The sequence below is a fragment of the Nematostella vectensis genome, chromosome 2 (assembly GCF_932526225.1).
Source record: "Nematostella vectensis chromosome 2, jaNemVect1.1, whole genome shotgun sequence".
Lineage (NCBI taxonomy): Eukaryota > Metazoa > Cnidaria > Anthozoa > Actiniaria > Edwardsiidae > Nematostella > Nematostella vectensis.
Window position 1 is genome coordinate 2,116,132 of NC_064035.1, and position 122,484 is coordinate 2,238,615.

At 40.1% G+C, this 122,484-nt stretch overlaps 14 protein-coding genes across 17 annotated transcripts; 6 read left to right on the forward strand and 8 right to left on the reverse strand.

Annotated features, from left to right (window-relative positions):
* Positions 1-4,298: 4,298 nt before the first annotated feature.
* Positions 4,299-6,691, reverse strand: LOC5515512 (universal stress protein PHOS32). The gene is made up of 4 exons (XM_001635622.3): positions 6,450-6,691; positions 5,570-5,638; positions 5,183-5,304; positions 4,299-4,994 (listed from the first exon to the last, which is right to left on the reverse strand). Exons 1-4 carry the CDS (start codon positions 6,517-6,519, stop codon positions 4,710-4,712), a joined length of 546 nt encoding a protein of 181 aa, XP_001635672.1. The 5' UTR covers positions 6,520-6,691; the 3' UTR covers positions 4,299-4,709.
* A 409-nt stretch (positions 6,692-7,100) lies between these two features.
* LOC116619923 lies at positions 7,101-16,685 on the reverse strand. Its single transcript, XM_048724237.1, has 5 exons — positions 16,247-16,685; positions 9,861-9,932; positions 9,306-9,412; positions 8,269-8,559; positions 7,101-8,212 (listed from the first exon to the last, which is right to left on the reverse strand). Exons 1-5 carry the CDS (start codon positions 16,314-16,316, stop codon positions 8,180-8,182), a joined length of 573 nt encoding a protein of 190 aa, XP_048580194.1. The 5' UTR covers positions 16,317-16,685; the 3' UTR covers positions 7,101-8,179.
* Positions 16,686-16,817: 132 nt separating this feature from the next.
* Positions 16,818-21,910, reverse strand: LOC116619926 (universal stress protein Slr1101). Of its 2 annotated transcripts, XM_048724238.1 has the most exons (5): positions 21,725-21,910; positions 20,482-20,526; positions 20,036-20,119; positions 17,672-17,772; positions 16,818-17,180 (listed from the first exon to the last, which is right to left on the reverse strand). In XM_048724238.1, exons 1-5 carry the CDS (start codon positions 21,801-21,803, stop codon positions 16,926-16,928), a joined length of 564 nt encoding a protein of 187 aa, XP_048580195.1. In that variant the 5' UTR covers positions 21,804-21,910; the 3' UTR covers positions 16,818-16,925. The 2 variants fall into 2 exon arrangements, with proteins under 2 accessions (XP_048580195.1, XP_048580196.1); XM_048724239.1 differs by lacking the exon at positions 20,482-20,526 and having other exon boundaries at positions 21,725-21,904.
* A 1,656-nt stretch (positions 21,911-23,566) lies between these two features.
* LOC5515488 (fumarylacetoacetase) lies at positions 23,567-31,397 on the reverse strand. The gene is made up of 15 exons (XM_001635623.3): positions 31,241-31,397; positions 29,925-30,035; positions 29,699-29,785; positions 28,398-28,432; positions 27,958-28,007; positions 27,527-27,617; positions 27,202-27,299; positions 26,922-26,974; positions 26,563-26,616; positions 26,249-26,294; positions 25,692-25,822; positions 25,254-25,329; positions 25,135-25,181; positions 24,714-24,815; positions 23,567-24,033 (listed from the first exon to the last, which is right to left on the reverse strand). The coding sequence occupies exons 1-15, from the start codon at positions 31,319-31,321 to the stop codon at positions 23,839-23,841; spliced, it is 1,257 nt and encodes a 418-aa protein (XP_001635673.1). The 5' UTR covers positions 31,322-31,397; the 3' UTR covers positions 23,567-23,838.
* Positions 31,398-31,622: 225 nt separating this feature from the next.
* On the forward strand, positions 31,623-34,533 carry LOC5515504 (leucine-rich repeat-containing protein 47). Its single transcript, XM_001635567.3, has 4 exons — positions 31,623-32,682; positions 32,935-33,173; positions 33,371-33,473; positions 33,840-34,533. Exons 1-4 carry the CDS (start codon positions 31,726-31,728, stop codon positions 34,107-34,109), a joined length of 1,569 nt encoding a protein of 522 aa, XP_001635617.1. The 5' UTR covers positions 31,623-31,725; the 3' UTR covers positions 34,110-34,533.
* Positions 34,534-35,128: 595 nt separating this feature from the next.
* LOC5515502 (eukaryotic translation initiation factor 1) lies at positions 35,129-37,633 on the reverse strand. The gene is made up of 3 exons (XM_001635624.3): positions 37,462-37,633; positions 37,095-37,261; positions 35,129-35,502 (listed from the first exon to the last, which is right to left on the reverse strand). The coding sequence occupies exons 1-3, from the start codon at positions 37,487-37,489 to the stop codon at positions 35,356-35,358; spliced, it is 342 nt and encodes a 113-aa protein (XP_001635674.1). The 5' UTR covers positions 37,490-37,633; the 3' UTR covers positions 35,129-35,355.
* A 979-nt stretch (positions 37,634-38,612) lies between these two features.
* On the reverse strand, positions 38,613-47,905 carry LOC5515495 (zinc transporter 2). The gene is made up of 7 exons (XM_032385263.2): positions 47,404-47,905; positions 42,976-43,122; positions 42,051-42,204; positions 41,082-41,310; positions 40,138-40,243; positions 39,818-39,952; positions 38,613-39,568 (listed from the first exon to the last, which is right to left on the reverse strand). The coding sequence occupies exons 1-7, from the start codon at positions 47,888-47,890 to the stop codon at positions 39,420-39,422; spliced, it is 1,407 nt and encodes a 468-aa protein (XP_032241154.2). The 5' UTR covers positions 47,891-47,905; the 3' UTR covers positions 38,613-39,419.
* A 485-nt stretch (positions 47,906-48,390) lies between these two features.
* Positions 48,391-57,710, reverse strand: LOC125561074 (40-kDa huntingtin-associated protein-like). Its single transcript, XM_048724240.1, has 2 exons — positions 57,055-57,710; positions 48,391-49,347 (listed from the first exon to the last, which is right to left on the reverse strand). The coding sequence occupies exons 1-2, from the start codon at positions 57,581-57,583 to the stop codon at positions 48,917-48,919; spliced, it is 960 nt and encodes a 319-aa protein (XP_048580197.1). The 5' UTR covers positions 57,584-57,710; the 3' UTR covers positions 48,391-48,916.
* Positions 57,711-57,782: 72 nt separating this feature from the next.
* LOC5515506 (all-trans-retinol 13,14-reductase) lies at positions 57,783-62,913 on the forward strand. The gene is made up of 6 exons (XM_001635568.3): positions 57,783-58,238; positions 58,752-59,011; positions 60,728-60,929; positions 61,275-61,475; positions 61,623-61,994; positions 62,312-62,913. Exons 1-6 carry the CDS (start codon positions 57,848-57,850, stop codon positions 62,764-62,766), a joined length of 1,881 nt encoding a protein of 626 aa, XP_001635618.1. The 5' UTR covers positions 57,783-57,847; the 3' UTR covers positions 62,767-62,913.
* A 173-nt stretch (positions 62,914-63,086) lies between these two features.
* On the reverse strand, positions 63,087-65,862 carry LOC116619922. The gene is made up of 2 exons (XM_032385264.2): positions 65,435-65,862; positions 63,087-64,041 (listed from the first exon to the last, which is right to left on the reverse strand). Exons 1-2 carry the CDS (start codon positions 65,813-65,815, stop codon positions 63,832-63,834), a joined length of 591 nt encoding a protein of 196 aa, XP_032241155.2. The 5' UTR covers positions 65,816-65,862; the 3' UTR covers positions 63,087-63,831.
* Positions 65,863-67,725: 1,863 nt separating this feature from the next.
* Positions 67,726-74,793, forward strand: LOC5515514 (trace amine-associated receptor 7f). Its single transcript, XM_001635569.3, has 5 exons — positions 67,726-67,893; positions 71,960-72,340; positions 73,023-73,139; positions 73,432-73,617; positions 74,124-74,793. The coding sequence occupies exons 1-5, from the start codon at positions 67,783-67,785 to the stop codon at positions 74,379-74,381; spliced, it is 1,053 nt and encodes a 350-aa protein (XP_001635619.2). The 5' UTR covers positions 67,726-67,782; the 3' UTR covers positions 74,382-74,793.
* A 1,779-nt stretch (positions 74,794-76,572) lies between these two features.
* LOC5515489 (ATP-dependent RNA helicase DDX42) lies at positions 76,573-90,096 on the forward strand. The gene is made up of 19 exons (XM_001635570.3): positions 76,573-76,870; positions 78,588-78,744; positions 79,139-79,197; positions 79,737-79,887; positions 79,977-80,012; positions 80,156-80,380; positions 81,022-81,327; positions 81,685-81,784; positions 82,590-82,637; positions 82,736-82,833; positions 83,307-83,400; positions 83,476-83,556; positions 84,257-84,358; positions 85,029-85,130; positions 87,175-87,248; positions 87,750-87,800; positions 88,005-88,112; positions 88,290-88,415; positions 88,909-90,096. Exons 1-19 carry the CDS (start codon positions 76,689-76,691, stop codon positions 89,053-89,055), a joined length of 2,247 nt encoding a protein of 748 aa, XP_001635620.2. The 5' UTR covers positions 76,573-76,688; the 3' UTR covers positions 89,056-90,096.
* Positions 90,097-90,304: 208 nt separating this feature from the next.
* LOC5515499 (natural resistance-associated macrophage protein 2) lies at positions 90,305-105,762 on the forward strand. 3 transcript variants are annotated; one of them, XM_032385316.2, is made up of 26 exons: positions 90,530-90,786; positions 91,147-91,341; positions 92,274-92,399; positions 94,288-94,412; positions 95,749-95,871; positions 95,945-95,992; positions 96,065-96,095; positions 96,205-96,305; positions 96,413-96,459; positions 97,287-97,357; positions 97,700-97,767; positions 97,918-98,007; positions 98,111-98,176; positions 98,620-98,689; positions 98,920-98,978; positions 99,069-99,098; positions 99,263-99,331; positions 99,426-99,461; positions 99,596-99,685; positions 99,956-99,985; positions 100,469-100,618; positions 101,068-101,141; positions 102,594-102,669; positions 102,761-102,841; positions 105,175-105,216; positions 105,586-105,762. In XM_032385316.2, the coding sequence occupies exons 3-26, from the start codon at positions 92,312-92,314 to the stop codon at positions 105,655-105,657; spliced, it is 1,737 nt and encodes a 578-aa protein (XP_032241207.1). In that variant the 5' UTR covers positions 90,530-90,786; positions 91,147-91,341; positions 92,274-92,311; the 3' UTR covers positions 105,658-105,762. The 3 variants fall into 3 exon arrangements, with proteins under 3 accessions (XP_032241210.1, XP_032241208.1, XP_032241207.1); XM_032385319.2 differs by lacking the exons at positions 91,147-91,341; positions 92,274-92,399 and adding an exon at positions 90,305-90,500 and having other exon boundaries at positions 90,716-90,786; XM_032385317.2 differs by lacking the exons at positions 91,147-91,341; positions 92,274-92,399 and adding an exon at positions 90,306-90,500 and having other exon boundaries at positions 90,664-90,786.
* Positions 105,763-106,572: 810 nt separating this feature from the next.
* On the forward strand, positions 106,573-120,316 carry LOC5515490. The gene is made up of 22 exons (XM_001635572.3): positions 106,573-106,931; positions 108,874-108,935; positions 109,141-109,604; positions 109,928-110,025; positions 112,196-112,265; positions 112,558-112,604; positions 112,766-112,823; positions 113,197-113,289; positions 113,386-113,442; positions 113,823-113,903; positions 114,385-114,414; positions 114,485-114,523; positions 114,836-114,949; positions 115,133-115,228; positions 115,297-115,383; positions 115,951-115,999; positions 116,210-116,281; positions 116,660-116,685; positions 116,883-116,939; positions 117,341-117,463; positions 117,949-119,491; positions 119,747-120,316. The coding sequence occupies exons 2-22, from the start codon at positions 108,893-108,895 to the stop codon at positions 119,779-119,781; spliced, it is 3,282 nt and encodes a 1,093-aa protein (XP_001635622.2). The 5' UTR covers positions 106,573-106,931; positions 108,874-108,892; the 3' UTR covers positions 119,782-120,316.
* Positions 120,317-122,484: the final 2,168 nt, after the last annotated feature.

Genomic DNA, 122,484 nt, shown 5'->3' on the forward strand with positions numbered 1-122,484 from the left:
GTTGGAGCGGGTTAATAATCAACAGCAAGGCATTTGCTATATATATATGTTTTGTTGGAGCGGGTTAATAGTCAACAGCAAGGCATTTGCTATATATATGTCTTGTTGGAGCGGGTTAATAGTCAACAGCAAGGCATTTGCTATATATATATGTCTTGTTGGAGAGGGTTAATAGTCAACAGCACGGCATTTGCTCAATATGTGTTGTTGGAGCGGGTTAATAATCAACAGCAAGGCATTTGCTCAATATGTCTTGTTGGGGCGGGTTAATAGTCAACAACAATGCATTTGCTCAATATGTCTTGTTGGAGCGGGTTAATTGTCAACAGCAAGGCAATTGCTCAATATGTCTTGTTGGGGCGGGTTAATAGTCAACAACAATGCATTTGCTCAATATGTCTTGTTGGGGCGGGTTAATAGTCAACAGCACGGCATTTGCTCAATATGTCTTGTTGGAGCGGGTTAATTGTCAACAGCAAGGCATTTGCTCAATATGTCTTGTTGGAGCGGGTTAATTGTCAACAGCAAGGCATTTGCTCAATATGTCTTGTTGGAGCGGGTTAATAGTCAACAGCAAGGAATTTGCTCAATATGTCTTGTTGGAGCGGGTTAATTGTCAACAGCAAGGCATTTGCTCAATATGTCTTGTTGGAGCGGGTTAATAGTCAACAGCACGGCATTTGCTCAATATGTCTTGTTGGAGCGGGTTAATTGTCAACAGCAAGGCATTTGCTCAATATGTCTTGTTGGAGCGGGTTAATAATCAACAGCAAGGAATTTGCTCAATATGTCTTGTTGGAGCGGGTTAATAGTCAACAGCAAGGAATTTGCTCAATATGTCTTGTTGGAGCGGGTTAATAGACAACAGCACGGCATTTGCTCAATATGTCTTGTTGGAGCGGGTTAATATCCAACAGCAAGGCATCTGCTCAATATGTCTTGTTGGAGCGGGTTAATAGTCAACAGCAAGGCATTTGCTATATATATGTCTTGTTGGAGCTGGTTAATAGTCAACAGCAAGGCATCTGCTCAATATGTCTTGTTGGAGCGGGTTAATAGTCAACAGCACGGCATTTGCTCAATATGTCTTGTTGGAGCGGGTTAATAGTCAACAGCACGGCATTTGCTCAATATGTCTTGTTGGAGCGGGTTAATAGTCAACAGCAATGCATTTGCTCAATATGTCTTGTTGGAGCGGGTTAATAGTCAACAGCAAGGCATTTGCTATAGATATGTCTTGTTGGAGCGGGTTAATAGTCAACAGCAAGGCATTTGCTATATATATATATGTCTTGTTGGAGAGGGTTAATAGTCAACAGCACGGCATTTGCTCAATATGTCTTGTTGGAGCGGGTTAATAATCAACAGCAAGGCATTTGCTCAATATGTCTTGTTGGGGCGGGTTAATAGTCAACAACAATGCATTTGCTCAATATGTCTTGTTGGAGCTGGTTAATAGTCAACAGCAAGGCATTTGCTATATATATATGTCTTGTTGGAGAGGGTTAATAGTCAACAGCACGGCATTTGCTCAATATGTCTTGTTGGAGCGGGTTAATAGTCAACAGCAAGGCATCTGCTCTATATGTCTTGTTGGAGTGGGTTAATAGTCAACAGCAAGGGATTTGCTATATATATATGTCTTGCTGGAGCGGGTTAATATCCAACAGCAAGGCATCTGCTCAATATGTCTTGTTGGAGTGGGTTAATAGTCAACAGCAAGGCATTTGCTATATATATGTCTTGTTGGAGCGGGTTAATAGTCAACAGCAAGGCATCTGCTCAATATGTCTTGTTGGAGCGGGTTAATAGTCAACAGCAAGGCATTTGCTATATATATATGTCTTGTTGGAGAGGGTTAATAGTCAACAGCACGGCATTTGCTCAATATGTCTTGTTGGAGCGGGTTAATAGTCAACAGCAAGGCATCTGCTCTATATGTCTTGTTGGAGCGGGTTAATAGTCAACAGCAAGGCATTTGCTATATATATGTCTTGTTGGAGCGGGTTAATATCCAACAGCAAGGCATTTGCTCAATATGTCTTGTTGGAGCGGGTTAATAGTCAACAGCACGGCATTTGCTCAATATGTTTTGTTGGAGCGGGTTAATAGTCAACAGCAATGCATTTGCTCAATATGTCTTGTTGGAGCGGGTTAATAGTCAACAGCAAGGCATTTGCTCAATATGTCTTGTTGGAGCGGGTTAATAGTCAACAGCAAGGCATTTGCTATATATATGTCTTGTTGGAGCGGGTTAATAGTCAACAGCAAGGCATTTGCTATATATATATGTCTTGTTGGAGAGGGTTAATAGTCAACAGCACGGCATTTGCTCAATATGTCTTGTTGGAGCGGGTTAATAGTCAACAGCAAGGCATCTGCTCTATATGTCTTGTTGGAGCGGGTTAATAGTCAACAGCAAGGCATTTGCTATATATATGTCTTGTTGGAGCGGGTTAATATCCAACAGCAAGGCATTTGCTCAATATGTCTTGTTGGAGCGGGTTAATAGTCAACAGCACGGCATTTGCTCAATATGTTTTGTTGGAGCGGGTTAATAGTCAACAGCAATGCATTTGCTCAATATGTCTTGTTGGAGCGGGTTAATAGTCAACAGCACGGCATTTGCTCAATATGTTTTGTTGGAGCGGGTTAATAGTCAACAGCAAGGCATCTGCTCAATATGTCTTGTTGGAGCGGGTTAATAGTCAACAGCAAGGCATTTGCTCAATATGTCTTGTTGGAGCGGGTTAATAGTCAACAGCAAGGCATTTGCTATATATATGTCTTGTTGGAGCGGGTTAATAGTCAACAGCAAGGCATTTGCTATATATATGTCTTGTTGGAGCGGGTTAATAGTCAACAGCAAGGCATTTGCTCAATATGTCTTGTTGGAGCGGGTTAATAGTCAACAGCAAGGCATTTGCTATATATATATGTCTTGTTGGAGCGGGTTAATAGTCAACAGCAAGGCATTTGCTATATATATGTCTTGTTGGAGCGGGTTAATAGTCAACAGCAAGGCATTTGCTATATATATGTCTTGTTGGAGCGGGTTAATAGTCAACAGCAAGGCATTTGCTATATATATATGTCTTGTTGGAGAGGGTTAATAGTCAACAGCACGGCATTTGCTCAATATGTCTTGTTGGAGCGGGTTAATAATCAACAGCAAGGCATTTGCTCAATATGTCTTGTTGGGGCGGGGTAATAGTCAACAACAATGCATTTGCTCAATATGTCTTGTTGGAGCGGGTTAATAGTCAACAGCAAGGCATCTGCTCAATATGTCTTGTTGGAGCGGGTTAATAGTCAACAGCACGGCATTTGCTCAATATGTCTTGCTGGAGCGGGTTAATAGTCAACAGCACGGCATTTGCTCAATATGTCTTGTTGGAGCGGGTTAATAGTCAACAGCAAGGCATTTGCTATATATATGTCTTGTTGGAGCGGGTTAATAGTCAACAGCAAGGCATCTGCTCAATATGTCTTGTTGGAGCGGGTTAATAGTCAACAGCAATGCATTTGCTATATATATATATATGTCTTGTTGGAGCGGGTTAATAGTCAACAGCAAGGCATCTGCTATATATATGTCTTGTTGGAGCGGGTTAATAGTCAACAGCAATGCATTTGCTATATATATATATATGTCTTGTTGGAGCGGGTTAATAGTCAACAGCAAGGCATTTGCTATATATATGTCTTGTTGGAGCGGGTTAATAGTCAACAGCAAGGCATCTGCTCAATATGTCTTGTTGGAGCGGGTTAATAGTCAACAGCAATGCATTTGCTATATATATATGTCTTGTTGGAGAGGGTTAATAGTCAACAGCAAGGCATCTGCTCAATATGTCTTGTTGGAGCGGGTTAATAGTCAACAGCAAGGCATCTGCTCAATATGTCTTGTTGGAGCGGGTTAATAGTCAACAGCAAGGCATTTGCTATATATATGTCTTGTTGGAGCGGGTTAATAGTCAACAGCAAGGCATCTACTCTATATGTCTTGTTGGAGCGGGTTAATAGTCAACAGCAATGCATTTGCTATATATATGTCTTGTTGGAGCGGGTTAATAGACAACAGCACGGCATTTGCTCAATATGTCTTGTTGGAGCGGGTTAATAGTCAACAGCAAGGCATTTGCTCAATATGTCTTGTTGGAGCGGGTTAATAGTCAACAGCAAGGCATTTGCTCAATATGTCTTGTTGGAGCGGGTTAATAGTCAACAGCACGGCATTTGCTCAATATGTCTTGTTTGAGCGGGTTAATAGTCAACAGCAAGGCATTTGCAAACTGTTGCGGTAAGAAATATTTTTATTGATCTCTATTTAATAGACTAAAATGCGTCAAATTTCGGTACAATTGCAGGCGGTGTTTAGATAAACTTCCATTCAATCACAATTACGTAGGTTCGCTTTACCCTCGGCATCGACAGGCCCACGAACCGACTATCCTACAGCAAGCGATTAAGCCAGGGAAATTGATGTACCTTTACAGTAAAAAGCTGGGGAGGGTTTCAAATATCTCTTGCGTTCTAAGATAAATATAACTATATAGAAAACGTTGAATTGTTAGAAGCACTAAAAAAGTTAATTTAATATAAAAAACATTCATATTCACATGCTTTCCGTAAACTATTCGTGATCGAGAATTAATAAATATCTATATTTTCGTGTCTATACAGCGTGCATTTGTGCAATACTCAGATCATGATGATTTCTGTTGGCATGCATTCCCCTTATCCATCCTCTCCTGATTGATGGTTGTCTTGGCAACCTCACAGTGACAAGGGGGGACTAGCATCACCGGCACATGGGCGTGGTGCAGCACGTAGTCACTGACACTCCCCATGAGCGTGCGTCTTAACACGCCCACCCCTCGGCGGGACATCACTATCAGGGAGATTTCATTGTCAAACGCTTCTCTACAAAGGGTGTGTCCGACTCCCCCGTCCACCTCACCCCGTACAAATACATCAAAATCGTCCTCATCCTGTCAGGGAATAAACAAACGGATTCTTGTGAGGGTTAGCGTTTAGCTAAGCATTGCGTGAACTAAACATTGTGTAGCAATAATGGCCAAAAGCGCCAAAGCTTTTAGCTTCGACGTGTATTTGTGACGGCGTTCGTATACGATATATGACCCTAAGAGCAGCTGTCAATAAGACAAGCTATTCTTACCTGCGCCAAAGCCTTTAGCTTGGAAGTGTAGTTTTCTTTAAGGGCGTTGGCCTTGTGGTTGATCTCGTGGATCATCGCTTTGTACGCATCGTGGTGACGGGCACTTACAAGATCTGATAACACTAACAATGAAAATCACACTGTTATTTACGTTAGGATCAGAGCAAGAAAGATTTCGCCCCGACGTCAGACCTTTTGGGGTATAACAGTCTACTCTTTGTTCCCAGTAATTCCCCAGGGTAGTCATTCTGGCCTTTGTCGCGCAATATGGTTGAGCTTTTTGCGTGACAGCGGTTACGGCAGTGTTGGAGACTGTCTCCAGGGGAGAATAGTTGTGCTAACGTGTTTTCGGGATTATCATTTTCGTCCTTATTTTGGCATACTCACCTGGGCGGCTTATTACGTGTACCACGTGAATAAAGTCCTCGCCTGGCTTGTAGCAGTTGTTAAAGAAAACTGTAAACACAAAAATTATTGTTAATACGTTTACAGGTTTCTTGTCAAGCCTATACATGTTTACAGCTATCCTACTTTTCCCAAAGCAATACATTGAGTGTATTTCGTGACGGAGTGCTTTGCGTGACAGTAAGTTCGTGACGGGTTAGAAAGCGCTAAGATCTCGCATAACCCTGCTCACAAAGATGTTTCTAAAGAAAATGTGAAATCAAAGCTCCTTGAGTACAAGTTTTGTGGAGTTTCTGAGTTTCTTTTTTTTTTACCTTGTTATCGCCTCTCGTCAGAAATTATTCAGGCATTATATATTTTTTTCTAGAAGTAAAAAGTGTGAATAAAGCAATATTTCCATATTAACATTCTTCAAAGGTCTTATTAATAATAAATTTCCCGAAACAGGGCTCCTGTCGGGCCAGTTGGCGTTTGTTTATTATTCGCATCATTTGCATAACAGCGATAATCAAATATTTAGCGCAGGATAACCCCCTTGTATTTTTTTGATTTATGATAAAATTTCGGATAGATCTCATCATATGCGCGAAATTCTAGCTTCTTTTCGCAAGCTCGCAAATAAATAACAAACTAGAGTATTCACCGTGGCACGAGTCCTATTTAGGAATCATAGATATATTGGCCAGTTTGCACAGCAGTAATTGCTTTTAAACTTCCGTCTTTTCAAACATAGTTTAGAATCGATTTGTTTCTTACTATTTTTTGCTACCTGCCGCCCTCTCGCTTTCCACTTTTACCATCGCAATTACCATCTAAAAGTAGTCTCTCGCTATAAACATAGACAAAATACAATCACACTTACAGTTCAAAGCCTCTTCGCTATGGTGGCTCGAGTCGATAGCTATCATGACTTTCCTGGTGTGGCTAGACATGGTAAAATCACGGCAACAATAGAAATCTCGTACTACTGGCGCTGGTTGATTATATACTTATGGTGGCTTACGAATATTTCTCTTTTAAAACGTTTTCATCAACATTGCCGCTGGATTGTTGGTGGGCGGCTCGAGCTCAATATTCCACCTGTAGACTGCTGAAAACATCACCCCATGAAGTCCCGCCACAAGAATACGTGCATCTTTACCTAAAGCCAGGACAGGGGCGGTGGAAGGGGAGGGGCACTTTACCGTGCGGATGTTTCTTTATATATGAATTTTTTTTTTTTTAAACCAACGGGTTTCAAGCGGTACATATGCAACCGAAAACAAATTTGTTGAACAGTTTACAGTTTAAAATCCTTTGCATAAAAACCTAGGTTATCTCCCGCGTTCTTATAAATAGCGCTTAAGAATTTGCTACCACCACCACCCCCCCCCCCCCTCCCTTTGTCATGATAATATAGTAATATAGAACTAAATCGTTAGAGATTTATCATGCAATATTATTGTACATAGTTGTAATCTGATACTTAATCCTCTCCCTCTCAACTACATGCGCTCGCATCAACACACAATGCTTCATCCTGACAATTATATTCAATAAATCGATTAAATAAAGATCACAAATCATTACACCACTCCCTTTAAAACCACTACCCACCGCTCCCCCCAAACTTTCACCCCCCCCCCCCCCCCCCACTTATGGGACCACTCCGCCGCCACTGCCACCCCATGAAACCCGTCACCAACATACATACACCTGCTAAAGCCCCGAGTCGTAATGTCCTGAAAACATCACTCCATTAAGTCCCACCATAATAAGTGCACCTTCACTAAAGAGCCAGGACAAGGTCGTAAAGTAGCCACAGTGAGTTGGTGTTCATTTCATAAGTGTTGACAAGACTCAATAAAAAAGAGGGGTGCTCAAAGTTGATCACTTATAATAATCCAATAGCTTGATATTTTGCTTCTGCTTATTTATCATGATATACCGCTTTTCCGAGAGACCTTGCTCTAATCAAACATGTTTCCATAAGCTTAGTTGAAAACAAAATTTATTTTAACTACGCTAAACGTCATGGGGATCTAGAATACCAGCGAAGACATCTCAAAGTTACCCTGGTCCCAGAGCCTCGAGCGTCTCTCTTTTCAATGGCCAGTGAGGTTGAGACGAGGTTGAGACGTCTCAACCTCGCTGGCCACTAAATAGAGAGACGCACGAGGCTCTGGAACCAGGGGATATCAAAGTAAACGGCACTAAATAAAATAATTCAGCATCTATGCTTAATTAAGAAAAACGCATCTATGTACTACGTGATACCACGCAAAGTGGAAATGACATGGGCTATACAAAGTATTTTAAATACAGTTTGTACTTTTTAAGGCCCCGTCCACACGTGTCCGTGTTACATTTACGGGTATCGTTCACACGTATCCGCGAAAACGGCGACCAAGAACGGAACAACTTGAAAACGCTCTCCAGAGTGGAACAATTTGAAAACGATACCGTTTTGGTGCCGTGTTTACGGACGGAAAAGAAACCTTTTGAAAACGATGACGCGATTACTCAGGTCCAGTCCGCTTCAAATGAAAACGGATACGTATGGGCGGGGCTAAGCATCATCCTAGTGCTGGCGTGCCAAACTCGCGAGTAGAATCAGTGCAAATTGAAAGATATGTGTTGAATTCCCTGCGTCCTCTTGCGATACCATGTCTCCGCCATTAGCATGACTTGTGTTGAATTTCCTGCGCCTTCTGCTGATACCATGTCTCCGCCACTCGCTGCTCCTCCTCCAGTCTTTTCCGGTCCTCCGTCTGGGCCACCTGGCACTTGCAAGGGGGGACTACAATGGTGGGGATGTGGGCGTGGTGCAGCACGTAATCACTGACACTCCCCATCAGTGACCTTCTGATCAGACCCAGCCCACGCCGGGACATGATTATCAGAGAGATGTCATGATCCTGCGCTGTTTGGCAAAGAGTGTGACCGACGCCCCCGTCCATCTCTTTTAGTAGAGCCACTTCAAATCTGTCTTCCTGTTGGCACATGAAATATCGTTTGTCATTCTTGTTTTTCTTTGAGCCTCTAAATGGTGAATGAATTCAGTGATTTCAAGTAAACTTGCAGGGAATCTTGTTTTACTTTTTTTTTCAGGCCCGTACCCAGGATTTTTCTTTGGGGGATGCGAAATCCAAAAAAGTGGAGGTGGGGGGGGGGGGGGGAAGGGGGGGGTGGAGGGAGTTCTTTTATAACAATCCGACCACCCGCAAATAAAAAGTATTTTTATGCCTTTGCAGTATCTCCACGGGACGTTTATTGTCGGATTGTCGGACTACAAACCAGAGTTATCTAGCTCATGCTTTATAGTTTTGTCTACAAACATCACGTCTATTGAGAACCGAAAGTGGACCTTCGGCCAATGTGTGTGTGTGTGTGTGTGTGGGGGGGGGGGGGGGGGGGGGGTGCGGTTCGGGCCTGTTTATGGCAGCCATTTTGAAAAGGCCCGAGGATCACTTTATGCCCCCATATACCATTCAGACGAAGGCAACTAGGTTTGATGCGATATTATGGGAAAGGAAAGGTTAACTGGCCATGTCCTCCCCATGATGCATCACGATGGTGATAATACAATGTCAGCATAGAACATTTTGAAATCCACATCTATATGAGGTGGGCGAAGAAAGTCATTCGCGCAGACATTCAGACAGAAGCGTTATAGTTGGCGATGTAACTGCGTTATTGAGTTGTGTGTCTTGAGTCAAACATGTACGTGCACTTTTACCGGCAAAAGGATCTTCAGTTTGGCGTTGTAGTTTTCTAAGAGGATATTGGCTTTATGATTGATGTCGTTGAGCGCTTCTTCATAATCTTGCTTGCGGTGGAACATATCTACAAACCAAAAACAGGGTCCATAATCAAGATTTATTCAGGAGAATAAACGCACTATTTTAAAAATCCGTCACAAAACAGGGTTTAATACTAGGTACTCCCCTTCTAATGTACAGTGAATCAGGTGCGCACTCAGGATTGGCTGGGGGGGGGGGGGGGGGGGGGGTAGGCAGTCATAGGTAGATCCTTCAATAAGAAATGACACTTTTTGGCGGCCAAGGTGGGGGAGGGGGGTAGGTTCTGGCAGCTTGTTCAAAGTCATATCTTTCCTCTTATACCAATGCTCCTTCGGGGGAATACTACGGTACTGACTACTACGGTAAACAAATTGCTTATTGAAATCGGGGGACCTCTATAAGTGCACACGCTATATCGGAATCAATTCAAGAGTTCAAAAGCCGCAAGTTAGTGTTTTAGTCGTCGCAGTTTTTCTGACGCAAATACTTACGTGGATGGTGTGCTACCACGTGGACTACGTAGAGGAAGTCTTGCTCGGGTTTGAAGCAGTTGTTGAAATAAACTGTGGACAACAAGCGTCAGTTCTGTTGTGAATACGCGCCTATTATTATATGGCTACGATAGTACGCGCGCTGTGATTGGCTAATTTGTAGACGTGACATTCCCGTATTGCCCGTCTCTGAGGGCATTACCGAATTCCGTATTGCCCTACGAAAATTTTTTTCACAATCTTTTGGTTTTTGAAATTTTTTCCACCTTCAAACTGCAAAACGAGCGACAGCGAACATTCGAGTAGCGAATTCTAACACCCAGAAGAAAGAGAAGAGTTTAATCAGCGGGCCGTCTTTTTCCGTATTCGGAGCGGGACATTTTGTGAGTTTTTTTGTGTTGCTTTGTTCGGTTGCACTAAAACAAAATCGACCAAAAAACCAAAGCCACCCAAAAAAAAACAACAAGAAACAAACAGTTCTTAAAGTTGATAATGGGAGAGGACGAGCGCTTTGAAGTCGGAGTTTTATTATCCTGAAGAGATTGAAGAGGAAATTTTTGACATAAAGAAAAACAATAAGATCACGAGCCGCCACCGATAGCCAAAAAATACAAAGCTTAAGTTATTTATATCGGATAAACAAAAAAATGGATAAATAACAAGGGGTGTAAAGACCCAGAAAAGTCTCTTTAAGATAAGTACTACCTGTTATTTGTGAATGCAATATTTCCATCAAATCAAAACGCCGCACAAAGCGATTGGCCTTTTCATTTTAACTTACTTCAGAAGTTTGTTCTCTACATACCGTGGATTTTTCGAACTAAACAGTCCATTCATGCCATGAAGACCGACAACTCAGCTTTCTTTGTTATTGTTTGGATCAACTTCACCTATGATAAAACCTGTAGCTTCCAAGAGTCGTCCAATTACTACCAATTACTTGTTGTTGAATCTTTTTACTCATTTACATTTTTTTTCAGTTTGAAATTTCCCGGCAGAACCTCACTCTCGGTTAGTAAGTAGTTAGTAGTAGTTGTCGCAGGGTGAGTTATCTGCTCATCAAGCTGAAATTTACCCACTTCAATGCGAGTTTGATAATTTGTAGAGTTAATGCTTTATGTCTTCCATTTTTTTCCTTTTCGGCTTTTCAGGACCAACTCGTATGTCGTATATTCCTTTATGCATCAAAATCATAACTAATACATCTCAGTTTTTCGTGCGTCTGTTCGTTTACTAGTAAACGAACGAAGCTCGAGACCTGGTACCCAGGGTAATTTGAGAATTGAAAATTCGATAAATCAAAAAGAAGTTATAATAAACAATTGTAGTTAGCGGTCTCGCTCGATAATAAACTCCGAATTAATAGACCCAACACAGAAATATTTATCTATACTAAGCTATAGGTGTTTCTTGTTGTTTTAAAGTCAATATAAGCGAGCGAATACCGCCTCAAAGTTCTTGTTGTTTATCGATGAAGAACAGCCAAATCCGCACAGTCTTTCGCCCCATGACAGGTTCTCCAATAGGGTTCTGGATTCCGGATCCTAGTGTGTGGATTCCGGATTCCATGTGGGTTTTTTCCCGTGGATTCCGGATTCCATTTTTGTGTTCCAGGTTTTTTACAAAACTTTATATACCTCCAGTGCCTATATGTTCTAAATCTTTCTAATGCCTGTAAAGTTTTGTTTTTACCTTTCGATTCCATTTATAAACGTGTTGCGTTGTGTGGCTTGTTGTGTAGACCGCATCAAGAAATTTTAAAAGAAACAGTTTTTTTATTACTGTCAAAAAACAAAACTGCAGATCAAAGTATACTGTATCTTTTGTCTGTGCGTTACGTGGATAACTATGCTTCGATAGTCTGCAAATTCAATAGATCAAGGAAACCTTATAAACTCATCTGGAAATAAATGTTGCTGAGAATATGCCTACTCCTTTGTATATCAAAAACACAATATCAGGCTCTGGTATTTTTTGACCGTGCCATTGTGGCCCGCTTTGGTAGATATCAGGGCGAGTTTGGAAGAGCCATGGTAAGTATTTTGGCATGAGCCTATAACAATAACTAAAGTAGACATCACTATCGTAAAATGAAACGCGTTGTTTTGCGTCCTGATAAACTAACGCCTTCCACTCTCCTCGGGAACGACTCTTCTGTTGCTTCTGTGGGTCTGTGGGGGTAGAAGAAGCCAGCCACTTTCCTTCTTCGTTCTCATCTTTCCGTGTCCCCACCGTCTGATCATCGCCGTTAACAATTCTCGAAAGTCCGATGTGGACGATTACTAGGGCAACAACCTACGCTTTAAGATCAGGCAGGGGCTCGGCCAGCTTGCAGTCTTCGCGCACCAACAGACTAAGAGATTTTGTCACGCACAAATGCTTTAATGTAATGTAATGCTGCTAGTATAGCTTTGTGTCTCTACCTGTAATTCAGTCGAAAGACTGCGAGAGGTCATATGTGAATAAACTTGAATTATTATTATGTCTTTTTCGGGAGTTATGGTTGCGGTCTGGTCATCAATGGTGAGGCTTTCTACTTTTGCCAGCAGAGATCTGGGGAATTGCCGTTGCATACCTCGTCGAAGGTATATTTCAGATGGTCATGAGTCTGATCGAGCCATCTGAATGTTACACTGTCCCTTTGGAATCGTCCAGTTGCAGCGATGACCAAAACGTCTTCCGTCATAACGGCGAGCCAATACGGAGATGCTTCCCGTCGGCGATTGTGTCTGACGGCGACAATGTCGACTATCGTAAAATGAAACGCGTTGTTTTGCGTCCTGATAAACTAACCCCTTCCACTCTCGCCGGAAACGACTCTTCTGCTGCTTCTGTTGGTGTAGAAGAAGACTCTCCATTTGTCAGCCACTTTCTTTCTTCGTTTCCATTTTCCCGTGTCTCCACCGTCTGATCATCACCGTTCGCAATTCTCGAAAATCTGATGTCTTCTTCGGGAGTTATGGTTACGATCTGGTCATCAATGGTGAGGCTTTCTACTTTGGCAGCAGACATCTAGGGGAATTTCCGTTGCATACCTCGTCGAAGGTATATTTCAGATGGTCATCAGGCTGATCGAGCCATCTGAAAGTTACGCTGTTCTTCTGGAATCGTCCTGTTGCAGCGATGACCAAAACGTCTTCCATCATAACGGCGAGCCAATACGGAGATGCCTCCCGTCGGCGATCGTGTCTGACGGCGACGATGTCGTCTTTGTAGTACAAGACCTGCTGGTAATTCCACCGGTGTCATTTACTGTGACCGTTGATCGAGCTTCACTTACGAAGTCTAGCACGTCGTCTGAGCCCGTTTCGATTCGGTCAGGCAGCATACTCAGTGAGTATGGAAGGGTTCCTGTCAGCTCTTTTGTCTTAGCTCGGACATTTGCTTGTCGCACTCCTCTCCCATACTCCCTTGTAAAGTCCCGCATAGTCTCTGCATGTCTGCAGTCTTCTGTCTCATCACCAGTCCCTTTTTTCGTCTGCGTTTTCTTGGATGGCCTCTGCATCAGACTTGGTGGATCGCCCGAGATAATCTTCTCCGGATAAAACGAGTTCGGCCCTGTGAAGTATGTAAAATGCTTCAGGTAAATTCGGAGCATGTCATCTTCCACACAGCGCGTTCGTCTATAAGCATTCTCCACCATGGCATGGTCGGCACGCACGGCTTTGAAGAAGCACTCGACAGAAACAGTTGTCAGACTCGCAAAACTGATCTCCTCCAGGATTCGCTATTCGCAGATCTCCTTTCATGTGTTCACCATCCATCCGGAGGGAGCCACGATTTCATTATTCTTTCTAAAACTTAAACTTACACGTGTTTTGAAGTGAAAACTCTTTTGACCGATTACTTCGTCGAGATCAGAACTTCCTGTTCTCACAGATATGGCGAGGCGATTTCTTATGATTGTTTTTTTTTACAACACAATAAATATTTAAATAACTGAATGTCATTATCAATAAGAATTCGAAAGAATGAATCTGCCTTTACCAAAGCCCTCCTTGTCGTTGATTCTTGCCTGAGTGAAGCGAGAACTTGGAGGTGATTGGTCGCATGTTCAAACCTGCCCGCGTCTCATTGGCTAATAAAATAATAACCATGGAATGGCTTCTTCGTCAACCGCCAAAAGGTTGAAATAAAAATCACGTGCATATAAATCAAAATGAACCATAACCACCGTTCTTTTGGAAAAAAAGCCAAATATTAGAATAATGTTTATACTAATTCTTGTATTCCGGATTCCAGCTTAAGTCTTGGATTCCGGATCCTAATGTGTTGGATTCCAGATTCCAGTAGCATGGATTTCGGATTCCATAACTCATTTTTTCATGGATTCCGGATTACCTGTCATGGTGCGAAGTCTTGCATTGAGTACGGCTAAAAGGCTGCTCAAATAGTCCACAAATTGCATTTTTCTTTACTTCAAATGAATGTTAAAACATAGAGATGATTCTTTATTTGTGTTTCTTGTTGTTTGAAATCTTATATAAGCGAGCGAATACCGCCACAATGCGCGTAGCCGCCTTGAAGTTCTTGTTGTTTATCGTATAAAGAACAGTCAAACTCGCACAGTGATCTTGCATTGCTATGGCTAAAAGCTGCTCGCAAAGTCAACTAATCGCAACTTTCTTTACCTCACATGGAAGCTTAAACATAGATGATTCCTTTTTTGTGGTCCTTGTTGTTTGAAAGTTTATATAAGCGAGCGAGTACCGCCACAATGCGCGTAGCCGCCTTGAAGTTCTTGTTATTTATCGAAGAAAGAACAGTCAAACTCCGTGCAGTAATCTTGCATTGCTACGACTAAAAGCTGCTCGCAAAGTCCATTAATCGCAATTTTCTTTACTTCAAATAAAAGCTAAAACATAGATGCTTCTTTATTTGTGGTTCTTGTCGTTTGAAAGTTAATATAAGCGAGCGAATACCGCCACGATGCACTTTGCCGCCTCGCACATTAATCTTGCTTTGCGTACGGTTTATAGCCAAATTCGTTGTTGCGCGACCTGCCAGAATCCAAAATTCCTTTCTTCGTTTGGGAATAGCGCGTAGTCAATCAAACCAAACAATTCAGACGGCCCCAAAGGTTGTGTCTGACTACGCGCTATTCCCAAACGAGACAAGGTTTTTGTATTCGCCGAGGTCGCGCACCAAAGAATATGGCCTGTAAAGCCGCTTGAATAGTCCACAAAGATCTTTCAAATACAGTAAAGCTGAAAAATTCAATTCAGTATAGATAAATATTTCTGTGTTGGGTCTTTTAAGTCGGAGTTTAATATCGAGCGAATGAGCTCGAAAGTCTTTAAACTTCTCGAATAGTTTTGTTTGTTGGTCTACTTTAATTTCTTTTGGTCAAACTACTTCAATTTCCCATTTTTTAAGCTACTTTAATTTTAGCGTATAATGTTACATACCAACTCGTCACCACGAATGGTCAACTCGCCACCACTGGTGGTGGCGAGTTAGTTGGTGGCGAGCTGGCTATGGTGGCGAGTTGAACGTAAATCTTCATATTTCAGGTTGGTTTCATTTTTGTCGTAGAAGACTGGACTATCACGCTTAGATATGTAGGAGTGTCTTATCGTCTTCAGAGACATAAATATTGAACCACCTACCGACTAGCGTCCTTGGTTTATTTGAATACGTGATAATTTGCATGAAGCTTGTATACAGTTTTACAGAAAGTTCTCGACACTAATTTTATAACCTACTTTAAAAATCGCCGTGACAGAGCTTGTTACTGGTTTCAGTGTCTTGAAATAAACGAGCTGTTTTACGCCAAAGAGGCGGGTAAATTCGAGGAAATCGCGACAAACGGTTGAGTCAGCCAAATAGCACGCACGCTCCAACGACTTAAGGAAAACACACACACGCACACTAGATTTTACTCGTTTGCTAACGCGCAAACGATAATTTTGCAAATATTACTATAGAACCATTCTGGGTTTTTTTCATGAAAATTATATACTATCAGTATTCTCGAATTAATTCAAATTTTAAACTGTAAAGATGTCGCTCTTCAGGGACCGCGGAACCGGTATTGCCGGTATTGCCCGAGCAATACCAGAAATCGGCGAGAGGAAAGACATACATGAATGAGAAATCAGTCCGCCGTAAATAAGCAAATAAGCATCATTTCAGATGTCGCTAGAACCCTCAGAAAGTGCTCGAGTTAAGCGGAAATCAGTGCCATTTTTCGAAATTTTCTCGGGGGGAGAACCCCCCCGAACCCCCCTACTGGGGCTCGGGCCGTAGGCCCTTCGCGGCGACGGCCTCCGGCCGCCGCGGCTCCGCGGTCAGTTATGGCCAAAGAGTTGGCAATACCAAGATCACGCCCGCTCCGCGGGCCCTGCTCTTTCTCTTGCTTCACACAGAATAATACCAAAACTTACAGTGCACGGCCTCTTCGCTATGATGGCTCGCGTCGATAGCTAGCAAGACTTTTCTTGGTTGAGATGCCATGGTGACAACACTGCGTCAGAAATCTGTGCACTTCTTAACTTGAAGATGCTAGGGGTTATGCGATATTTTAGTTGGGCTTTATAATATCTGCTTTATATTCTCGGCCTAGCGGTTTTGCGTAGATGGTATTGTTTCTACCTGCGCCTCATGGAGAATATCACTGCGTGAATCCTGGGTCTGTGCAATCAAATGCAAATGCTGCGTCAACATGAGCCTTTGGGCCCCTTTGATGGAACCGCTGTAAACCTGCTAGCCTGTGAATGATTCGGGCCCGTAGGGTAGTTTTGTTTCAAATCTTAGGTAACATATGTGGCAGTCGTCACTGTGTCATCCATACCTGGTTTGGTGTGTTTTTTAAATATCTTCGATTGAATTTGATGATGATGCATGGAGCTTCGGTCTTTATTGCTATTCAAAACTTTCCGCACATAATTTGTCTTCATGAATGAAAATAATAACAAAGGCTGTCTGCGACACTTTGCCAAATAGGTGCCGCCTCTAGACCATGCTAAGCAAGTGTGTTTATTTGATATCAAACTATAACGAAAATACAATTACTTCATGGTGCGTTATTACAATGTCAAAGTATAATCGTGGGTGGGCTCCCCCCTACTCCGCCGTCTGTTGACATTGGACGTGACTTTCCTTGTCGCCATGATTTTTGGGAACGAGAAGGACTGGAATGTGTGCGTGATGAATGACGTAATCACTAACACTTCCTAATATGGTGCGACGCACTACACCCATCCCACGGTTTCCCATGACGATGAGGTCAATCCGTCGCTCCGTTTCCTTGGCCACGTGGCAGACGGTATGCCCTAAACCCCCGCTTTTCTCCATCACCACGAGCACTGTGGCGGGAATCTGCAAAAATAGACATGTCGCTGCAATGTATGCAGATATAGGCAATATGTCTTTTTTTCTTGGATTTTGGACCAATGATAATGGAATAGCACCCTATGGGTAGTGGACGGTGAGGGCTAAGAGTGCGGGGGTTATTCCTCCCCCCTCCCCTCAAATAAAATTTGCTAACTAACAAGGTTTTGTTTTCGGTGCACGTAGGATAAAGTGGTCATGAACCGATCTATTCTGAGACCGGCGAGATTGAGACGTTGACGCTAGTATCTAATCATTGTAAGATTTATTCATCATTCTAATGAATATTATACCTCAGTGTGTTTTGATAATGCTGACTATGACGTGAAGAGACGGTTGGCTTGGATAGTGTGCACCCTGCTTGTCTCTTTTTATTAAAATAACATTATCGTGTAGAACTCATATACGATATGCGCCACACCCCTACTTCACTTGACAAATCGGTTTCCTCCTGAACAAACCACAGAAACAAACATCACCTTCATTTTCTCCAGTTTTTCCTTCATCTTTTGTTCCCAGTCGGTAATTTTTTTCTCGTGCCTTTCACACTCTTGTCTCCAATCTTCTGTTGCAAGAGCATCTAAAAGACATGAACAATAGCGAATGTATATTGATGATAGCTATTGCGTCGCTCCCTTATCGATGCTTCATATCAAAGGACCAGTGACCTTGGAATGCAATCATGTGATACCTCACTCTAACATTGTATGATTCTTAGTTATGAACAGCAGAATCTGCGTGAACCAGTTTCCCTCTAGTAGAATTAACGAACCCGAAACTCAAGAAATGATGTGATGGCACACGGAAGCCTGTTTCCCACGCCCCTGTTACCTACCACAGGAATCCCAAATAGAACCCGAAACTCGAGAAATGATGTGATAGACGGAGCCTTTCTACCACGCCCCTGATGCCTACCACAGGAATCCCGAATAGAACCCAAAACTCGACAAATGATGTGATGGCACACGGAAGCCTCTACCACAGGAATCCCAGAAAGCCTGGGACATGGCTGTGTGAAGTTTGTGAACTTTAGAAGCACACTAGCATACACAAATTGGCACCAGTCGGGCCAAGACGGGACGCTAGCACAGTCTATTACCCGTGCAGTTCGGCAACCATGGACAGCTGTTTCGTCCTTATTAGGACTCGTCAGCATGGCATAGCCGGTTTGCCTCAGTTAAACTTCATCGGCAAAATAAACTGCAGGGCGACTTCGACTCGAACGAAGTGCTTTAAACCACAGCTTAGATCCATGTGGGATCTAGAGCTGCGACCGGGCTAGCGTGATGCCAATTGTGCGGATCACGCATGCGACCTTTGCTAGTCTAAAACTCCGTCGGATAGCCAAACTATCCTTGCGAGTATGTATACATAAATGTGAACTTTAGAAGCACACTAGCATACACACATTGGCACCAGTCGGGCCAAGACGGGACGCTAGCACAGTCTATTACCCGTGCAGTTCGGCAACCATGGACAGCTGTTTCGTCCTTATTAGGACTCGTCAGCATGGCATAGCCGGTTTGCCTCAGTTAAACTTCATCGGCAAAAAAACCGCAGGGCGACTTCGACTTGAACGAAGTGCTTTAAACCACAGCTCAGATCCATGTGGGATCTAGAGCTGCGACCGGGCTAGCGTGATGCCAATTGTGTGGATCACGCATGCGACCTTTGCTAGTCTAAAACTCCGTCGGATAGCCAAACTATCCTTGCGAGTATGTATACATAAATGTGAACTTTAGAAGCACACTAGCATACACACATTGGCACCAGTCGGGCCAAGACGGGACGCTAGCACAGTCTATTACCCGTGCAGCTCGGCAACCATGGACAGCTGTTTCGTCCTTATTAGGACTCGTCAGCATGGCATAGCCGGCCAGCTTAGATCCATGTGGGATCTAGAGCTGCGACCGGGCTAGCATGATGCCAATTGTGCGGATCACGCATGCGACCTTTGCTAGTCTAAACTTTGCTAGTCTAAACCGGCTATGCCATGCTGACGAGTCCTAATAAGGACGAAACAGCTGTCCATGGTTGCCGAACTGCACGGGTAATAGACTGTGCTAGCGTCCCGTCTTGGCCCGACTGGTGCCAATGTGTATGCTAGTGTGCTTCTAAAGTTCACATTTATGTATACATACTCGCAAGGATAGTTTGGCTATCCGACGGAGTTTTAGACTAGCAAAGGTCGCATGCGTGATCCGCACAATTGGCATCACGCTAGCCCGGTCGCAGCTCTAGATCCCACATGGATCTAAGCTGTGGTTTAAAGCACTTCGTTCGAGTCGAAGTCGCCCTGCAGTTTATTTTGCCGATGAAGTTTAACTGAGGCAAACCGGCTATGCCATGCTGACGAGTCCTAATAAGGACGAAACAGCTGTCCATGGTTGCCGAACTGCACGGGTAATAGACTGTGCTAGCGTCCCGTCTTGGCCCGACTGGTGCCAATGTGTGTATGCTAGTGTGCTTCTAAAGTTCACATTGAAGTTTGTGGTAGTGTACAGGAGATAAGGCGCGGTGCCTAATGCCTGCGAAACAAGCGAAAGAGGCCGTGATGATGTAGATAAAGATGAAGGCGCTCCCTACTTCTTACCATCCCCCGCGTGGCCATCTTCTCATCGCTACCTTTGCACTTGCCTTAGTCTCCTGGGGAAGCACTACGGACTCCCTAAAACGCCTGCGGGAGGCTTTTCTTCATGGAGGTAACTAGGCGGCGGTTGGACATAACATTTTAATAATTTTAGTTTAAACTAGGCTGACATCAGACGGACTAATTTCATTGTTTCAGAGCGTTTCTGCTCTTTTTCCACCTGCAGTACAATAGAGCGATTAGCCTTACTCACGTGGCAGGGCCGGTGGGTGCAGACATGACACGTGTAAAATGGTGAGGTAGTCTTCGCCGTCTTTGAAGATGCGATTGTAATAATCTGCGACAAAGGGTACAGTAGATTGAATGTTCAACTTGCAGTGTGCAGTGTGCAGTGTGCAATATGACAAATTGACAGGCCATACAGTACTGTGAGTTAATGTTTTAGCGCGTAGAGGTCCAGAGGGGGTTGGAGGGAGGGACCCGTGCCCTCTGATCGCTGGGGAGCTGAAATATAACCGTCCTGCTCTAGGGGTAACCAGATGAGCGAGACACGAAATTGGATCTTTGATTTTTGAAACGGGGGAGAAAGCCGCTTGTTTATAAAAAGTTCTAATAAAAGTGAAAGAAAAAAAATGGGTGCCTGGAGACCTCCCAGGGGTGATCGTCGGCACTTTGTGCGAGGTCAACTGAAATTCTTACCCTTAAGAGTTAGCAAATTGGGTGTGGTCGAAGGAAGTTTTAACCCTAAGAGATATAGCAGAAACAAAAGAAAAAAACGTTAACACCCCCTTAGGAATAGCAATTGGTCGAATTTACACCCTAAGAGATAACAGAATCGGAAAAAACGTTAAACACCCCATTAGAAATAGCAGTTAGTCGAGTTTTATTCCCTAAGAGATAGCAAAATCGGAAAAATCCTTCAACATCCCCTAAAGGGATGGCAGTGATAGCAAGATGTGACGATCACCCCCTTCTACTTTTCTGGAGAGTGAAAATAACAACTTGAAAATAATAAAAGAGACATAAAAAAAGAAAACCCAAATCGCCTTTACAACTATGCGAAAGTTTTTTTTTTTCTACTTACAAAGGAATACTTTGGCTTTTTAATCCCTTCTTAACCGTACTCTCCCGGCGAGAGTGTTTATACCAGATAGATTCCGCTCTCGTCGTATGCACGCACGTGGTGCTGCCTTGTATCAGGAAAAGCTAGGTCATTCTGCATTTTGTAAGTCGCGTTAATCACCGTCATTTTTTGCCGTCCTAGAAATATTCTGACCTTGCGTGTTTTTGTTTGACCACATAATGTGCGATTTAGAGCTCCCGTTTCCCTATTGTTTCAGACGACGCCAAACGATTAGATTCGGCACGGCAGTAGTGCGACGTAGGAATCGGAACTTCAAATTAATCGGTCGTCCATTATCATAATTTATTAGTTACAAAATTACATCAATACAAAACATAATGCTTGGCATTCGATAAATTAGCTATACTGAGTTTTGGAACGGAATGTTTTTAAATTTCATTTCCCGGTTGACCGACCACGTGAAATGCGTGCAGTGGTACCCTGCTATCATAACAAACCGTGCTAGACTTCACACGGGACATATCAACAAATATTTGCTAGCATTTGTCATTCAATCTCTTCTTATCTAAGATTAACATAACTGATAAAATACAGAGCTTTCAGAATTTTACAATTATTTGTTGTAATTTTGCACTAATTTTGCGGAAAGGCGAAGCGATGTTTTTTGCACACCTAAAAAAAAAAACAACTTGCACACATCTGCATAGTCTATCCGCTAAAATAACACACATAAACTGGAAAGATTATAATTTACATTTTTATAACACGTTGCCTGCTAATTGAACAGGCGGTTAGAATACTGAATGTATTTTCGCCAATTGGAGCGAAACCTTACTACCTTAAAACTGCCACACTTACAATTGAGAGCTTCCTCGCTATGTTTGCTATAATCCATAGGAATCAGAACTCTCCTTTTGTAATCTTCCGGTTTGGCCATGATGTAGTGATGCTGTAGATTTGATAACTCGATTCACGCTACACACAGTTCGACACGCTACCCGCTCTTTTGCATCACTAATAGGCTTTTTTTTTCGCCACGTAAGAAGTGAGTGGCTGCTGTACATTTATATGCGGGCGCAGACTCGGGGTTCCGGTTATGATTTTCGGCGGGAAGTAAAGGGCTCTTGATATGCAAAACTGTCCGACGTGAAAGTGTTTTTTTACTATTAGGATAGTTTTGTCATTGTTCCCTTGTCCTTTTGTTTTTTTTATTATGTTATTTGGATCTTCCGTTGTTCTTTATACACACAAAATAAACAATCAAAACATTTTAAAACATGGTAAATAACAGGCCCGTGACCTCCCCCCACAATGGCCGAAAAGTCCACCTTCGGTTTGCAATAGATAATAAACGTCCCGGGGAAATATTGCAATGGCATAAAATCGCTTTTTCTTCTTTCGGGGGTGGTCACATGTTCATCATAAAACTTAAAACCCCTCCTTGCGGAGTGTGGGAGTCCTGTGTCAACAGCAATGCCGAGAGGCATGCATGTCAGCTCTGGAAATGTGGGGGACTTTGTGACAGCTCTTCTAAAAAAAGAGTATAATAGACCAAGCACAGCAGTAGTGCGAGCCGTGGAGTGTGACATGTTCCCCAATATCTCCACGCTAAAGATGTTGCACTATTACAAGCTGCGAATGCCAGAAGCCTCACACGTATAACAGATCGTGCATGGGGCAAGAGAGGCTTGCGCCATTGGCCCTTATCCACTGTCACGACGACACAGACGTCGACCTAGACGACACAGACGTCGACCTAGACGACACAGACGTCGACCTAGACTACACAGCGACCTAGACTACACACACGTCGACCTAGACTACACACACGTCGACCTAGACTACACAGACGTCGACCTAGACTACACACACGTCGACCTAGACTACACACACGTCGACCTAGACTACACACACGTCGACCTAGACGACACACACGTCGACCTAGACGACACAGACGTCGGCCTAGACGACACAGACGTCGACCTAGACTACACATACGTCGACCTAGACTACACAGACGTCGGCCTAGACTACACAGACGTCGGCCTAGACTACACAGACGTCGGCCTAGACTACACAGACGTCGACCTAGACTACACAGACGTCGACCTAGACTACACACACGTCGACCTAGACTACACACACGTCGACCTAGACTACACAGACATGACCTAGACTACACAGACATGACCTAGACTACACAGACGTCGACCTAGACTACACACACGTCGACCTAGACTACACAGACGTCGACCTAGACTACACAGACGTCGACCTAGACTACACAGACATGACCTAGACTACACAGACGTCGACCTAGACTACACACACGTCGACCTAGACTACACAGACGTCGACCTAGACTACACAGACGTCGACCTAGACTTCACAGACTTTGACCTTTATCAAATGGTTTTAACTTTGATCACTGCTTGAAAATTGATATTGATCAGAAGATAGAGTGGTTATTAAATTCACGTAAAACAAAATGTAATTGTTGAAGTGTAATAGTCAACTTCACCCCAAGAAAAATCCTGGGTACGGGCCTGCATTATCACAGTTTTTCCTAGCATAGCAGAAGATAAACGCCGATATTAACGTAGAAAAACAGTTGAATCAATTTAAACTTCTTACGTTAATTTTATATAATAGGGTATATGATAACAACGGATAGGAAAAGGTGACTTAAAGACGCCAGCACAGACTAAATAGGGCATTTATTTTTGTACCACTTCAACCCTTTCTACTCAGCAAATTATTTTCCCTGCAACGTCGCAACACACGCTGAGAATAATTACATTTAATGTAATTCCGAGGGCTTCTGACTATTTTCTGTATCGTTGATGAGAGTAGCCATCACCACACAAGCACACCTCGTACGTCGGGGTCGGTGTGGGCACATACGGGCTACCTTTCTGCCTACAAATACAAACGAATCCTAGCTCACATCAGTATAATGCCGTCTCTATAAACTAGAGGCTGACTGCGGGAAGGACGGCCGCCCTACACTCGCCAAACCCCACCCTGAAGCCGTCACCCTGGGCAAACCCAGTCATGACCACCTCGTCGCCGTCTTGGAGGAACTTCCGCGTTACGCCATTACCGAGATCGAGCGGCTTTGTGCCTTTCCAGCAGAGTTCGAGAAGAGAGCCATAGGAGTCGGGTGTCTAGAGATGCAACGAAGGGGATAGAAAACATAGATTAAAAAAGATATAGATAGCAATCGGAAAAGGGGTAAGGGGAAAAAACGTTTTTGTTACAGGGCCGCCTTAACTTTTCACGAATGGAGTAAGTTTGCGTTTCCTTACTAATTCGCTAATGGATGTAAGGGCTAGAGTAAGGAGTTTTGGTTTCTTTTAGGCTTCTTTCGGTCGAAGAATTAAGAAGTTTAGGCTGCCCTCAAGAGCGTACACAGGATTGGCTGGGAGTGCACACAGTCATGAGGTGTTGTATGGAAAAGGCATAGTATTTGCGCATCCTGCGCAACCCCCTGTGTACGCTCCTGGCCCTACATTTCTTTCAATGACTGGAGTGCGGAGTTGAGGCTTTTTTTACCTCTCCCTTAGGTCTCGCGTAAGTCTAGATCGCCTTATCTTTATGTCGATGTCTGGAGTACGGAGTTGAGGCTTTTTTACCTCTCCCTTAGGTCTCGCGTAAGTCTAGGTCGCCTTACCTTCCTTTCTATGACTGGAGTGAGTAGTTCAGGCTGTCCCATCTTTCTAACAATGACTGGATTACGGATTTTAGGGTTTTTTACCTCTCCTTTAGGTCTTGCGAAAGTCTAAGTCGCCTAAGCTTTATGTCGATGGCTGGAGTAAGTAGTTTGGGATGCTCCAACTTTCCTTACCTCCCCACTAATGGTGCCAGACCCCATGAGGTCACCTGGCCGAACGTTACACCCGGTGATGGTGTGGTGGGCTAACTGCTGCTTCTGTGTCCAGTACATGTACTACAATACAGAAAACACTTAGAATACGAAAATAACTTAACATAAATAACAATATGATCATCTAACTCTTTTTTACTAATCTACCCTTTTCATCTAGATCAAAATTTTGAAGATGCTCTTACATATTAAACAAGCCGACGGAGGTTACCAGGAAAAAAACACAAAATCATTCACATCACTCTCCAATTATCATCATTTGTGCGGTTTATTTAGGCAGATACTTAGTAGATACTTAGCTAACAAACTTATAACCTGGCATCAACCACATCCATAGTTTGGTAGCTTTGTTTGAAAAATAATTGCTATCAGAAGCACACACCTTGAAGTTTGTATTGCAGATAACAGCTGGATTGTTTATTCCAGGGCCTGATAATACAAGCAACAGCACTTATTGGAAATCCAAATTATAGAAAACTGTGAAATATAACAAATCCTTACAGTTCAAAGCGACCTGCAATTTGATGTCAAATGTATATGGGTCGGAATGCTGAAGGTATGGCAAAGGCTCTGGAATCTAGGAGAAAACAAAACATGGTAAATAAGAAAAAATCATGCCAACTATGGAAGTTTTTTTTTTTTTTACAATCTCAGATGAATTGTACACCTTGCTCACTCGACCTGTCCTTAGGTTCCATAGAGAGTAACTTTAAGCTATTTCTACTTGGATACGAAATCCCAAAGTAATACGAACTATTTTTTGTTTCAAATCGACACGGTTCTTACTGTACATATAGGACTTTTCTTAAAGGTGATATTTTTGTGGCTGGCCAAAACGATCATCTGGCTCATTCTACGTTGTGTTGCACCTTGGAGAGAAGGTCATACTACAAGGACAATTACCTGGAAAAGTAAGATTCATTGAAAAGATTGAATTACCTGGACGGGGTTGGCTGTGACAAAAGGCTGAAGTGCTTCCATGGTTACCACCCAGGGTGATATGCTGGTAGCAAAGTTCTTAGCCAGAAATGGGCCAAGAGGGACATACTCCCATTTCTGGATATCACGAGCTTCATGAAGTAAGACAAAATAATCAGTCTGAGCAACGTCCACATAAACTTTGCAACACCTTGTTTTTATTTCACGTTTTTGTAAAAAAACGGACATTCACATATGTTTAAATTTAATCTTTTTTTTCTAACTAAAAGGTCTTTTTAAATAGTGACACCCATCTGTTTCTAATGCAATAAAACGTTTAAGACTTTAACCAAGAACATTTGGTCATACTTTATTTTGTAAAATCCAAGAGTCACGAAAATTTTAGATAAGGTGTTACTAACATAAACAAACCTTCCAAATGTAATAATTTGAATGTAGTCGAGTAAGCACAGACCTTGTACTCTCTTTATAAAAAAACTTCTCTTTGTGCCAAAAGCAATCCAGTGTAGTGAAGTCTTTGATTTACAAACACAGTAATGTTCAACTATTCCACTCACCACTCCAGTCGTTCATTAGCACCATTCCAAAGATGTGGTCCTGCGCCTAATAAAACAAGAAAGTTCTCACTTTATAAACTTAAACAGTGCTTGACCCTTCTTTCAAACTACTCCATTTCTAATAAAAATGCTGAAAAGCTAATTTGAGGAATTCCTAACAGCTTTTTATATAATTTTTTGTGTTATGTTACCCCCTGATGAAGCCCTGAAGATCCCCAAACTTTTTGTCTTGATTTGTTTCCCTATTCTGAAGTCCTTTAGATCTATACCTGATTTTTATGTGTGTCATACTTAACAATACCAAATTTACTGACCTTATCAATTGGAATAGGCTCCCCTAGATTGTTTCCAGGTCCAACAAAGAATGCCTGGGCAAGAAAAGAATTATTGATCACATACATTGTTATGATGTGTGATACTATGTAAAAATCTTCTCTTTTATGAATGTCATTTGATGGTCCTTGTTTTGCCTCAGTCTGATTCTCTTATCTACATGTTACAGCAGACAACACTTGTCTTCTTAGACTTTTTGTCTTCTTCTGCTCAGTTCCTGACACCAACAACAACCATGACCATGACGCCACCACTGCTGACAAAAACCACGACGCCTCCAACAACAACAACAGTAATAAGTGGACAGTTCTACACTACGAAAACAAAATTATCAAAATACCATCTCCATTTCCATGTCCAGTAACTTGCAGGGACCGAATGCAGGTGGCTTGGCTAAAAAAAAGCTTACATTAGAACCTCATTCTATGTTCCCTTTTCAAGATATGTAACACTATGCAAGTTAATATTTTACCAAAAGGGGCACAAAAACAGGTACTTTACCAGACAAAACACTTTCTCCTATTTAATAACTTGACAAAAGAATTACAATATGTTTGAACAACAAAGTACAAAATACAAAGTTGAAAATTTAGATTTAAGTGACAGAAAAGCATACTTACTTTCATCAGCACGAGTTTGCCCGATAGGACGGCGCACTGGTGTTCCTGAGACAATGACTGATGATGCACGCCCATGGTAGCCTACTGGGAGGTGTTTCCTTTAAATCATTGAATGGAAATAAAATATTTTAAAGTCAGCACTGAGAAGGTTTTAGCCTTTTAGTATTTTACTATTCACACTACTATTGTACGAACTTAATGAAATAGCAACTAAATGTTACCTATTATAAAGTTTTGCAATTTTTAAACTTTAAATCTTTGTCTTTACTGGTGAATCTTAAAGAGTTTTCTATTTAACAATAAATCTAAATGGTCTTGAACTCACCAGTTTGGCATAAGAGCATTGTCCTTTCCCCTAAACATAGTGCCAACATTTGTGGCATGATATTCAGATGAGTAAAAATCAGTGTAGTCCCCTAGAAAAAGAATCTAATATTACTGTAGCCTCATGTGATGTATTCCATGTTATTGTTAAAGCTTACTTACTAAAAATGTTAAGAAATAGAAATGTGTGTCCTAGATTTTACATTCAATGCTGCTAATCACATTATGCTTATCCTATAGATGTCCTAGATTTTACATTCAATGTTCAATGTTCTAACTGCAGAAAGAAGACACAACAAGGAACCAGTTCTGCCCACTGCACCAGTATCATGTGGCTCGTAAAGCTCATTACCCTCAGCCAACTGGTGTTATCCACTTGAGCAAAGGGGTGTGTGATAAAATTACTAAAATATTATTCAATACAGATCTTACCAATATTTGCAGGTAGATGCATTGTCACCTTATTTTGAGGAATAAGGCATCTGAAAGATACAAAAAGAGAAATAGAATGTTGAATGGTGTACCTGCTCAGATAAGTATTGATCAAATATACTCTGGGCAGCTGTTCGTAGGTCACCCAAATCAGCTGCTATGGGTAACTACAAAAATAATAGCAACAAGGCTCCTGCAGTTAGGAAAAGGAAGTAATTAAAGCATGTATTGTAGAGACGGCAACATTGAAATAGGAAAAACTAGTGGCTGAGACATGTAAACATTTTCCTCTTGCAGTGCAAAGCTAATCAAATTTTAATGCTCGTTAAGCGCCTAGCGTTATTACTGGCTGCGTACGTTTCTTGAACAATACCGAATCTATATTCAAATATATTGTGATTTCAAGCCATATATCTGCATAAAAAACATTAATTTAATACCTGGATCTCAAGTCTGCATTGTCTCTAAGAACAGCCTAAAATGCAGATAAAAGTCAATGAAGTCAATATAGTAGTTTCACTTTTTAGACAAGTTCTAACAAGAATACCAGTTTTCATCAATAGAAATTAAAAATCTTGTAACAATAAACCACCCTGCTCTGCAACTTGCACCGTCCACTGCTATGGAGTTGGTGTTTTTTTAGAGGTTAACATGCCAGTAGTTATGAGTAGTGTTTCCATTAAAAAATCTTTGTTAAAAAGCACTTTCTAGATGATGTCAATATAAAAAAATATTTTCCCTGGCGGTGCAAACAGTACAGTATTAAGAATAGTGGAAAGGGTCGTTGACTGGTTCTAGTAGAATGCGTCCTGACAGGCGAATATTTAACGAAATACTGCAAATAATATATTTAATATATTGTTTTAAAACTGAGTAAACATAGAATACCACCATATATCTTCATTTAGTGATTTGTTAATACTGTATGATGGTGCCCCAAAAGCTGGCAAAAAGTGGTGTTTGGTCCACTTTCGGTTCTCTATTTGTAGACAAAACTATAAAACATAAGCTAGATCATCCTGTTGTGTAGCCAAATCCGACAATAAACGTCCGGTAGAGATACTGCAAAGGCATAAAAATATCTCTTTTTGTTTTTTTGGGAGTGGTCAGATTTTTATCAGAGAGCTCAACCCCCCCCCCCCCCCCCCCCCCACCCCGGAAAAATTATGTCCACTCTTTCTGATTTTGCACCCCCCCAAGAAAAATCCTGCCTTTATGTGGCAATCTGTCAATACTCCATTCAGCGCCAACCAATCATGGGCAAGCTCCCTGATGATAGAAGAGCTATTTTTCATTGGTAATTACTTTAAATTAACGGAAATAAGCTAACAGTTTCTTTTCTATGAACAAAATACATCGGATTGGTAATGTTGAAAGATTTATGTTTCAAATTCAACATTCCTCAAGGGTGTTCTAGCAGGGTTAAGAGGATTCGTCTCACTTCTATACATGTTTTTTCTTAGCAAAAATTATGTTTCTCATGATTAACTTTTTATGATTAACTTTCAATAAAATTCTTTTGGGAAATAATAAAGCATTCTGTCAGCAAAATTCCACTTAATTAAAAATTAAGTGTTAAAAAATTCTTACTAACCTTTCCACTATCCTTAACTTTTTTCAATATTTATCTAAAGCTATACCCCTAAAGCTATGTAGGACTATGAAAATTATTTTGGTACACGTTTTTGGTGGTGGACTGCTTGAAGTTCTCAGGGATCCTCTCTTAATCATTAAGTCAGACCTCCTCTTTGGAAAGGATCTTCTGTAGGGTGGCTCTAGCTTCCTTCCATGCGGCAGGACCAAGCCCCATAAATGCATTTAGGCTAGGCTAAAACAGAGGTAAGACATAAGTACAAAGTGGCACTAGACGTCCTTTCTCATGGACACATGATGTTGTGACTTTAGCCCATAGATTTACATCCAGATATGAACACCAATATAAACTTGGTTTCAGTATATGCTGTTACCTCTTTAAAGACATTTCTCTGTTTGCTGAGTGCAGGGCCATCAAAAAGGTCTGCAACAATGCTAAGGTCCAAAACGTAATCACCGATGGCAACCCCGATTCGCTTGCACGCCTGGAAACAAAAGATAGTTAATTATAAAAATATTCAACCACAAAACCTGCTTGCCTGGAAACAAAAGATATGTAATTATAAAAATGTCCAACCCCAATACGTTTGCAGACCAGGAAAAAAAAGATAGTTAATTATAAAAATATCCAACCACAATACGCTTGCTTGCCTGGAAACAAAAGATATGTAATTATAAAAAAATTGAACCTTGAGTTTGCAACAAACATGCCATAATAAAAGGTGATGGCCCATACAGCAGCAGGGGCTAGATCCAGGTGGGCTTGGTGATCTTTGAGTTTAAATTATGCCAATGATGCATACATTAATCATTTTTATTCCAACCCCACCATGATGTTAGGTATAAATGCATACCTGAATCGTACAGAACACATAAGCAGTTGTGTTCTTAAACCAAAGTAATGAATATAGTATACAAACAACTGCTAGTCAATGGCCTAACCTAAAGAATTTTTAAATATTGTGACTACAAGGTTTTTTTAGGGAATTACAATCACTATGTTATATAATAGGAGGCCTGGCTCCTCAGGACCACACTATGTTTGCTCGTCATTCGGAGACAATCGCTACGTTACATGATAAAATTAAAGATTCTAGATGTCTGAAATGGAGTCATTCCTATCTAGTTTTAAGTGGCTGTAAATAAAGCAAACAGCAACAGTAATTTCAATGTCACTCTCCCCTCCCCAATCAATTTTTGAGGTTTGTTTGTCATGCAGTCCCCTGTGAAATTTTGGGCAAAATCTTATTTTTTTACTTGTGCTATAACACACTCACAGATTTTCCCTAAATCTTATAAAACACTTGTGTCCATTATCTAGTGAAGTGCTGTGAGGGGGGGGGGGGGGGGGGGGCATGAAACATTAGGAAGATACTGGGGGTACAGATAAGCCCCTACTGGTCATTTCCTTACAATTCTAAAAAAATATTTGGGGAGGGGGAGAAATCTTTGGAGTTTACAAGAACCCCTCCCCTTCTCTGTTGCCCCTGCTACAGCTAACCCTTTCAGCATCCAGCATGCTGCTGCCAAATTTAGGAAATATAAAAGCGAAACAGTTTTTACGGGCAGGGGGGGTGTGCAATTGACAAATTATCAATCAATTATCCAATCACAATTCCCTCTGAAACAAACCGTGTTGTTCCGAAAGGATTATTTTCACGAGTGATCCATGTGATTAGACAAGACTTACATTTTCCGAAGTTGAAAACACTCCGTACGGTAAGTTTTGGATTGGGAAGTGATTATCCAGGGTGATCTCAATGAAAGACATCTTATTAGATTTGAAGAAATGGAAGAAGTCGTCCACGTTGAAAGGTTCAACTTTAACCGGGGGCGTGTCGGAGGCTGGGTACTAGTACTCAGTCTTACCCGGCCTCTTTAGAAAGGAGCCCGGAGCAAGCCGACCTAAAACAAGTATTGTGGTGGTTCGTTCTCCGGTGATATAGAAAGATTAAAAATGTGTTACGAAAGAGCCATATCTGTATTGGTTATAACCGTAAAAAGATTTTTATCATGTCTAAAATTTTTGCCCTTTACTGGTGCTAGCAGTTGATTGTTTTCGGTCCGTGGGCTTCCTGTGTTAAGAGAAAGCCAGGTGGTGTGTTTCGGTAGGTGTTTTTGAGAAGTGTGACGAGGCTTATCGAGTTTGTGTAAAAAGACCGAAAATAACCCATAATGAGTTGGTCGGAGGTAAAACAAGCAGCAGAAGAAAATAGATATGAGCTGGTTTTATTTGGAAGTGTTATTTCTGAGCGCATTTCTGTAAGTGGTTTAGACCCAGCCATCTTCCAGTTAACGAGACTGAATTTCCTTCAGATCTCAAATACCTCTCTAAACCATGTTCCTGATGAGATAGGTAACTTAATCAATCTGAGGACTTTAGACATGCATCGAAATGCAATTAAAAGTATCCCTTCTACTATTGGCAAGCTTAAAGACGTGAAGGCCATTGATTTCTCGGGGAATTCTTTGGAGAAGTTACCAGCTGAAATTGGTCACATGGAACATCTACAAACATTAAATTTAAACTGTAATGCTCTTACGACAGTTCCACCTTTAAGAAATGCCAAAAACCTCGCAAGACTTGACATCTCACATAATCGGCTAGAGAGCCTGCCAGAGGGTATATTCAATCTGGAGCTTATTGCAGAAATCTATGCGGCCAATAATCTTATCCAAGCCCTTGGTAATGAAGTAGGCTGTCTCCATGTTCTGAAAGTCTTAGACCTCTCTGAGAACAAACTAGAGGCCATCCCATGTGAGCTGGCTGATTGCCTGAAGCTAAAGGATTTAAATCTAAAGGAGAACCCAATTAAAGACAACAGATTGGGAAAGCTAATAAAACAATGTAAAACAAAAGCTGTATTGGACTACATTGCTACATTGGATAAAGAAAAAGGCAAAGGTAAAAAAGGTGGGAAGAAAGCCAGGAATAAGAGAGCCAGTGAAGGTGATAAAGAAGCTCAAGATGCAGATTCACAGCTTCCTCTTATACAGGTTATTCATAGTGATCGCATCAAAGTCACAGTACAGCCAAGTGTGCTTCAAGTTAGGCCATACATAGTGTGTACTCTCGTCAAGGATCTTGACCTTTCCGTACCAGCAATGTTCAAGAAGTTTATTGCAGTTCAGGTAAGTCAGTTTCCAAATAGTCATAACAAAAACCCTTTTTACCAGCTTTGACTCCCTGTCCCCCTATCTCTCCCAAAAATATATATTTTTCCACAATCAGAATACTTCCCATCTGCTCAGCTCAGATGTTTTTTTTTTCTCTTGAAATACAATAAAGTCTTTAACAACTACTCTTGCATCTCAACGAGCATAGTACTTTAAGACATGATGATAAGGTAATCACATCTAATAGTATAAACTGATTCTCTGCAGTCACAGCTTCATGAAAGTCTTTGTGACAGTCGTGTTCTGGCTACCATAGCAACCCACAGCCTAGAAACACTGTCATTACCTCTTACATATGATGCTGGCAAATCAGAGGAAGTTGAAATTCTCCCACTTGGAAGACAGAAGCCTGTAAAAGCTAAAGAACTAGTGGATAACCTGAAAGCTGAGGCCATAAAACAGAAACAGAAAACAAAGAGAAATCCTCTGAAGACTGGTCTCTATAAGTAAGTTTGCGACATAGATGATCAGGATGACCTGCCAATTTAGCAGGGGGTGGGGTGCAGGGAGTGTTAGAATATTTGGGTGTATTTTTACAGCTAATTTCCGGTTAGCATATGTCTATCGAGACAATGTATTATTGCATTATTGTTTTATAATGTATTATCAAATAATACTTGTAATCAGTCCATTGTATCTACAGGTACCTTAACCTTGTTGATGGAGTAGAGATGTTTTCCTACCTTCGAGATGACACTGGAGCTGTGGTCTCACTTCCTCCCGTCACTAATAGTGAAGCAAGCAAGGTGTGCCGTTAATTCAGTGTTCTGGTGTATTACCAATGGGCTCCATTGATCCCTGTGCACCCCCCTTCCCTTGGACACGGGGCATAAGCCAAAAAGAATACAAATTAATGTGTTTAAGCCTATGCCTTTTGCAGTTTTATGCAAATATTGTTTGTAGTATGAGCAGAGAGACAGACATTGAAGGCTAAAACAGGGGAGTATTCCTTATCCACTCAATTCAAGTAAATCAAATGTATCTTGTTACATTTAGCTTATCAAACCAAAAAATGTATAATCCAACAATTTTCACATTCGAAATCAAAAGTAACCTACCCACAAGGACCAGTGTTTTGACTATTTAATTAAAACTACTGTTTTTGTTTTCAGATCAAGGCTTCCAAGCAAGATGTCCTTGTTGAATTGACATCATCAAAAGAATTAGCAGTTTGTAAGCAAGTCATGGATAGCCTCATTCTAAAGATGATTGAGGCTGGTTTGAAGTCATGCCCAAGCGCATCAGAAGTTCAAGCCACAAAACAACCACAGCTTGTCTTAGAGCAAGTCAGGGTTGTAAATGATGAAGGACAGTTGAAGGTTGTTTACCCTTCTCATGTCGATCTTTCATCAGATTCTGTGAAAGTTATATTTCCCCAATAATCATGCCTGAACATTAACTTCCTTGTAATGAAACATCTGTAATTAAGATGTTGTTTAGTGTTGTAGTGCCCATACTGTAGGTGCAAGGGCAGTGTTGTAGTAGGGGCATAGCTGTGACCCCCTTAGTTTCTCGATGTCTGTATTGTGCCCTTCTCCTCTAGTATTTCAAGGTGGCTGAGGCCCCGGGATTCCTGAGCCTCAGGCAATGTGCACTAATCTACAGGGTAGACCAAGTCAAAACTGTGCTACCATACATGGCTTGTAAGAACTTAGCCCAGCATACTTATATAACAACAGCAGCAGTAATGAATCACTAGAGAATTAGGTGTTAGGAACACTTCATAGCAAAGAGTTTGCCAAAGGAAAGATGGACGTAAAACCATCTATTATGTTTAAATAAAAAATAAACTTGATACTAAAATACTATATTATGTTCATACAGCCCTTTCAAGTTACGACTTCACTGCAACATTCTTAGCTCCATTGCAAGTTAGACTTCTCATTCTCCTAGCTTGCCCTGACAAGATATGACTTCCAAGCAACACTCTTAGCCTTCCCTTGCAAGATATGAATTCTCATCAACACTCTTAGCTCCCTTGCAAGATATGAATTCTCATCAACACTCTTAGCTCCCTTACAAGATGATTTCTCATCAAAACTCTTAGCTCCCTTGCAAGATACGACTTCTCATCAACACTCTTAGCCTTCCCTTGCAAGATATGAATTCTCATCAACACTCTTAGCTCCCTTGCAAGATATGAATTCTCATCAACACTCTTAGCTCCCTTGCAAGATATGACTTCTCATTAACACTTTTAGCACCCTTGCAAGATATGATTTCTCATCAGCACTCTTAGCCTTCCCTTGCAAGATATGATTTCTCATCGACACTCTTAGCTCCCTTGCAAGATACGACTTCTCATTAACTCTCCTAGCTTTCCCATGCAAATTTTGATTTCTCAGAAACACCCTCCCCCCCCACACACACACACAAAAAAAAAACAGAAAATAATGCATACTTTAGATGGGATTTTTCTCATTTATATGTTATACTTTAAAGATCAATGTCATTTAGAACATATAGCCAATACTGTTCTTATGCTGCATTAAAATATCTAACTACACAGCGTTAGCTTGGACAGTTAGATTTTAGGCTTTGTGATGTAAAAATGCACACATACATTGTTCTTGTTGTTGTTACATATGTACAAACTAAATTGTTCAACATAAAACAGCCTGTGCTTGTTCAGAAGCCATGGACTTTGATTTGGTCTTTCTTTGCCAGGTCTATTTGCAGCAAGAACTCTTGAGCATGTGCTCTTTGGTCTCCCTGCAGCTGGATGCATTCACCATACTCTGGGTGATCTACGACTGTTCCATTGCAGGCAAATTGCTGAAAGATAGAGAGACAGCATAAGATAACCGAAGTGTACATTGAAATGCAGTAATTACAACATAAGAGGCCAATCAGAATGCAGGGATTATTAATTTACACAATCTATAAACTCTGATGTTTCCAGGGGTATTTGTAATGCTGACTGTTAACAAGCTTCAGTTATTCTTGTATTAACAAGGGGGCAGCCAACTCATACCCATTACTTTATAAAATTTCTAATATACTAAGGGGCAAGTCCACCCATGAGCTAAGGTCCAAGAATACAGCATTGGAAATAACAGGTTAGTTTTACTAACATTACTAAGCCCTGTAAAAGCTTTGTCATACAGTTTCTTTTTCTCTGGTACAAATTGTTTATGAAAAAACACATGAAAATATGTCCTGTGCAGCTTGCGATATTTTTTTAGAGACAGGTTGCAGCCAAAAAGTGATTGTGTGACGGAGGCTTACACTGGTTTTAAGGCATGACTTTTTTCCAGTTCTGCATCTGTCACAGCTTTAGATCAATCACAACCAAAACAACATCAAAGTGGAATGCCTTTTTAGCTACTGTCACCAAGAAAATACTGATAAACACAAAGCCAGCAATTGACAATCGAACTGTCTCTTAGATTTGCGCTGACGTTGATTTAGTGCATATGTGTGACTGTATCTTTTGTCTGCTTTCTTGACAATATCTCATTGGTTAGCGGCCACTGTAACTGCGAAATGGTGTGATGTGGAGTTTATGCAGCTCAAATAAAAACAAATGTGGTATTAGATCTGGCATGACAAAATCTTGATGTTTCAATCAGTGCATACTTCTTCAGTACAGCACGACTGACGCAGCCATTGATTAATGTCTAGGTGAACTATATTCTGCGTGCCAAACATAATTGCTCCGACACTTAAGTATTCACATGCTCAATCCAAATAATTAGATTTGGCATGACAGAACATGAATATGAAGGGTGCCTAACACTAACAGTTCCAAGATCTATGTCTCTTAAGGCCAAGTTACACGAGGCAATTTTTGTCTGCAACTGGCAACACAATGATTGTTGAATGCGTAATTGCCTTGTGTAACATCCCCTTTTTGCAACTGGCAATGCAGCAAATTGTTGTGAAAAATTTTTGGCGAAAAGTAGAGCACGTCTCTACTTTTAACAACAAATCGAGACAAGTTGATGCATGTGACATGCTTTGGCAACGCATTGGGTTTTCAAAATGAACCAATCAGAGTTACTGTTTTCTGGCCGTATATTGGCGAAGAGCTGTTGACGGCAGATGTGTTGCATTGCGAAAAAAACATTGCAAGTGTGTGACATCCCTCTGCAACTGAAAAAACATTTTTTTATTCGCCATCATTGCCAGTTGCAGATGAAAATTGCCTCGTGTAACTTGGCCTTAACAGATGGAACGTTACAGCAACAACAGAACAATGAAGAGCTGAACTTTCCCTATGTAGGGGTTGGATCTAAGGTCGATACATGTAACTGAGAATTACAGCTCGTTATTATTAGTTCATTGAGGAGTGAGTAAACAAAGAAAAAATAAATAAACGGACGAAGTTCTGACATCATCGAAAAGAGGGACGATGTTAAAGTTACCTTTTTGAAGGCCTTCACTAGCTTCTTTTTATCATATTCATCTGATATGCCTTGGATTGTTGTCAAAGTCTTTCTACCGTTCCGCTGTTGGATCCGGACGTGAATGACGTCTCTTTGGACACTTGTATTGCTTTCGCCGTCACCTTTTGAGGCGTCCTCAAACGGATCTAAATGAGAATTAGAGTAGATATTACCCTCTCTCAAAAACTCTGAGGAACCTAGCATATATTTGACAGCATATTGTGAAGAAAGAAAAAAGTCTTTCATTTTAAAGCCGTTAGAAGCAGTCCAGATCAGTTGCTCCATTTAGCATATGACGCATAAACAATTTCAGACATTCTTCTGCTATAAAATACTCTTTACTTACTATACACTTGCAAATTCTGGATGGACATGCGAAGTCTTTGGTGTTTTATAAACCCTTGTTTTTGTTGTGAATATGGTTCTTTTGATTTATCCAACGGATGGACTTGGATTGCGATACGCTCTCAGCTTTTCGTTGCGAAACCAAAATGGCGACCTGAACTAGAAGATTATATATTCAGTGACGTCACGTCCCATGGGACTATATTGCGCTGAACTGTCGAGAACCATACGTTTTAATGACCTACTTTTTTACACAGTAGTATCAACCTCGGGATAATTCTAGGGACGGAGGAGTTATTGAGATTTTATTTATCTTTAAGAATAAGATTTCCATTTTATGGTGAGTTAAAAATTAATAGTATCCTGGCTACCACATTTCCGGCTGCACGCAGGCTACCACAGTGGCTCCAAGCTTCGCGGCGACAACGATTTGAAGAAGAGCGCCGCGAAGTCTCCGCGAAGCTCGAAAAGACAAGGGTAGCCAACTTGGTTTTGTGCTGTGGGTGGCTAAACAGCTTACTCCCGCGTCACGTTTCTGCTTCTTCATACTCCTACGCCCTAGAATAGATTTTCCCTTTAATATATATAGCCAAGAGATCATGGTCTCTTGATGTAGCCCAACCTTCCCCACCCAACTACAGATGATACCAGTAAGATACTGCATCAGCGAATCGCTATCAAACAGTAAAAAGGAATACACTGCATAAACTCTTTTTTTTTTCTTTTTTCATAAGAACGTCCAGCTTGTTCGCGGTGAGGCCGCAGACTGAGAACATCCAGATATCCCGATCACCTGAGCACACCATGCGCTAGGACCATACAGGCGATCAGCACTGGTTTTGATCAGGTTTTTTAGGCTATTTTTTGAGTTTATTCGTGTTTTAATTGTGGGGGTGCGAAATCCCAAAAGAAGTGGAGGGTTGGAGAGGGGGTGAGTTTTACGATAAAAATTTGACCACCCCCGGAAGCTAAGCGCGTAGATTTCGAACTCGGGGCCGAGGTATTTAGCGTGATTAAACTATCTGCTGCTCATCAAACAAAATCTCCTCTCGCTATGCTTTCTATATTAGTACTCATTCCATTTCAATACTTTCTGACGGCCGAAGGGGCGTGTAACGGGGAGAGTAAAAGTGCATAAATACACAAACTATATATCATTCTGCACAAATTTATTATACCAAGATCCTGGTAATATATGTAAAATAATTTCGAAATTATCCAAAATATAGTATGAAAAATATTTTTGATGTCCGAGTCACGTCTTGGTAATGACATTTTATACTATGCTGGCTTTCAAATTGGTAAATCAACTTCCTATTAAATTAATCAACGGTAATAAAACAAATAAAAACTATAACCTGCATAAATCACGTGATATGTCGAGCAAAAAAAACAAGCCTTTAAATGAGCCATTAAACCACCTATGAAGATACTTTATCGGGAAATCAGCGCCCGTAGAAATTGGCGAAAACATCAGGAAAAATCAGGAAAAGAGAAGTTAAAGCTCAAAAGGCGCAATCTATCTCCATTACTATGGGTGGTACTAGAAATCTCTATAAATTCAGGTGGATATTAATTTCCTATAATTTGGCAAAAAGCACTTCCATTACTTGCTATTTTCAAAGCAAACATTACGGCGGTTGAGTGAATTAAAAATTTTGTATGAAAATAAGCCGTAAAAACATTAACAAGGGGGTTAAAATATTTTGTCTATCAATGTTATTGCGCGATGTCTCTGAATCCTCAAATCTCGTGCACTACTAAAGTCTCCAGCAGAGTGTGCTTCTTTCAGGTGCACTTCATGGTGGATAAGACTGGTTATGGGTGACTGTGCGTTTCAGAGAGGAACACTGGATTCCAGGTAAACGTTTCAGCGAAGTTCAATCTTTTTCATAGTAGCATTTGCAGAAAAACTCTTCCACGTCATACAGCCTCGCATGGGGTGGACTGTACAGGAATCTAATCCTTTAGGTCCTGGCACTCGGTGCAACTCTGCATGACGGATTCCTGGTAAAGCTCCACTTGAATGGTGCTGTGGAATATCTGGAACTGGGTCTTTAATTTTTGGTGGGCGATATTGAGGACCTTTTGGGAGTCGACATTTGGGCCTAGAGAAGAAAAATCGAGTCAATGGCATTGAAAAGAATTACTATGAATATAAACCCGCATCGTGCATAACAGCTTTAGCACCAATAAAGTTAGACCTCTAGGTACACACGGCAGGTAAAAGCCCATTCATATACAAAGACCTACCAATATAAATAAACCTGCATCGTATATCACAGCTTTAGCACCAGTAAAGTTAGACCCCTAGCTACACACGGCAGGTTGAAGATCATTCATATACAAAGACCTACCAACAGCCAAGTGTACAGCAAGCGCTGCCTTGTTCACGGTTAGGGACCAGATATGCAGACTATGAGCAGCCACCACTCCCTGGATGTTTTCAAGTCCGGCCTTAACAGCATTATAGTTCACATTCTTAGGTGTACCTTGAAAAGAATTTAGTAGGTGCATGGATAAATTCACTTAGTTTAAAAAATAATCTTATTTTTGATTAATTTAATTAATTTATCCATGAAATAGATGCTTCTTCTAGCTAGTCATTGAACTTTCTATACATTTCCTTTTACTACAGCTACCTAAATATGCTAAAAACTTAAAAATCATATACTACCTTCCATTAGAACATGGATAGTGTCACGGACGATGTTCAGTGTGGTTATCAAGACCAGAATAGAGAACAGAAAGGTGCAGATTGGGTCAGCAAGCTTCCAAGAAGGCTGTGAGGAAAAAAACACAGAAAGTTTTATTATTGGATGGATGCTGTACCCAAAGTCTGATCCACATAAGATACCCATTACTGCATCAGCCCCATCAGATATTATATGGTTCGGAAGGCAAATAAACGCCCATACGCTATCAGGCTCCTTAGGAGATCAGTACCCACTAAGGATCTGGTCCGTATTTACATCTCGCTAATAAGGTCAATTTTAAAATATGCCTCGCCCGTATGGTCAGCCCTGCCAGACTATCATGAACATGTTATTAAGAGTGTACAGCGTAGAGCCCTTCGTATCATACTCCCTGGCTTAAGTTATCAGATTGCTCTGGAAGTTACTGGCCTGCAGAACCTCTCCACGCGGCATGGAGAGCCTTGTCACAAGTTTCTTCTGTCCGCGCAAGTCAGAGCCCTTAAAATCCGTGCAAAGCGCGCATGGTATCCACATCATGGGTATGCTCTCAGGTCAGGGAGTACCAACGCTCTCACTCCAAGGCCTTGCACAAACAGACTAAGCGATTTTTGTACTTCTAAATTTATAAATTTATCTATGTAATGCGTAACTTGTTAGTAGAATGTGTTTTTGACTGATTCCTCTTATATTCAGTTTATTGTAAATGAGGGGGATATTGGGGTCCGTGCTTTTCAAATGTGATCGTATTTCCATGCAGTTGTGGGGCAAAGTTGCTTCTTTGGTTAGGTGTTAGTTATAAGGTTTGAAAAATTCAAACTGCTTTGACCAGCTCTGTTATCTATGTTTCTCGTTTTTAAAACAACTTTATGGTTCACCAGACTGTGAAATTTTGTAGTACATATAGCACATAGCACCTGGATATTACCTTATATTTGATGATATATGCAGCAATTAATACTCCAACGCTTTGGACAACATCACCAAGCACATGTATGAAGGCTGCTCGCACATTAATGTTCTCTTTCTCCAGGACACTACCGCTCCTGGGCTTGCCATGCGATGCGCTATGTGAGTGACTGCCACCATGGTCATGCCCCCCGCCACCATGGCTGTGCCCATGACCCACACCAGACTGGTGCAAAATTATCCCCAGTCTAAAAATTCAATACAAATTTGTAAATACTATATCATGCACTATAAAAAGGAACTTGCATAAGGTATTCTTTGACTTAACTAAATGCAGAGCTCTGCTAAAAAAAGGCTGATAACTCAGCCCAATTATTGGCCTCTTCTCAACAGAGAACTAAGACTGCATGGATTTTGAAGCACTGAATTTTTCAAATTTGTTGTTTGCATTTAAATTTTGCTTTCCAATACAAAACAAGCACATGCTGTCTTTGATTTCTCAAAGACAATTTTTATCATTGTTGCTGTTGAAAATATGCTTTTTGGACTTTACCGAATATAACTTATAGTTCAATACTTTTATTGTACTTTCAAGATATTGTATTACATAGTACTGCTGTTCTTTTTACCATTGTTGTCTTTAGTCCACTCAACTAAATCTACAGTATTCAGAATAACAAATGGTACATAAGAAGCGAAAGAGGGGGTAGAGCTATCCCTTTTATAGCATGTGTTGTTTTTATTGTTGTTATTTTGCTGCTAAAAGCCGGAGCATGCACAAGTTTGCCACCCAAAAACTCAATGTGCAATCAACAGGGAAAATCACAAAAACATTGCCTTTTGGAGAATCAAAAATTAATATCAACAGCTTCCAACATGTCTAATGACTTGTTTAACCTTGTAAAGGCACCAAAATCACAGCGGTTGGCATTAAACTTCTCTGGTAAAAGTTCTCACAGTGAGTGCGTGATACTGCATAAAAACTTACAATATATTTATCCCAAGCGCAACACCAGCTGTAATTAACATGATGTCAGCATTGATGTCAAAGTCCTTGGTGATGACCCGCTGGACAGCCAAGTAGACAAGAATCCCTGTCAGTACCCATATGATAAGCACTGACACAAGAGCACCAAGGATTTCTGAAAAAATGAATATCGACACGCATCAAGTAGACTGTTCATTTAAGCTTTAAATAGAGTAGTATATGGCAAATATTGAGTGACTTCTTTTCTACATCTGACCAGGCATGTACACAGGCGGGTGCGCATGTACACAGGGGGGTGCACATGTACACAGGGGGGTGCAAATGTACACAGGGGGGTGCACAGGGTACCCAGAAGTGGATCCTTTTTTATAATTTTTTTTTAAAAACAATGCTTTTCCCATGATACCTAATGACTGGGCACCCCCCCTCAGCCAATCCTGTGTTCGCGTCTGCTTACTGTAGCTTTGCCTCTGCTACTCCAATCTGGAAATTTGTTATCGTATGTAATAAATGATAACACAACAAAAACAGTGAACAGAAAAATCTTCCAGTTATAGCCAAAATCACCTTGTTTGGAAAAAAAACTCACGAAAATAATGAATACAAGCTAGGTCAAATCAAACCAGAGTTTAAGGTGTTTAAGGTTTGAAGATAACAAGGTTGACATGTAAAAGGTGGGAGACTACTGTTTTAAAAGCCTTATTTGCTCTCATGGAGGCAATCACTTGCTTCTATAACATTTGTTTTCCACTTCATAAACTATGAAAAATTTATTTCAGAAAGAAACACAAACTTTGAGGACATAATGATCAATAAATAAACAAAAAAATGAGAAGATGGGTATAGAAAGTTATTATGTATCCATCTTATTTATACCACTATACTGTACAAGAAAATAACATTATCCCTATCATAATATGCTTACCAGCACGATAATACCCGAATGTTCTCTTCTTGTCAGGCTGCCACTCTGCCACCCAAATTGCAAACAAGCTGATCATGAATGCAGCAAAGTCCGACAGCATATGAGCTGCATCGGTCATGATAGCCAAGCTATGAGCCAGGTATCCACCTGTAAACAAAGGGTATAAAATGTAATAATGCAGGCAAATAAAGCAATGATAGGAAACATTATAAACCACTCCTCACAGATACTATGGAATTGTTTATCATTTGGACCAAAAGCGCCTAAGGATAAAGAGAACGACAATGACAGACACAAATAACATCTGAATATTGAAAGGCTTCCTAGCCTGAGTTTCAGGCGACGATTTTATTTTTCAAAACCTAGAGAGGAAAATTAAAACTACACCTGACCTGATGCCTGCCAGCCCTTTTAGGCCATTTTTGGCCACTGAAATCTTCCACAGAAACCCAAAAAACATTATTTCTCACTGCATTTTGATACAAATAATTAACATATTATTTGTCAACTCAACAGCTATTTTAGTCTCTTTGCATTTAACAAAGACAATAAGAAAAAAAATTGGTGACATACAGGGCTAATTAAAAAAAAAAACATCTATTATTGCTGGAGCCTTTTTGCCATATGCTGTAGGCCTACCAGTCAATCTGAGTTGAGCTGGAGAGAGGGAAGAACATTTGGCAAAGCAACTTATATCTAGGACAATAGAGCTTTTATTTTCAAACATTTCACATGACAGTCTGGAAATGATTAAGTGCCAGGCAGCCAAAATATGTGCCAATTGATCAATTTACCTTTGAAAATATAAACTCAAAATATGGCTTCATAATAAAAAAATTATTTACAGTATCGTGCCATTAAACATTCCATATGTACTGGAAAGAAAGGCAGCAATTATGAATAGAAGATTTTGGCTTTGTCAATCATGAAACACATTGTTTGTTTGAGAAGGTGGAGTAAAATATACAGCTCTAATATATTCCTCTTTATCTCAAAAAAGGTTTTATTGGCAAACACTTCACAATGTCTTACATTCTCAATCAAAAGTACCTGAGCAATTATGTCTTAGCAAGAGTTCTATCAGGGGCAGCGGAAGGGTAGGGGCAGCGGAAGGGTAGGGGCAGCGGAAGGGTAGGGGCAGCGGAAGGGTAGGGGCAGGGGGGCGCCAGCCCCCCACTTTTGAAAGCGATTTCTGAGCAGATGTTTCATTATATATGAACGCTTCTTTTTACCAACGGGTTTCAAGCAGTACATAAGCAACAGACAACAAATTTGTTGAACAGTTTAAAATCCCTTGCATAAAAACTGAGATTATTCTCTGCGTTCTTAAAAATAGCGCTTAAGAATTAATTTGAAATCACCACCCACCCCTCCCCTGAAACCACTACCCACCCCTCCCCCAACTTTTGCCCTCCCCCCACCCCACCACTTATGGGGCCACTCCGCTGCCCCTGTAGTGATGATAAAGAATCTTCCATAAACTAATTAGCCATCCAACTATGAGTTTACAAAAGGCAGCTTCAAACACAATGTTGCTGATTTTCAAAAGCATCATCAATTTGATTGCCAATAATTTTAGTGACCAGTAAAAGTTTTAACCTTTTCTCTCCTTAAATGCAAGGGCGATTTAGCATAAAAGCTCATGACATTTTAGAAAAAAGCGGGTGGCTGTGTTAAAATTGGGCTTCACTAAAAAAGAGAAGAAGGCCCTAAATTATGAATGCGAGTTGACCTGTATGCTCATTTCTCTCCTGGCTCTCTCTCCACCCCCCCCCCCCCCCCCCGAAAAAATTATTATTTTCATAAAACAGAATCAGGAAATCCTTAGTCAGGAAATCAAAATGGTAATTCAACTTTAAGGATGTTGGTTAATGGTTGATGCACTAATTGTTTTTTTGTATGAATCATATTACAGATTTATGGTTGATGCACTAATTTTTTTTTTTGGAGTCATATTACAGACCACTGAGCTATCACCACTAGTGGCTATGTTGGATTCTGCAGCTACAATCCACAACAAAACTAAGTGGGACACTTCCCATACGAACAACCGCCAACCCTCTCCCCCAGATTAATATTGGTTAGAGGCGATTTTTCGGCTCAAAACACAAGCAGTAACAAGGTGATCATTTGCCCTCCAACACCGAGGAAGGGGGAGGGAAAGTGTCCCATTAGTTTTGTAACAGATTGTCTCAGAAGTGGAATGATTGGAATTTGCCACGCTTATCACCGATTTCATAAATTGTATTCTCTTTATTCGCACACCCTAGTGAAAGTTTTTCAATCTATTAATTATTCGAGCTTGAAGTAAAGATGTTGACGTCCCCAGAAAATACTTTTGGGATATCTATGCGCTATTTGGAATATTTTATTCAATTGATTTGAATTTAATAAGGTGCGCTAGGATATTTGCAGACTATAATTTTGTAAAATATAAAATTTAAAAGAGGCTGTCTATATATCGTGTCGATTTTCTCCATTTGCAAAAGCAGCCATCCCTCGGAGTATTTAGCCGATAAAAACACCGCTTTTATGGCCAATTTAGGTAATAAATACAAGGGTAGAGACTAAAAAGATCATCGCCTAATAAGTATTTCCCAATTAAACAATAAATAACAAATCGACTAAAGAAAGCGATAAATAGGCCGATAATCTGTTGTAGAAAACATGAGCCTTGTCTTATTTCATTTTCAATGTACATCACAACAAGTGTTTATACATTTAGCATGGCAGTGCAAAAAAGTGGGTGTGGACCGTGTATGGTCTACCATTTTTAGAAAAATATTATTCCCACTCATGGTAGCCGGATTTCTTCAGTCATTCGTCTATTCTATTACCATCACAAAGCTATTTAGGTATATGAAGCTTACAAATGATTTAAAATATATATTAAGGCTTTTTTGAATGGTCAACCGTGGTAGACTGTTTATATAAAAATGAACTTCCTTTTTATCTTAGTAAAACGACGGTCAACCATCTACCATGAGCTCTCTCTCCAAAATGCAAACCCTCATTCAAACAAAACTAGTGTCAATTTATCAGCTTGAATCTCAAGTTGTTACTGTATTATTTTAGAGTTCGAATTTCTTTCGTAAGGCATTTTTTTAACAATTTTAAAATGGTTAACCGTTGGTGTTAATCGTTGAGCCACATAAGCAAGAACAGAAGACGTAGTCTGTAGCCGTCGATTTTAGCGAATGCTCCACAGAAAAAGCATTGCATACACTTTGCTTGAACTCTTCAAGCATAACTGTGTGTCAAAGTGTCAGATATTTAGCAAAACTATTGTAAAACAGATAAATTTATTGAATTGACCTTCTCCCCGAGACAAGCTTGCGTGACTAAATTTGTAGTGAAAATCTCTCACGTAATAAATTCTTCATAGGCGGTATAGGTATTTCATAGGTCATAGGTATTTCTTATATGAAGAAACAGATGAGATTGTTTACAGTTAAAAATATTAGTCTCTGAAGCTTCTGTCCAATTTTATGCGCGATCCTGGCACGATAATTGTATGTGTTCGATTTCGACGTTCGCATAGTTGTATCGTCGTTGCGTTATCAACGATAGTGTTTCCTGTTCCAGGACCTGTCAATCACTTGCTCAGACAATCCGTAACTAAAGTAAGTGGGACACTTCCCATACGAACAACCGCCAACCCTCTCCCCCAGATTAATATTGGTTAGAGGCGATTTTTCGGCTCAAAACACAAGCAGTAGCAAGGTGATCATTTGCCCTCCAACACTGAGGAAGGGGGAGGGAAAGTGTCCCATTAGTTTTGTAACAGATTGTAGGTGGATTTATTTGTTGGAGTCATAAAGAGGAGTTGTGTCAAAAGAAAACCAAAAATAAATTGTGAGCAGTTACAATATCTTTTTAGAGGGCTAACATATAGAAACATACACAACCATGAAATAGAAAACTTGGATGGCAGGCCTAAGGCTGTAAATGGCCCGGAATACCCCCGATTAGAATATAGGGCTTAATGAAGCCCTGGCAACTGAAGCGTAACATGATGAATGAGGAACAATTAAGAAAGGGTGAACTGCTGATTCTTTGAGTATACTCAAAGTGACGGCTCAAACGGCAGTTGGATATAATATACAGAAAATTTAGACTACAGGGAAACAAATACACAAGCTAGCGTGGAAATTGGGAATGTGAAAATTAAGAAGCTTAATTAACTTATTAAAGTATTAGCTTACTCATACTGTAAAGCGGATCAAATAAAGGGAATCATAAAACCTGACTTAAGTTACGTGTGAGCTAAAAAAAATAAACATTCCAAAGTAAGGGGCTTATCAGATGGCTAATAAAGAACGAAATACAAACTTTGTTTACATCTTTGATTTGAAAACTAGCTAGTGTTTAGATAAGCAGGCGGTAAACTTTATAGACCATAAAGTTTTCTGGCGGGAATATACTTACCGACGACTTCAGCTACCACAAAGAACAAGCACACAACACTAGCAGTAGTCAGCTTTTTTCTGGTTCTTCTATTCGAATGTATAGGTTTAAATTCGTGACAGTGAATGTCCGTGAAATAAGACTCGTTGTCACCAGCGGACTGATAGGATATTAGAGGAGCATTCTCTGCGTTTTCATACTCGTCATAATCATTTCCACAAGTGCAAACCGGACCATCACAAGAACCTTGGATGCAACCATTGCTTGGGGTGAATGTAAGAGCCACGTTTTGCGAACTCTGTTGCTCTTCGTCCATTTGGTTTGATGGCGAAAGCTGGACAAGGTCCCCTTGACTAGAACTCATGATCTGATGACCGTCACGCTTTCTGAGCCTACGCTTTAGCGCGTCCTTCAGCGGAACAAGTGGCTTGTTGGGTAGGTACTCCACATATGACACGCAAAGTGTATCAGAAACATGGGCATGTACAAGTCTATACTTTTGAACCATCACGAGACTTCACTTCCTTCAGCTCCACCAGCTCTGTCCCAAGGGTCAACTCCTGTGAACCTTGCTAATTTTTTGAGGGAGGGGTGACATAAATTAAATTTTTGGGAGGGGTGGGTATACTCTTGCAGGCATTTGGCATATAGAAAGCTCTTGTGCACAAATCCACTTTTAGATATCACAAGGGTGTTAGAGAAATTGTGCTGCGCAAGGGAATCATTGTTTTAATCATTACGCGAAATGTCGATTTTCTAAAGAAAAATTTTTCGGAAGTGATAAAAATCGCTTAAAAGTGGGAGATATGGTGCTAAACATGGGAGAGCAGGAGAAGAGGTCCAAAATCTTGAGACTCCCACCTTATGCAGGAGGGTTGAAAAGAATGTTTAAGCACCTAAATGCCTATTTTATACCTTTAAAAACTTATATCCTGTGACTTAATAAAAAACCTGCTATAATTGATAAACATTCACAACAAAGAAAAACCGCCTACACAGACCACCTTATTATTCTAGTCAATCCAGCATCTTTATTAATTTATCCATTATTTTTCTTTCAATGCAAATGTGATAATAAATGCTTGTCAATAGTACCATCGTTGGTCCTGTCATAGATGGCCATTTAAACCACACACAATGTTGTGTGTGGTTCAAATGTAGCTGCTTGCTATACATAAGCTATTTTTATTTCTAAGGCTTTATGTTTGTTGAGATATTATACAACCCTTTACTTAGAGGTTTTCAAACAACATCCTATGGGACCCTACCCTGGTTCCAGAGCCTCATGCGTCTCTCTATTTAGTGGCCAGCAAATAGAGAGACGTTTAAGGCTCTGGGACCAGGGTAATGGCACCCGGGCATAGAGTGTGGGAAACAGAGTAGCACCACTGCTCTGGGTCTAGTAGAAAGTGCACAAACAACATTTGATGTTCACAAGGACACCAAAACATTAAAATCAGATTTCCATTTCAAGAGACAATCAACCTGATTTACAAAGTATTACTAATTTATATAAAATATAATGTGGCCTGAGCTAATTTGCTGATTTGGAAATGCTGGATATCACCAAATGAAGAAGGTGCTTTTGCTCATTGTCAAGAAACCTCCACAAATCTTTCTCTAACTCTCTCAACTCTTCACAGCTGTGTGCTTGGCAGGCCATCACCAGCGACTGTAGCAATATGAATAAATCCTCATTCATCCAAGCTATCAAACCATGGTCATTCTCACTGTGCCAAATATATCGTTCAAGCGTCTGTGCATGCTCTGGTCTGATACGCTGAGGGCTGGGCTGCAATAACATAAGTAATAGGACACGACTGATCTCACATTTTATGACAATGTCTTGGTATGGCCCATGTAGTTTGACCAAGCATCCTGATAAATCCGAACTGTCAATAGCTCCACGCTCCTGGGCATAATAAGCCATCTCTGTGAGAATGGAAAGAGCCCCATCATAGTCAGCTATAGCAAAAAAAAAAATAGAAAAATTAACAAAAAAATGAGTACCACATAATGAGTGACACAGAATACACAGGTTATAATCTGGAACTTTTTGACCTAGTTGACAGGAGAAATCATGTTGGTGTTTTCTCTTCTCTTACTTTCTAACCTCTCCATCTGCTTTCATTTACACTTTTCTTGTTGAAGGAAAATGTATAATTCGATTCTGCCAGATGGGAGGGTTTATGTACTTTCTTTATCCCTATCTACTGTACTAAACACAAAGCCTCTATCTACTGTACTAAACACATAGCTCCCTATCTACTGTACTAAACACATAGCTCCCTATCTACTGTACTCAACACATAACTCCCTATCCACCACAATAAACACATAACTCCCTATCTACTGTACTAAACACATAGCTCCCTATCTACTGTACTAAACACAAAGCCTCTATCTACTGTACTAAACACATAGCTCCCTAGCTACTGTACTAAACACATAACTCCCTATCCACCACAATAAACACATAACTCCCTATCTACTGTACTAGACATATAGCTCCCTATCTACTGCACTAAACACATAGTTTCCTATCTACTCCCTATCTACTGCACTAAACACATAGTTTCCTATCTACTCCCTATCTACTGCACTAAACACATAGTTCCCTACCTACTCCCTATCTACTGCACTAAACACATAGCTCCCTATCTACTGTACTAAACACATAGCTCCCTATCTACTGCACTAAACACATAGCTCCCTATCTACTGTACTAAACAAGTAGCTCCCTATCTACTGTACTTAACACATAGCTCCCTATCTACTGCACTAAACAGATAGCTTCTATTTACCGCACTAAACACATAGCTCCTCATCTACTCCCTATCTACTGCACTAAACACATAGCTACCTATCTACTGCACTAAACACATAGCTCCCTATCTACTGCACTAAACACATAGCTCCCTATCTACTCCCTATCTACTGTACTAAACACATAGCTCCCTATCTACTCCCTATCTACTGCACTAAACACATAGCTCCCTATCTACTGTACTAAACACATAACTCCCAATCCACGACACTAAACACATAACTCCCTATCTACTGCACTAAACACATAGCTCCCTATCTACTGTACTAAACACATAGCTCCCTATCTACTGTACTAAACACATAGCTCCCTATCTACTCACTATCTACCACACTAAACACATAGCTCCCTATCTACTCCCTATCTACCACACTAAACACATAGCTCCCTATCTACTGTACTAAACACATAGCTCCCTATCTACTCACTATCTACAGTACTAAACACATAGCTCCCTATCTACTCACTATCTGCTGTACTAAACACATAGCTCCCTATCTACTCACTATCTACCACACTAAACACATAGCTCCCTATCTACTCCCTATCTACTACACTAAACACATAGCTCCCTATCTACTGTACTAAACACATAGCTCCCTATCTACTCCCTATCTACTGTACTAAACACATAGCTCCCTATCTACTCCCTATCTACTGCACTAAACACATAGCACCCTTTAGGTGGGTGTAGACATGTTCAACCCCCGGGGAGGGGGGTAAAAACAGATGGTGGTGATCATCGACAAAATCGATTTTAACCCTAAGAGACAGAGAATTGAAAAAAAAAAAAACGTTAAACACACCCTTAGGAATAAGCCAGTTCAGAGTTTAAGAAATGCTGTGAGGGACTGGGCTCTTTCGGACCAAAAGAGCGATTTCACAAAAGAGTTTGTATTGCAGTCTTGCAGAAAAATCCTCTCTACAAAACAGTTTTAAAGATATGGTGAAATCATTCATTGCCACACGTGAGGACTTGCACTTCGTATAGGAGGTAATTTGGGATGAATTAGGCGCAAAAGGTATTTTTATGGAGTAATTTTTTTAGTACCCTGAGTCATTCCTTCACTCAAATACTGTAAAAGTTTATCGGCGAACTCCCAATAGGAGTATAAAATTTTTATGACGTAAAATTCAAATCAATATTGTTCTTAGATGTTTAGCAAAAATATTACTTGAATTTCGTGGCCAAAAATCATTTTGTTTTTACCTGAAGTACCAAGGTTAATTGTTGTTGCATGTTTTCATGAACGATGTAAATCTATCAGTAAAAATTTTAATCTGGCCGTATTCATAACAAACGCGGTCGAAAGGTAAAACAATTAGTGTGCAACACATGACTGTGATTGGTGTAATGTTTTTTTGGGACTAAAACATCACGAAGAAATAGACAGCTCGTTGAACACAACAACTGAACTCCATTTATTTCTGAACAACCCCCGACATGTCCACGAGGCATTCCAAATATGGTGTACAACACAGGGAGCCCATCCGAATATATTACATCTCCCCGTTCCTGGAATGAACTAGCTACAAACATGTAAACAAGGTCAATGACTAGAGAGCTAAATACATCTAATAGTCTCTTTACAAGTCCAGACGTACTACAGGTTTAGGGGTACGCCTTGGGTAACGCCTCACAGGTGTAGAGGCCACGTCAGGTGGTGACTCAGTTGTACATGTAGGAACAACAGTCTCTGAAGATTTAGGTGAGACTTCAGGTAGAGGGGTAACCTCAGGCTCAGGAAGAATGGGTTTAGAGGACACTACTGGAGTAGAGGGCAAAACAAAGCCACTCCCAGTCATAGCTGTAGCTGTAGTTGGTGGGGATGTGTGCTCCGCATCACCAGCTGCTAGAAGGTGATCAACATGTACATGACACATTCGTCCTCCAATACGTATCTGGTATGCTAGGGGACCGATTCTCAAGATCACTGTTCCTTTATCCCACTTGTGTTTTCCTCTGAAGTTACGAACTAAAACAATGTCTCCTGGAAGAAACTCACGAGTTTTTGTTCGGCCACCATCATGCTGTTGCTTTTCCTTCATCTGACGCTCCTCAACATGCTGGGCCAGATTGGGCTGAAGCAATGCCAAACGTGTGCGAGGCTTACGCTTCAAGAACAACTCAGCAGGTGTCTGCCCAGTAACCGTATGGGGCGTGTTCCTGTACGAAAACAGAAAACTTGACAGCCGTTGCTGTAGCGATTTCCCCTGATCAAACTTGCTGGTAAGTAACGCCTGCTTGAGAGTTTGAACATATCTCTCCGCCTCCCCGTTAGAAGCGGGATGATAGCGAGGGACCCGTGTATGCCGTATTCCATTACTTTTCATAAACATGTCCAGCTCACTAGAAATGAATGGTGGACCGTTATCGGAGACCATCTCCTCTGGTAATCCATGTGATGCAAATAGACCAGCCAGCATTTCAATGGTCTTGGGTGCAGTAGTGGAAGATGTAGCAATAATCTCAGGCCACTTTGAGTGTGCATCGACAACAACAAAAAAGTACACTCCGTCTTTAACAGCATAATCCATGTGCACTCGTTGCCAAACTCTAACAGGCCATTTCCATGGGATCAAAGCTGCTGTGGCAGGCTGCTTACGAACAGACTGGCAGGCCTCACAATGGTGCACCATGTTCTCGATAGCCTGATCGAGCTTTGGCCACCACAGGTAGCTGCGTGCGAGAGACTTCATGCGACACATACCTGGGTGATCTGCGTGAAGATCATGCAGGATTTTCTCCTGAAATGCCTCTGGGATAATGACCCGCAGACCCCAGAGAACACAGTCTTGTTCCACAGACAGTTCCAATCGACGATTGAAATAAGGACGTAATTCCTCCTCCTGTGTCTGCTGTGGCCAGCCACTTTTCACATAATGAAGTACCTTGCTTAACACAGAATCCTTTCTTGTTTCCATAGCAATGTCCCTTGCCGTTACAGGTAGGTCATCCACATAACTGAAATGATAAATTTCAGTTTCCTCTGAAACTCTAGGCTTATCAACAGGAAGTCTGGACAGCCCATCCGCATTGCTGTGATCGACACCTTTACGGTAAACGACATCATACTGGTGGGATGCTAAAATTAAAGCCCACCTCTGAAGACGAGCCGCAGCTAGTGTGGGAATTGCCGACTTTGGCCCTAAGATTGTTAGGAGTGGTTTATGGTCGGTCTCCAGAATAAATCGTCGACCATATAAAAACTGGTGGAACTTTTTAACTCCGTAAATAATGGACAGGGCTTCCTTCTCTAGCTGGGCATAATTCTTTTCACTACCAGTGAGGGTTCTTGAGGCAAAAGCAATGGGGCGCTCCTCGCCTCCTGGCATAACGTGTGAAATAACGGCTCCAATGCCATAGGGTGATGCATCACAAGCCAATTTAATTGGAAGATTGACGTCATAATGAGTTAGGACTTTCGCTAATTGCAGGAGCTCTTTTGCAGAGGTGAAGGCTTGCTCGCATTCTGGCAGCCATGACCACTCAACCCCGTCCCGCAGGAGGTTGTTTAACGGGTGCAGCAATGTTGACAAGTTCGGGAGAAATTTTCCGTAGTACTGTAACATACCCAGAAAAGATCTCAACTCGGTAACATTAGTTGGCGCAGGAGCATCCACAACAGCCCGAACTTTCTCTGGTGAAGGGTGGACACCCTCGGCATCAATGACATGACCGAGAAAACCGACCCTGTCCTCCAGGAAACTGCATTTCGACAACTTGAGAGAAATTCCGTATTTCTCAAGTCTTTCCAGCACCGCCTCTAATCTTGCTTTGTGTTCCTGGTCATTCCTTCCAGTGATCAAAATATCGTCGATATAGCAAACAACACCATCAATGCCCTTGAGAATGGTGTCAATAGTAGATTGAAATACAGCAGGTGCGCTTGCGACACCAAAAGGCAACCGATTATACTGATAGAGCCCTTTACAGGTGTTGACAGTGAGGAACTTCTTGGACTCCTCACCAAGAGGCAGTTGCTGATATGCATGCTTGAGGTCAAGTTTAGAAAACTTGGTACCACCTGCCAGAGCACTGAGCAAATCTTGAGGGTTAGTTAGAGGGTATTGGTCGACGTCCAAAACTGGATTCACCGTAACTTTGTAGTCTCCACACAAACGAACACCACCATCTGCCTTAGGGACGACCACTAACGGGGCAGCCCACTCACTATGGGACACTTTTGTCACGATCCCCTCCTTTTCCATGCGATCCAACTCTGCTTCAACTGCTGGCTTTAGGGCATACGGCACGGGGCGAGCTTTATGAAACCTAGGCGTGGCCTCAGGTTGCACATTGATTCTTGCTTGAAACTCCTTGATTTTGCCCAGGCCCGTACCGAAAACACCCTTGAACCGTGCAGTCAGTTCATGAACTAAATCAGAAGAAGAAACACTAAAAAGGTGCTCCCAGTTCAGCTTAACAACACTGAGCCAATTACGACCCAGAATAGCTGGTTTGCTCTCAACTTTTGCCACAATCAGAGGCAACTTGGCACTTTGACCCTCGTACTCAACTAGAACTTCGGTTTCACCAATTAAAGGTAACACTGTTCCAGAATAAGTCTTTAATGAGGTACTTGCATTCTTGAGTTTCAAATGTCCAAAATTCTCTTTGAACAACTTTTCAGGGATGACTGTGCGTGCAGCTCCCGTATCAACTTCCATTGGAATTTCCTTTCCGTTAACAGTGATAGTTACTGTCACTGCTTTGCTGCTGGGTTCACGAGTTGAAAAGAACCCCAATGACTCATCTTCTTGGTCATTGTCCACTGAAACTTCAACATACTTGGTTTCCTTGCACTCCTTGGACTGACAGACTCTCTTTAGGTGACCCACTTTGCCACAATTATCACACTTATACTTCTTGTATTTACAGGATTTACCATCATGTTCAGCACTGCCACAACGATGACATGCTGTTTTGGGCTTTCCTCCCTTGTTCTGTGTGAATTTCTTGTGTTTCTGTGGCTTTTTTCCAAGCTGATGAACTTCTTCACCGCAGCCCGATCCGGACGATCCAGAGCCCTTCAATTCCGACGACTTCGATTCCGCCATTTCCATCGACTGAGCGATCTCCAAAGCCTTCGCAAACGTCAAGGTTTTCTCGGTTAAAAGTTTCCGTTGAATCGCTTCCTGGCGTAGACCACATACAAAACGGTCTCTCAAAGCTTCATCTTGGAAAGTTCCGAACTCACAGTGAGTTGAAAGCTTCTTTAGTTGGGCGCCAAAGTCCGCAACTGTTTCGGAGTCGTGACGAAACCGGTTATGAAAATTAAATCGCTCGGCAATAACCAAGGGTTTCGGATGCAAATGGCCACTCAAAATATCCACAAGATCTTTATATGTCTTGGTGTCAGGTTTTTCCGGAGTCAAAAGATTCCTCAACAGTCCGTACGTTTCAGGACCTATTGCAGTGAGCAAGACAGCTACCTCGTTCTCCTTTCGCACGCCATTCGCCTTCATGAAGTTTTCAAGCCGCTCAATGTAAGCTTCAAACGACTCTTTTTGCCGGTCGAACTCTCTTAGTTGACCGATGACACTCATGGTGTTCCACAGATCCGGTTCTCGTCGCCAGATGTAATGTTTTTTTGGGACTAAAACATCACGAAGAAATAGACAGCTCGTTGAACACAACAACTGAACTCCATTTATTTCTGAACAACCCCCGACATGCCCACGAGGCATTCCAAATATGGTGTACAACACAGGAAGCCCATCCGAATATATTACAATTGGTTTTCCCATATCTTGTAGAACGGCTTTGTAGGAAGGATTTTTTTCCAAGACCGCCATACTCTTCTGCAGAATCTTGCTCATTTGGTCCGATTCAATTGATTCGACCCAGTCTCCCCGCGTCTTTACTTAAACTCTGAATTGGCTTATAGAAATTGGTCGAATTTTATACTCTAAGAGACAGAATCAGAAAAATTAACCATCCCCTTAAGAATAGAAACTTGTCAAATTTGATAGAGATGGCAAAATCAGAAAAATCATTCAACTCTATACACTAAAAGGTGCTGATCACCCCCGTCTACTTTTCTGGATGGTCCCCCCCGAAGTTCAACCACTCAACTTAACATCTCTTGAGGACCACAAGACATTTTACAACATATCTATACATACTGTAGTTAAGCCAATGCCAAGCCTGAGATGTATGACTCAAATCCTCCCGTCCTGCTGGCTAGACTGGGCCAGCAGTGGACATCGAAGTTGCACAGAAAAGCAGCAGTTAAATTAGATCTCTACGAAAGTACCCCCACTTTTCCCTCCCTATGGCTGCCCAGCTTATTTCTGTAGAGAGGGCTTATAAGCTGAAATGTATCGCCATGGAAGTGCCATGGAGGGTTGATTTAAAGAGAAAGTATATAAACATGCCTGTCATGTCACCTGACTTAACTTATTGATAAAATTGATAATTGGCATCATTTGATAATAGTTGATATCAGTTTACTAAAAAATTATAACAATCGATATTAAAAAATTGGAGTCTAATTGATAAAAATTGATATCAATTAATATGAGTAGATAACAGGTGATAATCAAAATTCTAACTCATATAGATTGATAAGTGATCTAATTGATAACAATTAATAATCAAGTCAATTTGATATATATAAATCAATCAGTAATTTATAGCTGGAATGTGCCAAATCAATTGAAAATAATTGATGTCAATCGATAACTGGGAAAATTTAAGTGAGTATTAATTAAAACCATTTAGAAAATTGATATCAAGTATTATTACATTTATAAATTGCGTTTTGATTATCAATTTTTATCAACTAGTTGCGTTGGGAATGTAGGGCTAATCCTATATGCACCTGACATCAAATAAGTACCTGTATCAATCTTGCAGGACGCAGCATGCCCCATCGCCTTCAGAGCATTAATTGGCGTCTGATGTTGCAATTCAGCTGCATGTTTGTACTGTACCATGGCCTCCGATGAGCGATTCATGCGCCTCAGAGCATCAGCGAGCTCCAAACACAGACAAGCACCTAATGAAGTGTTTCCCTGAGAGCAATAAACCTTGATCGCCTGATTATAAACATGAATTGCTTCTGTCAAATGCTCTTCAAAGGCGGGACAACCAAGTTCTAAATTTTCTTGTTCGGCTTTTAGAAAGAGTCTAGCTGCCTCGGTCAAAGCCTCTACTTCGCCTGCCGAATTTGTCAAAGTGTTCTCGCATCGCGCTTTAGCAAGGCAGCAGAAGCCTGCATACTGGTGACATTCTTCCCGTCTCAGTTCCTTCGACAAAGATCCGAATTGCCCGCTTGCCTCGGAAACGTTGGGTTTCTTCAAGAAGCGTTTTTTTAGCTTGGCAGAAACGGCGCGGTATTGACCCAAAACGTCGAAGTTTCTATCCATTTTGGATTTGAATCATTAGCTCATGTAGAACAGCCAAAACATTAAGAAAATATGAAAACGTTTCTCTTTTCGTTATGGTGCCATTCACAAAACAAGAACAAGCAAAATACTTTGTGATCTTCTAGCAACTTGTACCTGCTTGATTATCTTGGGTGGTGGAGTATGATATGAAGTAAGAGGCTATGGGCGTACTCCGCTGACACTCTACCGCGGCGTAGCCCTTGTCTTTTCGCAAGTCTTGCTTTGCTTCTGCGTTGCGCAAAAATGGTCCTTGTTGATAAAGCTCTACAGCTACTAATATGGATTTGCACCACCCACCGTCGTGCAGTCGTCCTGGCCCTGGTACTAGGCCTTGTCATACAATTCATCATTCGTTTCTTCCGCAAAGCATTTAGCAAACGGGGGCCAAATCCCTTCGCTCGTGATACTCGAAGGGCCCCAGAGCCTCTCGTCTTGGATCAGAGCGAGCGCGATAGAATCCTCAAGCAAGGGTTTGTGGCAAAGAAGATACCGGATGAGGTAGATGCAGTGGTGATAGGTAGCGGAATCGGAGGCATGACTTGTGCTTCCCTCCTAGCCAAGACTGGGAAGAAAATCCTGGTATTAGAACAACATGATCAAGCGGGGGGGTGTTGTCACACATTCCACGAGAAAGGTACACTCCAAAGTCAGCCCTTCGTGGGCCGGGTCCCTAGAAAGCAGGTTAACGCTTATTTTTAAGCGCAGGTTAACGTAAATTTTTTCGTCATTTCCGTAGAATAAAATTAATATATTGAGAAACATTCAGGACCCTAATACGTAGGATCAACAAAACCAATTGCTTTCATTTTTTATACGTTTTGGAATGCATGCAGCTGCCATAGATCTGTGTTTTATTTGATAAAAAGCAGCCACCCAACAGGATACTTGACAGGATTTTATTATTTAGAACAGCAGCTTCTCACAGTATGTGTTCTTGGAACACATACAGATCAACAAGGGAAGAAAAGAAAGGCAAATGCATAAGTGAACTGATAGAACAAATAGGAAAGGGGTGTGGGTCCTACCTGTCACAGTTTACTTGGCAGTCCAGGGGGTGGGAGGGTAAACTCCCATAACTTTTCTATGAAGATTGGCTAGTCAGGCCCTAATTCTACACTTTCTAATTAGATATTCTGTCTTTGTATAGGCTTTGAATTCGACAGTGGCATCCACTACATTGGTGAGATGATGTCAAACAGTGCTATCAAGTTTCTGATTGACCAAATAACAGACGGACAACTTTTATGGTCCCCACTAGAGAAACACTATGACACTGTGGCAATTGGGGATATGGCTAAGCCAAAGCTTTTTCCTATCATGAGTGGGCGTGAAGAATTTAGAAATGCACTGTATGAGAAGTTTCCTAAGGAGAAAAAGGCAATTGACCAGTACATAGTTCTACTTAAGGTAAGTAAATTTAAAGTGATTTTAAGGATACCGTAGACCCAAGCGGTGATTACCCCGATCGTCCCGGCAAAATCGCTCACGCTCGCGTTGGATTAAAGCAAATGCCAACAAACTATATATCAATTTAAAGCTTAATGATTGTCTTTTCCTCCTAAGATAATCATTTTTTATACGCGCTTAATTTTGAGTGCTTTTGCCTGGTCCGAAGTGCGAAATCGACCACTTTTAAACATGCGAATTATTTATACACACCAAAAGCATGTAACCTCCCTGGATCTGCTTTATATCCTTCGTCATGTACTGAACTAACAAACCGTGTCATTTGACGTCACACAGCCTAGTTGATTAGTAATCAAGGGTTAAAGTTAGGCTTGGAATGATTTTGCTTTTTTGGCTACAACACGCTAATTAAGTCTGTAGCAAAAAAAGCTATTGATTATCCGTTGCGCGGAATTCGGGTGGTCAGAAGTGTACCTTTAATTCACATATCTAGAGTAAGATGGGGTGAGATTTGATTGTGAGATATCGGGGATTGAAGTTGTGTAAACATTAGAGGCAGCGTGACAGTAATGACAGACGAAGAGCAAAAAGAGCCGCGTATGGCAACCAATCACATTGCACGCTCTACACGCAGCGGGAAAACTCTTAGGCGCTCAAATGTCACAGCGCTAGTTGTGCAAGTGAAGGAAGATGCCTAGACCGAAGCGAGCTTGCACCGTAGAAAAGAAGAGCGCAGAAAACTTTAAAAGACCGCGAATGGAGACAACTCTCTGTTTTGGGCTTTCTTCCTCGCTTAGCCTTCTTCGAAGGAAGCCAAGGATTCTTTCTTAATCTTGGCATAGTTTACAACTTTGCAAAATTTAGAGTAAACGCTTATAAAGTTGATATAAATACGGATAAATCTCGGATAAAACGTTGATAATAATACTGACATGCTTGTATGCTGATTAAAGGGAAAAGCTGTAAAACTAAGTTCCCCGGATGTTGATTGCCGGACTTTGAGCAAAGTAAACAGGATTATGGGATTATTGACGCCTTCGAGAATAACGCAACACTCGTTCGAATTCTGTTTTTCTTGAATATCTGGCGGAGTATTTAAGATTTTGGTGTTTTTTTTTTGCTAACTTTTAGAGTGTGCCTACTGTCATCGAATGGCATAATAAAGAAATTTCACCCGAAATGAAGCCATTTGGGTCTACGGTATCGTTAAAAGAATGAAAGGAGAATAAGTTTGGTAGTTGTGTCTTATTGAAGAAAATGTGTTTATCAAGGTGCTGTAGTTCTTTAAAGATGTTAACTATTTCTCAGGGTTCACTTTCTATCTTTATTTTGTTACAGATTGTTATAGTGACCAGTACAGGTTAAAAAAAATGCTTTTCTGAGCTCACTGCAGGACACATAGTTAAGGAAAAATACTGATACAGTGCATATCTCATTTAATAAAAAAGTACTTATATGATATATGTCATTGGAAAGCCATCATTTGAAGCTTAAAGGAAATAAATTGGCTCAAGTGATGAGATTCTGTCTATAATAAAACATTACAAGCAAGCAGGTATCGTATTTCCCATTCATTAATTTTCAATGATGCACAACATAATAGTTGTCCATTGGATGGGACACAAGTGTCGACATGTTTCTTTAACTGTGTGTTCTGTAGGACCAGGCAGTCTCATAGCACCTTATAACCATAAATTATGTGTTGACATTTTCCAGGAAGCCAGGAAAAACATGGTTGGACTGGTGACCATCAAGTCTCTCCCCAAGTGGCTTGGAAACTTACTAATAAGGACTGGGTTGGTTCATTATGTCACTGGGTACTTCAAAATGTCTGCCAAGTCCTTGACCCATGTGTTGAATGAGCTGACGAGTGACAAGGATCTCAAGGCTGTCCTCGCCTACTGCTTTGGGGATTATGGTACATACACTTGTTTGCTTGCGTTAAGTATAAAATGGCAATTTGGAAACATGCATGTCTTCCAAAAAAATGTTAAAAAAAGGCATTGCACAGGTAGTACCAGTACTGACACAAATGCAAGTGTCAGTCTCGGGATGTGATGGGTGGTTAACCACCTGTTCTTGTCACATTTGGTAAATCTAGCACTACCTCCTTCTTCTTCATTTTCTTAGGGTTGGGGGCTGTTGAGTTTTATTAAATTTGTTTGCTACAACAGATCCAGTTTTTTAGATAAAGTTCCTCCAAAGGAAGATGACTTAAGGTTGATCACATTGTGACTGAGATGTTTTTTACTGTCACTTTAAGGCACCTTGCCAGCCGATGCCAGCTTTGCCATGCATGCTACTCTTGTGAACCACTTCTTGTATGGGTGTGCCTATCCGCGTGGGGGAGCTAGTGAGATTGCATTCCACATCATTAGATCTCTTCAAAAAAACAACAGTACCATTCTAGTACGAGCAAATGTCAAGCAGATTCTTCTTGATGAGACTACTGGATCTGTGAAAGGTAGGTATCCAGGACTCCCCAAGAAGGTCATTTGTTAGAAAAGTGGGAAGGTTAATAAGTTACCCTGGTTTAACATTGAATATTGATACAAACTAGTAAAACACCTGCATTTACAAGGTGACTCATATTTAAATTTGTGATTTATAGGGGTTCGTGTTGAAAAGAAGTCTGGGGACATTGACATTTATGCCCCACTGGTGGTTTCTGGAGCAGGGTTCTTCAACACTTACAAGAAGCTGCTTCCTCAGTCAGTGTCTCCTCTGAAGCAGGTGCTGTCTGAAACACGTGGAATCCAGCATGGAATAGGAGCCATGTCAGTCTATGTAGGGCTGCATGGAACAAAGGAGGAGCTGGGCCTCAAGGCGCGCAACATGTGGGCCTTTACTGGGAATGATCTGGATAGCATCTGCAGTGAGTACCTTGGCCTGGATGGAGATGCTGCTGGTAACGAGGATATACCTCTCCTATTCATCTCATTCCCGTCCACTAAGGACCCCGAGTGGGACAAGAGGCATCCTGGTGAGTACAACTATGGCGAGGAGAAGTGTAAGCTTTTTGGAGTTTATTTGAGAGCTTTATTTGGCCTGGTGACTCGTGTAGGAAGTGTTTATCTTGCCTGGGTTGAGTGATTAGATGAAGCAAGCAATGGCCCTGTCCATAAGAGAGGGCTGCTAATCCAATTCCTTATTTCTAGAAGCCATCAATTTACTAGGTTATCCCATAACAAATGGTTTTTAAAAGCACTCCTGCGATCCTATAGCCAACAATACACTGGACTGCTGTTACTAATTTGTCTTTCTTTTGCGGCTTTAACAACCATTTTAATGTGCTTGCAGGCAAGTCTACCTGTACAATCATCACTCTCGCACGCTACGAGTGGTTTGAACAATGGGAGAATGAGCGCGTCATGAAACGAGGCGCCGACTACGAGCTACGCAAACAACGTATCGGTAAGCGCATGTGGGAACAGACGTGTCGCTTCTTCCCGAATCTAGAAGACAAGGTGGAGTACTTTGATGTGGGAAGCCCGGTCAGTAACAATTACTACATCGCGTCGCCACGAGGGGAAATTTATGGAATTGACCACAACGTAGAGCGGTTCAGTCCAGAGAGTGCAGTAAACCTCCGGCCCGAGACCGCTATTCCAGGACTGTACTTGACAGGACAAGACGTGCTGTCGTGTGGTTTTGCCGGCGCCATGTTCGGCGGCTTGTTTACTGCGTCAACTATCCTTAACCGAAACCTCATGGCCGACTTGATGGATTTGCGCAAGCGCACTAGCGCAAAGTGAACAAGGAACGTGGCCATCATGTCAATCATTTTTGATAATGAACACGTGATTTAGCACATCATATACACTTTGAAAAGGATTGTGAACAGTTCAGTAATTTATTTAGATAAATTGAAAACAAATAAAATGTGGTTTCCGTTGAACCTATCTATTGCAAACTTAGTAGTGTTGCCTACAAATAACAATCTCTACCTTTTTCCCCCTACCCTTTGCCCAGACATCACACCCTCTTTTTACTACCATCTTTTTAATTTAACGTCATCGGACTTCCCTTTATCACCACCAGTTCCTTGGCATTTCAAATCTTGAAAATAACCCTCTTACCAAGGTCTATTTTTATTCCGACATTATTATCACCTTACAGCCATGATTATATATCTTTACATTCTCGGATGCAACAATCTGTGTGACAGAAACTATATTTCAAGGCGGTAATGGTTTACTCTCGCGGAGACGAGAGTCCTCTTGTTCAAATCTTACTCGCGCCTTGACTACGCGGCTAAGAATATTTCCTACTATGATAAAACTAATCGCTTAGCGATGTAATTTGTTATTGAAATGGTCTTCGGTTAGATGTGGTCCTTGTCCTTCAAGAGTCTAACTCTTATGGTTTGCATTTCGATCTTTGAAAAGTGCTCTCCCATGCTCGAAGATCCAAAGCCTTCTTCGGCCACAGAAGACGTTTGTGGTTGTGAGCGCCCGCTAAGACCGCTGGGTCTCCAGCTTGCTTGATTCCTGGCCCAACTGGTGTAGAGTGGACTCAAAGAAACAAACGACTCTGCTATTATTAAGACTTTTTCTTAAGGGCTGCAGCAGAATGGGTTAAAGGCCGCCGCACATCTGCCCTATCAGCGGTTGCAGCTGCATGGTTTAAAGGGTCTATCACGATCAGCAATCATCGCTTCGACAAACAATTCTCAACTCAGAATTTGAGTTCCAAAAACACATAAATAGAATATTTAGAGATATAACTATTGTTATTTCTTAAAAATGGATAGTAGATAAAAGGTGGATCCCATATAACCCATAACCACAGCTGGTGACGAAATCTCTCCATAAAAGGACTTAGAAGGCAGATTGCTGTTGACTTGTCTTCCTCTTAACGCTTCCCCTTCGGCTGCCCTGGTACTGGCCTCGGCCGTACATGCCATATTCCCCGTCTGTATTGTATCGACCGGTGAGTATGTGGCGGTGTGAGTTGCGAAGATCATTGGAAGCTTCGATGAGTCGGTCGATGCGTTTGGTCATGTTTATACACGTAGAACCCAAAGATTCCTGTAAAATTAAACAACTTGCGTGAGCTTTTTGAAAATCAAGCTAATAAGACTGACTTTAACCACAAGCGCATAAAGACGCGGCCCAAAGACGCCCACCGCCCTATTTTCCCATTCCCGAGCGGAACTAAACTTTGATTCTCAAGCTTTTAGGGTTGATTTTAAAGAGCAGACAGTAAAGTTATTGGTTTTGCCGCGTGGCTGCGGGTATAGTATTGCATGCGCAAAGCTCTCGACGATGTTCCGCTCAACCCAACCCTCAACTTCGCTTTGCTTTGTAAACGACAGACTCAAGCATCAAGTGAAAAATAATCAACTATATAGTTTTTAAGCTCACTGGTCCTAGCAAGTTTTAACTGGTAAGCATTAAAAACGATAACAACATGATCGTTTTATTGGACCTGGCTTTTTATAAATCGACCCATAGAGGTGTGAAATACGGCTATATATATCACGATCGCACGCTATCATGGGTCATCGCCGGCACGCCAAGTATGGCTTTCGACTTCCCTCAAGCAAAAACAGAGCGCAATTGATAGCATGTGCATTGCAAGCAAGCAAATACGATACATCAAGTCGTCTAAGAAGACAGCTCAGTCCTCTTAACTCATCGGCTTATCGTGGGTGATTTTGACGCGTATTTAAAGTATTAAAGTCATTGTTATTACTTTGAACTCCATCTTAAATTTTAGCGCAGGCACCGTGGTATCAGGAGCAAATTTAATTGGTCTTCTTTAAAAAGGGAATTCTACACCGTTATTCGCGCATACTGCGACTGGGACAAGCTAATTCCGCTAAATCAAACCCACGGCGCGTCACACAGATGTTCACCTAAAACGCGTTCCTTCACGGTCAAGATCGACCAAAAGGCCTTTTGAAATAACTTGTATTGGATTTCAACAACTGGGCTACATTCCTTTTGCTAAATCACATGAATTCCATTCGCGAGAGCTATGTTAATCTCATTTGATTGTTTTGTGTATGCATGTGTCTGTGGTTAAAGTTATTATTAACTACAGGAAATTTTTTGCTTTGTATTCAGGTGCTAAATGCGTGAAATATGTAGCGCTGCAATTACACAACACAATTTCAGTCGGCTTCAATCAATCTCAATAAAACGTATTGTGCAGATTATCTTAAGGTTTTGCATTGGTGCAATAAACGCTGCTGCCTTACCAAGCTATTGATGCGCTCATATGTTAACGATGACTTATCCTTTTACTAAAAAAATATAATTGGTCAAGTCAAAAACAATATCTTGTTTTTAATGAAAAAAGTGGTCTATAGTTTCTATTTGTTGTATTTTGAATTTAAACGCATTCAGCTGGTCGTGAACAATATATGATGTCCTTTTTGAAATTAATAATCGTTCCCAATGTTTTCGTCAAACTCACCAAGTCATGTTTAAATGTCGTGATCTCTTCCTCCGCCTTTCGGCTTCCAACTTCCATCTCATCACACACTTTTCTCATATCTCGATCCCGCTTGCTCGCCAAGGATAACCTCGGGAGCATACTCCCCTCCGACATACGACGTCCCCTTTGACGCATCCCTCCAAGCAATTCAACAGGAGGAGCTGTTCTGTAGCCCGCGTAGCTTTGCCGGCGCATCGGCCCTCCTCTGCTCTGGGCTGCGAACCGGTTCAGCATGGCGCTTTCATCGAAAGAGTCTTCAGCTTCTCCCGCACTTGACCGCCGCATGGCTAGCGGCCCAGACAACTTGCGCGGAAGAGGGCCAGGGTTTTCCGACTCTGTTTCGTCTGCAGCTACAACCATGATTGTATAGTTACTGCAGTCTGTTTGAAGGCCCGTACTTTTTATATGGTGTATCCCATTTCCGCAGTGTTTTGATTGGCTGGGGGCTTAAGAGGTATGTCACGAATTCACGTGTTCTCAGTAACGTGACGTTGCTCATAAAGAGACCATTAATTTTTTTTTCATATCAATATTTTGGTGACCTTCAAACCCACTAGGTCGATCTCTTGGAGGCCTGGGTCTCAGGGCTTTTCAAGATTAGTGAGATAAAGATTTGACCAAGTGATAAAGCTTTCCTTGACCAATTTTTGCCGCGAGTCTCAAATTGACAGGGATCAGCATTTTTCGACATGTTTTCTTTAGCCTACGTGTAGCCGCTGACTCGCGAAATCCTCTCGTAGGATCTCGCGGGTCAGCGGCTACACGTAGGCTAGTTTTCTTGATCATGGAGCGGGAAATCTCAAGTTCTTTTGAATATGGGCATCAATGCCGATTAAGGCAATACAAACGAAGGACAATATCGTGGGGAATATGTTTGATATGCTAAAAAGAGACGGGGGTGTATGTAGGCAAAACCGATTTAACACAAAGGGATGGCAGAATCGCAAAAAAAAAACGATAGGAAAATCAATTGGTCGAATTTTATACCCTAAGAGATAACAGAATCGGGAAAAAACGTTTAACACCCCATTGGGATAGCAGTTGGTCGAACTTTATACCCTAAGAGATAGCAAAATCGTAAAAATCCTTCAACACCCCCTAAGGGATGACAGTCCCTAAAAGATGCGACGATCACCCCCGTTTACTTTTCTTTTCTTGTTCGGCTTTGCCTTGATGAGAAAATAATTTTCTGATGAATCACCGCTGTCTTTTCTGAAACTAAATTGATTCCGGAATTGTTTACACTGCTATTTTCAAAGCCAATTGCCTGAACACCGATCCTCTAATTTAACCACCTAATTGCCAACACCCTGAACACCAATCCTCTAATTTAACCACCTAATTGCCAACACCCTGAACACCGAACATCTAATTTCAACACCTAATTGCCAACACCCTGAACACCAATCCTCTCATTTAACCACCTAATTGCCAACACCCTGAACACCAATCCTCTAATTTAACCACCTAATTGCCAACACCCAGAACACCAATCCTCTAATTTAACCACCTAATTGCCAACACCCTGAACACAAATCCTCTAATTTAACCACCTAATTGCCAACACCCTGAACACCAATCCTCTAATTTAACCACCTAATTGCCAACACCCTGAACACCAATCCTCTAATTTGACCACCTAATTGCCAACACCCTGAACACCAATCCTCTATTTCCAACACCCTAAAAATCCCACATTCCCGATTATTAGATCCGAATTCCGACGTAAAATATTCAATAAATTTGATAAATCCGTGATCCGGTGCGATAATCCAACAATCCGCTCAATTTTTTCTTAAAATCAGTAATCGGCGTTCCATTTTAGGCCCGGATCCGCCGATCCAAAAACTTTGCCCCCCCCCCCCCCCCCCCTACTGGAAGGAAGCGGCGCGGCGGATTAAAGTGGCCGTGAGACATGCAAAATAGACATAGTTTTGGCTGAAGTAGTTAAATTTTCAAGCGGTCATGGTGTCACACTTGGTGACTTGCTTTGATTCGCTTCTCTGATTTCATGCAACAATTATATCGTATCAATTAAAACCGTTCAACATTATAAAAAAGGCAAGCATTTAGATGACCCCTTTTTTGGTTATCGAGATCCTCCTATACTCGGGAAACGGTTGTTAATGTACGCCTTAATGAATTCATAATCAACATTTTTTTAAATTATTACTTTATCATTGATCAAATTCTTTCTCCAATGTTAATTTATGCTAATATGTGGAACAGCAAATAATACAATCAAGTCTGTTATTTTGATTGTGAGGAGCATTTGAGCGTAGGACACCCCGTAATGTGCGATTGATAGTATAAATAGATTAATATATATGCGCCATCAAGTTACAAGGGCGTCGCAGGAGGTCTTCCCAATAAGACACAGTAAACCGTCTGCAGCTAGGGAATATAACTCTCTTCCGAGATTTTGCAAGTTCTTAAAGGTGTGTGTTGATGCAATGTTGTAGATAGAGATTTGGGAGTTGGTTGCCTTTCGACAACTCAGGGTAATTACAGCAATTTATCTTAGTGAAATTGCTTTTTAAAAGTAAAAACAACTTTTTGTCACTAATCGATTAGATAAATACTAAGTGTGAATCTCGTTTATAAGAAAATATAACCTTGTAATACCACCTATTCCCCTTTTTTGTTTTCTTATCAGTGTTGGAAGTAAGAGCTTCGATGACTTCGTGACTTGATTTTTATTTGCATGCTACTAGCGTGTCATCTATTACGCAGTGGCTAACGACTGTCGGGAAAGGTCCTCAATGGAATAATTGCCCGAGAGTTTTCAATTAATTCAAGTAACCCAGTAAATTGTCGACCTAGTGATTTCAAAGTATTCTATACTTTTTAAGAAAAGGCAAGCAAATCTGAATTGAGGTTTGGTGTCGGTATTGGATGTTTTCCGTCGTCTATGTACACTGTAAAATCGTAATTTTAGTGACACCGAAATTCTCTGCATGCTGCTAAATGTCGGCAGTTCTTAATTTACGACAATATCACGGTAGTTTACGACCTAGTGAGTTCAAAGTATATGTATATTCTAATCGGAATTGAGCTTGATTGTGGGAACTGAACGTTTTCCTTGCTTGTATACACTATAAAATCGTTATCAAATTGACAATTGAGTTTTATTTGCTACAACACGCCTGTCCGGAAAGGTCTTCAATGAACTTAATGCCCGATAGTTTCCAATTTATTCAAATAAGCCAGTAAATTGTGAGTTTAAATATCCTATATTTGTTTTAAAAGAGCAAGCGCTTCTGTATTGGGCTTTGTTGTCGGAATGTTTTCCCTTGCTTGTATACCTACTTCAATAAAGGTTGTCAGCGCGTTCGGCGAATGGCAATTGCCAAATGGCAGTTCTACGACCGAAAGGAGTTTCTGGGTGGTAATTATTTGCAAAAATAAGGGCGATTAATAAAACTCAAACGATGCATACCTGTCAACCCCAAAATTTCTAAAACCCGGAGATTCCTACGAGGAGGTCCGAATGCGGGGGGTCGGGTGGGGTGGGTTGGTGTTTGGGGGGGGGGGGGGGGGGGGGGGGTTGCTGGGGTCAGGAAACATATAAGTGATTGGTTGTGGTTTCTGTGGTATACATGACTTAAAAGAGACATACGGGCTAATTCATTCTTTTTCATAGTGTTATGCTAATATATTTTGTAACAAATTTAACATCAATGTACAAACAGCTTTTCTTTTATCATATTACCTTAAATGATCCAATAAACGCCCTCTATCTAAAGAATGCCCCGCCCCCAAGCTTACAAGTTTGAAATGAACGCCCCTCTCTAATAAACGCCCCCTACCCTCCCTCCCAGTTTAAAAACAAACGCCATAGTAGTAAGGCTTCTACTGGGTGAGACTTGCTTAATGTCAAGAATCGCTTGCTACACAGGCGTAACGTAATCCTGACGGATTACATCCCCTCCCTCGGACCATCGAAATTTAATAAACGACCCGGGCGTTTATTAGATCATTTACGGTACACACATTTTCATAAAATGATTGCAAGATTGCATAATCTGCCTAATGGGCGCCTGCAAACAGTGACGATCGGCTGTAGACGGGCACTGAGTGGAAAATACGCCATCTCAAATTTCTAAATATACATTTTACCATTGTTTGTGTTGAAAAATTTACAAGGTTTTCCATGGTTTTTAGTCTTAAAAGTCACGATATATTTCATCGCATGGTCAAAGTGTTGTGGAATCACGAGGCGTGTAGTGCCGCTGGAGAAATGGCGTATTTTTCTGGTTTGTGCGACCGGGGTCTGGAGCGCGCGCAGATGGGAGAACATTGAAAACAGTGCGCGTGCACCCGAAAAGACCCCCGTAAACTCTCTCGAGAATCTCGGGATCGTTTCGAGAATTTCGAGAAACACTTTTCAGGACCCGAGAAAGTTGCCCGAAAAGTTCGGGCCAGAGAAGTTCTCGGGAGTTTCGGAAAACGGGCGCCTGTTGTTATTTATTAGATTGATTTTCTTCAAAGCCATTGGACACCAGGAAGGGGGAAGGGGTACTCCATCATGTTGACTCTACGAGGTTGCTACACCCGAAAGGGGTCCGTTTGATGCTCGAACTATACGAAAAAATTGCAATCTTGCGATTATTTCACAATATAAAAGAATAGCAAATTCGCGATTTTTCTCCATAAAACGATCAATATATTACCTCGTGAAATTCGAATGCTGGAACAAGGTTTTGTAGATTTCAGCGACAAATACGTTGCCAGAAATTTGCTGCTTATTTCACAAGTTTACTATAAACTTTTCGAATTCTTTTGCTTTCAATTTTGTAAAGAGGGTACTTGTGTTTTGCGTTTTATTACGGCACCTTTTTCAATTCACTATATATATGAAAGGGGTCAAAAGTCTGGGCGTCCGCCTGGACGCTAACGGCCATCTCTCTTTCTTCTAATTACTTCCTTTTGTGGATATGCCAGCCCAGCGAAATAAAGAGAAAAGACTGGACTGTCTATATAGGTGGAAAAAGTGACGACTCCAGCCCCTCCTCATTGAATAAATTGTCCAATTAAATTCCAGCCTGTTTTGCTCTGTTGGTTCCAGCAACTTTTATTTATCCACTTTAATGCTGTGCAATCATTTATCTATGCTTCAGCTAATGCAAAAGACAAAAAATGTAGGAAAGTTTCAATTCTGCTACTGGAAAACGTGGGGAGTTTTACGAATTGCTGTCGCAACGCAAAAAGCCGATTTTACTCATTTGGCGAATTCTATAAATGTTTCCGTCGGTGAACGTCAAAATCCCTCCGAATCCCGAAGGAATTACCCCTAAAAACTCTCTTTGAATTGCACCGAAATCTATGGATTGCGCCATGTTTACACATGGCTTGGCACAGTGACTGGCTTTAGGGAAAAAAACGCGTACTACTTCACGTGCTTGACCTATGAGACGAGACACGCAATTGGCTTATAACTAACTTGACGTCGTCTCTCGACGTCTCGCAAAAAAGAACTCACAGATTCACACGTTGTGCTTTTCAACACATTTTATTCTTCATCACGAAGTTTTCAGACAATTACAACTCAGAGCCTCCGAGAATATTACTTAACCTGGAGATTAATTTAGCCTTTTTAACTTGGAGACCTGGAGATTAATTTAGCCTTTTTAACTTGGAGACCTGGAGATTTGCTGCAAAACCTGGAGACTCCCGGTTTATCCGACGATGTTAGAACCATATTTAACTATATTAAATGGACAACAGACATAGGATCCGGGGGGGCTTTCGGTCGTAGAACTGCCATTTGTCAATATGCACTGACAACAATTTTTGAAATAGGTGTACACTAGAAAATCGCTATTGACACTTGAATTTGTTCTCAGTTCAATTCCAACAACAACAAAAAAAATTTGATTGGCTTACCTTTTTCTAAACAAATATAGGTTGCTTTGAACTCACAAGGTTCAAAATTTACCGTGATATTTTAGCAAATCGAGATCTGTCAACATTTAGCAGCATATTGTAGAAAGTTCTCAAGTGACACTAAAATTACGATATTATAGTGTGCATCAGAGCCGTAGCAGGTCACGTAAGATGGGGGGGGGGGGGGGGTGCACAATACTGAAACATTAAGAAAATATAAACATGTTGTAGCCAACATGCAAAACATAATGCAGGCTGGTAAAGGGGGGTATGGATCACGTTCTACGGACCAGACAAAATGGCTTTTCACGTTTCACGGACCGAAAGATGGCCTTTTAAATCGTTAAATCACGTTTCACGACGTCGAAATGGATGATTTCACATTTCTCGTAGGGTAAAAAATGGCCTAATATCGTTGCACGAAAATACCCTTAACCACCCTGATAATGATGTACCAAAATACTGGCTATTTTGTTAGCAATGCTGGTGCTGTCTTGCACGGGGGTGAATGGTAGTAATGTATCCCCTCCCCCCCCCCTTAGGTCAATGGGACAATTTCAAGGCCTCCTCTTTTCTCGAGCTATCTGACTTGCCCATTCTATCTTCGTATCTCCTTAGAGGTCCTTTGCAGTGATGGTTAGCAACTCGGAAATTACCTCCTGGTGCGTGGTGTACGGCATTGAAGCGTTCTTCATAGTTCTTGGGAATGGTCTAGCCGCGGTAGTTTTCCTCACCTGCAAGTCTTTGCACAGACGCACTTACAGTCTACTGGCAAGTCTTGCTGTGGCAGATTTCCTGGTTGGTGCCTTAGCAGCCCCCATGTTTATCGCCGTACTGGCACAGTATTATGGATGGATGTCTTTCGATAAACATCTCGGAGGTGCACAGCGGACCATTGAAATTCTGACCTCTTACGCCTCGATAGTGACTTTAACGATGATTGCGTTGGAAAGGCTGGTGGCCGTCATTGCACCATTAAGGCACGCAACAGAATCAAAGGTACATTATATTAGTGTATATCGTTATGTTCGCATATCTCACCATGAACATCACGATACAGATATTGTAGCCGGCCTATCGTAATATTGGTGGTACATCCACACCCCTACTGGTCATTTCCTTGTATATTTTTGAGATATTGACATAATCATGAAGATCAGTGGCAGAACAACTTGCCTTGCCTTGCGAATTAAAGCCGCATTGTCACTAGTTTACTTCCGGAGGTCCGACGGAAACCTCAACCGTTAAAAGACAAAAGAATCTATTAAAATCCGAGATATTTAACAGGCCATCCGCTCTAAATTATCAATCACATCCTCAAAGAAACTTTCAATAGACACACTGCTTTCAATATTTTGAAATATTTTTCGCGTTTTCCGTTACAAATCATCGGATATTGTTACGTAATCGACCGGAAGTAAACGAGTGAGAATGCGGCTTTAATTGTTATCCTCATGGTTGAGGTTTGGTGATTCTGGGTTATTACAAAGATTGCATCAACCTGCTATCTGTCATGGGCCATGGAGGAGCAATTTTGCCCAGACAGGCCAGTCCAGTCTTTGATGTCGTCTAGCAATCGAACAACTTAGACATGCATTTTTTTTCCTTATTTCCCTCGAATAAATATATCTATTTCCTTTGTTCAAATCTACTTTCCTTTGTTCAAATCTTTTCTCAACAGTCCTCATATGTGAGTGCTATCTCGTTGAGCTGGGTCATTGCCATCCTGATGGCAAGTCTGTCTCTGCTCAGGGATTACCACATGGCGGCCGGAAAAGCTGTCTTTGTCATTCTTATGGTAAGAGCTCAAGACACTGAGTCAGAGTGGCTACTTTTTACTTTTTATATTCAAATATCTTGTCATTCAGGAAAATATTGTTTTGCATTTATTATTTTATGCCTAAGCAGTTAAACAATGCAAAGATTTTATTGCGAAACCAAAATATACGTGACACAAGTACAGTTTAAAGTCTTTAAACTTATACCCCACTTCTACTCTTCGCTTGAACACGCATCACAGTTTAATTAAGTTTGACACTTTATTAAATTTCCTTATATAATTTACCTATAATCCGACCCTAAATCCCCAGGTTGTGATGATCATATGTATGGTGATCACGTGCGTATCCTACAGTGCCATAGCAGTACTCCTGCACAAGTACAACCAATCAACATTCAGTAGCTCTCACCCCGAGCGAAGCAAACGCGAACGCAACCTGGTCACCACCCTTTTCATCGCTAGCGTCGTCTTCATCGTCACCTGGCTACCATTCCAGGTGACATCGTCTTGTGATACTCTTACCTTAGCAACATGTGACTAATATCAAATTTAATTATCTTCCACCAGTAACAAAGCTAAATGCCGTCATATATACTGCAGCCTTTGACTGTTAGAATAGCAACACGATTCTCGCGGTAAAGCGATATTTCTAATGACGTCAGCAGGTTCATTTAGCATTTAACGTTCTGTTCGGGTTTTTGTGGCGGATGATGAGATCTCCCCAGGCCCTTTTGTCTTACTGCCAGCCACAGGAGTCCTGAACCCAACGCTAGGGACTTGATTATCATAATGACTTGATTATCATAATGAATTGATTACCATAATGACTTGATTATCATAATGACTTGGTTATCATATTGACTTAATTATTATAATTACTTGATTATCATGATGACTTGATTATCATAATGACTTGATCATCATAATTACTTGATTATCATAATTACTTGGTTATCATAATTACTTGATTATCATAACGATTTGCTATTTTATTTTTCACAGGTTCTCAATTGGATATTTTTCTTTGAGCCAAACAGCGCTTTGTCAGGTCACTACATCTACGTATCCAAGTTCCTCCATTTCTTGAACTCTCTTGTAAACCCAGTTGTCTATATATTCAGAATGCCCGAGTTCCGACAGGGCATCAGGGAAATCTGCCGTTGTTACGACGAGACCAAAAGAAATGAAGAAAATGCACCGCCAATTGGAATGGATGGTTCCCATTACAATCCTACTGTTACAGAGCAGGGCTTTATTTAGGGTAAAATCCACCAGAGAGAAGTAGGAAGTTGTACTTAGAAGACGAGATGAGGAGTATAATTACTGAGCGGAGCTGCTCTCTATATAAATAAATGTTCACGATAGAAAAGTAGAAGTTTCACTGAGCAGTAGACAGAATGAAGAGACTTATCACTGAGCGGATCTGCTCTCTATATAAAAGATGTGCACGATAGGAAAGAAGAAGTTTCACTGAGCACTGAGCGGAGCTCTTTATAGGGATATGCACGAGATGAAAATAGACGTTTCACTCCTTACTGGCAATGGGTAGGGGAAACGTTTGAAAGAAGAGCAGAAAGATCGGTTTTACCGATCGACCTTAATTTTGTATCTTTTTCTTCTCATATGGCCCACAAAGCGTATCACATTTTTAATTAAATCACTGTGATACCTACCTGTGCATGTCGCAAAATAATTTCATGATTATTAGTTGTTCATTTATTCGGAGGGTGGAGCCCCGCACTTTACGATAAAATGTAGAGTGTTGTCTATGGCGGTGTGCACCCAGGAATGCGCCTACACGATTGGCTCTCACGGGCCCTGTGCTACCATTCCCAAAAACTGGAGAACAGGGGGAGCAAGGGTGAGCAAGGAATATGGAATTATAACTGGTAAACAGTGAAAAACAAAATATTCGAGGACATGGCCGAGAATTGAACCTCGTCCAGATCAGGTAAAATGAGATAAAATAGACCATACTTCCAGACATGCGCTGAAACACCGTATGGCAGATAAAGCTTTACAGCTTGGCTGGAGATTTCGGTCCCAGCACCGCTATCTAGCGAACTGTACAACACAAAGGAACCTTAGGTACCCATCGACTCGAGTTTTGGTGACGCGGTGTCCGTCCGTCCTTAAGAAGCTTCGTATGACAACCAAACTTGGCAGGTGTCATGTAGTTGTCAAGGGGGGTGCAACGATATGGTCACGTGTTGTGTTGTCATCGAAGATAAAATATTATATCAATAATTTTTAGATTATTATGCGAAAAAAGCAAAGATTTGGTCGTTTGGATCTCCGCTTTTAGCCAATGCCTAAATCTATATATTTTCCTTAACAGAGACACCAGTACTCCCCTGCGCAAAGCTTCCTGTGTCGCTCGTTTACTTTGCTGCACCAACCTCTGCTGAAAGAGCCGGATTTCGTGTCCCCGAAATTGACCAATCACAGCGAACCTTCTATATTTCGGTGGCTTGATCCAGACAATCCGACACCCGCTATTAACTTGCTTTCTCCTTTCACGGAAAACTCATCACACACCATCACAATCCATCACAAACCATCACAACCCATCACACACCATCACAACGCATCACAAACCATCACATCCCATCACACTCCACCACACTCCATCACACACCATCACATCCACCACACTCCATCACACACCATCACATCCATTACAATTCACCACACTCTATCACACACCACCACGCTCAGCGGCGTAGCCAGTATTTGTAACAGGAGGGATCCCAAAAGGCCCTTTCAAGGCATCTTTTTCCTGTATTTTAGATAATTTGTCATACATTTACTGTATTTTTGGCTGCTAGAAGGGGGGCCCAGGCCCCCTGGCTACACCCCTGACACCATCACAATCCGTCACAACCTTTTGCAACCGAACTGTTGTTATTTCCGTTATCATTAACTTCCGGTCAATGTCACTTTCTGATCGACAGCTGGGCATGTGTTTTGAGTTTTGTTTTAGATAATTCCGTAAACACTAGATAAAGTTACGTAGGAAGAAATCGGTACGAAAAATAAGATCGTATGAATTTAAAGTCACTACATTCATAGGGGAATAACGTGTGTAGTTTTCTTTATTATCGTGCAATAGTATGAAATTACTAGTGCGGGCGTGGCTCTAATATTTCTTAACGTTTCTGTATAGTGCTCTACCTCCTACCCCAATATGGGACCCTTTCCATCTTTGTCCCATGAAAAAATTAGTCTGACGGCAGTACCCTATTCTACCGAATTTACTCCGTTTCGTTTTGTGTCTAGCGGTCACACTCGTATGTATTAGACACCCTTCACCTTTCACTACAAAAGGTATTTTTCGGTTACGATAAATGGGCGAAGTTTGCGTTTACCATCTGTCATGGACTCCCTGTGGTACTGCATATCTCAGCGGAGGCTGTCTATTTAATATGCGCTTCGGTTCTACATGGTAACATGTTTTGCGCATCACATTCCAACATGGCGGCATTCTCTAGGTTTTTCGGTTGCCCTAACTTGACAGGGTAAAAAACTACTCTTGACTTCGATCCGAAAACTGTACCTCATATTGAGATGTTTCACAGAGGAGGCCGCGGGAGGCCTCGTGGCTTTGGCTTTGGGGGGTTCTCTTTAGCAAGCGCTAAGAAAGAGTCAACTCCGCAAACTTCTTCCCTTATCAATCGAGGAGCTGCGAGAACGAAGCCAACAGCAGGGCCACTAAAGAGACAAGGGGCTCCTCCGCCAGAACGAAGAATGTAGGTGGTTTATTTTATTAAGTGGGAGAAAAGTAGCAAGTTTAGGTTTGATTGTAAAAATGGTAGACCTTAAAGTCTTAAAGTCTTAAAGTCTTAAAGTTTATAACCTTTTATAGCTTTCGCTAACGCAAAGGGGGAATGGTGTAGCCTGGCTAGAGGCGGCGCATCTAAGTAACCTAAAGTAACCGAAAATGCGATTGGCATACCTTGCTGTGGTATCCCCCTATATTTGATGCCCCTGTCTCTTCTCTTGTCTCATTTCCAGTGAGTGCCTTTATTTTTTATTAGCGCCCCAATTGTGATTTATTTAAATAAGTACCCCTCCCTTCAAATGATTAGTGTTTATAAAGTACATTGGCGAGAATGTACAATTTACATAACTAAGTGTCCAGGGCTTTCATTAGTTGCTGGCGGCCAGTGCAACCACCAGCTATTTTCCACCCAGCGCCAGCTACTTTAAAAGAAAGTTGATTCAAGTATTATTTGAACTAATAGAATAAAATAACTTCCACCCCTTTCTTATCAATCTCAACTGCCTACTCTAAAACCCTGGTGTCAAAAGTTTTTTAAACGTCTACAACATTAGATAGGTAATGGACAAATTGCTGGGTTCAGCAAAGCAAGGATGCAAGTGGTTTTACAGTTTCCTTACTTGAAGCTTCAAACGTAGAGTTACAATTGTAAGGTTTTTAATGCCATGTATTGTTAGTGGTCTCATTTAGAGATATGCTTTTAAATGATTGAGTTTTGAAAACATCAAAGAAGAGTAATGAAGTGCAGTTTTTATTATGTTTATAAATACTAGTCATAGATTTTCTTATTTAGATTGGGTTTAGTTTAGATAAGAGTAAGATAAATAAGATAAATAACTAGACACCAAACTTGACAAAGATATGTGTGCATACTTGTTGTTGTCTCATTTTATATAAAAAATAGAAAATAGTTTTTTTTTTCTATGAACTATAGCCTGGTGAATCACTTGTTAAAAGTTGTATTAACAACAAATACCTGTGGAAACTCTCACCCCTGCTCTGACCATGCTATTGTACATTGAAAACTATGTCCTTTTTTCCTTTAATATCACCTAGGACAATTTCTAATGATTGTCCAATACATTTCTTTTAATTGATTAAAAAAAACCCTGGTTTAAGAATTTGTGGGGCTTGCAGGTTTCATAATATAGTAATTTCCAGGCAATTTGATGTTAATGATTTTGATGATACCCAGGTCTTTTGATAATAGTGATTATAAGTCTGATAATTAACCAATATGGTACCATATCATACCCAGGCCTCTGATTATGATGATGATTAGCCTATATGATACACAGGCTTATTGATTATGATGATGATTATTATTAGCCTATATGATACACAGGCTTATTGATTATGATGATGATGATATTGATGATTAGCCTATAGGATACACAGACTTTCAGATGATGATGATGATGATTACTAGCCTACATGATACCCAGGCTTTTTAATTATGATTATGATTATTATTATTATTATTAGCCCATACATAATAATCATAGATGATGATTATTAGCCTATATGATACACAGGCTTATTGATTATGATGATGATGATAATGATGATTAGCCTATATGATACACAGGCATTTTGATTATGATGATGATGATGGTGGTGATGATCATGATGATGATGATGGTGGTGATTGTGATTATAATGATGATAATCCTTATGATACTCAGGCCTTTTGATGATGACGATGATGATGATCAAGAAGACCTCGATGGCCGTTTTGCTGCTGGTCAAGATGCAATGTACAGACCTCTTAGTCCAGGAAACAAACCAAACGAAGAAAGTGATGACGAGGATGAACTTGATAAGTTCATGAAAGGAATTGAGGTTTGGCTTGTTATTCAGCTAAATGATGCTTAAGCTGTAGGCCTGCTTTGTGTTTTTTCTGCACCCTTTGGAATCTAGGAATCATCTTTACAATCCTCACTTACACTAAATGGTACATGGTATATACTGTACATTGTCATTATTGACAGATCCATGAGGTTTAACTTGAATTCAATTTTTTGTTATGTCATATTTGACCTAAACTAACATGAATTTTCACCTCCCTCCCTATCTCTCTGTATTAGTGTACTATGTAAGGTTTATTTAAATGTATCAAAAGTATTCAACTTATTTGTATTATTTATGTATAATGTTCTCAGTACTGTATAATTGCCTCCTCAGCATCCTGATGCATCATTTAGCATTTTCATTTTTCAAACTTCCATTCATCTAGGAGGAGGTGAAAAAAGACACTTCAAAAATACCTAACAAGACAGAGAAGGAAAAGCAAAAGTAAGCAAAAAAGTACTATATCCACCATTCAATGTAAACATGCCCCTTCAATCACAAATGAACAATACAGTGAAAAGTATGAAATTATGGGGTACTTTGTTGATTTGTACTTTGTTTCTAAGAACCATTAGACTTAGTAACTTGTCCTCCTAGTTTTTCCTCATTGCCCTGGAAAATGTCTGTCATTATGTGACAGACATTTTGTGATATGATTGAAGATTATGTCTCCTCTTCCAAATATAACTATAAGTCACCAAGTGATTGGTCATTTTCTGTACATTCTAATCTGCTTAAAGAGATTTTACTGAGAAGTAGACATGGCTTCACCATATTGCCATTGTTAAAAAATTGACTTTAACCATATATACTCACTTTCATTTGCTTTGAATCTTTTTCATAAGCCTAGTATTGTATGCCCTTGTATGATACTCAATGTGGAAGCTTTATACTTAACAAATTTCCATTACTTTTATACATGTAACCATCTTGCCCAATCCCATACACCAATACTTTACCACGTGATGTACTTGCACTTTCAGAGCTCGGCGTGATGACATAGAAGATGAAGATGACCAGGAGTCGTATTTCAATTACATAAAGAATGCTCCAGTTGTCTCGTATACTGATGATGAAGACCTAGAGATTGAATATGACAGTGATGGCAACCCAATAGTTCCAGAAAAATCAAAGGTGCATAATGTTTATTGATACTTTTAGTAAAACTGAAAATTGGATTAGAATGTATTGTAGAGCATGCCTCAATTCTTACTTATTCCTAGATCATTGAGCCACTCCCAAGAGTTGATCATTCTGAGGTAAAGTTTATTTATTATGGTTTGTTTCTGTTTGCTTGATAAAATAATACATCTGTACTTTATTTGTGTACATGTTTCAACAGGTACAGCAGCTTATGATCTTGCCCTTTTATGCCTAATATAATTATTTTGTTGTTATGCAGATAGATTACAAACCATTCAATAAAAACTTTTATGAAGAACACCCTGAAATAACCAAACAGTCAAAGCAAGAGATTGATGATCTCAGGAAAAAAATGGGTATAAAAGTCTCGGGGGCAATGCCTGCTCGCCCATGCATCAGCTTTGCCCACTTTGGCTTTGATGAACAGATGATGGCCTCAATTAGAAAACTTGAATACACACAACCTACACAAATCCAATGCCAGGTCAGTAGTACAAGACTTGTTAGTGATTGTCTGTTGATTGTCATAAAATCTTATAAAACACAGGATCTGGCATGTTGCAAGAGTTTTTTTTTGCAATAGATAGAATAAAATAAGATATTTTAGATGCTAGTATTCTTTATCATTATTTTATTTGCCCCACATTTCTACTATAGTTTTGTATCTATATACTTCCTTCCCTAGGAGGTCACCTCATTAATTACATTCTCTTCAAAAGCGCATCCAAGCAAATAAGTCACAATATCAACCTTGATTTCTGATCATTTTGTAAACAAATGCTGAAACTCAGAAATAAAAAAGACATAAAATACTGAACTACTAATAAAGACTAGAGACTAAGTTACTAATAGGTACATTTATTGCACTCCATCAGGTCCCATTTTACAGCCATCAGTCACAATTATTAATGCAAACATCTGTATGCCAAGCTAGACACCTCCAAGTTAGACCCCTCCCTATGCCTGCATTGTATCATTAATCCCAATAAATTAACCTCAGCATGAAAAAATCCATTCGGATTTTGGTCTGTTTTTCTTAAAATTGTGCTAACAAATCCTCAGGAATGAATGGGTTAAAAACCAGGGTGGTAAATTATTTACATAAAATCATTATTTTTTACTCAGGCTCTCCCTATTGCCCTGAGTGGAAGGGATATCATCGGCATTGCCAAGACAGGCTCTGGTAAGACAGCTGCTTTCCTGTGGCCAGCCCTTGTGCATATTATGGACCAGCCTGAGCTACAAGTAGGAGATGGGCCTATTGTACTGATCTGTGCACCCACCCGTGAGCTCTGCCAGCAGATCTATACAGAGGCTAGAAGATTTGGCAAAGCTTACAACATCCATGTTGTAGCTGTATTTGGTGGTGGGAACAAATACGAACAATCCAAGGCTCTACAAGAGGGTGCTGAAATAGTTGTTGCAACTCCAGTGAGTACTTTAAAACGTCAAAGGGATATATAATCATTGTTGAATGACAGATTTCCCCCAAAAGACTGGGGCTTATGAGGGTTGGGGTGCTTCATTCCCATTTGCCCTAAATGGCCAAATCTTACACTTCACAGTATTTTTATTTTAAAAGAATAATAAAGAGATTTAATTCTGGGCCATAATCAGGCTTTTTGAAATTAAGTTGGGTTCCTCTTTGTTATCTCTCTGTCTCGCAATATATGCTGGCTAAAAATAGGGGGTTCCAGAACCATTACACCCCTACATGGGAATACACCAAAATAATTTTTCCTACTGTATTCTTTGGTGAAGTTAGATTGCTGATTATTACATTATCAGGGTCGTTTGATTGACCATGTGAAAGCTAAAGCCACCAACCTGCACAGAGTGACATACCTGGTGTTTGACGAAGCAGATAGGATGTTCGACATGGGTTTTGGTGGGTGCCCTTTTATGAATTGGATAATTCAATTATTAAAGGAGCAGGAGTTCTTTTGGATAATTTATTTGCTTGTTTATTTTGAGCTTTAATTTAGCAAACAAATAAGAAAGCCTACTATATGATACACAGGCTTGGGGTATAACTGATGACTGGCACCACAACATCTTATAACGCACTTATAACTCAGGTCCAAGGCCACAATAAAAGTCACAATACTGACAGGAGCAAAAAATGGCAAAATTTAAATTTTAAGGTTGTGCTAGCTCACATTTTGTTTATATTTTACCTACAGGTCCCATACATAATATAAAACAGAATAAGCTTTTAGTATTTTTGGGTAGATGATCCATTGTTGAGATATGATTGAGCAAAGTTGCCATAGATCATGAAAAAAGTAGCAATTTCGCCCAAATTGGGCAATTTCAGACAAATCAAGAGTCATACAATTTGCAATATCTCAAGAACGGATCATCTACCAAAAATACTATCTAATCCTTGGTTATATTACACAAGGAGCATCTATGCAAAAAAATCAAGCTTAGATGACATTACATTTTGAACTTTGCCATTTTTTGCTACTGTCCACTTACCAAGCATACAAAACACAGGCACCATAAGGTTTGTAAACCATTAATTCTCACCATTCTACTAAGTTACAATATACCAAAGCATCTATTCTTTCTCTCTCCCAATTACATTCACAATTTATATCTTTTCACCACTTTACATTTGTGTGTTATTATTATATTTTATTTATGTGTGTATATGTAACAGCAATGGATATTGCCTTTATTCATTGTAGAGCCTCAAGTTCGGTCAATAGCAAACAATGTCCGCCCCGATAGGCAAAGTATGTAAACCCTTTGTTTGTTGATAGTTCTGTTTGAGAAGTACTTGTTTTTTAGTGATATTTTAATTTAGCAGTTCCATTGTGCTGTTTGATTTCAGCTTTATTGTTCAGTGCTACATTTAAAAAGAAAGTCGAACACTTATGCAGGGATATCTTGGTTGATCCTGTTCGTGTAGTTATTGGAGAACTTGGGGAGGTAAGAAATTTCAATTGGTGGAGATCTTGGGGTAAGGCAACTTTATTGGTGGAGGATTAAGGAGGGGGTAAGACGACTCAATTGTTGGAGACCTTTATATTCCCATCCCCCTCAAATCCAAATACTTCATTGTTAAGGCTTTAGTTAAAGAAAATATAGCACAATGTTATAGAGATAGATTAGAGAAACATTTAAAGTTGAAACTGGAAGATTTCATATTTTTTGTAAATATTATATAACAACAAATATGTGTAATCTGTGATTGGCTAATTTGTGGCTATGATGTTCCTGTATTGCCTCAGAGGGCATTACAGAATTGCATATTGCCCAACAGATAAAATGACTCTAGGTTAGTAATTAGTTAGGATATTGTTTTGACTTTTCTCAGCTCTAGTGCCTATCAGCACAATGTTTAGGTGATGTATTGCTTCTGATCCAATTACTGTACTAAGAAGAGTTTTCTCTTATTCCAGGCAAATGAAGATGTGACCCAGATAGTCCATATATTCAATTCCATGCCAAGCAAGTGGGAATGGCTCACACAGAACCTTGTCTCATTTGCATCAGGTACTTTTTTTTCTTGTTTTTTATATTTTTAGATGATTTTCTTACCACTTCATATGCCACTGATGGTCATTTCAGCTGGAAGTGTTTTGATATTCGTCACAAAGAAGCTTAACAGTGAGGAGCTTGCTACAAATCTCAGAAAGAATGATTTTGAAGGTACAGTACATATCATATATAGTGAATTGATGGAATCATAAGTATTGAAAGAAGTGAGGTTGTTTTAATGAAACATATCAACCAAAGGTTTCTCAAAGGGGGGAGGGGGTAGTATAAAAGAACACCTAGGATGCGGGTCTGTGATGCTTCCTCAGAGACAGTGATTCACTGTAGCTATCATCTCTCAATTTTTTGCGTCTTACCAACTCTTGGTACTTGTAGTGGCATATTCTGTCAGAATTGAATGATGAAAATTGTGAAACTAAAATCCTCTTTGTGCTTAAAGACTCTGGGCCAAACTTGTATGACTTGTATGTTTTGTGTCACAGTTTATTTCAGCCTTTCTTGAGGGAAATAAATCAGCTTGATTAACTGTGAGATTTAATCAATCTAACCAATGAAAATCGATCCGTTTCATTGCCAAAACAAAGAATAATACATGGAAAATTATATAAAAAAGATATTTGAATATTTACAATACGACTCAAAGATCAGTCCCACACATGGCGGTCCCTGAGTCTTCCAGCCTATTCAAATGTATAGAATGGTTGCTGAGGGGTTCCAGTTGGTCAGGGGTGGTTAAGGATGAAATAAATCAGTGCCGTTAGTCGAGAGAAACAATACAGTTTCCTTCTAGGCAACATATGGCATGTAGAGATAATTCCTATTGTAAACACTGTCGATATTTCCTGTTGAATAGTCGCTTTGCTTCACGGTGACATGGACCAGTTTGAAAGAAGCAAAGTTCTTGGACAATTCAAGAAGAGGGAGATCCCTATTCTTGTTGCAACAGATGTAGCAGGTTAGCAAGACGTACATTCTTACAATTTCTCCCATGTACTGTAATATACCTTATTACACTTAGTTTTCGCAAAACCTCAAAATTGCGATTTTGAGATGGTGATATTTCGCGACACTTTATTTTCGCGATTTTTCCTATTTTCGTAAAAACCAGATCACTTTGGGATTATTTTGGGATAATTAAATCAAGCCAAACAAGTGGAATTTAAATGTGCTGTAATTATCAAAACTGAAACAATTTGTAACAAAAAGATGCGTGGGTTAAATTTAGTTTCATAAAAATCTAAAAGTCCAAGTCCAACTCAACCCCTTACCGTAATATATGTACATGACATGACTAAATAGACAAGGTGTTTCCATAAAGCTTATTAAACGGCCAATATTTCCCCAAAGGCTTCTTGTGTACTCACTTAACTTTAGCGCATCCTAATTTTTGAGACACTTCATTTTCACTTCTCTTTATTTTCGCAAATCTTTTAAAATCGTGAAATTCGCGAAATTAAAATGACGCGAAATTTAAGTGTAATAAAGTACACGATATATATCCCAATTAGATATTGGGCCAGATTGTTTACTTGCATTCATGCTGTTATTACTGTTTTTATTCAGTCATTCGTTTGTTTGTTTATTTAATTATTGCTGATAAATTGTTTGGTTTTCTGTTTAATCAGCTCGGGGCCTGGATATCCCTTCAATCAAAACAGTTATCAACTATGACGTAGCACGTGACATCACCACCCATACCCACCGTATTGGGCGAACAGGGCGAGCAGGTGGGTTGTATTGGCATACAACTGCCAGCATTGCCAGTATTGTTTATTGTTTAGTCCTCTTTTGCCTGGGACTGCAGTTACTGAAAGGGCTAACAATGCAACCAAATTAGACTGGCGAGTCTGATTTGGTTAGACGTCTAGCGAGTCTGATTTGGTTGAACTGAACATATAGCTGTAACTCATTAGTTCATCACAAGACAAAAAAGCTGGCAAAATGGTTAAAAGTTTGACCTTAACGACATTTCACAATATGCCCTTAGGGCTTAGCAATGAGTTGGGTGTTTTTCTCAACAATACTGGCTGAAGTTTCTGCAAAATCTTTGTATTTTGCCCAACAACAGACAGACAGACAGACAGATTTTATTTATTGGTCCCTTGAAACAGTAAAGTTACATCGGTTAGTGACCAAAAAATTTTAAAAAAGGTAAAATAGTACGTATATAAGACGTACAACAGCTATTAAGCTCTGCTTACTTCAGATTTCTATTGTGCTTTAGGTTTAATTTTTCATATTAGCGTTTCCCTTAGCTTGAAACATTCGGAAATGTACCTTGCAGCTATCCCTGCTAATTGAGTTGGCGGATTTATTAGTAAATTGAAAAGGCGTTTTTGTGTAATTTGATTGCGCTGCAAATTTTGGATAACTGAGTTTCGTAGCTCTTTGTATGTTTGGCATTGTACTAGAAAGTGAAATTCATTTTCCACGTCATTTTTGCATGTTGGGCAAATCCGATCTTTTTCCTTTGTGTAAGGCCTCGTGTGTCTGCCTTTCTCAATTTGCAATTGGTGATTACTTATTCTTAGTTTTGTTAGCGCAACTCTATGTTTCACATTAGGGATGGCTACAAGGTAATTCTCTAATTCATATTTGTCTTTAAAAGTTCTATTTGTTGTTGATTTCCATTGATTGGTGATTCAATATTACCGCTAGAAGCAAGCTGCGGCAAATCGTTCGTGTTTGGAGAGTTTACGATACTAGAGCTGCTAGCCACTGTCGTCCGCAGTATTGTTTGTGTATTAATTTGTCGTTCCACCTGTTCCACTTGTTCAGAATCCGATGGCTCGCCGCTCTCTTCGTCCTCTGAGTCATCGTCGCTGGATTCTTCAGCGTCCATTTCGATTTTGGTTTCTATGAATGTCAATCGCTGCTCACATTTTTCGAGGTCTAATTTAGTCTCGCGAATTTTATTTCCAAGTTTGGAATGTGAGCTCTGCAAACCTTTCAGATCAGCAAGGACTTTATCTTGCTTTGTTTCGTCTAGCTTCCGATCCATTTCCATAATTAATTCTTTCCGGCTATTCTTCTGTTGGCATTCCAGATCTTTGATTAGAATTAGTTGCTCGTTCATATCCATACTAAGATCGGATAATTTCTTGTCAAACTTTTCAATGAAGCCTTTCATCATTTCTTTGAAATCGAGAAATTCTTGATATCGGTCATCATGACCTTTTTGATCTGAGCTGTCCTTTAAGGCGACCTTTGAACTACACGGTTCAGAGAGTTCGACTGGATCCGTTGTTTCTTGCTCAGTTACAATAGATTCCTGTTCGATAATATCACAATCAGTTGTCTGATTTGTCTGTCCAGAGTAATCAAGTAAAGACATCAGTTTCTTGATGAGATAATCTTTACCAGTACCCTGCAGTTGTACGGTCTTCGTAGACGGATAAAAGTTCACCGTTATATTTTCGAATCGGTAAACTTCGGAGTTTTCTTTTGAAGAATGACTTATCAAAGCGTCTTGATCTCCATCCTGCAGTTCTTTAATGCAAAATTCCAAAAGTGACTTTGCATTCGAATTCCATTTGAATTGTTTCTTGGATGGTAGGTAACTTAGGAACTTAGTAAGTTCAGAGTGTTCTGAAGTCGCTTCCGACGCCATCACCTCAATGAAGCAATGAAGCAACAACGCTGGTACTATTTGCTTCCAGCCCCCCTCCTCCTCCCCCCAGCCCTAGTCACGCCCTAGTTCACTCTCATCATTGGTTAAAAATCTAGTCTGCTCTAGTTTAATCACTAGTTTAACTGTTTTTTTTTTTGTAGGAGAGAAAGGCAACGCCTACACGTTGTTGACCCAAAGCGACCAAAACTTTGCTGGTGACCTTGTCAGAAATCTGGTACGAAGAGTAGAATATGTGCCTGTTATAGCAACGATAATTGATAGTATAATCTGTTATGAAGAGTAGAATATATGCCTGTTATAACAACGATAATTGATAGTCTAATCTGTTATGAAGAGTAGAATATATGCCTGTTATAGCAACGATAATTGATAGTATAATCTGTTACGAAGAGTAGAATATATGCCTGTTATAACAACGATAATTGATAGTCTAATCTGTTATGAAGAGTAGAATATATGCCTGTTATAACAACGATAATGGATAGTCTAATCTGTTATGAAGAGTAGAATATATGCCTGTTATAACAACTATAACTTATAGTCCTATGTTTATCAAGTTAACAGAATGTGCTGTGTATAACAATTATTTTTATACAGTTTGTGATACAGTTGGGAAATAAGGAATGAATTTTACTTTATGGTCCACTTATACAGACTGGGGGACTTTCCTGAAGAAAATTGCTGATCACAACTACAAATAATCATTTTCCTCTAGGAAATCGCCAATCAAGTCGTCCCTGAGTCACTCATGGCACTAGCAATGAAGGTATGTGCTAGTGTGAAATTTGGCGGGTGATTTGCTGATGAGGCTTATATTTACTTATCCAACAATCAATTAGCCTTATAGCGCCATTGTATGTACATTCCTATATAGTTTTTGTATTCTCTTTTTGTATATTTAGAAAATGCAGCTATTCCCACACTTATTTGCGGTATCATATTATCTTTGATTGTTATCTTTGGGTTATAGAACTCGTGGTTCCGCAAGTCTCGCTTCAAACAAGGGCGTGGCAAGGGTGCAGGTGGTGGCAAGCCTCGTGTCCGAGAGCGTCCGGGCCTCGGCATGCCGGACAAAGCTGTAAGTAAACATTTGACGCGAAAAAAAGACGCGACAGTTAAGCCATCGATTGGTTTAGACGGTTGATTGACTTCGTGATATTCCGAAAACGAGAAAAGGTTTTTGGATTCGCCGAGGTCACGCCACAACGAATTCGGCTGTAGAACCAGACTGTCTAACCAACCGTGATGATTGCAGGCCCAAGGAGTGTCAAGTTCCAGTGAGTCAATGGCAACTAGCTATTCATCGGCCATGGCAGCTCAAGCATCGTCCCCGGGCCCAGCCATGGGCGGCCGAGTGTCGGCGATGAAATCTGCTTTTTTGGTAAGTCATCGCAGATCTCATTCGGAGAGTCGCGAATATGCTAATCTTGGTTGCCAGTCGAGATAAGGCCAAAGGGTAAGGCAAGCGTCAAGCGGTAATACCAAGCAACAAGGATCGCCAAGACGAAGCTCCATAAAACGAAGTAAAAACGATTTGTAGGTGTAGCGTAGTCTAGTTCAATTATACTTTCTTGTAATTTTATTTTTAGGGGCAGAACCTGGCATAGGACCTGGTCCCGTTCGTGCTGAACCTTTGGGTTAAGTTTTTCATAAAAAGATGAAAACGAGATTAGAGCTTATGGCGAGAGAATAGATTATTTTGTTTGAGAGGCGAGGCTGGGGGGGGGGGGGGGGGGGAGGTGCACAGTATTACTCTCATTGCTTTTTAGAGGGGAAACAAGAATATTGTAAAGAGAAAATCACCCCTCCCCCTGTATGCTTTCCTAGTCGGTTGATCTCGCCTTCGAAATCTGCTGCAATTTCACACTTTTCAGGCACAGTATAAGAACCAGTTCCGGGCGGCATCCTCATCCAGTTCTTCCTCGTGGGAGGTCAGCAAGCAGAGTGAGCCCATGAGACCTCCTGAGCCTATCCAGCCCACAAAGAAACCGAAAAAATCGCGCTGGGACACTGGCACATAACTTATGCTATTGAGCCTGAAATAAACATCTGACTGTTTCGCCATGTGGACACGTGACGACCCTGGAACACGGGCACGCTACAGCTGTCAGATTAAAATAAACCTCACGCCATGTCACGCCATGTGGTCGCGTGATAATGCTTGGATACTGACTAGAGCTAGTCATGCGATGTGGCAGTGTGGTCGACAAATAACTATAGCTGGGCATCTTCAAATAAAGCTGAAAGCTTCACTGTGCGGTCACGTTATGACGCTTAGATTCTAACTTGATTCATGAGAGAAGCCGCATGGCTTCATGTGGTAAGATGGGCACAAAACTCCAGTCATCGAGTTGTCGAGACGCATAACCAAAATATCGTGTCGAGATTCGGTGGAATTGGACACCATAGTGACGTGAAATCCGTACCTTGGTGGCCATAGTGACGTGAAATCCGTACCTTGGCGGCCATAGTGACGTGAAATCCGTACCTTGGTGGCCATAGTGACGTGAAATCAGTACCTTGGTGGCCATAGTGACGTGAAATCCGTACCTTGGTGGCCATAGTGACGTGAAATCCGTACCTTGGTGGCCATATTGACGTGAAATCCCTACCTTGGTGGCCATATTGACGTGAAATCCGTAACTTGGTGGCCATAGTGACGTGAAATCCGTACCTTGGTGGCTAAAATGTGGCGAAGGCTGTACCAGAAAATGGGTCTGAAAATACCAATATTATGTCCCACTAGTTGACGTCATTCTTTGTAGAAGCAAAAATGAAAATTCATGTACTATTATAAAACACAACTAACTGTAGCGTTTTCCATTGTATTCTCAAATTTTAAGAGCAGATTACAAAAAATAAACCTTAATTACTTTTTTTAGAGATCCAAGGTTTCTCCTAAGGGGTTTGGGCACCATTTCAGGGGTGGGAAGGGGGGGGGAAGGGGAATGAGGAAAGCCGAGGCAATTGTATTACTATAAAAACTATTGAAAAGCTGTAGAATAACCAGTCGGTCTTTGGAATTCCTCTTATAGATTTTAATAAAACTTCCTTTAAGTGTCGACCAAGTACAATATCCTATAGCTTATTTGTTAAAAATTTCCCTGCGAACAGCACTTCGCGAATAGCGAATTTACAACAGGTTCACCCCTCCGTTGCCATAGAAACAGCAATGTAAACACATGTTTAATTTTTATAAAGTTCATCCTTAGCTGCATGCCATGGCCAAATAGTTTGATGATCCGATCCCTGTAGCAGAAGATACGAGTTGTGATTGACAGGATGGTTGGGAATTCGGGAAAAAGAAATTCTCTACTCCCACGTGAGGCCTGGTATGTTGCTCTTTACACCGAGTGGTCACATGACATAGTACGTGAGAGCCCCTTGTGAGGGCCCGTGTTTTGAGCATTCCTGAGTGATTGAGGCGTTCCAGTCGATAAGTTTCGCAAGCCCCGCTAATATAAAGGTAATCTCATATATATTCATTATCAGAATAAACTGACTTTCTATTGTTTGCTAGAAAATAGATTGGGGTATTTGTATGTGGATCTCGAGGGATCCGAGCCTCGTATAAATTATACCTCTTCCACCAATAACCACGTCTTACCTATGTGTGTTATTTAACATAGGCAATTTAGGTCGTTCCTGTTGTTAACCCTATTCCGTTAACTCCGAGTTTAGCTACACGACAATGGAAGAGTCTAATTTCCAAAACTCTACTGGCAAAGTTGATGTACCAAGCAGCAAACAGGGTAAAGTATGAACGAGTCGCATTACGTAAACGCCTTCTTCACTTGCGACTTTGCGCAATTCACGTACCATAACAACCTTTAAAGAAGATACCCTATAACCCCAGAATACTGTGCGGATAGTTACTACATCTGACCTTATGTGTCGTTCATATGGTTCGCTAAAGCTCTCTACTCTAACCTTTTGACGCCACTTGTTATGAGAGTGTTGCATGTCGCGTGGCGGATCTGTCATAACAACACAATCTAGAATTTGGTATGTGCCGATGAACAATTTCTAAAAAAAAGACATAAAGGGTGAAGAGTTCTTTTACTGCTTTATTTGTTCAGCTGTAAGTATAATTTTCTTCATTTTGCCGGCAGAGTGTTACGTAAATCACTAGAGTTTCCGGCGCTCGAAACTTTGGCCAATCAGATAACTGGTAAGAAAGCGTTTTGAACATACTCGTGTTCTTAGAATCGATATGATTGGTTCAATGTATGTCTTCGTTGGAGAGGGCCACCATGACGGATAACATAAGAAAGAGTCCATGTTTTTCATCTCCCATTAAAAGAGCGGTAAGTATTTTGTCTCTTACAGTTTTGTTGTTCGTACGTCTCTAACAGTTTTATTGTTGTGTGTGTGTATTTTCCAATCACCTCATTTTATGAAAGTTTCTTTCGCATCTCGGGTCTCGTTCCTCTCTCGTTCGCTGGTGGAAATGGGAGCTCAATGAAAATAATGACAATGTAAGGCTAAAATTGGTCGACAAGCAATTCTCCTATCCCTTTTTTTTCGTAGAAAACTTACGGGAAATAATAAGTAAATTCAACATATTGAAAGTACTAAAAAAACTGATTTCCTTTTTATTTTCCGTTTTGTTTTTGTTTTAAGTAATTGTTTGTGTCTTATTTTGATAAGGTCACCTTTTGGGTGTGTCTACTTTTATTCAAATCTTTTCTAAAATGTAAGATTTTCTTTCATAAAAGCGAGGTAATTGGTTAAAAGGAAATCTTAGCTTGCTTAAAAAAACGGTCCCTCAAACTCATTACCTTGTTTATACTAGCACTATGTGGTATCAGTTTCAAGTCCACATCTTTTTTACTTGAGTGCTGTAGTTTGTAAAGCCTCACTTTCAAGTTTCTACTGGGTTCAAATTCTTCTGCTGATGTGAGTTTAGCTTGTTGGTCCTTGTCCCTCCCCTGCTGGTTTTTCTCATGCTTCTCTTGTCTTTCTCACGTATCAAAAACAATTTTGAGCATAAATCTGCATTCTTTTGCCAGACTTGAGTCACAGTAAAATTTTTATGTGTCGACTCGCAACACTCTCTCAGTTCGTGATGCAATTCAGCAAAGTCTTCCAAATTGAATGTTATTTGTTTATCTAGGATACACTTCTTTATTGTTTTTTTAAAAGCTGCTTACCTAGAATTTATCACAAATAATGAATAGAAATATTTATATAGTACAGTATACACCTTGATAACCATGTGATTCTGTCCTTTTAACAGGCAGCAATGGACACACTCAGTTGACACTGTACCCAGACATGGCCAAAGTAATTGGCTCCAATAATGATCTGTCTGTCAAATACAAAGCCATGACATGTACTCACCATTATGCTGAAGGTCATCAATGTATGTTTTATCTGTATGTTTTAATTGTATTGTTGTATGCCAAGTGTTGATGGAGCATAGATATATTTATTGAGATAAAGAAAAAATAGTCAACAGGAAATGAGACATGATGGAAATGATAGTAAGTCCATGAAGGTTTGGAAAAGAATTATTTTATTCAGATGTAATGCTTAAGTTCCTAGAAAAGTACCTAGGTAGTACCTAGGACATCCTCAGAACTGTAAAAGCTGGCCAAACAAGAAAAAGGTGTGGAAGAAAGGAATGTAACAGTCCCTTTTTATACTGAACTATATAGTAGACATAAATGAGGAGTTGAGTAATCTGGTTTGGGTGTCTACAAAACGAAGACCGACCCCAAAAGCTATGACCCCATAAGATACGACCCCCAAAACATTGATGTTATTATTGAGCCTTTCTATTGAGGGGGCCAGAGTTATGACCCCCCACCCCTCTGAAATTTCCAACCCCCTGGAAAAAAAAAAAGAAATACATTAACTGTTAAGGAAAAGGGCATTTTACTCCCCCCTCCCCTCTGGAAATTTCTGGGCATTTGAACCCCCCATCCCCCTGAAATTTTCAATCCCCTCAATGGGGGGGGGGGGGGGGGGGGGTATGGATATTTTCTGGAACTACACAATGATTATTGAAATCCTAGTTTTTGCTGATGTCTGTAGACAACTGGCACTCCAAAACATTGCTGTTGCATCGGCATTTTTCGATAGAAATACAAAGAACAAGTAAATAAAGTCTGATTAAGCCTGATGCACACTGGGGATATAACAACATAGACGCACACAGTCCTTATTTTCATATGTGACAGATAGATGTCAGATCATTTGACAATGAAACCTGATAGGCTGGTAGAAAACATGATGTTATCAGTTATTGGCTCACTTCTTACTGGGCAGTGGAATGGTTTCCTCTGCAATAAAAACTTACTACAACTCGACACAACTTGAAAATAAAGCGATTGGAGCTCTTGAGCTCCCATAAGAAAGCGGGATTTTTTCGGGCTTGAACATAGCAGAGGAGTTTTGAGAAACACTCGAGAAGTTTCCCAGGTGACTTATCTGGTTTGACATTTTAAGAATTGACCGCCTGGTAACACAAGTAGTCCTTTTCCCTATTACCCCATAGGGAGAGTCGATACAGTTTCCCGAATTCCCAACCATCCTGTCAATCACAACTCGTATCTCCTGCTACAGGGATCGGGTCATCAAACTATATGGCCATGCCATGTAGCTAGGGGTGAACTTTATAAAAATGTAACATGTTTACATTGTTGTTTTTATGACAATGGAATGGTGAACCTGTTAAATTCACTATTCGCTAAATGCTGCTTGCTACAGGGAAATTTTTTCTTTTCTTTTTTCTGTTACTTTCTTCTTTTAATTAATGTTATAATCATAAAATTATAAAAAAAGTCATTAATGTTAGATAATAAAGTCAAAAAACGTTTTTCACATTATACTGGCAAATTGCATTGTTGTATAAACAGCAAAATAACAGCTGTTCAGTCGCAGATTTTTGTTTGATTCATAATTTGCTTGTGCATACATGCCTGTTATGTAGTACATGGAAATCGAATCAGAAATTTGGTTGTGAAAATATCGATGTCAAAGCCTGAGAGTTATATTTATATAAAACTTTTTGCCCAATTTTTGCATTAGTTCAAAAAAAATCTATTGTGTTGTGCAATTGTTTAATCTTTTTAAGCCTGGAACATGTATACTAGATGCAAAGTACTACAATGTTTTAGCAACAGATGTCAAGTCTAAGGGGTTTTGTATATTTCATCACATGGTGATGGTCTGCAAACTATATTATGGATATATTTTTATTGTTTTTCCATTTTTAATTTTTTTTTGCTGGTGATTTGTATTCACAGATTCCTACCAGCTTAGTGGTGAAATGGATGCAGTAGGGAGTGAGGATAGGCCGGCTTCTCCTGGTAAAGACAACGCCCATACATACTTTGATCAGAAAATCGAAATACCAAGAGAGGAGAATGATGTAAGGTTTGCCATGTAAAAACCACTTGATTAGTTGTCATATCAGAAAAATAGGCCCATAAGATGTGCATGTAGCTACTGCAGCAAGTATTTACAACTGTGATGTTATATATCTATAGGTTATTTCTTAGTATAATATCATACTATAAAAGGTATTGATAAACGGTATTAGAGTCCCAAGGACTAAAAAAAGAAAAAAAAAACAGTCAGGAGGACTCAAACCCATGACACAACCTACAGACTCTGATCGCAGACCTACACCACTTAGACACAAAATCCATGCTATAAAATGTGGATACTAAAAATAATATTATTAGTGCTATGTATTGAACCATTCCAAAAGACACATCGAGCATGTCAAATTCCAATTACTTTTTTCTTTCACAAAGATAAAATACCTGCTACAATTGATCACATTACTGTTGTACAATATCATAGCTGTGTAGCAGGCCTCAAATTATTAGGAGGAAGATACAAAAACATTAAGAAAACAATAGGGGGCAATGCCACGCCCACTGGTTATTTCCTTATAATTTTTTTTAAATTTGGCCCTAAATATGTATTTTGCATAAATCTAAAACGTGCAAAATCAACATTCAATAAGTAAATTTGTGGGGGCATGCTTTTGTACAAACAATTTGTTTGAACCTACAGGAGAATAAAGCTTTGCAACTTGATTTAATGTCAAAAGGAATTGAATACAGGCGATAAAACTGAGCTAAAATACTGGAAATGACCAAATGGGAGCATGTTTACATGAGCTCTGTGTTTCAGCTTGTATTGCAAACTCTTTATAAATCAATAATTTGACGTAAAATGCGAATGTGAATGGAAAACAGCCCCGTTTGAGTTTATCAAACCAAGCAGCCATAGAAGCGAATATGTAAGAAGTGTTTAACAAGCCCCAAAATCTTTCGATTATTTAGATATTTTCTTCTTTATAAAGTGATTCTAGGCTGGGGCGTCGTAACGCTCATATCCCGAAGTGGATCCAAGGTCAAGTTTTCCCAGCAAACCCCGCGGCAAATCTTACTTTTTTTTCAACGTGATGAGATAGTAGCTACTCTCGCATGGGCAGTAGCTAAGCTACAAAAAGCTACAAGAGTTTTAGTGCCCAGCATCCAACAAATATGCAAACTATTGAATTAGTCTTTAAATAAGCACCCCCTACCCTAAGAAAAACGTAAGGATCCCCAAATGCAAGGCTTCTGGCTCACAAAAGTTACTAAAAAAGGGTACTGACTATTTGTTGGAGTTCATTCTCTATGATTTAGCTTAAATTTTGTTTAAATTGACTGTTTAAAAACATCATTGGTTTATTATTCTTTCTTCCGTAGTTTGGTTTTAGCTTGCGCAGGCTGTGGGCGTTCACAGGGCCTGGGTTTTTGATGAGCATCGCCTATCTAGACCCTGGGAATATTGAATCAGACTTGCGGCAAGGAGCAGTAGCTAAGTTCAAGGTACTGTAATGAGTATTTTTTTATTATTTTATTGAGTGTTTTATTTAATTGTGGTGGTACCTTTCTGTTTTAGTTACTATGGGTTCTTATGCTTGCGACACTCATGGGACTCATTATGCAGGTATAGACAGGCTTTGAGTGTTTATTCCACGTTTTGATTTTCCTTATTATATATATATTTTTTTTTTTTCAGAGACTTGCTCTTCGCCTAGGCACTGTTACAGGTACTTTATTGAAATATTAAACAATCCCAATATTCCCCTGGGGTTATTTTTCTCATGAGTTAAACTCTAAAAGAAATGTTTTTCAATAATTGTTTATTGTTGATCCTAGGGATGCATTTAGCAGAGGTCTGCAATGCAAAATACCCCAGAATCCCCAGGATTATTCTGTGGGTCATGGTGGAGATTGCCATCATTGGAAGCGATATGCAGGTTTGCTATTTGGCTATTTTTCCATTGGTGGTATCCATGGACTAAAGCATTGCATTACAATTCCAGTGCATTTATTTGATTTAATCTGATATCATGTTATTTTCCAGGAAGTGATTGGTACTGCCATTGCATTCAATCTGCTATCAAATGGGAAGTAAGTGGCCTATCATTAAGTGTTTATTGCATTCTTTGTTTATCTTTGTTTTCAAAATTCTTTAATGCCTCCAATGCCCAAATTTTGTAAGAAAGAGGCCATAACTGGGCAGGAATAATTCCACAGGCCCCCCAGAATTATGATTCTCATTACAGAATTATAAAAAAGATTTAAAAAAAAACTTAGGTGGGTATTAATGAAAGATCAACCAAATTTATACAGTTGTGAAAAAAAATTAAGATGTATTGTATCTTTTAGAAAGCAATATGGAAATTGTAAATTGGCCATGGCTATCACTTAAAAACATGTTTAATGCTAAGACTTGCATGGCTTACAGTGCTATTGTAGTACCGCCTAAGATCATTCAATTTAGCTAATGCTAAGACTTGCATCGCTTACAGTGCTATTGTAGTACCGCCTAAGATCATTCAATTTAGCTAATGCTAAGACTTGCATGGCTTACAGTGCTATTGTAGTACCGCCTAAGATCATTCAATTTAGCTAATGCTAAGACTTGCATCGCTTACAGTGCTATTGTAGTACCGCCTAAGATCATTCAATTTAGCTAACCAAGGGAACTGCATTTGTCCAACACTCAACACTGCTTTAAAACAATTCGCTATGCATAGACAACCCAGAAAAGTATCTCAAGCATGCACAATCAACATATCCTAGATTCTAGGACATCCGGTTTCATCTGCTACCAGATCATCTGATAATCTGCATGACCAAGGGTCTCTGAAATCAAGAATGTAGGTTACTCCAGATTGTACCATTCATTCGAGACCATGATTTGCCCTGTTTACTTTGCCTGTTTTTGTTTTCAGAATACCCTTGTATGGTGGAGTACTTATCACTATAACAGATACTTTCATATTCCTTTTTTTAGATAAATATGGTAAGAGCTTTTATATCATAGAAGATCAATAAATGAATGATATATGGTTACCTTAATTGCTCAAATAAGCACATTCAATTAAGCACCTCACCTAAAAGTGTTTGATGAGGCGCGGGGGGGGGGGGGGGGGGGGGGGGGGGGGGGAGGTGTACAACCTTAGAAGAAAAGTAGAAAAAGCTAACAGTACTACCATCCATTTGAAAGCTGTTATGTTATGTCTCTGGGAGCGTTTCTACTCCCTGCACATTGAGAAAAGCACATTGGTACTTAAGCAGTCATTCAAGCAATTACAGGATAACATTTGAACTGTAAAATTATTTTAATTATTGTCTTTTTATTCAGGACTTAGAAAGCTTGAAGCTTTTTTTGGATTTCTAATTACTATCATGGCAATTTCATTTGGTTATGAGGTGGGTTTTTTCAAAGTTTTGAATGAGTATTTTGTATACTGATTTTCTTTTGAATAATGAGGTGTAGTACATCTTCTGCATCTGTGCTTGATGAAAGGGGTTATTCTAAATAACAAAATCAGCTTATAATCCCTTTCTTTTCCCATTTAGTATGGTGTTGTAAAACCAGATCAAGTAGAGGTTGTTAAGGGACTTTTTACTCCAATGTGCAAGAATTGCAATCAAGAAGCTATCCTTCAGGTACTGTATAGGTACTTTTGCTACCCGTTTTATTTGTTATTCACAATTAAGAATCTTAATTGTAGGACTCACTCTGACAATGTTCTTATGTTGTGTTTGTCAGGGTGTTGGTATTGTTGGTGCTGTTATCATGCCGCATAACATGTATTTGCATTCAGCTCTTGTAAAGGTACAGTACATTTACATTGTAATTATTAGCTACTTTAAGTAGATTATGTACTACACATAAATACTTTTTACAACATTGTTAAAGCTTTGCACCTTCTCCTCATTTGCTAGTTGTAACATTTTGCATAGTTATGGGAAAGTGCCCAAAAGCACCAGGCATCTAAAATTCAGACAGTCTTATTGCATTCTCATTGGTTTTAAGCTTAAGCCGTTTGTGACTGCGAAAGAGCTTTTTGCTGAAAAAAAAAAAAAAAAAAACAGTTGCAGAATACATGTGCAATAGAAAATGAGTATGACACACTGTCCTTAGTTTTCATAGTGACTATTTTTGACTCAGTTAATTTTTAACTGAGAAGCAAAAACATGTTGCATGGGAATATGTATCCATGTTTACTGTCTGCATATAGAGTAGGTTTATTGACTGTGATTTCTTATGTTTTTTAGTCTAGGGAAATAAATCGAAGTGATAAGAAAGCTGTCAAAGAAGCAAACATGTATTATTTTATAGAATCAGGTTTGTTTTTGTTGTGCTATCTAAATAAGTTTATGTTTTTCTTCTTGTGTTTGTTTTTTCAAATGTAAAGATTGTTTGTTTTTCTCTTTCAGCCATGGCCTTATTTATATCATTTATTATTAACATATTTGTGGTGGCAGTTTGTTTTTGTTGTGCTATCTAGATAAGTTTGTGTTTTTTTTTCTTGTGTTTTTTTTTCAAATGTAAAGATTGTTTGTTTTCTCTTTCAGCCATAGCCTTATTTATATCATTTATTATTAACATATTTGTGGTGGCGGTTTTTGCTGAGGTGAGATAAGATGCAATATTTTCTTATTTCCATGCTGCACTGATGTTGCCTAAAAAATATAGCTTATTCTTACCCCCGTTATCATTTTAGGCATTTTATGGGAAAACATATCAACAAGTGGTGAGTGGTGCAAAAAACCAATGCAATTAAAATGTACACTTCAGTATGGAAATAAAATTCACTTGTGTGGCTTTGAAATTCAATCAACCATTTTATTGCCTAAGCAAACTTCATTTTCCAAAATAAATTTTCAATATTTAAAATAAGGTTTTTTTTTCTTTTAGTTCCAGGGTTGCCATGATCATGGGATACCACAGATCAATGTTTTCAATGCCACATCTCAAGGAAAGCATGTAGGACACAGAAGTTATTATAAATGCCCATCTATCTTTACTTTCGGATAACCTAATTTGACCATAACATTTGTCCTCTATAATTATCTTTTAGTGGAATGACACAATTGAAGGGGATTTATACAAGGGGGTATGTATGAGTTAACTGGAAGCTAGAACAGAATCAGCTACTATGATTATATGACATTAATGCCTAGCTGTTTGATAACAGAGTGTTTATAGTGGTGTCCTGTGTGATTCTAATCTCTAGCGGTTTGATAACAGGGTGTTTTTCTTGGGTGTGTTTTTGGTGCTCCAGCACTGTACGTCTGGAGTATTGGAATTTTAGCCGCTGGACAGAGCTCAACAATGACGGTATGATTAATGTTGGAATTCCACAAGGATTTATTTTGGGCCACTTGCTCTGCAAAAAGTGCTGTGATAACCTCAATAACAATTCCTTATTAATAACCAAATAAATAACAGGAAATAACAGCAGCCTGTTGTCTTTTCCTGGCACACCTGGTTTGGTTGGTTGAATGGCATGTTAAAAATATGCTTTCCCCTCCCCCCATCTCTTTCCTCCCCCTCTCTTCATGAAATCTTGAATCCTTTCCTGATCCTACTGCATGTTTGTTCCTGTAGGGTACCTACTCTGGGCAATTTGTGATGGAGGTAATTTCACAGATACCCTAAAGACAGTGCTTCCTGTGTGCAGCAATTTTCCTAAGGTTGCTGAAGAGCTAGCCTGGGAGCTTGAGCCTTTGGTAGCCTGTGTACTAAGGAACCAATAGGCAGGCTGAATGTTACGTCATTCTCATGTTTTAGTGTTATTAGTTCTTATTCCTTGATCTGATGAAGCAAACTATATAATCTAATTCTCGAAATTCAAAATCATGCAATGTATTTACTTTACTGTAAATATTTAGTGCTTGTTTTTTTGTTAGCCCACAATCCAGGCAAACAACGATTGAAAATACAGTATGAGAAATTTGCTTCCATGTACCTCAGACGTACTGATGAACTTCATATGATATAGTGTCCAATAAATATTTTGCCCTGGCTCCTTTCTTTAAAAGTCTAGAAATGCCAAGTAGTTAGTAATGATTTAACAGACTTGTTATCTTATTGCTGCTAATGCTCTAATGACTTTGTCAGGGTTTTCTCAACATTTCATGGGCTCGCTGGAAGAGAGTTCTCTTCACCAGATGCATTGCTATTGCGCCCACACTTGCTGTTGCATTCTTTGAGGGTGTCCAGGATCTCACAGGAATGAACGACTTCCTGAATGTACTACAGAGTTTACAGGTAACCCAGCCTCGGCGCACTTTCAAACCATTACTCTGAAGTAGGGACATAGATAGTGGGTGTGCACCCACTTGACCACCAACTCTTTAGTCATTTCTTATTGAAATATCGTCAAAAATATTTTCCTGTGTTATATCTAAGTAAATCCTTGTCTACATGTATACCTAATCTTCTCCCCCTCCCAGTAAACTCTTGTCTACAGGTATACCTTATCTTCTCCACCTTCCAGTAAATTCGTGTCTAAACACATACCTTATCCTCTGCATAGCTTCAAGAGCATTGCACTTTAGTGCCAGTACCTTTCATCTCCACTCCATGTTTAGAATTACCATGGAAGTTTCTCATACTTGTCCGTGGTGTTTTTCGCCTTGTTCTTTTTTCTCCCTCCTTGAGATTGTATTGTGATGATAATTATTAAGTTGAATAAAATTTCACTTGTGTCGTTTCAGTTGCCGTTTGCATTGCTCCCTGTTCTTCACTTCACTAGTGACAAATCCATCATGGACGGCTTTGCAAACTGCAGGTTAGTTCATACTATACCCTGCGCCTGGGGTTGACTGGGATTCCTCAGGGATTGAATGTGCAGGTTAGTATATTCTATATCCTGTGCGCAGGGTTAACTGGGATACCTGAGGGATTGAATGTGCAGGTTAGGTCATACTATACCCTGCGCCTGGGGTTGACTGGGATACCCGAGGGATTGAATGTGCCTATTCAATATGTTTGGGCCCCTGTGTTGTGACATTTTGGTGTTATTAAAGCATCAGCTTTACAAAATAAACGCCTAATTTTCACTGCTTAATGTAACAGACTTGATTCTTAATGAAATAACCGCGAATTCAAAAACGAATTTCGATTGGGTTTAAATTAAACGACAACCAAAGTGATGGTAAGTCATCTTAGGGTCAAGGGGGTAAAACAAACAAAAACAAAAGCGTTGATATGTTATTACATTAGGCAATAGTGTACTATATTAAGTGGCAAATTTTATTACATTAAGCGTTATTACGTCCAGCGCATATACACAAAAACAGGGCTTCTGGAATTACGCGGAAAAAAAACTCAAAATAATGCGGGATTCTTTGCTAAATTACGCGGAAAATCAATCATTACGCGCTAAATTACGCGGGATTTTGCAATACATTTTTCTTTAAAAATCAAAATTTTGCGGGATTCTTTACTGGATTAAGCGCTAAATTACACGGAATATCAACTGTTACGCCCAAACTACATTTTGTACCGAAGGAAAGCACGAAATAACTTGAAAAAGGTTTATTTTTTGGGCGAAAATATACTAGGTGAGTTTTCATTGGATCCTAGCCACCAGCCAATTAAAAAAGGTATTTTATTATTAGTCCTAGGCCTTCACGGTTTAGCAAAGAACGCCTAGTCATTTTATTAGTTTTCGAAATTCAATTCGAAATGTCGCACTCTTACGTAGAATCTGTCTTTTTTTACGAGAAATAGAGGTAAGAACCCTAAAAGAACACATCAGCTGTGCACTTTAATGTTTTGTCTTTCAAAATTTAGCCAAGTTACGCGGAAATTTGTGAATTACGCGGAGAAAGCCAAATTACGCGCTTCCGCACAAGCGCATAATTCCAGAAGCCCTGCATAAATACAATAAAAATGTATGTTTTATGTTTTATTGTATTGTGTGGCAAGAACTCTCCAGGTTGAGGGAAGTTTTCATGAAAATAGATAGGGCTGGTTGTCCTATCTTTTACGGTGTATAAGCATTCAAACGTGAAGCATGTATCGCGTTTCATATTGCGCAGCCAACAATCCTGTATGGCACACATTTTCCTGTAAACCCCTGTGCAGTGACGTAGCCACGATTTGGGAAAGTGTTCTTGATAAGAGATTTTATTCTTCATTTGAAACAATGTCTTGTACATTATTTGTTGCTGCTAAAAGCGGAAGGCATTGGTACTCCTGGCGATGCCCCCTATTGAAATATTTTGTTGTGTCGCAGGGTAATGCAAGGCCTTGTTTGGTTGCTGTCTATGTTGGTTATTGGAATAAACATGTTCTTTGTCGCCACAAGTTTGGTAAGCCAATAATAAACACAAGAGAGCCTACTTAGTCCTCTGCTTTGTATTAATGACTATTATATGTGTTGACGTTGTGTTATCCCATCAGGGCAAGCTCCCCGTCAATGTAGGGCTGTATATACTGGCCGGGGCACTCCTCTGCTTCTACATAGCATTTGTAGGATATCTGGTATGTACCCTCTTTGCTGCGCAGTCTTCTGCTATGTTGAATCATCTTCTGTATGTTGAATCATCTTCTGTTATGATGAATCATTTTCTGCTATGTGAATCATATTCTGCTATGTTGAATCATTTTCTGCTATGTTGAATCATCTTCTGCCGTGTTGAATCATCTTCTGCTACTGTATGAATCATCTTCTGCCGTGTTGAATCATCTTCTGTATGTTGAATCATCTTCTGCTACTGTATGAATCATCTTCTGCTGTGTTGAACCATCTTCTGTATGTTGAATCATCTTCTGTATGTTGAATAATCTTCTGTATGTTGAATCATCTTCTGCTATGTTGAATCATCTTCTGCTGTGTTGAATCATCTTCTGCTATGTGAATCATCTTCTGCTATGTTGAATCATTTTCTGCTATGTTGAATCATCTTCTGCTACTGTATGAATCATCTTCTGCTACTGTATGAATCATCTTCTGCCGTGTTGAATCATCTTCTGTATGTTGAATCATCTTCTGTATGTTGAATAATCTTCTGTATGTTGAATCATCTTCTGCTATGTTGAATCATCTTCTGCTGTGTTGAATCATCTTCTGCTGTGTTGAATCATCTTCTGCTATGTTGAATCATCTTCTGCTATGTTGAATCATCTTCTGCTATGTTGAATCATCTTCTGCTACTGTATGAATCATCTTCTGCTACTGTATGAATCATCTTCTGCCGTGTTGAATCATCTTTGGCTATGTTGAATCATCTTCTGCTATGTGAATCATCTTCTGCTATGTTGAATCATCTTCTGCTATGTTGAATCATCTTCTGCTACTGTATGAATCATCTTCTGCTACTGTATGAATCATCTTCTGCCGTGTTGAATCATCTTCTGTATGTTGAATCATCTTCTGTATGTTGAATCATCTTCTGCTACTGTATGAATCATCTTCTGCTGTGTTGAACCATCTTCTGTATGTTGAATCATCTTCTGTATGTTGAATAATCTTCTGTATGTTGAATCATCTTCTGCTATGTTGAATCATCTTCTGCTATGTTGAATCATCTTCTGCTGTGTTGAATCATCTTCTGCTATGTGAATCATCTTCTGCTATGTTGAATCATTTTCTGCTATGTTGAATCATCTTCTGCTACTGTATGAATCATCTTCTGCCGTGTTGAATCATCTTCTGTATGTTGAATCATCTTCTGTATGTTGAATAATCTTCTGTATGTTGAATCATCTTCTGCTGTGTTGAATCATCTTCTGCTGTGTTGAATCATCTTCTGCTATGTTGAATCATCTTCTGCTATGTTGAATCATCTTCTGCTATGTTGAATCATCTTCTGCTACTGTATGAATCATCTGCTACTGTATGAATCATCTTCTGCCGTGTTGAATCATCTTCGGCTATGTTGAATCATCTTCTGCTATGTGAATCATCTTCTGCTATGTTGAATCATCTTCTGCTATGTTGAATCATCTTCTGCTACTGTATGAATCATCTTCTGCTACTGTATGAATCATCTTCTGCTGTGTTGAATCATCTTCTGCTATGTTGAATCATCTTCTGCTATGTGAATCATCTTCTGCTATGTTGAATCATCTTCTGCTACTGTATGAATCATCTTCTGCTACTGTATGAATCATCTTCTGCTATGTTGAATCATCTTCTGCTATGTTGAATCATCTTCTGCTATGTTGAATCATCTTCTGCTATGTTGAATCATCTTCTGCTGTGTTGAATCATCTTCCGCTGTGTTGAATCATCTTCTGTATGTTGAATCATCTTCTGCTATGTTGAATCATCTTCTGCTGTGTTGAATCATCTTCCGCTATGTTGAATCATATCTTCCGCTATGTAGAATCACCTTCTGCTATGTAGAATCACCTTCTGCTATGTTGAATCATCTTTCTTTATGCTTTTCACATAACTGGCCTTTACTCCATGCCTAGTACTCATTCATGTTTTCAACCAATGTTGGAAGAAAAATTATGAGAAAAAGCACCAAACAACCACCTAAAATTAAAATATAATGTATTTTTACCATCTAAAAAATCCGCCGGTAGAAATGGATGCTTTCTCACACTTGGTACTATGCTCGTAAAACACGTCCGATAGGAAATATCCTATCATTTTGGAGTATACAATTAACTAGATTATACTTTAACAAGGGAATGGAGCCGTTTTTATTTTTGTGTGTAGTAAATCTCAAAGTTATTCAAATGGTTTAGTTAGCTACTGGAGTTTACAAACACACACACCGGAAATAGAAGATTCTGTCAAATAGAAGATTCTGTCAAACTACACACTATCTTCCTGGGAAAACTTACTCGATTTGTCCTTTTAGGTATACTTGGCCGTAGGATTCTCATTCCTAGACTTTATACCTGTAAGTATAAGCACCGTTAAACTTTTATACACCTGTTATTGGCTGAGTGCTCCGGCCGTATGAAAACTTATGGAACCGAGGTTGATTTCATTGTTTCCCCTGTAAACATTTACATGGCTTATAACAGAAAGAGTCTGGCTATTTACATGGCTTATAACAGAAAGAGTCTGGCTATTGCCTGGGCTACCTGTGGTCTGGCTATTTACGCGCCACCAACGGTCCGCGGCTCACGGTACATCGATTTTTCAAAGTGCAACCTGACTTTTTAGAGTTTCTTTGCAGGCTCAGGATTGTAGGGGTTGTTTATCGTTTAGACGAAAGCAGAAGGGCACTTTATTACTTAACACGTATCTTGTATCTTGTTTGCAGTGCCTTCGAAAACCGGTGAGTTCATACGAGCGACAGGAAGACGACGAATCCGAAGGCACTATAAACGGCTAGTTATTCCTTCTGGTTAACCAATTTATATAATTGCGCAATCACAAATTGTTAAAATTATCTGAATAAATGGAACTTGATTTGATAATAAATTGTACTCAGCTTTGATATAGATATTTGATCCCTTCTTGGTTGCGACCCACGTAACCCAATAGGATAGCTTCCACCCTTTCTACCCGTTTTCCTGTACCCCCACCCCACACTCATTCCCACACAACTGGCTACACCGCATTCCATCTGATACCACTAACCTAAAATACCGTACCGCTTCAGTGACGTATAACCAAGGCGCATAGCCAGGATTTGCCGCGAGTGAAACGCAGACAGATATCATTTTCAAACGATTCGGTATATCTTTAACAAAGAGTGACCACTTGGCAGTCGAGGAGGTTCGCGCGGCCTCTGTGCCCTCCCTACACTTTCATTGAGCCGAAACACGGGCTACTGCGGCCAGCCACAATGGCTTGGATATTATCAATATTTATTACCACCAAAGAGGGCAAGGGTTAAAGTGGAGAATATTAGCATCCATTTCGTTGATTTTTCATTTAAACAATCCTTACCATTAACTATTTGTCACATCGTTGTATCGAAACGTCTATTCTAGCACAGGAAATTAGCATTTCCTCCGCACATATCCTGATAAGCTGCGATGTGTGAATCCCTTTCATGTCGGAACGCCGTCATAATTTCCGGGAGACTTTTCGCGGTTTATGAACAAAACAGATCTGATACGAAAGGAATGTCGACTTAAAAATAAATAGATCTTAGCGAAAAAAAGCAGCGGACTAAACTCTAGACAAATGAATACTTGCTGAACCGAAATTCCGGATCTCCTTCAGGTACACCAGCATTGTAACGCTTCTTTGAGCGCCGTTGTGTTACGCGTGACGTCACGTCGCTGACCTATCCCACTATGCCCTAGGGGTAGGGGTCTGCACTACCGGACTGCGTTCCTGTGACCAAGATGTGACAGAAAAGAGCAGCAAATTGTTTCTGATTTGACGGTTTTGTGTGTTTTAGGAAAGGAAAAAAGTCTCACAAGTGTCTTATCGAGGAACTCTCTGGAATTTGGTCGTGTTATAGTGAAGAAATGTTACAATGTGGGGAAATTAACTGAATTCGACGAGATATTTCTATATACAGAGATCGTAACAGAGAATTCAACCGGTTTCTGGATCAAAACATGTCTCATATTGGGACGATCTGCTCTGGATTGCTCAACGATTTTTCACCCGTGAGAAAGGGTCAATATTATGACTTTTAGAACTCGAAAGGTAGGTTGGCTTTGCCCTGAAGATTACCTAGTAGTAAACAATCGTTTTAGGGTGGCGGGAGGTTGATTTCTAGATAATATTTTGAATGTTTTCTTTTCGTGTGGTAATGCTGATTAAAGGTCATAGCAAGGAAACTATGCTAAATGCTATTGTTTTCGGCTTCTTAGAATAAAATTTTATCAGGTTTTGTAAATGGCTAATACAGTTTTTCTGTGAGGTAGTTGTTTTGTAAAGTATAGGGTGTTTTGAGTAACAAAGAGTAACGCATGTTAGACGAGGTGTTCAGCTGTTTGTACACAAAAAGGGTGAAATTCTGTCTAGTCGAAAGTTGATTTTTCAACGCTTTTGAATGTTGAAACTGACGATATAAACCCTACCCCAAAAGGAAGTGCGTTACAACTTGATATTTTACCAGATTATTTCCTCCTAGAGTTAATCCTTGTTATAAAGTTTGCGTTTTGTTGACAATCAAACCGATCCCACAATGAGAAATAATCTCACTCAGCATCGGAATGATTGTCTCGAATAACTTCACTATCCTTTGATTTGATAGTTATTTTAATTTCACAACTATTGTTTAACGAATTTCATGCTCTATTATGTGTTTTCATTTAGCAGCTGTTGGATTAGAAAAAAGCATCTCCATTGATCTCAAATACTAATATTCGTCTAGTGGCTGTGTAGTTAATGCCTTTACGAAACTTTTATTTTTATTTCAAATCAAATCATGAAACATGTAAAGAAATTACTCACTCAATTGCGACATTATATGCGCTATAACATGCCTCAGTGTGAATTCATGACTTTTGTTCTAACCTATTTATTATGATTGATTTTTCGCGTGCAGCTATACGGGGTTGTTATCATGAGCGAAATCAAATACAAATATTTTGTTTCTGTTTTCGTACCGATTGAGTTATCATCATGTCGTGTGTTCATTTATTTATCCTTAAGCTTATTTCCGAGGTCCTGTTGCGACTGTCTCTTGAATTTTTGTCATTATTATTATTATTTTTATTTAAAATAATGCGAAATCACAAACATGCTTTCTTGCTCGGAAAGCAATTTCGTGGTCAAGAAAGCCATTCGACTGTTGCGGATTTTTTTTTAAATAAACTATGTCAGAACTATGTCACCGAGGGGTTGCGGTTGTAAGGTCTGTTTTCTTTGATTGACAAAATACTTATCTGAAATAGAGCATGAAGCGTGTAATAATGTCTTTTGTCATGGTTTTCGCGTTTCCCTCAATTTCCTGAGCTGAAAGAAACTGAATGTGCTTGACCTAGATAACCTAATTGTGGGATGATACAGTAATAATAATATGATTATTAATAATAATATGATTATTGCTTGATTGTGATTGCAATGCACTGTAACTAAAGCACTGCATTATATGAAACAGACACTTGACACAAGCTTTCGGCAGTCTGATCATAATATAAGTCTTTTGTTCTCTTTGATTCAAATTATTATGGAGTTGATGCAGATAATGCAAAACGAGCTAGCTGTGTTTTTACTCACTTGACTTATAGTGTTTTCCATAATTAGTCTTCAGCTACAAAATTTTGTTTTCTTTATTCTCGTCCCTAGATAATTGTTACCATTATGTGTGCATTCAAAACAAATGTATAAATAAATATTATTTTTTTTGTATATATTGCTAATGCTTTTTAGTGCCAATTTGTTGACTGATTATAATATTTTTTACCTATATGATGGGGGATTTTTCTAAGTGCATTGCTCAGAAAATAATTTTAACTTAATCTGTTTTCCATTTAAACATATCTTTTTTAAGCTAAATTTAATGCCTACTTCCGCAGTAGCTGATCATTTTTTTCTTCTTACTGGTGTGAGGTACTGATTCTGATATTTTTTTTTATAAAGATGTCAATAATTATAATCAAAAAGCATTTTTTTCATTTGTTTGTTTGTTTGTTTTCAGGTCAAAGGTTTGAAATACTATGTCAACTCTTGTAAGCATCTTCAGCCCAAGGGAGAGAATAAGTAAGTGATCAAGTGTTTATGTTGCTTTTTGGCAAAATGACTTATTGAGCAGATATACTTTTTGTTTCTTAAACGAATAAATAGATGAATACGAAATAAATTACCGTCAAGCTATTTAATACAATAAGAAATATTTCTTTTGTTTTATTCAAGTGAACCATTGGCTTTGCACATTTAAATTAATGATATAATGCTATATCTACAGAAATGCCACCTGATTCAACAACAAGTCCAGACAGTCCTTCAAAGAAGTCAGCATTAAAATGGCCTAATGGGGACACAGCATTTTCTCGAAGGCCTTCTAAGAAAAAGATTAAGTGGTCTGCAGATAAGAAGCCAAGTCAAGATGATGGCGATGCTAATAAACCAAAGACAGTGAAGGAGGCACTGGCATCGGCCTCAGCCCCACTATTGAGTGGGAAACTCAGAGATGAGACTTGTGCAATGAAAAATAGTTCGCCTGAACCTGAGGATTCTGGTGATAATGATATCGATAGCTCCCCCTCATCACCTCGTATTTCATCTGCATTGTCAGAGGACGAGTGTAGTCCTTCCACTCCTAACATCTCTTTGTCAGACAGATCTCAACTGAACCAGTCTATTTGTGTTGTCCAAGAGATTGTTGCAACAGAAAGACAATATGTCAGGGACCTTCAAGACATTATTGAGGTACATTTTTTTTATCTTATGGCTTACAATGAGGGTAAAAATCAATAAATTTAGATCAACAGTTGTAGCACAGCTTGCATTCTTAATGGATGCACATGCATGTACACAAAGGTATGTACAGTGGGTACCCCCTTGGCCGCAGAAAAATTGTTAATTTATCATTAATTTATATATTTTTTCAAGATATGATAGCAATTAATTCCCCCCCCCCCCCCCCCCCCCCGCCCCAACCTACCCAATCCTGGGTACCCACCTCATGTATCTGTATAATCCCTGTGTTATATATAATTTTTATTCTATCTTTTTTGCTTTTTTTTTTCTAGGGGTATCTTGTTCACATGCGTAAAAATGATGCACCTGTCACCAAAGAGAAAGTTAGTGACCTGTTTATGAACATTGAAGAAATCTACACTTTTAACAAGTAAGGAAAACTAACCTCAAGGTCATGTTTCTTAAGGGTGTTGGGACATTTCTCTGAAGGCTGTTGCGAAGGACACTTTGAAACGCTTTAAATCCGCCAAATATTTGTGAAATATAATCAATTAAGGTAATTATGGTTTTGATGACGTCATCAGGCGGTGACGTCATCGCATGACGTCACAAAAAAAATTATATAATCTTTGGTGTTGAAGTATCTGCAATGATAAATGTAGTTTTATAATATTATTTGTGAGAGTACCTACAAAGTTATGTATGCGTTTTGGATTCTGCCAAATAATAAAATTTTCGCACATTTTTAATTTTTATTTTTCCATTCTTTTTTGAATAATTTCTTTATTTTTTTAAATATCAGAAAACTGATATGTAGTTTTGTGGACGGCAACTATTGAATATTCTTTGCCTAGAAAAATCGCGACCTGTCCACTCTTCTCAAAGATTATAGAGTTGGAAACGCAAACCGGAAGTAGAATTATCTACGTATGCGCTATTGAGTATTGCGATAAAGCCTGGTTACAAATACGAATGTGAAATAATTTTGTTATCAGAATATAGACTTTTCTCTCGCTTTTTAACAGTGAAATATGCATTGAAACAACTCTTTTTTTGCTTCAGCACTTCAGTTCGCTAAGTAGGTACCCTAGGTTAAAAATTATGCTCGCCTTTTTAATTTTATAGTATTTACTATTTTATTACGTTTTTCTTGCCAGTTTTGGCGCTTGTTTACGAAACTAGGAATGTCAATTATTTTTTCCGCCATTCGATTTTCCTGCCTAAAAGTGCCAAATTCCCGAATGATTGTGCACGCGCCTAACAACAGAATCGCTCAGTAACGAGAAATGTCCCAACACCCTTAAACTCAAGTATATTAAGGCCTGGGTAGTTTGCTCTTAGCATCCAATATAACTTTTTGCCTTAAACTTTGTTAACATTGCCTTAAATTCATTCTTTTTGGCAAGATGATTAAAGTCGACGGCCTTAAAATTTTCGTAATGTTTTCTTGCTGGTGATGACGTCACATAATAGATCTAGTGATAAAATAGTTTTTTGCCTTTCCGTTGGTGGGTAAAACAGCTTTGACTTTATGTGTGTCATATGATAGCGTATCCAGCAGCGGATAATTTTTTGAAATATTGATTTGCAAAAGTCACGTGATCGGTTGGATGACGTCATCACTCAAAATAAAATATTACCAATCAGCTAACATTGCCGAGTTTGATGTTTTGACCAAAAATGATGCATTTAAGGCAATGTTAACCCACTTTAAGGCAACTTTCAAAATTTCAACTGTTTTAGCTTAGTATCCAAGCCTTAACACACGTGAGAAAAGAGCCTGTAATAGGCTACGTCAGGCAAATTTGCTACCCCTCTCCTACTGGCATGACTTTGTTTTAATGTATAAATGCCTAAATGGACACTAAAATATTCCGTCCTCGCATTCCTTAAAACCATTGCCATCGCTAAGATCGTCCCGCCACAGGAGCAACCTTGATATAGCCAACCCCCTTTGTAAAACTAAGCTTTTTCAAAATTCATTTTTTAATCGAAATTTGAAGGTGTGGAATACACTCCCTGTAGATATACGCACTACGTCATAACTACCCTCTTTTAAAAACAAACTAGCAGTCAGATATAGCCAGGCGCTCCAAACTACTTTCAATGCCGAAAATGCAATTACGTGAAAATCAGTTTGTCCTAAGTGCTGCCTGGCTATTAGCCATTTAGAGTAGGGCTTTTTTAAATTACTTTTTCTTCATGTTTTCCTTCATTAGTCAATTATTTTTTCTTTTATTGTAAAGGGTTACACTTGAGTTGGAGTCGTGCTCTGTTGTGTCAACCTTACCGCTATTTCAATATGTGTTATTGTGGTAGAAGCCTTAAAAATAAATGAATGAATGAATGAATAAATTAATGAATAAATAAATGAACCATAAACTGATAAATTGGGGTGCTGTATTGCTGTGACACTTGAAAACTATTTGCCTTTCTTAAAGGTAATTCTGGGAATTTCACAGCTCTTCCAGGGAGCAGGGGGACGAACTAGAAATAGTTACAACATAATAGTGTACCAGAAAAAAATAATGCTCAATAAAGTCATCAAAAAGAGGAGAGGATAGCCAAAAATCTAAATGATGAACTTTTTTATTTTTTAGGGAGTTTCTGGAAAATCTTGAAGATGCTGATGATGACCCTGTTGAGATTGCATATTGTTTTGTAAACAAGGTATGGTGGAGTCACTAGATTCTATGGTTGAGAGTGTTGCATTATATATAGACAAAAGGTATTGCCCATGCTTTGTCAGTCACCCCCTCACCCCATTTTGTTAAAAAATGGGACAAAATGTTTTTAGAAATGCTTGGTATAATGGCTTGGGTAATATTTTTCAACTTATGCCCATTTTAAACTTGGCTGTTCATTCTTAGGGTTTGAAAACTATAAGGCTGGGGAGGCTGCCCACACAATAATACATGTCATCCTATTTTGTTATTGTCATTTTTTGCTGTTTATGTTTCAGGAGGCTGGGTTTGAAACCTACACAGAATACTGTACCAAATACCCAAAGTAAGTAGTCCAAGCATTATAAAATCAACTAGCATTGACATAGCCATATTTGCTTCAAGCATCCAGTAAGGTTTCTTGACTGTAAATACCCTAAATTTCCCTATCTGCGTCCTCTGTTAAAGTTCTAATACCAATCTTGAATGTGACTTCTATTTGTTCAGGTCAATGGAGGTTCTTACTGACTGCACTCAACAAAAGGAAACTGCTGAATTTCTCCAGGTAGTTTATAGAAATATTGTAGTGTCCTTTTTGTCTGCCTTTTTCCTGCAAAGCCCCCATTTTTTCTTGTGTATTTGCTTGTCAGTTTATCTTTAAAACCCTGAAAATAGGTCTATATTTCTTAGACAACCTTGATTTATTTTTGATATGAGCGTAAAAAGATATGAAATTGTGGCCAATGTAGTATTCCCATTTTTATCTCCATTTTGAGAGTATTGTTTGCTGAAGCAGGTTTTTTTATTAATTATCAACCATAAATGTTAGATTTCTGTTTATTTTTGTCTTTCACACCACGTACTACATGAAACCAGAATACCAATGAACATGATTATTACTGAGTAACCCATTTGGGTTATGTGTGTTTTATATATAGAAACTGCAGACAGATCTTGGACATCCCTTGCCCTTGGGCTCATACCTACTCAAACCAGTGCAGAGAATTTTGAAATACCATCTGTTATTGCAGGTAAAAAAGCTATGATGAGATTATGGTTTGTGGAAATGCCAATTCTATGATATTTACAATAACAATTCTAAAAGTTCTGCTCAACCCATTCTTTAGGTTATTAAGAAGCACTTTAACGAGCAGGAGGACCCAGATGGTTATGATGCTGTTTGTGTAAGTAATTTGCCCACTGCACAAGTATTTGCTGAGCAAATAATTTAGCTAAGTTTAAAAAAGGTCAAGTCACAAAGATGTTTCTTTGGGGGGAGAGGGGCTGCTCTGAGGAAATGTTTCCCATGATGGTGGTGGTTGGGTGGGGTCTATGGATTTTCTAGAATCACTCATTCCAAAAAGAGCAAAGCTTTGAAAATTAGTTTGAATATTTAACTACTTTGGGATGCTATTGTACGAGCTGGCTATGACGTTATAAAGTTGTCAATACAAAAGTTTTAACAAGCTAGATAGGAAGTCTATTTGGGGTTGCTGGAGGACTTTAACTATGCATACCATACAGAATGATACATTATGTATTTAGTTAAGTGTGTATTTTTTAGGATGCTCTTGATGCGATGACTGCAATCGCCCAGTATATAAACGAAATGAAACGCCAACATGAGGCTGCCCTTCATGTCCAGGTAATGTGATGCTTTTCCACAGGACTAGGGGTGTACTCTGTCTACATGGTGCAGGGAATGGGGGAGTTGAGGTAGGTACGACCCCAGTTCAGGGTTGATTTTAGAAAGGAATGGCTGATATCTGCCCCCAGACAAACCTTTTAGTTACAGCCTTGAGCAGGCATGTTCCCAGGATTGGGAACTGCGAGGGGGGTACACAGTCATAGGTATCATATGGAAAAAGCACAGTATTTGAATATTCCTTATTAAGTAATGACCCCCTTTTTGGCTGTTAGGGGGTTTGGCGTGCAGCCTGCATACCCCCTGTGTATGCGCCTGTTGAGGACTTATACACATCAAAATACAACACCTTCCCCCAGATGCCACATCCCCCTACCCCCTGAGCCAACTCTGCTTTACAATGACAAAATGTTTGTGTAAAGATGAAAATGTAGGAAATGTAATTCCAACTGCCAACTATCTTTGTAATCTCCTATTACAGGAAATTCAAAGTCAGCTCTCAGATTTTGAGGTAACTTTTCCCTGTGTATTTTGCTGTTGATTGGTTCCTGCGTAGTCTCACATTTTCGGTTTTTTTTCAGGGGCCTGACTTAACGACGTATGGAAACCTTATTCTTGAGGTAAATGGACAGTGCCCTTTACACACCGTGATATCATCAGAACCCCTTTCTCGCTCGCAGCTTTCGCCTCTTCTCTCGCTTCCGTCTCTGTTTCCTAGTTTCTACGTTTGCTGATAAAAAGTAGGCTTGAAAATGGGGATCCTCACTTGTAGATAAACGCGCAAGCTAAACCAGTGCTATTTTATGACAAAGCCCACTATGACTTTCTTCTCTTTTGCTGTAGTTGCTATAGTTGAAATTGTAAATGTGCTTCAAACTTCCATGATTAAAGCTGTAGCCATCATTACACTTTTTTACTCATTTTTCCCCCAGGACTCATTTCGCATGATGGGAACTCGGACTGAAAGATACTTGTTCCTATTTGAGCGGATTCTTCTTATCACGAAAAAGAGAGAGAATGGGTATACATGTAAAGCTACTCTACTGGTGAGTGGCAAAACAGAATACTACTTTTATTATGTAGTATGAAGCTAGATGTATAATATTCAAAGCTTGACAGATTCCTTGAAATAAATCATCGTGCGCTCAATGTTTTTATTCATCAAGTAGAAGATACTGCCTCCTCTAGTTGCTTTTGACTATTATTTTTATTTATCTCTTCCCCAAAAGCTATCAAACATGATGATGACTGAGGCCGTACCAAAGGAGCCACTGGCGTTCACCATTATTCGATTCGATAACCAGAAGATCGACTACAGTTTTCTGGTGAGTGCGATTACGGCCCGTACTATTTCCTCGAATCATTTCTCTTCATGTGCGCATATTTACCATAGGCGCGGAACGTGGAACAGAAAAACAAGTGGACGCTCGAGCTAAAAAGGCTGTTACTGGAAAGTCTCGCTGCCACTGTACCCATCAAGGTATGCCAAGTATCCCTAACGCTTCAGATAAGGCCCAGCAAGGCCAAGCGGTAAGGCGTTAGGCCCGTACCTAGAGGGGGTGTAAGGGGTGCGCACCCCACGCACCCCACAACGGCCGAATGGAAAGTCCACTTTCGGTTCCCAATGGACGTGCTATTTGTAGACAAAACTAATTAGCAAAAGCTAGATCACTCTGGTACGTAGCCAAATGCGACAATAAACGTCCCGTGAAGATACTTCAAAGGCATTAAAAAATCCCCTTTTGTTCTTTCATGTATGGTCAGATTCTTATCAGAGAACTTATTTCCTCCCTCCCTCCACCCCCCACCCCCCCCCCCTTTTTCCCGAAAAAAAAGGTCTGATTTTTCGTATTTCGCACCCCCTCAGAAAAATCCTGGGTGCGGGCCGGGCCGGGCCGTGACAAACACGAGGGGGCGAGGCTTGGTGATTCTAAGTCCATTAGGAGCAGAGAAAATCCTGGAAAGATCCTGGATATTTTCTTCGATGAAAGTTCATCAGTTAAGATTCCGTATCATTTTATGCCTGACTCATGCTGTTCCTTTGCAGGCTAAAAATCTGATTCTTGGTGAGACCAAGACTGACGAAGAAAATACAGGTAAAAGCAGCGTGAGCGTTGTTTCGTGAAATGCAGAATGGTATTGCAATTTCTTTATAATGTTATCTCCTTCAGATGGTGATGTCAGGATAAAAATCCTTCCTTGATGCTCGTTCTTATTACTTGATATCTCCTTGATATTGGACACCATTGAAAAATCCCTACTTAATACTCGTAATAATTTCTTTAAGTGAATGTTATCTCCTTCAGATGGTGATGTCAGGAAAAAATCCTTCCTTGATGCTCGTAACCCGAACAATCCCAGAAGGCATAGCTTCCGAGGTCAGTCAAAAAGAAAACGTGCGTTCTAAGAAAAAATAACAAGACATCTTTGAGCGAAAACTATTATCTCTCAATATTACTTATCACAAATGTGATAGTAAAAAAATCCGATTTTGTCAGCGTACACTAAAGAACCTGTACATTCTCATAAGTTCTTTGATTTTCACTTCATGCGTTTCTCAAGTTCCTACAGTTGTCGTTTGCAACGCTTTATTTTTTTTTACCATCTATCCAAGTGAAAGTCTGGTATAGCTCAGACTTTGCGACGAAATCGAGTTTTTCCTATACACCTTAACATACTCACATTTATTCGAACTAAACGAATTCAACTTCATATATGTTAACATATTGATTCCTATTCGTATCTGTGCGTTGTAGGTTCTATAGGAAGTCAAGCAAAAAAGGTTTGTAAACTGTCTACTGGAGTTCCACATGAAATTATTCCAAATATACCCTGTAGTTCATAGCAACATTCCCACTTCCCGTGAAGGATAGCCTCAAGTTACACTCGCCTTGGCTTTTATTCGCCAACAACTATTTTGTATTTTTTTATGAAGCTAAAAAAACTAAAAAATCCAAAACCACTCTTTGATAATTTTAGGGTGACAAAAACAACAATATCAAAGAGGAAGGGGCAAATACCCCAGACAACGAAAAGGTGAGTAAAAATATTGTCCACTTACACTCTTTTTTATAAGAACTTTTTTTTATAAGAACGTCCGTCACCAGATTTTCTATAATGCAGAATCAAATTGTGCATTTGATCATAAGTGTTATTCTCTCCCTAATAATTCAGAGAATAATAATTCAAAAAACATTTTCAAAAACATATTTGGCCTTAAAATGCTCCAAAAATAAGAACGGCTCAGCCTCAACTGAAAATTAAACGTTCTTATAAAAAAGAGTGTAGCTTACTAGATTTCGCCCGTTATCGTCATACATTCTGTCCTTTCGGGCTTCCTGTGGTTTGCGATGGACGTCGCCCACGGCAACCGCAACTATTTTATTTTCCCTTTTTAAAACGACATCCATTAACCGTCATCGCTACTATGTTCACAGTCCGCCACCGATACCCCAAGTGACGACAAGCCGCATCAGGACCTAGTCCCCACCAGCCCACCACCGGCCAAGCCCCTCAGTGACCGCGTGGAGAAATGGGAACGAATATCAAACCATGGATTGGTAAGATAATTTGCCTCCCCTCCCTCCCCCACTCAGTAGCTTTCGCTCGGCCAGTCTCTAATCAGGCATCACACATTTAAGAATCCGAGAGAACTTGATTTAGCCAACATATTCTTCCGCCGCGGAATATTTTTTTAGGAATGTTATTATTATCCCAAGTACTCGATGATATAATTTGGCGAATTCTGTAATTTAGAATGGTTGGACTATTTTAGTCACTTCGGCAAGCCTTTAGACTGAACTTCCGTTTACATTGTACCCCTATTTTCGACATCACTACCTTGTATCTATCTTACCACCCAGTATTCTATAGAAAAGTCTGGGTGACAGAAGCTAGTCGCGCCCAGGCCTCCAAGCGCTTCCCGCTGCTCGCCCTTTTGTCGGCATTCGCTCGTCGCGCTTTCGAGTTTTTATGAGGTGGGAGTACCTCTGGAACCAGAGGTACCTACCATTATCTAATGGACTAACATTAGAATTTGATCTAGGATCAGGAAAGATCGAGCATGCGGCTGTCATCAGAGCTTGAAGACGACGCATTCCTGCCTTCTCTGTCCGACCGCAGGCAATCCGCTGAGGATATTTTAGCGCGTACGAAAGAGCGAAGAAAAAGCGATAACTTAACGACAGATCCCCGACAAGTTACGAGTGACAGTGATTACCCGGATGGTGACCATGCGCAGTCGATTCCTTGGGTGCCCAAGCGCAGCTCTAGCTTGAAGCTACTAGAGGCGAAGCTGTCTCTAGAGAAATGCATGTCGGATACAGATTTGTTAAGTGGCGTCGAGGCTCACGCTTTGAATCCTGGGATCGTGGCAAGCGATAGCAACCAGAATATGACGAAACACCTTGATAATTTCTCGGACAATTCCAAAATTCAGAGAACCGTGCGGGAAGTGGCGAAAGCGTTCCAAGTTCCGCCGGTGGCAGAGATGGCTAGTAGACCATGGGAGCCTGCTCCCGATGAGATCCCTCTCAACTCAGAAGAGGATCTCGATAATTTAGTTAAGAGCCTTAAAACCAGTAAAGGCAAAAGCAGCGCGGTCGCACTTGAGGACATGCTCGCGTCCATTGACCGCGACCTGGACGAGACACGCCGCACTATAACGGACGCGCAGATACTGGAGTGTGCGCTGCGATTGCGTAAAGACTCTCAAATTTCGATCAGTAAATATCCTGAAAAGACTACGAGATGTGACTCTGATGACTCAAAATCACGTGATATTCACCAGCCAAAGAATATGAACACTGCGGACCTTCTCTTAGCTGGCTTACCGCGCGCCAGGCAAATTACAACAGTGGACTCGTCTCTGACAAGCTCCGAGCCCGAAGAAAGGGATCTGAAGGCAGAGCTTGCCGCGTGGACAAGACAAACCTCGCAGCTACCTCTCCCCGCCGAGGGTATTAGGACTTGTTCGCTTGATCGTAGGCGTGGTAAAAAGGTCTTCGAAATGTCCTCCTCGCACAAGATCGGTCGTTATAGCGCTGGGGATTTCCCTGTCCAAGAGGTCGACGATAATAAACCTAGTAATGTTTACCGAATGGCGAGGCAGTACTCAAAGCGAATCACTGACGACAAAGTGAAACAGGATATTCGGAGTCGTTCCCGAGGAGAGAACACTCCGCCTAAATCTCCGACCCGGTTAGACCTCTCACCGCGAATAAAAATTGAACGCATTACAAAAGTAACTTTTGATGAGTTGCCGGATGAGAGAAGAGTCATTCGGCGTCGGAGGAGACCTGGGCACAGCGCGCGCGATCAGAAGCGTGCAAGCTGGTCATTTGAGAAAGCGAAACCTGACATCGATGGACTTCACAGAACCATGAGGCGAGAGAGGCCGAGGAGTTTACACGAGATCAAGCCCGCTCCTGAGCTCATTGAATTCGAAGGAGACGAGAACGAGCTCTTTCCTGATGGTTTGGAGCCTGGTTTAGCGCCCGCTATGCTTGCTGGGATGGAAAAGGATGATATTGTCGTCAAAGGACTCGTCAAGCATCTTGTTAATAAATTCAACCCTGAAGAATTGAAAAGTAAGTTTCGTCCCGTCCTCCACATGGTCACGAATAAACAATGCCATGGAAAAGGATGATATTGTCGTCAATTTACGCACATGGTTTAGGGGGGGGGGGGGGGGGGGGTGAGGGGATAATGGACGGCAGGAATGGGCGGCGGATGCTAAATGTACTAAGGAATGTAGCAATATGAGCCACGTATGCCCGAACCAAGTATATGGGAATGAAGCGATCGTATTTCAGATTTTAAAATTGTTTAATTTTCTTTTTTAGCGTCAAAACCTAACACTGGTGCAGAGCTCCTGTAACTTCATCAAGCTGTATCTTCTGTGTGTTTCTGGTCTGTTACTCCTGTAACGTCATCTTTAGCTTGTCTCATCTGTGACGACATTTCAGTCCATGCTGTGAGCGTAGTCTATTTTATTTTAACCCACAAAAACCATTACAACTATCTAGTAATTCTAGCGAACAATAAAAACCCAATTGTCTAGTTACACTGCTAGAGTTTTCATGTTGAAAATAAAATGTTTTCCGGTATCCCATTTCGATATCGTCGCAATCTTTGTAAAGGTTTTGTAAAGTATATTGAACAAGAATATGAATATGTCCTTTGCCACTGATTAGCCGTCCAGAGACTATGAGTTTGTCCTTTATCTTAATACAAAATCTTTTACTCAGTTTTGGTCATTGAATCGGCAAGTATTCGTATTTAGTGTTTTTCTTATACATCTCAAATAGGGTTACACTCAAGAATTAATGTGTCATGGGTAACGTTTAAATAGCCGATCTCAGTCTCTAAAAACCATGTAAATGTTTACATGTGCATAAACTTTCAAACTTGAATTTGTTTTTATTAACGCTTATTTGCTTATTCATTTGAAACGTAAGGATGGATGTGGGTTAGGATACATGGACTCACGAGTGCAGCCTTATTTCAAACCGTCATCGCGCTAGGGTCTTGCGCCGAGGACATGAGAGGGCTGGACTCTTTAGCGTGGGACGATTTTAAATTTTAAAAAAGCACACCTTGAAAAAGCTCTTCAATGGTTATATTTGACCATTTACGTGGAATATTTTTTTATCCTTTTTTTTATTATTTGAACATAGCAATTTGCCAAAAAATAAAGATACAAACATAACAAATAGAGGTTATGAATTGTAACAAAAAAACTGCAGACCTTACATTTTTAGCTTCGTCGTGAAAAAAATAGTTTAATCATGATTTTGGCTAGATATACAGTCAGTTTGTCGTGGATGGGAAATCTGCCGGCTTTTCAGGGGCGTCCTTAAGCCCGCCACCCCAGACTTTGCTTTGTATGATTGTTCGGGCAAGATTGTCCACAAATCTGGGTTTAACTGGCTTAAAGAGTCAAGTACTCCCCCCTGGCTCTGCATCGAAGTTCCATGAAATAGAATGCTTGTTAAATAGCGTGTTTCACCTGGAACTTTATTCATATAATCCATACACACCAAGGAAGATGTTGCTGATCTGAAACATAAAATTCAAACTAAACTATCGCCCAGTTATAGATTGTTGCGTAACAAGACCAGAACTGGTTGGAAACGACCGAAATTCAAAATATTTTTCTAAGAGATCTCAAGTTCTGTGTTGGTAACTGCATGGGGCTAGTTACGTGTTGGTATCTGCATGGGGCTAGTTACGTGTTGGTATCTGCATGGGGCTAGTTACGTGTTGGTATCTGCATCGGGCTAGTTACGTGTTGGTATCTGCATCGGGCTAGTTACGTGTTGGTATCTGCATCGGGCTAGTTACGTGTTGGTATCTGCATCGGACTAGTTACGTGTTAGTATCTGCATCGGGCTAGTTACGTGTTGGTATCTGCATCGGGCTAGTTACGTGTTGGTATCTGCATCGGGCTAGTTACGTGTTGGTATCTGCATCGGGCTAGTTACGTGTTGGTATCTGCATGGGGCTAGTTACGTGTTGGTATCTGCATCGGGCTAGTTACGTGTTGGTATCTGCATGGGGCTAGTTACGTGTTGGTATCTGCATGGGGCTAGTTACGTGTTGGTATCTGCATCGGGCTAGTTACGTGTTGGTATCTGCATCGGGCTAGTTACGTGTTGGTATCTGGATGGGGCTAGTTACGTGTTGGTATCTGCATGGGGCTAGTTACGTGTTGGTATCTGCATGGGGCTAGTTACGTGTTGGTATCTGCATCGGGCTAGTTACGTGTTGGTATCTGCATCGGACTAGTTACGTGTTGGTATCTGCATGGGGCTAGTTACGTGTTGGTATCTGCATCGGGCTAGTTACGTGTTGGTATCTGCATCGGGCTAGTTACGTGTTGGTATCTGCATCGGACTAGTTACGTGTTGGTATCTGCATGGGGCTAGTTACGTGTTGGTATCTGCATGGGGCTAGTTACGTGTTGGTATCTGCATGGGGCTAGTTACGTGTTGGTATCTGCATCGGGCTAGTTACGTGTTGGTAACTGCATGGGGCTAGTTACGTGTTGGTATCTGCATGGGGCTGGTTACGTGTTGGTATCTGCATGGGGCTAGTTACGTGTTGGTATCTGCATGGGGCTAGTTACGTGTTGGTATCTGCATCGGGCTAGTTACGTGTTGGTATCTGGGTGGGGCTAGTTACGTGTTGGTATCTGCATCGGGCTAGTTACGTGTTGGTATCTGCATCGGGCTAGTCACGTGTTGGTATCTGCATCGGGCTAGTTACGTGTTGGTATCTGCATCGGGCTACTTACGTGTTGGTATCTGGATGGGGCTAGTTACGTGTTGGTATCTGCATCGGGCTAGTTACGTGTTGGTATCTGCATGGGGCTAGTTACGTGTTGGTATCTGCATCGGGCTAGTTACGTGTTGGTATCTGGATGGGGCTAGTCACGTGTTGGTATCTGCATGGGGCTAGTTACGTGTTGGTATCTGGATGGGGCTAGTCACGTGTTGGTATCTGCATGGGGCTAGTTACGTGTTGGTATCTGCATCGGGCTACTTACGTGTTGGTATCTGGATGGGGCTAGTCACGTGTT

Excerpts from the sequence above, each read along its gene's own strand:
- LOC5515512 (XM_001635622.3), bottom strand. The coding sequence starts at position 6,519 with ATGTCTAGCCACACCAGGAAAGTCATGATAGCTATCGACTCGAGCCAC. Across the intron at positions 5,305-5,569 it reads ACACGTAATAAGCCGCCCAG|TGTTATCAGATCTTGTAAGT; the intron begins GTGAGTATGCCA and ends TTTCATTGTTAG. Across the intron at positions 4,995-5,182 it reads AGCTAAAGGCTTTGGCGCAG|GATGAGGACGATTTTGATGT; the intron begins GTAAGAATAGCT and ends ATTCCCTGACAG.
- LOC116619923 (XM_048724237.1), bottom strand. The coding sequence starts at position 16,316 with ATGGCATCTCAACCAAGAAAAGTCTTGCTAGCTATCGACGCGAGCCAT. Across the intron at positions 9,413-9,860 it reads CGTGGTAGCACACCATCCAC|ATATGTTCCACCGCAAGCAA; the intron begins GTAAGTATTTGC and ends TTTGGTTTGTAG. Across the intron at positions 8,560-9,305 it reads AACTGAAGATCCTTTTGCCG|GAAGACAGATTTGAAGTGGC; the intron begins GTAAAAGTGCAC and ends ATGTGCCAACAG.
- LOC116619926 (XM_048724238.1), bottom strand. The coding sequence starts at position 21,803 with ATGGCCAAACCGGAAGATTACAAAAGGAGAGTTCTGATTCCTATGGAT. Across the intron at positions 17,773-20,035 it reads GCACCCACCGGCCCTGCCAC|ATGCTCTTGCAACAGAAGAT; the intron begins GTGAGTAAGGCT and ends CATGTCTTTTAG. Across the intron at positions 17,181-17,671 it reads AAAAACTGGAGAAAATGAAG|ATTCCCGCCACAGTGCTCGT; the intron begins GTGATGTTTGTT and ends CTATTTTTGCAG.
- LOC5515488 (XM_001635623.3), bottom strand. The coding sequence starts at position 31,321 with ATGTCTTTCATTGAGATCACCCTGGATAATCACTTCCCAATCCAAAAC. Across the intron at positions 26,617-26,921 it reads TGGACATGGAAATGGAGATG|GCATTCTTTGTTGGACCTGG; the intron begins GTATTTTGATAA and ends TTTCTTGCCCAG. Across the intron at positions 24,816-25,134 it reads TCTGCAATACAAACTTCAAG|TACATGTACTGGACACAGAA; the intron begins GTGTGTGCTTCT and ends TCTGTATTGTAG.
- LOC5515504 (XM_001635567.3), top strand. The coding sequence starts at position 31,726 with ATGAGTTGGTCGGAGGTAAAACAAGCAGCAGAAGAAAATAGATATGAG. Across the intron at positions 32,683-32,934 it reads AGAAGTTTATTGCAGTTCAG|TCACAGCTTCATGAAAGTCT; the intron begins GTAAGTCAGTTT and ends GATTCTCTGCAG. Across the intron at positions 33,474-33,839 it reads CTAATAGTGAAGCAAGCAAG|ATCAAGGCTTCCAAGCAAGA; the intron begins GTGTGCCGTTAA and ends TTTTGTTTTCAG.
- LOC5515502 (XM_001635624.3), bottom strand. The coding sequence starts at position 37,489 with ATGTCCATCCAGAATTTGCAAGTGTATA. Across the intron at positions 37,262-37,461 it reads CCAGAATTTGCAAGTGTATA|ATCCGTTTGAGGACGCCTCA; the intron begins GTAAGTAAAGAG and ends ATTCTCATTTAG. Across the intron at positions 35,503-37,094 it reads TAGTGAAGGCCTTCAAAAAG|CAATTTGCCTGCAATGGAAC; the intron begins GTAACTTTAACA and ends TCTATCTTTCAG.
- LOC5515495 (XM_032385263.2), bottom strand. The coding sequence starts at position 47,890 with ATGGTTCAAAAGTATAGACTTGTACATGCCCATGTTTCTGATACACTT. Across the intron at positions 42,205-42,975 it reads ATTCGGGTATTATCGTGCTG|AAATCCTTGGTGCTCTTGTG; the intron begins GTAAGCATATTA and ends TCATTTTTTCAG. Across the intron at positions 39,953-40,137 it reads TATCCATGTTCTAATGGAAG|GTACACCTAAGAATGTGAAC; the intron begins GTAGTATATGAT and ends ATTCTTTTCAAG.
- LOC125561074 (XM_048724240.1), bottom strand. The coding sequence starts at position 57,583 with ATGGATAGAAACTTCGACGTTTTGGGTCAATACCGCGCCGTTTCTGCC. Across the intron at positions 49,348-57,054 it reads GTCCTGCAAGATTGATACAG|CTGACTATGATGGGGCTCTT; the intron begins GTACTTATTTGA and ends TTTTTGCTATAG.
- LOC5515506 (XM_001635568.3), top strand. The coding sequence starts at position 57,848 with ATGGTCCTTGTTGATAAAGCTCTACAGCTACTAATATGGATTTGCACC. Across the intron at positions 58,239-58,751 it reads TCACACATTCCACGAGAAAG|GCTTTGAATTCGACAGTGGC; the intron begins GTACACTCCAAA and ends GTCTTTGTATAG. Across the intron at positions 60,930-61,274 it reads CTACTGCTTTGGGGATTATG|GCACCTTGCCAGCCGATGCC; the intron begins GTACATACACTT and ends TGTCACTTTAAG.
- LOC116619922 (XM_032385264.2), bottom strand. The coding sequence starts at position 65,815 with ATGGTTGTAGCTGCAGACGAAACAGAGTCGGAAAACCCTGGCCCTCTT. Across the intron at positions 64,042-65,434 it reads CGACATTTAAACATGACTTG|GAATCTTTGGGTTCTACGTG; the intron begins GTGAGTTTGACG and ends TTAATTTTACAG.
- LOC5515514 (XM_001635569.3), top strand. The coding sequence starts at position 67,783 with ATGCGCCATCAAGTTACAAGGGCGTCGCAGGAGGTCTTCCCAATAAGA. Across the intron at positions 67,894-71,959 it reads GATTTTGCAAGTTCTTAAAG|AGGTCCTTTGCAGTGATGGT; the intron begins GTGTGTGTTGAT and ends GTATCTCCTTAG. Across the intron at positions 73,618-74,123 it reads TCACCTGGCTACCATTCCAG|GTTCTCAATTGGATATTTTT; the intron begins GTGACATCGTCT and ends TATTTTTCACAG.
- LOC5515489 (XM_001635570.3), top strand. The coding sequence starts at position 76,689 with ATGTTTCACAGAGGAGGCCGCGGGAGGCCTCGTGGCTTTGGCTTTGGG. Across the intron at positions 79,198-79,736 it reads ACAGAGAAGGAAAAGCAAAA|AGCTCGGCGTGATGACATAG; the intron begins GTAAGCAAAAAA and ends TTGCACTTTCAG. Across the intron at positions 81,785-82,589 it reads GATGTTCGACATGGGTTTTG|AGCCTCAAGTTCGGTCAATA; the intron begins GTGGGTGCCCTT and ends TATTCATTGTAG.
- LOC5515499 (XM_032385316.2), top strand. The coding sequence starts at position 92,312 with ATGGCCAAAGTAATTGGCTCCAATAATGATCTGTCTGTCAAATACAAA. Across the intron at positions 92,400-94,287 it reads TTATGCTGAAGGTCATCAAT|ATTCCTACCAGCTTAGTGGT; the intron begins GTATGTTTTATC and ends TTGTATTCACAG. Across the intron at positions 100,619-101,067 it reads ATGTACTACAGAGTTTACAG|TTGCCGTTTGCATTGCTCCC; the intron begins GTAACCCAGCCT and ends GTGTCGTTTCAG.
- LOC5515490 (XM_001635572.3), top strand. The coding sequence starts at position 108,893 with ATGTCAACTCTTGTAAGCATCTTCAGCCCAAGGGAGAGAATAA. Across the intron at positions 114,415-114,484 it reads GTCAGCTCTCAGATTTTGAG|GGGCCTGACTTAACGACGTA; the intron begins GTAACTTTTCCC and ends GTTTTTTTTCAG. Across the intron at positions 114,524-114,835 it reads ATGGAAACCTTATTCTTGAG|GACTCATTTCGCATGATGGG; the intron begins GTAAATGGACAG and ends TTTTTCCCCCAG.